The sequence below is a fragment of the Haliotis asinina genome, unplaced genomic scaffold (genome assembly GCF_037392515.1).
Source record: "Haliotis asinina isolate JCU_RB_2024 unplaced genomic scaffold, JCU_Hal_asi_v2 scaffold_20, whole genome shotgun sequence".
Lineage (NCBI taxonomy): Eukaryota > Metazoa > Mollusca > Gastropoda > Lepetellida > Haliotidae > Haliotis > Haliotis asinina.
This window is the reverse complement of record NW_027133892.1, coordinates 191,466-335,644: the sequence shown is the minus strand read 5'-3', so window position 1 is coordinate 335,644 and position 144,179 is coordinate 191,466. Positions and strand designations below refer to the sequence as shown.

The 144,179-nt window shown below is 41.7% G+C and overlaps 3 protein-coding genes across 5 annotated transcripts; 1 reads left to right on the top strand and 2 right to left on the bottom strand.

Moving 5' to 3' along the window:
• The first annotated feature begins 27,343 nt into the window (after positions 1-27,343).
• Positions 27,344-45,770, top strand: LOC137269952 (alpha-(1,3)-fucosyltransferase C-like). Of its 2 annotated transcripts, none has more exons than XM_067803789.1 (2): positions 27,344-27,433; positions 42,712-45,770. In XM_067803789.1, exon 2 carries the CDS (start codon positions 42,712-42,714, stop codon positions 43,957-43,959), a length of 1,248 nt encoding a protein of 415 aa, XP_067659890.1. In that variant the 5' UTR covers positions 27,344-27,433; the 3' UTR covers positions 43,960-45,770. The 2 variants fall into 2 exon arrangements, with proteins under 2 accessions (XP_067659890.1, XP_067659889.1); XM_067803788.1 differs by lacking the exon at positions 27,344-27,433 and adding an exon at positions 40,270-40,343.
• Positions 45,771-47,492: 1,722 nt separating this feature from the next.
• LOC137269951 (transmembrane channel-like protein 3) lies at positions 47,493-72,039 on the bottom strand. Of its 2 annotated transcripts, XM_067803786.1 has the most exons (20): positions 71,932-72,026; positions 69,667-69,804; positions 68,635-68,743; positions 67,700-67,831; positions 67,015-67,084; positions 66,730-66,793; positions 66,393-66,499; positions 65,156-65,203; positions 64,340-64,473; positions 63,397-63,544; positions 61,363-61,421; positions 60,558-60,708; positions 59,414-59,523; positions 58,722-58,824; positions 58,006-58,155; positions 55,914-56,182; positions 54,840-54,995; positions 50,763-50,841; positions 49,625-49,676; positions 47,493-48,111 (listed from the first exon to the last, which is right to left on the bottom strand). In XM_067803786.1, exons 2-20 carry the CDS (start codon positions 69,770-69,772, stop codon positions 48,044-48,046), a joined length of 2,115 nt encoding a protein of 704 aa, XP_067659887.1. In that variant the 5' UTR covers positions 69,773-69,804; positions 71,932-72,026; the 3' UTR covers positions 47,493-48,043. The 2 variants fall into 2 exon arrangements, with proteins under 2 accessions (XP_067659887.1, XP_067659888.1); XM_067803787.1 differs by lacking the exon at positions 65,156-65,203 and having other exon boundaries at positions 71,932-72,039.
• Positions 72,040-72,883: 844 nt separating this feature from the next.
• LOC137269960 (uncharacterized) lies at positions 72,884-124,529 on the bottom strand. Its single transcript, XM_067803794.1, has 30 exons — positions 124,474-124,529; positions 108,376-108,620; positions 106,733-107,011; positions 106,326-106,474; positions 105,433-105,574; positions 105,040-105,143; positions 104,158-104,361; positions 102,997-103,171; positions 100,906-101,177; positions 100,385-100,540; positions 99,785-100,010; positions 98,566-98,720; positions 89,235-89,555; positions 88,325-88,493; positions 87,493-87,695; positions 86,553-86,733; positions 86,062-86,232; positions 85,048-85,455; positions 84,388-84,687; positions 83,761-83,852; positions 82,735-82,894; positions 82,080-82,197; positions 81,500-81,704; positions 80,260-80,433; positions 78,683-78,896; positions 77,984-78,296; positions 76,602-76,710; positions 75,562-75,588; positions 75,143-75,265; positions 72,884-73,767 (listed from the first exon to the last, which is right to left on the bottom strand). The coding sequence occupies exons 1-30, from the start codon at positions 124,527-124,529 to the stop codon at positions 73,555-73,557; spliced, it is 5,664 nt and encodes a 1,887-aa protein (XP_067659895.1). The 3' UTR covers positions 72,884-73,554.
• Between the last annotated feature and the right edge of the window lie 19,650 nt (positions 124,530-144,179).

Here is a 144,179-nt window from a genome sequence, read left to right as displayed (position 1 = left end):
GAACAGCTGCATTCAGAAGAGAGAGTGTAAAACATCTTTCAGTTTCTGCACATATACACCTTAGATCTTTATCACAATTAAGCTGTTAATGACACTGACATTAAAATAAAAAGAATATATGACTAATCAAGATATTTTTCTTTGAAGTAACACTGATGTTATTTCCAATAAACAAAATAGCTGTTCAAGAAAAGACTGTTATTTGAGAGACAAATTGCAAAAGTAATTGCAGAAAAAAATATGACTCTTCCCTTTCCCATTTCAGACAACATCCTTGTGTTGTAATTATCGTTCCAAATGCAAAGAGAAACTCATATTTTTGGAAATTGTTTGTTTCTTTTGTTACTTGATGTTACTTAAAAGACATCCATACAAATGCTTGCAAATGTTTACCTTTTCTACTTGATTTTCTTGACCTTAACGCCACATGTTAATCACTCTGAACCAAAAGTTGTTAATGAGCATGATAGGGAGTTCCACTTTCACAAGATGACACATCACTGATTATTTCATACGTTTCTGGAACTGTTACAGGAAAGACATTTGTCTGGTATACAGGAGAAAAAGATTGTGTTTTACTTCAAAATTCAGCTTAAAAATCACAAATATCTGCCAGGAATGGGAAAAGGTCTATTCTTTTCAACTACTCAAGAAGCAATATTTTTTTAAATGAAATTTCGTGCACAAAAGACACCCGATGTTAGGTTTCTGCACCCGTATGCATGACAAAATGCATATCCTTTGTTACAAAAAGGAATATAATATTTGGCCATTTTCTTTGTCGTAAAAAATTCCCAAGATAGATTAGATATTGCTAAAGAAGGAGAAATCAGATTTTTAACATACTGATAAAATTTGACTGTTATATTGAAGCTCGAATCCTGAAACCAGAAAAAGCTGCATCTTTTGAGAATGTAGTTGTAGTGTTGACTAAAAAACCCTTAGCTTCATTCACTTTTCACACTTAACTGTAGATATGTAATTGAGAAGGTTATATCGTACACAGTAAACGCGAACGTGTCAAGTTACATAGAAAATGGGTGGTTCCTCATATTGTTGCAGACAACTGATCATTCGATTGTCTGGTCCACTCAAGATAATTAGAGACGGCCGTGATTTCGCTGGAATATTGACGAGTGCAGAGTTGAAAAACGTTAACCAATACAAAATCGTCATGTCCTTCCTAACACGTAACAGTATTTTTGTTTAGGAAACAGCACATAAACTTAATGAATGAACTGATTTCCATAGTCTGTCTGATATTGTTTCAAAATAGTTTACTTGTTTGTTCATTTCTCAGTCACTCCCACGGGTGCCTCATCAATTTCAGAAACACGGACTAAAAATATTTGATATTAAAGAAAAGAAAAGAAGTATGTATCCGATAGTCTGGCTGTCAGACATGTTATCACGACTTGGCAAACATTGTTGCTACTCGCTCTGATTTTCTGACAGTTGATGTCCCTGAAATCGACATGCACGTGTTTACCTGACGTCCAGCCGACTGGCAGGTGTATCTGTGGTCTATAAATAGATTTGACAGCCGGAATATATTGAAGATTCATTCCCACTGAGTATTTCGTCTTGTTTGCTTGATACAGGGCAGTGACTGGTGATCGCAAAAAATATTTTTTAATCCCTCAGACAATGTGAGAGGTTTCATGTTACAGAATAATTATAAGGGTTATTCATAACATGGATTGCAGCACAATATGAATGTTTGTTCTAAAACGGATTTGTGAGTGGCCAGCTATCACGACGCTATATTGTCAGCTGATACCTTAGTACATGTCAGTAATCTTGACAGTATCTTAGAATCAGGGAAACTTTACACCACTAGATAATGGTGTGCCTGTACCAGATTCAAACCCTATGAGCCGAGTTCCACACAGCCACCATACTGTGACTAAAATCCACTTACCACAATGGTGGCCGTTGCAAGCGATTTCTTGCCAATTTATATCTCGTATCATTAATTCTTAGCTATCATAACTTCCTATGAAAAAGTATTACAGAAATATGTGATAATCATGTTAACTGAAGACTATGGCTCTTCTAAAAGATTCCAGGTTTTGGCGTCAAAATATTGAGGCTGCATGATGTATAGATCATTGATGGTACAACTAACTACCAGTGATACAGTGAAACTGCTTAATGATGAGAACTGTACAGTGAGTTACATGGCCACTATAAAGTCCTATTTAGTGGGAAACAGTTTTGACCAACAGGACGCCTCTCCGGCATTACTTATCACCCAGTGCATCCAAGCACCAGTCAAGACACGCCGCAGTCCCCATGCCTGTCCATCTCCCGAGCCTCAAACTGACATTGTGGCCGATGGAGTAGCTTAGCGGTTAAAACGGTCGGTCGTCACGACGAGGATCCAGATTCGATTCTGGACACGAGTACAAAGTGTGAAGTCAGTTTCTGATGTCCCCCTCTTTTATCTTTTGCTGGAATATTGGTGAAAGTGCCGTAAAGCCATACTCACTCCATGTGGCAAGACCTAATGAAGGTAGACATACAAAACTGAAATAGAGTAAGGGCTAAACCCAAAGTACAGTGATAGTCACAAATGAATACCCACCATGTCAAATGATCACACATATTTTATTCACAATGAGAAAAGGATTGGGGATAAGTACTTTCCACTTAAAAAACCTCTAAAGGTATTTACAATAACATATTACATCACAAGAAATTATTAGAAACAGAGCAAGATTGAAGGATAACAGAGGGAAATGTTATAACACAAAAGGTGTATAGAGAAAAGGATACTGGAATCGTTTTGATTTGCATATGTATGGATATACAGTTTTGAATATAATTTCATTGTAATGATTTGGACGGAAGTAACCTTCAACATTGATTTGACATCACATATTATTTTCACAAGTATTTTCGAACTCGTGACTCTTTTAGTCAGAGTGTCGCTCTCTACCAATTGAGCTTCACAGGCCTTGATAAGAATAACTTCAAAATTTAGGGTGATACTTGCTAGATGGAAGTTGGTTTGCTAATGGCAATATTGGCATGATGGAGTGCTTGAAACTGACCGGAACTGAAAATGATTTATCAGTGGAGTCGGAATCGTCCGTCAATGGACGCCCAGACTGAGTATGGTTTCTCAACTTGATTTTCAACAACTCATGACGGGTACAATTTTTGTGGAGTCACTCCTGTTGAGAGGATAGGAGGGCCAGGCATCATTGTTGGGAAAGGTTTGGTAAGTGAAAATACTATGTCAGGTGGTCAAGGGTCAGTGGGTGTTCGGTGGTTTTGAGAGAGGGACTGGACACAAGATTTGTGTGATAACCAATAACCAGCCGACATTCTCCCATTAATCAAAGGGTGTATTCTCCCCGCTTCAGTGATCATTTTTATTAATGAAGGCCCTACCAAGCCCTATAACGCACATTTTTATTTGCGCCAAACGCCCAACACACGCATGATTTTGATGAGGAATTGCATATAATATACTTACATTGACGTGTGTAGAGCTTGATTCAATAACATCAGCAAACGGGCGGGTGGGGGTGTTAGCGCCCCTAACACCCCCACCACCACTGCTACAAGGTAGAATACATCTATGGTAGTCTCGAAACAAATTATATTTAAAGGCTTATGGTTTCACTGATAGTGTCATTGCGTTCACACGTCACTCGAAGACCCGGGTTAGATTCCTCAAGTGGATACAATCGTAAGGCCTGGTGTTACGCCTCGCATAACCACCTGCACGCACTCGCTATATTATGACTGAGAGTTGTGACACCACCTAAGGGTTTCAGCGCTACGGACATTTATTTGTTAAAGTTTTGGAGCTCAGGTCGCTTCGTGTCAGTGGTTCCTGAACTCACACTGTAGCACCAGTCTAATATTTGATCAGATTATTCCGAAAAGGCCTCGAATGCTTCAGAAGCTGGTAGAGTGTGTTATGTGCACTGGTTATAGTACCATGTGCTTCGATCGTATGTAACTCCTAGACGGAAAACACTTCATTACAATCTTCCCCATCATCGATATCCAAATTTACTGGGTATTTTATGTATTTATTTATTATTTTTTTATGGTCGGTTTGTTGCTCAGCAATGTATTTAGATGAAGAGTTTTTGGCTCCTGTCTCGTCAAACGTTTTGTAAATGTCAGTGTTATATGTAAGTAGCTTGTCATCATACTTAAGTTGGTGCAGAAAAAGAGAACAGACGACAATCAGGTTATCCAAATCAGTCACCCTCACGACCCTCGGTGTGGTGTGGGTCAACATGGAGGAGAGGTGTTACCTTCATGCTCTGGAAGTATTATATATATATATCCAAAACTTTAACACATGAAACTAGCTTCTCGGACAAACCAGTACAGAAAGGACACGTGTCCAGCGAACATTCCCGACGTCAGATGGTGTTCATGAATAACGATGCTATGACTCGCGCCGTTGTCAAAGCTGAAAATCTTACTAGCTTGCAGTGTTCTATATTGCCGGGATAGCCTATCCAAGAAAAGAAGTTTTCTGTGTTTGGTGGTCTGTCACAGCGACTACATTGGGCTGAAGCGTTCGTTGAACGGAAATCCTTAAAGCTATAATGCAGTCTGTTCACTTTGGGGGTTAATTTGTGGCTTGTGGAAAGCACCCGTGAATCTCATGTCACTGGGTTTATTGTTGAATATTGTGTGTATTAAACTGGTTCTAGCAGTGTAACTATGTGACTAGATTAATATCTAGTATCTAAAGAACATATTTTACATAAATATATTTTTCAGAAAAATTACTCATGAAATGTCAGGAAAAGGAGCGAAGAGACTTTTTTCATTGTGATTATCTAGACTTTCATATGTATTCTAGAATTTTATTGGACATATTTGTTTCAGGGTCAGTATGGAATGCGATACACTATTGTCACAATAATGTGATCATGCAATAAATATGTGCAAGTTTTTTGGGTTGTTGTAAGACGTAAATCGTCAATCCTTCAGTATTTTAATAGCACCAGCTATTCTGCGTGTGCAGCATAGCACCATTCCTGCCATCACAACAAGGGTGCAACAACAGTGGATGAGTTTCATTGTGAATAGAGGAGTTTGTGTTCCACAGCCATGTCAGTGTTTGTAATATTCATGTCTTACGTGAGACGAAATAAATGTATTGACTATATCTCCCTACCTCCTTTATAAGTACCTTGATACCCGTCATTGTATCCCAATTGCGTATATAGATGCTCATGCTGTTAATCACTGCATGGTCTTATTTACAGACCATAGCCATACGGTTCGAAAATCGCTAAATGCGACATTAACTAATAAACAGTGAAAAAAAGGAGATACTAAACCATAGTAATGTAATCATGTGTGTCAAATAAACATTTAATGTCTACAGTTTCTGTACGTCCCCTACAGAAATAGCGATGCATTGCTGAGAATTTTCTGTGTTGGTCAACACTCGAAAGATAAGTCTCATCAGGTCTTGGTCAGTAGGAAGATAAAAGACTATTCTTCTCTCTCCTGCGTTCACCAGATCTCACTCTTTTTCACTCATAATCCATCTTAAAGCCCATGACACCTCCCAGTTTCAACCACTTGATCTAAGCAGCCCCGGCCGCTTCTCTCACTCCCCGAACGTTTGGAAAATCTCCTCTAAAATCACCTACCATGGCTACCCCCAATGACCAACCGACTCAACTAAATAAGTTAGCTTCAGCAACAGCCGTTGGAGGCAGATGCCCCTCACAGTACCCAAAGGATCCCGAAACAAGGAAGGCAATATTCTACCCAATGGCATACCGACAACAATCTAACATCCATTACAGGCCCCACCCACTGTACCTTCTTGTACTCGAAAACCTTTACATTTCGGCTCATACTCGATATGGTAATGACAAAAACGTCAATAGCGCCATGTTCACTAAATCGGGGGAGCTTGGTTTGGTTGTCTTTAACGTCACACTCAGCAATATTCCAACTCTCTGGCGGCGGTCTGTACAAGAATAAATGGCTAAAAAAAACCCACAGAGCTTCCCCAAGTAAAACAACTTCGCCACAGTTCACAGATGCTAAACACTACAAATAACAAAGGGAAAATTCTCAAGCACTCAAAACACAACGGAAAGCAATAATAGTTATTCTAAAGCCACGTGGAACAAACTAAAGCAATAAAGTTAAAGAAATCAAATCATCTATAAGACGACCTTGCTTATGACAGATAAAAGCTCTACCCCAACTCTATGAGAACAGACGTAATCATTCTTCTAAGTTCCCTACAACATAAAATACTCGCTACATTGAAACAAGTGATCCCAACAAAGAAACACACACAAACTCGTATCATTCAGATAAAATATATGCAAAGTCATAAAAATCAACACCACCACCACTACTACTACCATTAATGATATTAATAATAAGGGCCTGGTGATGTACGCCTCTTCGTGGTGGGCCTAGATAGGGGAATTTTATTCCCTGAAGCAAACGTACATCACCCAGTAGGGCTGACCCCTAATATCAATAGTGGTCAAAACATCTCAAATCCACACTACTTGAGTGTTGACAAACAACTAGTGCCCGTCAGGAACCTTTGCAAGAGCAGAATGCTCAAGTGGCTGCAGACCCCAAACCGAGTCAACCTCTTTCCTCTTCCCGAAGGAAACTCTTCCATGAAAGAGCCCATTGGCCGCGAAATTTTGGACCCTCACTCTTCCTCTTCTTCGGTTGCAGACCTTTCCGGAAATCCTGTGACTTTTTGTTTACTTCTATTTATGAAGAAGTTTGTGATTTACCTTTAAAGAAACGGAGGCCAATTAAACAACTGAACGTGTCTTTTCCCTAAAATGAAATTGATTTACATAATGAAAATATCTCTCTAAAACTTTCTTCGGACTGTTCATTACATGAAGTAAATTGCTGTGTCTATGCTTCACACGGTTACCAAAGAAAAGTCTTGTAATACTAAGAACAATAAACCAATGAAACACCGGTTTCAAGTAAAATTAACAGAAACTAGATTCTGGTTAGAGCTGTGCCTGAAATTAAGATCATCACGGAATCCCATGTCTAAACGACAAAAGGAATTTGGAGAAAATTAAAATTACTGTGCAAGACAACAACAGAAAAGGTCCTTCGCCAAATTGTCGATTCCCTGAAGGCAAAAATAAAAGTTTTGACTGAAAGAAAGAAAAAATGGGAAAAGAGAAATACACTTATCAAACAAAATAAAATGTTTAGAAATAATGAAAAACAATTCTATAGGCAACTTAAAACAAGTAGAGTTGGTGAGCATGACAAACGGCCTCACATGTGTCCAAACACCATTACTCCATTGTTTTAATTCTCTTGTGGACACATGTCTAAACACTCAATACAAATTATTCACAGGGTGTTTGACAAACCTCGGGTCATCTTACTGCACGTCCAATGAGATAATTTACAGAGAGCAGAAGGGGGCGATGCCTGTGACTTTGACACCTGAGGTCCATCCATGGTACGACCCTGAACAGGTCCGAGGTGTCCTGGAAAACGATGCTTTCAAACTTCTCTGGAATAGGCCAATATACAGCCTGAGACGAATTCTAGCGAACAAGCCTGATCTTGTCCTTTTTTATAAAACTAATGAAATTATTTATATCATTGATTTTTCTGTCCCTTTTGACAGCAATGTGATTGGCAAGATTCAGGAAAAGCATGACAAATATGCGGACCTCGCCTTTGAAATGTCTCGCCTGTATCACAAGTACACTGTCGTCAGGCTCCCCATTGTTCTCGGTGTCCTTGGTTTGGTACCTGCTGATCTCTTGGCGCAGATCAGGAGAGTGCCCGGGTTCTCCACCAGGAGCACAGCCCTTCTGACAATTTGGGTAATGCAGAAGGCTGCAGTGTTGGGGAGCCTCCATATTCTCCGGAAAGTTCTTGGTGGGTTTCGACTAGGCAGTGTTAACTGGGAGAAGTCCCATTCGTTGTCTGGTCTGCGTGTAGAAGGGGCGAGGGCCCGAAGCTGATGCTTTACAAGCCTGACTGTGCCAGGATAACCCGAACCCTCTCTGCTGCAGTTTAATCTTAATCTGTAAAACATAATAATAAACCCACTTCATCATCACCAAAACACAAACAATATACATGCAGACCAGAGCTAGCTCACACCAAAGAAGAACCCTAGATCACGTCGCTGTCAATAGTAATACCCCCTTTATACGGCGCTCACATACAGTCGGCTCACGGCGCTGCGTACATTACTATGTGTAGGACACTATCATAGGGCACTATCTTATTTTTTTGTCTTGTTTCAGCTTTCCTGGAGGAGTTGAAACAATCATCACAAAAATATGACACCAAACGAAATACTGGTAGTGGATTACATACACCACCACTCGCCAGATTGGCCACACATCTGCACTGAAGGGCAACACATACCCGATACCAATCACTCAGTCGCCGTCACAACACACACAACAAAACCAGACGTAAAGTTCTACAGCATCGGCACGCCCCCCAACAACCTTTCTATATATACCGCAGAAAAATACGGCAATATATCTTCCTTTTTCAGTCACTTTGAAAATGGTAGAAACATCTAAACACTGCAAGTTTCTTCTCAGCGAATTACAAACCATTAATAATTACACAAACAAGCTACAACTTCTACATCGAATACCACACCCAAACAAAAAACTGCAAATGAAAATATACAAGTGAATATAATACTCTTCTCGCACTCTGGCATCACCCGGGCAACGAAGACGAAGGCCAGACAAGCTGCATGAGCTCACACATTAACTACCCACTAACAAAAAGCAAACAACAGCCTGTCATGCTCCCCAGGCGCCGTGAACATATCAAACAATCAACAAACACATCTCCTCAACACACGACAGTACCGATTGTTTGTCAGTGATGTACTGATCGTTTGTCAGTGATGTATTGACTGTGTATCAGTGATGTACTCATTGTATGTCCGTGATGTACTGACTCTGTATCAGTGGTGTACTCATTGTATGTCCGTGATGTACTGACTGTGTATCAGTGATGTACTCATTGTATGTCCGTGATGTACTGACTCTGTATCAGTGGTGTACTCATTGTATGTCCGTGATGTACTGACTGTGTATCAGTGGTGTACTCATTGTATGTCCGTGATGGTCGTTGTTGTTGAAGATATTGTAGTTGATAACTTATCTATTCAGGTGCAGAAAGAAACCTGTACAGTATCTCCTTGCACGTACACTTATGCCCGTCTCCAAGATGTCATTTTGAACAATAATATGAAAGTACTGTGGGCTACAGTTTTAACTACACCCCTCTCCCCTCACCCCAGCACCACCCCAGCCATCACTAAAACCCCTTACCCAGCCACATGTTCATTCCAGCTTCCTGGCACTGAGCGACTACTTCAGGCGATTTGGGCGGTCATTATTTTCACTCTTGAAGGTCGAAAACACTTTTTTCAGCTTAGTATCCTATGACCTCATGATCAGCTTCCTTTACATAGATAGAATAGCAAAGCCCGACTACCAAATCGTACTATAAAAACGCCCCAACTTCGTGTTTTTGAGTCTTTTGTCCAGAATCGGGCCAAGTCAACACTTACTATGTGCAGACGTGTTTTCGGGCACAGAGGCTATGACGTGAGCATAGCCAGATATGACGTCACGCCAACAAGCCGTCCAAGCTGGCTGTGGGAGGTGACGTTTCACCGTGAGACCTGCACGGCGGGATGGACGTGGTTTAGCACGTATCTGTATATGTTGATCTCCAGGCATTATGACAATGTAGTTATCATGCGTCATGGTCATGGCTCTCTGAAAAATGTTTTGTTTATATGTTTTGTCCTTTTAGAAAGCTTATATTTGTAAAACAAATTTTCATAAAATGATGTTTGAGTGGTTCAATTCTTTACAACCTCTCTGGAACCTTAGAAAAATCACATGGTTGTGTTACGTAGCGCATTTTGTTTTTAAACACTTTCTGCCATTCACTGTGTTGCTTCCAGTACGAATGCCTAGCCCTTTGCAGCAGAATTCCTCTTTTTTCCGGAAAATGTATGGGATAGCATTTAACCATCCTTGGTAATGTTTGGAATCATATATGTTTAATCTTCACCACCGTCGTTGTATGAGACACACACCATATTTCTTTCTGATTTTGTGGTTTTGGGAGGGGGTGTCAAATCGCAACAGCTGGTGATACAGTGCAATTAGGTCAAACCAAAGACGTATACTGAATATACGTCTTTGGTCAAACTTATTTTAATGTGTGGTATTTGATATGGGGAGGGGTCGGGGGTTCTGGTAGGGAGGGGTCGGGCGTTCTGGTAGGCATGGAGTCGGGTGTAGGGAGGGGTCGGGCGTTCTGGTAGGGATGGAGTCGGGCGGTGTTGTGACTGCATCTGGGGTCCATATCTCTCCCACAGAAACCAGGATTGGGATGTCTGTAACCCGGCGACAGTTGCCGTATTTATTGCCGTTCCATCACTCGGGGGCGACGTATAGAGCGCCCTGCCCAGTACATGTAGGGGAAAGTGTAACTCTGAGGTTATATTTGCCAAATCCGATTTAGAACAGGTAGCTGAAGTAAGCAGCTACACTTACACTTGTGAGTCTAAACTTTTGATGAGTAGTATATTAGCACCTCTCCATGTAGCTTGCCATCATCGGCCTGACATGGACAAACTTCAATGGACCTGTATCAGCCCTGCTCTACATCGGCCCAATGTCGGCAATCTTACAAAACGACAGGTCCCCATTGTGTAAAACGAAAGAGACTTTTCATAACAGGTGTATGGGTAACATGCATGTGTGTGCGTACACATGCCCATGCACTGGTTGTCAAAATTCACTTTCGTTTTACACAGTGGTGGCTTGTCGTTTTGTATTCCCCGTGATATCAACTTGGTATTGTTTCTTTTGCCCTTTAGTTTAGTTTCTCAGTTCTCCGTGGTGATTCCTATTTGTTATATTTGATAGCATGTACCACAATATATCAATGAATAATTCACATGTATATCAGAATGATAAAAACATGAAAAAGATAAACATCCCTTAAACATTTCATGTTTTTAAAAACGTTAAATTCACATGAATCTGTACGGTTCCAGTAACAGTTCCAGGGTAGTTGGGTTCTAAAAATGAGTAACCATCAAAGAGGCCTCTAAAAACATTTTATTCATGTGAATGTTTATGGTTCTGGAACCGTTGTGTTTTTGTCAAGATGTGGTTTTAACCTTTCAGTGAAACACTATCCATAGGGTCACCTGTGTATGGACAATAGACATTGTTACTCTCAACAAGGAAACGTAACACACAAACAAAAAACATAAGGAATCACCTACACCTAATGAATACCTTTTATTTATTTTTTTTTTTCAGAAAGCGTGTACACTTTCAGAGATTATTTGGTTTTCCCTTGATCCATTTTTTTCTGAAATAAAAAAAGATAAAGTAAGTGCATTAAGTCGAACCAGAGACACTAATCAGTTGCTGAAGTCTTGGAGCACCGATGTCTATGCAAGTGTTTGATGGACACCAGAACTGATTAGAAAACAATGGAAATAATTGGATGCCTAATTTGGTGATAGTACAAATCACGTTAGTACAAATCACGTTCAATGGCATCGACAAACTCATCACCCTCGTTGGTCAGAGGCTGAGTGCAGGGAAAGTCAATGTTGGCAATAAAAAGCCAAACTCCCATCAGCATGCCTACAGACAATGATACTTAACAGATGTACTTACGTTGACTGATTCACAGATCCGGGATTATTTTATGCTACCCTCAATATTAAAGTTTACACAATGTAATTACTGTAGTTTAGTTATATAGATCCAGGCTTTTACTGAAAATAGCGTGGGAATGTTTGACAAGCATGACCTATTTCCAAATAACAGCGAACAAATGAAATGACGATAAGTATCACTGGCGTGTGCGCTGTGCAGCGTGCGTGTGCATGCATGTACTTTCTACTGTACAGCAGATCGAAAACCGAACGAAATAACCGCCTAACTTAAACTGTGGTTATAAACATACTGCTTGTCAGTGATAGCTGAATTAACTTTTGTATAAAAAATAACATTAATATGTTGCAAACTTCCATAGGTCAGAACAACATGCAAAAGGATCTTTGTTGAAAGCCTAACAAAACCCGAATTTAAGAGATCGTGTACGGCTGCAGTTTCTCACCACTTCGCGAATTCTGAGTACACAATCGAGTGAATATCAAAACGTAAATAAACATAACAACAGTTAACTGGGTGATAATGGCTTTAAAGTTAACTGACCGAGGTTAGATAGATGATCCGGGCCCATTTGCTCTTGCACAATGACATTGTTGTGCCGTCCTGAACAAAGACCCGTGAAGGTCCCGGGGTAGCATGGGCCTTCAGTAACCTATGCTTGCCATAAACGGCGACTATGCTTGTCGTAAGAGGCGACTAACGGGATCGGGTGGTCAGGCTCGCTGACTTGGTTGACACATGTCATTGGTTCCCAATTGCGCAAATCGATGCTCATGCTGTTGATCACTGGATTGTCTGGTCCAGACTCGATTATTTACAGACCGCCGCCATATAACTGGAATATTGCTGAGTGTGGCGGAAAACTAAACTCACTTACACCTGAATAAAATTCAACTATGAGATGGCAGATGCGAAACTATGACCTGAGCATGTGACTTCATTCCGACGTCCTTTCCCGAGGTAAAATTTCAATCGTCATGAACTTTTTCGAAAACATTTGAATAGTTAATGCTTCTAAATAGTTGAGCGATACCGTCGTGACAATGTTTTGATGAAAATATATTTTAACCAGTTTGCAAAAATTAGGTTCACATCGGCCCGCTGTCGGCCCAGCGCTGTTCAGCGATGCTGGTATTAGCCGACGGTCCCGACCATCAGCCGATGTCGGAACGATGATGGCGTGCTACCTTGCTGGGTCATTAATGGAATGGTGCACATGCAGTCAAGCACACATCCTATACTCTGTGGGTGAACCCTGCTCTTCATTACAAGGTCACTCGTACAGGGCAGGGCAGGGCAGGGCAGGGCTGCAGCCAAATATGGAACAGAGCTTGTATTTTCAAAGCGTTCGTGAGGACCTCGCACTTGTCGGACCAACCAATTTCTGTTCCAACTCTCTACCACCAAAACAACAACTGTAGCATAGAAAGCAAAACGTCGAGGAAAACAAAACGTACAGTTTCATGTTATCAAACAAAACTTACCGGAATCAGATACAGTACAATTTCTAGGTCTAATGCTACACCAGCACTTACCCTGAAACAACTCACTCCAATTCTGCCTCCCATTCAAATCTCCCTTCATACCCTTTTATTTATTTATATTTATTCATTCAGTTAGTTATGTATTGGTAGTAACATAACTCTTTTAAAATTTCTGTTTGAGTTACCCGACGAATGACTGAGTGAGCGAGTTAGTGAGTGAGTGATCGTGCGAGTGAGTGAGCGTATGAGTGAATGTGCGTGCGAGTGAGTTTTGAAGTCAGTACTATCCCGCTGTGATGTGAAGTTAGATACTAGTTTTCATAGAGAGTTGAGTACGAAAGCGCTGAACTGAGAGTGAAATCTAATGCCCCAAGGCTTGACACGTTTATGTTAATCGAGCTCTCACCCCACATAAAGCACGCCACGCCACGCCACGCCACGCCACGCCACGCCACGCCACGCCATGCATACGCGTACACATACACATGGATAAATGTACAAATCAACGTTGGGAAACATCATGGATATGTTGTGCTACAATGTTGCTTTCAAAACAATCAAACGTCAGCTGACAATAACGTTGGTGGTTGAATAACTGAATATATCTGCCTGCTTTGGCGCTTTTGTAGCAAGACCAACTCTATCACCCTAAGTGGCAAAGATGACGTGACTTTACGTGATTACATTTTTTTCACTTCGTATTAGAGGTTTCATATGGTAACTCCACCATGTGAATTTCTGTTGGAGCATGAACACGCAGCTAATGTAACACTTACAGAGGCCATGACGTCATCATGGCCAGCTATGACGTCACGCGCCAGCAGAGCCAATCTTGCCGCTGTGTAAGATGAGAGAGAGAGAGAGAGAGAGAGATGTTTCTTCCGGAGACATGCAGTACCGAACAGGGGACATTGTATCTGGAAGCGGTCTTTCTTTTTTGGATGTTTGTAGTTGGGTGTCATACAACTGACATTATTTTGTCATACTGTAACCTAACGTTTCGGTATATGTCATCTATATGGAAAATGTTACAAGTTTATAGCATTCCCGAAACCATTTCATAACGTCTTTAAAATCTTTGTAACACATTTCTGAATGTATATGTTAGTCATCTATGATGAAAGAATTCTTGAAATTCACATGAAGAAAAATACAAACAATATTTACCGAATATTTCTCAAAAGAGGTCATTTCAAAACATTTCCGTTTTGTCCACATCTACCTTTTCAATACACATCTTTTTCAGGCCAAATCTTCTTTCCGCTGGTTTAAACATTTTGACATGATAGCACAGAATGAAATTCATTATCAGTATTGAAGTTACATGTATGTCACTGTGGTACTTAGGAAAGAGAAGGTTTGCAGAAATCTATTAAACTGGTAGCCATGATCACAACACGACTAAATAGGAAGTTTTCTTCTCTAAACCATTTATGTGACTGACAATACAGTTTATAATCATATTTAGGTGCAAATGACGTGGACAGGACACAGCTACACGTGTACAGAGACTCTTCCCCGTACACATTATGCATGCACACAGAGGTTATGCCCCGTACACACTACTACACGTTCGTAATCTACTGAGTGAATGAGTTGAGTTTTATGCCGCTTTTATCAATACTCAAGCAATATCACCGATGCGAGACACCAGAAAAGGGCTTCATATATTGTACCCATGGGGGAATCAAACCCGGGTTTTTGGTGTAACGAGTGAGCGCTTTAACCACTAGACTTCCCCACCGCCCCATAATCTACTGCGTCCCGTTAGTATAGCACTTGTGTACAGGCAGCGGCCCCTTTTGTTAATCTTAAAACAGATTGTATCCGGTTTATCAGTAGAACTCGCAGGTGTTGTGCATCTAACTCTGTTATGGTCTCCATCCATTGAATGAATGTGCAGCTATTCTGCTCCGATATAGACGTACAGGGTGTGCAGGTATTCTGCTCCGATATAGATGTACAGGGTGTGAAGGTATTCTGCTCCGATATGGACGTACAGGGTGTGCAGGTATTCTGCTCCGATATAGATGTACAGGGTGTGAAGGTATTCTGCACCGATATAGACGTACAGGGTGTGCAGGTATTCTGCTCCGATATAGACGTACAGGGTGTGCAGGTATTCTGCTCCGATATAGATGTACAGGGTGTGAAGGTATTCTGCTCCGATATGGACGTACAGGGTGTGCAGGTATTCTGCTCCGATATAGATGTACAGGGTGTGAAGGTATTCTGCTCCGATATAGACGTACAGGGTGTGCAGGTATTCTGCTCCGATATAGATGTACAGGGTGTGAAGGTATTCTGCTCCGATATGGACGTACAGGGTGTGCAGGTATTCTGCTCCGATATAGATGTACAGGGTGTGAAGGTATTCTGCACCGATATAGACGTACAGGGTGTGCAGGTATTCTGCTCCGATATAGATGTACAGGGTGTGAAGGTATTCTGCACCGATATAGATGTACAGGGTGTGCAGATATTCTGCTCCCATATAGTGTATAAAATGTACAAATATCCTGCAGTGATATAGGTGTACAGAATGTGCAGATGTTTTGCTGTGATATAGGTGTACAGAATGTGTTTAGATATTCTGCAGAATGTGCAGATGTTCTGCAGTGATATAGGTGTACAGAATGTGCAGATGTTTTGCTGTGAGATAGGTGTACAGAATGTGTTTAGATATTCTGCAGAATGTGCAGATGTTCTGCAGTGATATAGGTGTACAGAATGTGCAGATGTTTTGCTGTGATATAGGTGTACAGAATGTGTTTAGATATTCTGCAGAATGTGCAGATGTTCTTCAGTGATATAGGTGTACAGAATGTGTTTAGATATTCTGCAGAATGTGCAGATGTTCTTCAGTGATATAGGTGTACAGAATGTGTTTAGATATTCTGCAGAATGTGCAGATGTTCTTCAGTGATATAGGTGTACAGAATGTGCAGATGTTCTGCAGTGATATATAGAAATATAGGTTAAAATCTGGTACACCAGCGCACTGTCCAGAAAACCGTTGTGCCAGCCGACGGACCACAGAAAACGGATGTTGTGTATATTTTTATCACGATGACACAATAGCGACAATGCAGGCAGGCAGGCAGGCAGGCAGGCAGGCAGGCAGGTACGGAGGGAGGGAGGGAGAGAGGTAGGTTAGTAACATGTAGTTCGTGTGGCATAAATGATATTTATGAAGTGAGTTAGGGATGGATCATTGTCAAATTTGACAGATAGATTTGTTATCATCTCTGTTAGAACTGTTTCACTAATGACATCAGTTTCTGTAAAACTTAGTATGGTTCCACAATGCAAAATTCCCCTGGCCGCCATGTTGAAGGAGTTCTCGGCAATGTGCATATGTTCATCAACTTGTCGTTATCCAATAACTAAGCAACGGAAAATTTAATCAGAAATTATGTGATTTAAGTAAGACAACTCGTCAAAATTTCCCTGTATCTTACAAAAATTAAATGCAAGAAGATCATTTATGCTAAACTACACATGAAAAGTACATTTGCTTGCATTGATTTTGTCTGCTTTTTAGGTCCATGAAGTACTGGTGTCTCGACTTCCATAAAAACAGTAACCTGATTGACGAAGCTATCCAAATATTTTGAAACACCCCTTCCCGAAAATGAAGTGACAATTAGAGAAGTACAAGGATTGTCGCCACTGTCGGGCAAATTGCAATTTGCGACGGAAAGTCTCTAAGTTGTCCCTGTATAAATTCGAAACAACGGACAAAAAGTTGTTGTTGTGACGGAACATTTCCTCTTGATGACAGTACAGAACAGAAAACGTTGAATCTTCACGTCAGTTCTTGTACTTGAGACTCACTCCACTGTCAATACTAAATTGTAATGTTTGCCCAACGTCTCCATTTGTGCTACCTATAGAAAATGTTACTGCGTTAGAACGATTCTGTAAAACCATTTCAAATGTATATAAAAGCATAATTCTGGAACTCTACAAAATCACACGAAAACAACAAAACAACGGCACGTTTCTAAAAGTTTATGGATAAAACTTGAGGGTGGTATACAAGGCTATATTGTTATTAAATATTTGTAATAAGTGAAATAAGAGTGTGCTGCAACATAAGAGAAGACCATCGGTAAATAATAAAAATATTGTGCTACGTATCAAAATTGTCGGTGAAAACAGATTAGTGTTGATGAGTTGATTGGGCTGGGTGATGAGTTGACATGCCCTCGTGGGTGGGAGAGTTGATGAGTTGATTGGGCTGGGTGATGAGGAGTTGACATGCCCTCGTGGGTGGGAGAGTTGATGAGTTGATTGGGCTGGGTGATGAGGAGTTGACATGTCCTCGTGAGTGGGAGAGTTGATGAGTTGATTGGGCTGGGTGATGAGGAGTTGACATGTCCTCGTGGGTGGGAGAGTTGATGAGTTGATTGGGCTGGGTGATGAGGAGTTGACATGCCCTCGTGGGTGGGAGAGTTGATGAGTTGATTGGGCTGGGTGATGAGGAGTTGACATGCCCTCGTGGGTGGGAGAGCTGATGAGTTGATTGGGCTGGGTGATGAGGAGTTGACATGTCCTCGTGGGTGGGAGAGTTGATGAGTTGATTGGGCTGGGTGATGAGGAGTTGACATGCCCTCGTGGGTGGGAGAGCTGATGAGTTGATTGGGCTGGGTGATGAAGAGTTGACATGCCCTCGTGGGTGGGAGAGTTGATGAGTTGATTGGGCTGGGTGATGAGGAGTTGACATGCCCTCGTGGGTGGGAGAGTTGATGAGTTGATTGGGCTGGGTGATGAGGAGTTGACATGCCCTCGTGGGTGGGAGAGTTGATGAGTTGATTGGGCTGGGTGATGAGGAGTTGACATGCCCTCGTGGGTGGGAGAGTTGATGAGCACTTGATGACATAAGTGAGTTGATTATGCCATTATAGGTGCAAGAGAGTTGATTGAGCTCTGGTGAGTGTAAGAAGGTTGAGGTTGCTCATGAAGCTTTGCATGAGTTGATAGTACCTGGGGTCAGAGAGTTCACAGGGCCCTTATGAGTGAGAGGGATTTGAAAGTACCCATGGGTTTGGAAGGGAGTTGATGTGCCCTGGAAGGCGTGAAAGAGAAGATGGTGCTCTGTGAACTGGAGATTATGTTCCCTGAGGAAGTCAGGGAGATGATCGTGCCCTCATGAGAGAGAGTTGAAAGTTCCCTTGGAGGGAGTTGATGTGCCCTTGAGGGGAGTATATGGTGCCCTGTTTACGTGTGATTATCGATCTCTTATGAGATTGAGAGGGATTTGAAAGTACCCATGGGTTTGGAAGGGAGTTGATGTGCCCTGGAAGGCGTGAAAGAGTAGATGGTGCTCTGTGAACTGGAGATTATGTTCCCTGAGGAAGTCAGGGAGATGATAGTGCCCTCATGAGAGAGAGTTGAAAGTTCCCTTCGAGGGAGTTGATGTGCCCTTGAGGGGAGTGTATGGTGCCCTGTTTACATGTGATTATGTTCCCAAGGGAGATGATTGATCTCTTATGAGAGGGAGAGGGATTTGAAAGTACCCATGGGTTTGGGAGGGAGTTGATGTGCCCTGGAAGGCGTGAAAGAGTAGATGGTGCCCAGTGTACTTGAGATTATGTTTCCTTGAGGACGTCAGGAAGATGATAGTGCCCTTATGAGAGGGAGAGGGTTGATGTTCCCTTGGCTTTGTTAGGAAGTTGATGTGCCCTTGAATGTGTGAGGGGTTTTGACAGAGGTTTATGGTGTCTTTCAGGATGTGAGGAAATAGATGAGCCCTCACAACTTGTAGGGAGTTGTTGATATCCTGGAGAGTGAAAGGAAATCACTGATGTTTTTGTGTGTAAGGGAGGTAATTAATATTTTACCGATCCTGATGTGTCAACTTGCACAAATAGTGTTGTTGCTTCCACCATTCCCCATGGTGGAGTTTGAACTCATGATTTTTTTAATTCAAAACTCTGTCAAATATGTGTTATAATTTAAAACAGGAGCAGTGATTAACATGGTGCTGATGAGATGCAAGTCAAGAAATATATTTTCAGATTATGCATATTTTAACATGTTTGATCAAGTTAGAATCTGTCAGTACCTACAAGAACATACTGAAAAGTAATGTATCATCTGCACGTCCCAGATTAGCCCAATTTTAGAGACGTGGTCTGACAATTCACAAGTTCTGCTTGTGGTTTTGAGGTAACATCAAGTATCTTTTCACCTTCCCTTCAGGAGGCCTGCCATACAAACGGTGAGCAAATCAACAAACAGGCAAAAAGTCTGCCACTGAGAAGTACAGTGGAAACTGTCTAAACCGGCACTCACCGGGACTGAAGAAATCATCCATTTTCAAGATTAGACTCATTGTTATGAAAAACATATTGGCCAAAGCCTGTTCTTCTCTCCACACCACCATCTTTGACAATATTTATGCCGTTTCGGGTTTCTATGACTGCAACCTTTCTCAAGTGATATTTGTAGCTGAGTTTTCTTTCCCATTTCAGTTTTCAATTACATAGCATTTTTTTCGGTTTTAGAGGATATTGTTGCAGTTTGGGAAGTTTGTTTTTTCTATTTTGGAGATTTTTGTTTGGTGGTGTTTTTGAGTCCAGTTTTGATGATTTGTTCACTGTTTGTATGGTAGGTGTGTACAGGTTTTCCTCCAATGTAAAGCTAATATTCTGTGGTGTAAGTGTAACTAACTGTAACTTTGGCTCAAACCAAATCAAGTTAATCATGAAAACTGACATATATTATTTTTCAAATAATGAGGCCTGATTGTATATGATTGTTATATGTTAAGAAGGCTGCCTTTATGTAAATAAACTGTGTTGCAAGTGAGCTACAGGTGTACTGTGTTAATTACAAACGGAATCATGCATACAGCAAAGACACTGGCTGAGAGGATTCTGAGACGATTCCAGATTTTCAACTCCCTGTACTCCACCTCCTACTAGCCTACCGTATTATTCGGATACCTGTTTTGCTAATAATATATATCCACACATATATATGTTCACAAAAGAACCACGTCCCTATTGCCCTCTTGTAAAGCATTGCAAAACAAAACGATGATGTTATATGGAATGTTGACCTACACTTCCATCATATACAGAAATTGATAAACTCCAGGGCATAGAGTTGCAAAGTTAAAGGGTGCACCTACTAAGTGCATTGTCATTTAATGTTATTTAATTATATAATGGGACAACGGCCGCTTTGTTTTTTCAAATACTGTTGGCCTGTCTGCTGTCAAGTTTTCCACAGTGCTTTGGGTTCGGCTATGGACCGACAGGTTATCTACCTCAAACAACACACCATCTCTCACTTTCCCTCTCCCCCACATCGTGTAGGTGTGCCAGGACACCTGTGTCATCAGGCAAACTGTGAACTTGTTGCTAATTTATTAGCAGTTTGATGGTTTTTCATTCACAGTTTGTCCTTGTAGTGTCTATCATTGTGTATGGTGCTTCACTTTCCAGTTGTCATTCATTACTCATGTGTTGAACATGAATCAAAATTGTTTTTATGCCTTGCTGTGTGTTCAGCGCAAAGCGAGGGATATAGTAGTGTTTAGGTGATCCTTACATAATTTTCACTTTGAAGATTTCTCCATGTTAAACTGCCTGTTAAGCTTGTGAGTGAAATATCTGAAGAACAGTTCACAGTATTCTCTTCATAGACTTTCAAGATTTCCCCTGAATGATTTTTAAAAAGCATTTTCTTTATAACTATTTTAGACACTAAGACATTCATGTCAAGGTCTAGATCTGAAGTGTTGCGCTGCACTCATAACGCATGCGCAGTGAATAGGTTCGCGGAGCTTGAAACAGTATGCATGCATCTCTGAACACATTCTCAAGAACCCTGAACACTCAATTCGATGGGAGGACACTAGGATACTATCTACCAACAACAACAACTGGCGCCAAAGGAAACTGCAAGAGGCCATCGAGATCCGGAGACAGAAACCAGCCATCAACCGCGACCAAGGAGTGTACCTACCAAGTGCCTGGGACTTATTGATAAATTAATCTCATCTACCTGTGTACATTCTATCTATGTAATTCATGTATAGCCAATCTACCCGAGTACATCCTTACCTACTTGTGTTTGTACATCACCAACCCTCATGTAAACATGCTCACCCCCTATCGTGTGTTATGTACATCATCCTATCATGCGTAATGTATCACCATTGGCTTCCATCCTTATCCCCAATCATGTACATTGTCCTTACCCCGTATCTGTGGTATGTAAACATATCCAATCAACTGTAATGCATTACCATTGGCTTCCATCATTGTTATCTTAACTATCGGCTTCCTATCAGTGCTTGTTTATACTAGCTTTCGTTAACTCATTCCACTTGTTACTTTGTTATTGTTTTACCTGTACATATAAATACACCTCTGTATCCCTTTCTCAATCACCTGATGAAGGAGTAAGCATTAACTCCGAAACGTTGTGTTCTCTCATAAAGAAGTTGATATCCATAAAAATCTTCATTCTTATGTATTTTCACTTCTAAATGACATTCAAAGACCTCCCTTGGCTTGGTATTTTATCCAAACAGGTGTGTACGCTGTGATGTTGAGCACCCATCACAACTCACTTTCACTTTTTAAATTGAGTAACTAATTAAACTTGGCAACACAAATGATGAAGATGTAAGAGTTCTTACAAACATTTTTGTTACAGGTCACATGCAACCCAAAAATCAAACATAATCAAAAAACTCAGTTATCACTTGTTCGTGATATATAAAATGCTTCAGTTTGTCATCCGTGAAACGATTTTGAATTACTTTCTATTTCACGCAGACCATTTTATCTACCAGGCAATTTGGTCAAATATTTATGACACTTGTGTTCGAGATTGTAGTTCTTTGATGTTGTTGTTGTGTGTAGATGCTTATTATGTCTATTTTAATGTGACGGAGACCTGGAATGAAAACGAAAATTTCCTTTACATGGACACTGAAGTATTATCGTATCTTATTTTATCTTATCTTACCCATAAGGGGAATCGAACCAATAGGCTACTACAACACCGCCCTACAAATAATTTCAAGAAATGAGTTGTAATCATATCTTATTGGGGCAGTATTTTAGGGTATTTCATCGCTTTAGAGACGCAACACGTTTTATGTACCTCTCCATAGACCCACCTTGCCATGGTTGAGGGGCCACAGGTGTTGCAGGAGTCATAACTTGCTGTGCAGAATTGCGTTCGTCGCACATACGTTCAGTATGAATCAATTCAATAGGTCAAGAGCAGTGCTGTGTGTGTTTTCATCTGAAAACATGGAAACTCCAACGACATTGTTTCGCCTTCTGTACTGACGAATTTCATCAATTTCAATATCTTTTTTGATCAGTTTACCTTGCAGTTCAGCGATTGTTTTCGTCCTGTTTAGTTTGGGCTTGACATTCGGTTAGCCGTTTTCAATATGAGATCAAATTTTGATTGAGTTTCGAGACTATGGATTCTGTTAGGTTAGACGTTGTAGAGGCGATGAATTGTTCAATTAGGCACAGAAGACGAATCACTACTGAGATATCAGACACTGTGTACTCACATTTTCCGTGTCAATTGCCATCTTGATTCAGGGTGGTCTCGACTGAATTATAATCCGATATGTTCACTCCAAATGCACATCCATCTGATTTAATTTATTTCCAAATCACAATCACAGTGTCAAATAATGTCATATTACATATTCATTTTTCATTCCACACTCCAATAACTTTGTTAATTTTACATGTAAAGCTGATTTGTCTCACAGCTTCCGTAAGGACACCAACACATTCCGCGGACGGAATATAGAATGATTATGATGTATTATTGAAAATGTCATTGTTACCTGTGCGTATGCTCCTTTTCATTGTGACCCGTGGAGGTCCCGGGGTAGAACAGACCTTCAGCAACCCATGCTTGCCATAAAAGGTGACTGACTTGTCGTAAGAGGCGACTAACGGGGTCGGGTGGTCAGACTTGACTTGGTTGACACTTGTCATCGGTTCTCAATCGCGCAGATCGACGCCCATGTTGTTGATCGTTGGATTGTCTGGTCCAGACTCGATCATTTACAGACCGCCACCATATAGCTGGAATATTGCTGAGTGCAGCATAAAACTAAACTCACTCACTCCTTTTCATTGTCGTAATATAACGTCAAGATTATGGAATGATGCCATGATCAGTTGCTCTGCAAGAAGAAAAATGCCATTTATTTGTCCAGGGAATAGGTACAACACCTCCTCATTTGTCCATAATCAATTCGTGAACTTGTGCATGTTAAATCAGTGAATGATATTATATCTATCGTAATGTTGTTGGTCAGAATAAGTGTTTTCTTCACGTATACATGTTTGTTTTCATTTTCTTCAGTGATACATGTGCACCACCTTGTAAACTGTACATGGATATTTGATACGTCGGTAAAAATTCCTCCCGTTCCCCTATCCCAAATAATATTCATAAACTGATAGATACTAGAATTATTAGACTCATTAAAATAACAAAAAGCCCCCAAATTAAGTACAATATAGGTTTGAACCACTTAGTGTTACGTCGTTAATGTGCGGAGAAAAGAACGTGGGGGAACGGAAAGTACTTCGTAATGATTAGTTCAGCAACCGGCATTCCGGGAGGGCGTCTTCTCGTTTACCCAGCACCTATTGTTCTAGAGGCCAAATCACTGACGCGGAAAACCGCCAGACAGTAGGTGTCTCTTAAAGTTTGCTCCCCGTGAAATAAGGTCCCCCATAACCGTCGGTACATGGTCTCGGCCATAAGGTATGACAAATATAAAACAATTATCAGGTCATTCGCTTGTTCAGTGCTGTACAAGTAACATGTTTCGACAAATATGTACATGGGCAACATATTCCCTGCTACGTTCAAAATACACATATTCTCTCCGATGATACAACATGAATCAAAATGGACGTGCACGCAGATACTATATCATTACTGTCATTCAGAATTTACACGCTGTTCTCAAAGACGTCACAAAGTTATCTTTGATGCTGACCGTGGCATGTCAGGTTTTCAGGTCATAGTTCCAAGGGGCGGACGTAATTATCCTTCTCTTAGTTGTGAACCTATAGTTCTGGAAAATCAAGTACTGACCGCCCGTACCATTGGGAATGAACCTGACATTCACTTGTTGGCTAGCCATCGTGACTGACTTGATAACCAAAATAAATATCATTTTGTACTGATGATGATTTGGGGAAAGAGTGTTCACTAAATTTATTAAAAATCAGCAACAACAACATATCATTAACCGCAATTCATGAACTGTGAACACCATTCACCTGGATGAGACTAATCAGTGTCACCACCAGCACCAAATTTCATGGTGAGCACTGGAATCACTAACCCCTGTACAGTAAACCTCCTTAATTCCTTATCATAACTTTAGGGTGGTGGATAAGTGAGAATGACCCTCCGGGAGTAAACCTGTCCTCAGTATAGGTTTTAGCAATTAAGCTGGATGAGATACAATCCTACCTCCGTTATGGCCAGGGGCATCCTGCTACAGTTGGTCAGTAATGTAAACTTGTATACGTATGGTAATTACCGTATCATGTATTCAGTGTCTCATAAGCCAGTTTGTGACTTGACGAGCGGTTGTCTTGTCTAAAGTAGCGCTCAGCAACCAAGTTCGCTGAGAGATACAACCCTGCGTAAGCTCCCAGATGCACTCTCCCACAGTCAGTCAGTCAAGTTGTGTGTGACTTTTGTCCATATCGTACGTTTGTCCTTCGGGCTGATACTGACAGGCCTTTCGTGACCACTCGCCAAGTTGCCGTATCCCAAAGAGAGACCTCAGTCGGCTTGTCCCGGATTAGCACGAGATAACCATCCTACAAACTATGTCCTTTAAATCAAAGCGATTACTCGATCTGGGTGACGAGGAAGCCCTTGTTGAGCGTTCGCAACACGTTCATTAGAAAGGAGCGCACGCACAACGTGCCATGCAGCTCACCTGAATCTCATCAATATCCTCGGATACAGTATCTGTCGCTTCCATGGTAACGAAAGTGATTGAGCTGTTCACCTGTGTCACCTTGACATTACGTGGCTTATCTACCTGGGCTCTTGACTGAACATTGCCTTGACATCCGTACGAGATTATCTTGACACAGTAAGTATGCATCGTTTACGAAAAATGTGTTTCATGAATGTGAATATTGTTTAATGTAATTAAGTTGTATGATACCTGTACAAGGTGTTTGCCAGGTGGGATATCCCTGAGTCACTTCCCCATTGTCATCACGCGTGTTCAGAAAGTGTTTATTCACAACGCACTCAACGATATTCCAGTTATATGACGCCAGTTGGTAAATACTTGCATTTTGTCGAAACAGTCTATTGCCCAACATGATGAGCATTGATCTATGCAGTTGGGATACGATGACATGTGTCAGCGAGCCTGACCACACCCGATCCTGTCACTCACCTCCATGCATGGATAACTGGTGACCAGTTTTAACCCAGGTCATCACGGGTTGTCGCTGTATCGACAAACTTAGTTTACAGAGGGACAAAACAGAAAAGATATGTTTTGGGCTGATAGTATTGTTCTATTATTTCAATACTGCAAGTATTGTTCCATTTTTTTAAATACAATAATTGTTCCATTGTTTCTATGCTGCAAGTATTGTTCCATTATTTTCCGCACTGGGATTATTGTTCCATTGTTTAATAATTGAAGTATTGTTACAGTGTATCAGTACTAGCCGCGTTAGTCCAGGTTAACAATAACACTGCAAGTTAATAACCTTAGAGTCGGAAGTTTATCTTTGAAATATATCACATAGGAGCCAAAAGTCTAAACCACACATTCTTCGTAAGAATCACCGTTTCTGTGAGGTGCTGTTGCTTCCACGTGCAACCTGACGTAACCGAACCGATGCATTTGTCTGTGCCTTTCTTAATAGTCATTACATGACCCATTCAGATACACCCGATATATCATCAGCAGGTCTAACGTACACGTTTATTGATTTACCAGTACAAAGTGCACGGAGCGGCACGAAAAACGGTCATTTATTTGGTATTAGTGGAGATTTCCGTAGCCTACTCACAGTATCTGACCCACTTTGTTGTCACTTCCACCTGGCCCTTCTGTAACGTGACGCCACTAAATGAAGCAAGTTTACACACACACACACACACACACACACACACACACACACACACACACACACACACACACACACACACACACACACACACACACACACACACACACACACACACACACACACACACACACACACACACACACACACACACACACACACACACACACACACACACACACACACACACACACACACACACACACACACTTTCTTTCTCCTTAGCGGCTGTGCGGTAGCCTAGTGATTAAAGCGTTCGCTCGTCAAGCCGAAGACCCAAGTTCGAGTACAGAGTGTGAAGTCCATTTCTGGCGACCCCCGCTGTGATATTCCTGAAATATTGCTGAAAGCTGCGCCAAGCCAAACTTATCTCTGCGGGTTTTCCGGCAAATCGGCAAACCTTCCGATTTAACTGACTTACCCCGGATGTGTGTCGATTGAAGTTATTTTAAGTATGTCGATCTGGCGACAACTTTAAACCCAAAAAGAAGGAACTCTCCAATGACATCGCTGCCTCTCTTCCATAATGGCTGCATCAGTTGTTGCATTTGAATTTGCCGTATTGCGATCATCATCATCATCATCATCATCATCATCATCATCATCATCATCATCGTGCACCTCATGACTAACATCTCCATCTTCAAACAATATATACATTGTTGAAAGTGGCATAAACTCCAGTAAACGTTTAGTCTCCGACATTATAATATTTTGCAAGACGTCATATTTTTTTTGAAATGTATCCCCATTGAGAGACTGAGGATAGTGAGACTGAGGAAAATCTAGACTTGCTTCATTTCGATTTTTTGTTTTACAATGTAAGCCGGAAGAAGGACATTCTGTAGTTGAGCGACTGCATGTTAACTGCTTTGGGCGAGCGTCAACTGAGCGAGCGAGAGGTCACGTGCAACATATGTCATATTTGGGATTTCACTTTCTTAGTGAGGTCACGTGACGGAGATAGCATAACGCCATCATTCAACATAGTGAAGTTGTTATTCTGTATCCGGCTTTCGCTGTGTCGACACTGAAGTACATTTGTATCTCGGACAGTTAGGGGGCATGGTGGTCACCTGAGGTATAACATCACTCCGGAATAACTGTGAGTACTTTGCACAACCCGCGCTTGGCCTTGACAGATTAATTAATCTGGTGTGGGTGCGTGTAACCCCCTGAATATACAACTTGTTACATCATGTACTATCATTTAAGGATAGGCTAAAGGGATGTTTCTTTCCGGAGAGATTGTTTACTATGGTGGTTTTGACGGGTCATGGTGAATTGTTAACAGTGTAAACAACTGAATGGATTGACGCTTTCCGCCTCTTTTGGCACTATGTCACTATGTCACGTGGTAGGAGGCCAGAAATGGACATCACACTAAAGGTGTGCAAACAAAGAACGCTCTCCACGTATTGCGTCGGGTGACAGCGTAAACGTACCTTGACCAGTGGTCAGGAAATCTTTGTACCATTTACACCTGTCGCCTGTAATTGAAAAACACAAGATGAGACAGAAGGGTTAGAAGCCTTGGTCGTTGTTCCGTACCACGCGTGGTTAAATTGGACATAAACTGGGCTCGTTATGAATGTTTTACGGCAGACAGTGGAATTCCATTGCTTTGGTCATGGCCCGGAACCATGCCGTTTTGACAACGCTGTTTGTCATGCAAACGTTCTGAATCTCTGGGGTTGTTTTTCGAGTTAAATGCAGTTTTGGGTCTTTATTATCGAGGTATATGAGCGCTGATCTGATTTTTCGAAAGTGAGTGAACAGGCATACGGTAACAGATGTCAGGTCCTGTTTTTCATGCCGACCCAGAAACATTCTATACAGACCATGGAAATCAATAATATACACAAAGAACGTGATTAAGCACACATTTAACTTGAGCAATGGTTTCCAACACGTTCACAAATCTTGTTGTGGTATCCAGATGGAGAACCACGAGGTTTTTCTGACCCGTATGATGCTTTGACTCAAAACGACAACATGACAGGATTTTATGTTGACAGTTGTTAATTTTTTTTAAAAATCCAAACAAAATAATCACTTTCATACAAAAACATGTCTGGCCCTGGAATATTTTATGTTTTATCTGTGAATGTTAAATATGCATTATCATGTGCTTCTCTTACACGATTCAAGATCAATAGGGTTAAAATCGGGGCCCATTCAATAATGAGAATCTAAGTTCTTGTGTATATTTCTAGATTACTAAGAACACAACATCACATGTAGTAACCAGTCGGGAATATTACGCGCTATAACCAACAGGTTTTCGAACCACCTCCATTGTCAAGCTGTAGCGTTCCTAAATCGTCAGGTACACCAGCTGTGCAATCTGAATTTAGTTGTCTAGCTGATTTGCCATAATCGTGTGTCCGATGTTAGTTTGCATATCAATTGTATGCATGTCAAGTTCATTTATCATTTATACGACATCATGTTGAAGCCTGTGGTCGTTTAAAACGCCAACTGTGCAATTTAGAACTGTCATTACCACCTTCCTCGTTTGTGAGTGAGTTTAGTTTTACGCCGCACCCAGCAATATTCCAGCTGTATGGTGGCGGTCTGTATATAATCGTGTTGGACAAGCCAATCCATTGATCAACAGCATGAACACCGTTCTGCTCAATTAGGAACCGATAACATGTGTCAACCAAGACAGCAAGTTGTCCACCCGATCCCGTTAGTCGCCTCTTACGACCATCATAGTGTCAAGTGTGGGTAGCTGAAGACCTATTCTACCCCGGATCTTCACGGGTCTCCTCGTTTGTTTTGTATCAAATGACATCATTCGTTCAAAACGCGTAAGGGTGATTGGTGAACATGAACCAACATAGTTGTAGTATTTTGTTCAGTTTGTTCAAACACTTCATTCTAAGTCTAGCTGACGGTGCACATGAAATATCCCAACGGGGTCGGATATGGGATGACCTTTAAACGTTATCACGGAAAGGGCGAATATCCACGTTGCCATGACAACGTCAAAATGGCTTCCATACATTTTAGACGACGGGTGATTGAAGGTTTCGCTGGTCTCGCCGAAGACTCGGGTTCGATTCCCCACATGGGTACAACGTGTGAGTCCGTTTCTTGTGACACTCTGCCATGATATCGCTGGAACATTGCTGAAAGCGGCATAATACCAGACTCGCTCACTGTCGCGTTTACATTGGCATGAAAAGGACCGCTCTTTTGGATAACGAAATGAGGTCGCTCTAACATAAAATGATTTAATATTAAGTGATTGTTGCATGGCTGTTATTCTTGTGTCAGTGATATCAGCACGATACTACTATATCAGCCTGTGGGCCTGACCAGCTGGCGAAAAGAAAACTGTCATTTTGAAATCCGGTGTTTGCATGTATTCATTCCTTTCTAGTTTAGTAGCTTTACAATACGGCTGTTATGGATTTTCGGCCCTTGGGTTGATGCTGCTGATATGCATTTTCGGCGCTGGTGGTCAGTTTGGACATGTGCCTACAGCCAGCATGTACAACATGGTCCATATTATTGATAGGTATAAGATAAATATCCGGGTGCGTGACCCTTCCAAGAAATCCCTAACAAGGGGCGTAGCTTCTTTGCGATGTCCTTAACAAGGTGCATGGCCACTCCTGGCTGTCCTTAACAAGGTGCATGGCCACTCCTGGCTGTCCTTAACAAGGTGCATGGCCCCTCTTGGCTGTCCTTAACAAGGTGCATGGCCACTCTTGGCTGTCATTGAAAAGGTGCATGGCCACTCTTGGCTGTCATTGAAAAGGTGCATGGCCACTCTTGGCTGTCCTTAACAAGGTGCATGGCCACTCCTGGCTGTCCTTAACAAGGTGCATGGCCACTCTTGGCTGTCCTTAACAAGGTGCATGGCCACTCCTGGCTGTCCTTAACAAGGTGCATGGCCGCTCTTGGCTGTCCTTAACAAGGTGCATGGCCACTCCTGGCTGTCCTTAACAAGGTGCATGGCCGCTCTTGGCTGTCCTTAACAAGGTGCATGGCCACTCTTGGCTGTCCTTAACAAGGTGCATGGCCACTCCTGGCTGTCCTTAACAAGGTGCATGGCCACTCTTGGCTGTCCTTCACAAGGTGCATGGCCACTCTTGGCTGTCATTGAAAAGGTGCATGGCCACTCTTGGCTGTCCTTAACAAGGTGCATGGCCACTCTTGGCTGTCCTTCACAAGGTGCATGGCCACTCTTGGCTGTCATTGAAAAGGTGCATGGCCACTCTTGGCTGTCCTTAACAAGGTGCATGGCCACTCCTGGCTGTCCTTAACAAGGTGCATGGCCGCTCTTGGCTGTCCTTAACAAGGTGCATGGCCACTCCTGGCTGTCCTTAACAAGGTGCATGGCCGCTCTTGGCTGTCCTTAACAAGGTGCATGGCCACTCTTGGCTGTCCTTAACAAGGTGCATGGCCACTCCTGGCTGTCCTTAACAAGGTGCATGGCCACTCTTGGCTGTCCTTCACAAGGTGCATGGCCACTCTTGGCTGTCATTGAAAAGGTGCATGGCCACTCTTGGCTGTCCTTAACAAGGTGCATGGCCACTCTTGGCTGTCCTTCACAAGGTGCATGGCCACTCTTGGCTGTCATTGAAAAGGTGCATGGCCACTCTTGGCTGTCCTTAACAAGGTGCATGGCCACTCCTGGCTGTCCTTAACAAGGTGCATGGCCACTCCTGGCTGTCCTTAACAAGGTGCATGGCCACTCTTGGCTGTCATTGAAAAGGTGCATGGCCACTGTTGGCTGTCCTTAACAAGGTGCATGGCCACTCTTGGCTGTCCTTAACAAGGTGCATGGCCACTCTTGGCTGTCCTTAACAAGGTGCATGGCCACTCCTGGCTGTCATTGAAAAGGTGCATGGCCACTCTTGGCTGTCCTTCACAAGGTGCATGGCCACTCTTGGCTGTCCTTAACAAGGTGCAAGGCCACTCCTGGCTGTCCTTAACAAGGTGCATGGCCACTCTTGGCTGTCATTGAAAAGGTGCATGGCCGCTCTTGGCTGTCCTTAACAAGGTGCATGGCCACTCTTGGCTGTCATTGAAAAGGTGCAAGACCGCTCTTTGTTTTTCCCGAACAAGATGCGAGATCGCTCTTGGTTGTCCTTTACAAGGCGCGAAACCGCCTTTGGTTGTCCTTAACAAGGTGCAAGACCGCTCTTGGTTGCTATATAATGTGAAAAAACATTAGATGATGCTGGAAAGCAAAACTGAGTGTCAAGTCTCAGAAATTTGTTATTTTACACAGGTTTTACGCACGTTTGGTTTTCCCAAAATGTTGGTGATTCTATCATGTTTACAACTATTTCCAAACAACGGCAGAGTTATATATTATCTCTGCACTATCTATGTAATCACAGTAGTATAAAGTCCTTGTTACAGGAAAACTATATCATGTTTCTCTCGGATAGGTCTTTGTTTAGAGTCTTATGTACTTGAAGAATATCTCGTCATGATTTCAATGTTAACTTACGTAAAAACGTAAATGAACAAGTACATAAACCACTCTGTTCGCAATGTGATCTCAGTGTTATGGAGGACGAGGTCCACGTCCTGTTTAAATTGTGAAAAGTATCACGACCTGAGATTAAAATATAGAATTGCTATCAGGAGATTTCATGGAACCACACATCGAGCAAGCTCAAACGTTCAACGATCACATATGGATCTATTAGGTTATTTTCTGAGACTTTTCAACTGATCATTGTCAATATCCAGATTGGAGTGTAAGGCGTGGATTGTATTATGTGTGCCATCCTCTGTGTTAGGTAACACCAACGTGCTGATTATATATAGTTATATATTTATATTACTTTGCTCTCCGGTGATACAGACTTGGCCCTATAATGCTGTAACCCAATCATTAGACAAGACTTTACAAATTCTTCACCTCAAAACGAGAAGTGTGAGGCACAAGCTAGCTTACTTCAATGAATGCTTATCTGAAAGCCAAATTATTTGTGGCACTGAGACGCTCTTATTTAACTGTATCAGCAGCACAAATGTAACGTAGAATGGTTCCTGAACTGTATCAGCAGCACAAATGTAACGTGGAATGGTTACTGAACTGTATCAGCAGCACAAATGTAACACGGAATGGTTACTGAACTGTATCAGTAGCACAAATGTAACGTGGAATGATTCCTTAACTGTATCAGCAGCACAAATGTAACGTGGAATGGTTACTGAACTGCATCAGCAGCACAAATGTAACGTGGAATGGTTACTGAACTGTATCAGTAGCACAAATGTAACGTGGAATGGTTACGTAACTGTATCAGTAGCTCAAATGTAACGTGGAATGGTTACTGAACTGTATCAGTCGCACAAATGTAACATGGAAAGGTTACTGAACTGTATCAGCAGCACAAATGTAACATGGAAAGGTTACTGAACTGTATCAGTAGCACAAATGTAACGTGGAATGGTTACTGAACTGTATCAGCAGCACAAATGTAACACGGAATGGTTACTGAACTGTATCAGTAGCACAAATGTAACGTGGAATGATTCCTTAACTGTATCAGCAGCACAAATGTAACGTGGAATGGTTACTGAACTGTATCAGCAGCACAAATGTAACGTGGAATGGTTACTGAACTGTATCAGTAGCACAAATGTAACGTAGAATGGTTACTGAACTGCATCAGCAGCACAAATGTAACATGGAAAGGTTACTGAACTGTATCAGTAGCACAAATGTAACACGGAATGGTTACTGAACTGTATCAGTAGCACAAATGTAACGTACAATGGTTACTGAACTGTATCAGCAGCACAAATGTAACATGGAAAGGTTACTGAACTGTATCAGTAGCACAAATGTAACGTGGAATTGTTCCTGAACTGTATCAGCAGCACAAATGTAACGTGGAATGGTTACTGAACTGTATCAGTAGCACAAATGTAACGTGGAATGATTCCTTAACTGTATCAGTAGCACAAATGTAACACGGAATGGTTACTGAACTGTATCAGCAGCACAAATGTAACGTGGAATGGTTACTGAACTGTATCAGTAGCACAAATGTAACGTAGAATGGTTACTGAACTGCATCAGCAGCACAAATGTAGCATGGAAAGGTTACTGAACTGTATCAGTAGCACAAATGTAACGTGGAATGGTTACTTAACTGTATCAGTAGCACAAATGTAACGTGGAATGGTTACTGAACTGTATCAGTAGCACAAACGTAACATTGAATGATTACTGAACTGTATCAGCAGCACAAATGTAACATGGAATGGTTACTTAACTGTATCAGCAGCACAAATGTAACGTGGAATGGTTACTGAACTGTATCAGCAGCACAAATGTAACGTGGAATGGTTACTGAACTGTATCAGTAGCACAAATGTAACGTGGAATGGTTACGTAACTGTATCAGTAGCTCAAATGTAACGTGGAATGGTTACTGAACTGTATCAGTCGCACAAATGTAACATGGAAAGGTTACTGAACTGTATCAGCAGCACAAATGTAACATGGAATAGTTTTCACAAAGTTTTTACGTAAAGATAGAAATGCTTTCGGTGGAGGTGTCATGATCCATGTGAAAAATGTTTTGAGTTTTAAAGGACGCTTTGATTTGGAAAACACTATGGATAAAGCAATCTGGTGAGAAATATATTTAGGTCAGAAATCGATCATGCTTTGTGCAGCTTACAGACCCCCGGCATAAACGCGACTTTTTGGGAGCGACTAGAAGGGTCAATAGAAAATTCATTAGACCTTACATTTAAAAAATGCTTATCGGTGATCTGAATGAAGACCCCTTGTCAGGTAAAATTTCACATTTAAGAGAAATTATTAACAGAAAGGCATTTCATAATGTTAGTAAGGACCCTACACGTGTTAGTAGAATAAGCCGAACTTTATTACGTCCCGTATTAATTAGTAACGATGTTGACGTGTTTGACAGTGGCGTGATCGATTTCAGTAGTGACATAACTACATAAGTGATCACAGGAGCACATTTGTCGCCATTAACACAGCTATTTCTCTGTCTGTATGTTATAGCAGAAATGCATCGTGTAATGGCGACCATGAGTTACTGACTAAATATATAACCAATACTGGTTGGAATCATGTGATAGCAAACACTACTGGTATTGATGAGACAATATATGTATTCTATAATCACCTAGGAAGGTATATTAAGGAATGTATTCCATCTAGAAATGTAATGATTAGACCCAGTGACAAACCTTGGTACAATTCGGAAATACGACGTGAATCAAGAAAACGTTAAGTTAAGAAAAAAGGCAAAATTAACTAACAGATATGAGGATAAATTGGCATACCGTAAACAACGAAATGAAGTTCATAACATGAAGTGTTATGCAAAGGAACATTATTTTTCGTACCTTGATGAGTTTATATCTGAGATGAGCAGAGACAGAAAACCTTCATTTTGGAAAGTTCTGTGAGGGCTAATCAAAGAATCAGGATCTATCAACTCTATTCCGCCATTACGACCTAAAGTACAGGTATATACAAAACAACGTATAACAATATATATAACAATATATAACAATATTTGCTCAGCTCTAGATAGACGTGAAGACTATTGTATGGTGTTTTATGGTGTTTCTAAGGCCTTTGGCAGACTGCAAGTACGACAAATGCATAAAATCGACATTCATAGAATATTTATACAGATGTTGTTCAGGCATGGGATATATATATATATATACCATTCCGTGATCAATGATGCATAGTTTTACACAACGAGGTAGGTACGGGGTAACAGACCATATCAGCTGTTACCTGTGCAGCATGGAGGATATACTAAATCACTCTTTTTACGAAGGTTTGAGGCATGGAAACTGTAGCAGGCCAAGTTTCTAATACCCGATTCATGTTGGGAGGACATGACTATTTTGGACTTTGCCATAGTTGGGAATTCAGAATATTTAAGGGGTATGATGTATCTTTGGCGGAGGTCATCGTAAGTTGCACAAGTCAGCAGGAAGTAATATTCACTGTCGACGTATCCAGTCTTACAGACATTACTTAGTCTTTCATGCCTTGCGATATCAGAATATCTGCCAGTTTCAATGGCTAGTTTATGTGACCTGCAGCAGAACTGTGCAAGAGCAGTTCTGAATTTATTTATGGTTGTAACAGAGAGGTAAAATTCAGTTTGGGGTTTGGAAAACTGTCTTAAACAGAGAATATACTTGTAGTATTTATGGCTGTTGGCGATACTGCCGTGCCACCCTCCTTCCTGGGCGCATTTAACCTGTGGGGAAATTCAGTAATAAAGGAAGGAACAAAATCTACATGCTGTCATTCCCAAAGGTATATGTTAATGAAATTGCCGATGAACTAGATTGTGCTGCACGCTTGTGCACAGATGATACATCAATGGGATTTTCATCCATAAATCACAGGCCCAGATACACTTAATAAGAACTTACTGTGGTGCTGGGGAAATCGTAGGCTTGTGACATACAATCCCCACAAAACAGAGGCTGTACTTTTCAGTCTTAAGAATAAAAATACAATTCTACAATTCTACAATTCGAACCCGCACCCTCAGAGTCAAGCACGTAAACGCCAGCACACAAAGTCAGCCGCCTAGCCCACTCAGCCACCGCGACTTCCATATTAGGGATTTCACTAAATTACACAGGTTGGAAATATTTCATAAACATCTTGGAGTAACATTTCCTCCTGATTGTAAATGGAATACCCATATTGATGACATCGTAAGAAGAACGTCCTTGATGGTTTCAACAATGAGAAAGTTCATGTTGAACAGAGACAGCCAAGATAAGATCTGTATTGTATTCATAAGACCAAATCATGAATATGCCTGTGAATTGTGGGATGGTTGTTTGATAGATTTAACCGATAAAATTGAAAAAGTTCAGTTTGAGGCCGCCAGGATGGTTACTGGTTTACCAAAACATGCTTCCAGAGATACTGTAATTAATGAAACAGGTTAGCAGTAGTTAAAAGAGAGAAGAAGATATCTTAAACTTTATTCTGTAATATCTACAACAAAACTGCTCCATCCTACCTTTGTGATCTCATACCCCACACTGTGAATCCAGGACAAAATATAGAAACATATGTGATATTTCCCTGTCCTATTCCTGCACAAGTCTCTACACCCAATCGTTCTTCCCTTCATCTTCACAACTGTGGAATTATCTCCCCTTATATGTTAGAGAATCAGATTCCCTTAAAAGTTTGACATCGCCTGTAAGCTCGCGTAAGCCAGAAGCAACAGAATATTTCTCGTGTGGTAATAGAAAACTCAATGTAATTCATACCCAGCTAAGATATTCAAATAGTAGATTAAATGGTGATCTGTGTAGGATCGATCTCATTGAGAACACAGAATGTACTTGGAAGTTTACCTGTGAAAATTCTCATTATTTCATGGAATGTTCTTTGTATTGTAATATCAGACGGGAAATGTTTCAAAATGTTGGCAAAATTTGTAGCATTAGAGCACAAATAAACCTAGAGGTACTGGCAGTGCAGATCTTATGTACAATGACAATAAACAGATTTTTAAAGAAGTTCAAAGATATATATCAAACTCCAAACGGTTAATCAACTTTGATATGTTTATGATCTAAATAATTCGTGTATTCAACGTATTACTTTCATTTGAATGTATTATTGTATATACCTTTCTATCCCTGTACATACACTTTGCTTTTCTTTTGCATGTAAGCACTGTAAATAGGAGCGGGTGTCTCAAAGTTGGAATAGCTTGTAACCAATCCATTTTCTTGAAAAGATATGTTTAAATCAAAATTAAAATATCCCCCAGGCCTATCCAATGTTAATCACTACTCAGTGAATCTCTTGTGTAATATAGCAAATAATGTGGACAATTTACGAGCATCGTTCTTAAAACTGTGTTTCAACTGAGATGTAAATGGAAACAGACATATTGCTGTATTGTTCAGCACACGTGACATGATTCTATGACGTATTGATACAAACTGTTTTAAATCCAATTTCCAGTCTTGTCACTGTTACCGATGTTATTGCTGTTAGGACATGTTACAACCGCTCACCTGTTGTTATCTCGTGATACTGTTGCTAGGATACCTCATCACTTGTATCTTTATTAATGATATACCTGTTTCACAGTTACTACCTTGACAGCTGTCACAGTGTTATGTTTTCAGTCAACTGTACAATTAATGTCGATTTAATGAGCGTTTGGATCAGTGCACCACCAATGGTACAATTATGTATGCAGATGTGAGTGAGTGAATTATTGAGCTGCATTACACAGCGGGTGATATGTATAATATTTTTCTTGTGAGATTCGAATTAGAAAAATATTTCTTTCTCCTAGCGTAGGAAGATACAACAAAAGGAGAGAGGGAGAGAGAAAGAGAGAGAGAGAGTGTGTGTGTGTGTTGGGGGAATGGGGAAAGGGGGTTAGGATGGGGGTTAGGGAGGGGCGTTTAAAGGGTGGTGCACCGTATCCAGTGTGATTGTGGAGGTAACATTGGGGGGGGGGGGGGGAGTGGGTTATGTGGTGATAGCGTTCCTGTGAGGGTGCTCCTCGGGCTCGCTGAGTTGGTTGACACTTTCCTCCGTATCCTAATTACGTACAAGGATGCTCATGGTGTTGACCACTGGATTGTCTGGTTCAGACCAGTGTGTGCAATGCTTTAATTTGGCCGTTGTCCACCAACGTCGATAAAAACCGATATAATTAAAATAGACTACAGTAGCTATTGTGACAATTGCACACTGTTTCTACAAAATCAGTTAGCGAAACCTATGACAGCTAGGGAGAATTTGTCATTCCTATGCGCAAAGGTCTGAAATACCAGGAAATGAACCTGTATGTTATTGTAACATGATGGGTCGTACAGGAAGGATTCCAGCTGATATAAAGACGGATAATTACTGAAGGCCACAAGGGCCTGCAGATATTTGAAACTGTCGGCCCCTTACGATAACAACTGGCGCTGGGCCTCCGGGCCGGCGATTATTTCGAGCGCTGGTTCAGACTTGATTATATACCCCCAGTCCGACCCCAACAATTGTCTGCTTCACCCGTCCAGGTTTTGCTTTTGAGACGACCGCTCCTACCTCTTTCTCTCTATAGTGATAGTGAGATTATATGGTAGCTACATCCTTAATAGTTTCAAGTATGAAAGTTGTTATATTTTGCGATAGCTTTTGTCTTGCAAGAATAAGGATGTCTTAGGTGTTAATGCGTCGAACATCTTCCAAAACTCCATTATGTAACTCTAATGGTTGAAGAGCTCGATTCACCACATGGGTACAACGTGTGTGAAGCCCACTTCAGGTGTCCCCCGCCGTGGCATTGCTGGAATATTGCTACAAGCGGCGTTAAACGTAAGTCACTCACTCACTCACTCACTCACTAAAACAGCACGATTTTCCAGTCGTAAACACAAGAACCGGGCATCCAGCCACAATACCGTTACCCGAGTCACATGGCATTACGTCACACAGATAGCACTACACCTTCCCATCTAAGTGAATTCTCTGAAAAAAAGAGTCAACATTAATCACTTTAACAAAACAAACAAACAAAAACAACATAGTGTCAAATACTGTTCAGTGCTATGTGCACCTCAGGTCCCGCCCATTCTATCATTAGCCAGTTAAGGTAACAGTTAGAAAGGGTTCCCTGCTATATCACAAGTCTGTGTCCCGCTTGACCTGATCAAGTGAGTACCAATGCATTGCATGACCGTGTCACAACTGGTATGGTCTATTATTGTGAGGGGTGCACCAAAATGTCTGAACGACCGCGACAAGGTCGACGTTTGACACTTCAGTGTCGAGAAATCGTCAGCAATGTCCTAACTTTGTTTGAAAACGTAGCCACAGACCGTTTTATGTTCCAACACGAGCTTGTAGGCAACGAGAAGCAACCTCTGCTCCCCTATTTAATGCTTACTGGACATTCCGTTTGTGCCTTGTGGCCTCGCGGGTCATGCATATGTGTAGCTCAGGTCGAGCTGAACAAGCTGTATTATCACTCAATCGGTAAAATGCGTTTAACAACAATACGTAATTGTTCGAACAATGCAACTAGAACTAGTCCTGAACTGAAGCCATGGAAACACTTGTGCTTTGTTTGTAAGCTGTAACAACGACTGCCCTTTGATCCTGTCGTATCCTTCACAAATAAATCATGACCAAAAGGCGCGGATTACCGGAAGTCCTATGAATACAAGTTTCGGTGTTCCTAGTTCATCTCAGCTGTAGCCTGTTTACAACAGAACACAGATAATGCGCATCTTGTAGTCGTTGATTTTGTTAGCATCTTTCAGAGTAAGCGCAGTAGTTGGAACAGGGAAACAAATACAGGTGAAACTAGAAATGGGTTTCACACATTTTACCCATGTGTGAAAATTGAGCACGGGTCTTCGACTTTCAGTTTCATTACCCCTAGTTCTATGTGCAGAGTAAATGTGTGTTTCTAAACTAATACCTGATCCTGGGCTGTATTGAGCCGGCAGCCTGCAAACGGACAATCTGGTCACACGATTGCTCATGCACAACATGACGCAGGTACTTTCAGTCGATAATTCACTCTTACCGTCAAATTCAGGTATAGATCAATTTCGGCATTACATATGGAAGTGATTGTTGATGTCCGTATCGCACATATGTCTCGGTAGCCACGGTAGTATGGACTTACAGATGCCCATGGCACGGTGCAAACACTATTGAAAACTCTTCAGTTCTCCTTATTTACTCCGGACGAGATTTTACATATCGCACGTGCCCTGACAACGCACTACGCCACAAGCATTGATGGCCCAGATCATGTATAACATATCTTTCTCCGCCTGCTCCGAAATAAATTCCTTAGTGTTTATGTTGTTTAATCCTAGACGTTGGGGATTGCACCACAGGCACCGTGCTCTCATATTGTAAAACCTTGCTAATACGGACATTATTCATCAAGACCACGTATGTCAACAGCACTGCGATGACATGTTTGCCGAAGCTGCCTGGGTCGGTGCACGAGTGTCGGTGTCAGGTAAGGAACACCAGAGTTAAGCGTTATCACGTCACAGTCGTGGGTCCCGTGAAACTGGCGCGGTGCAACCTTTCTCGTTGGAGGAAGCGAGGTCGCGAGCGTTGGTCTTCTTAGATACGGCTTCGACATGCCGAGTGCCGTTTAGTTCAATCAAAGACCATATGTGTTGTAGGGTTAGATGACTGTGGACTATTTGCCGGGATAAGAATGGGTTTTCCACAACTGCCGGATTAGGGCGGGATGTGGTATCAAACAAGCAATACGACCTGTGAATGGAGCCATAAAACTCGTAACATTATACACACTCTTGTCGACGGCAGGGGAGTTGTCAGCAAACGGACAGGCAAGCCTGTAACCAGAGGCCGTATAATAGATGGTCTCTGCTGTAACCATGGTAACGAGCTCAGCGTAGAACTACCCACAAGAACGCCCATGTAGATTATTTTTGCGGATGCTCCTTTTGAAATGACTTATGACCACAAGATTGTTGTTTTTTGCGTTGGCGGAGCAAGTGGGGTTAAGGAGGTTCGAACTCCCTGACCCCTGACCACCGTCGCCTGTAGTAATATTCCAGCAATATCACGGCGGCGGACACGAGAAAAGCGCTTCACACGAGGGGAATCCATCCCGGGCCTTCAGCATGACGAGCCAACGCTTAACGCTGTAACCAGTAGGCTACCATATTTCTAAGAACAATTGAAATTTAATTTCGTAGATTGTTTTAGGCTGTTTGGGTTTTTTTGTTGTTTTTTTTTGTTTGTTTGTTTGGTTTGGTTGGGTTTTGTAGTTAAGGCAGCTCCTTGGTGTCCGTTAAGAAAACCCTCAGAGCTAAATATACTAAGGGGGCTGTCAGGCCTCGTTTTCGGGAATCAGGTATTGGGAGCGAACCGTGAAATAAGAAAAGAGAGAGCAGTGAGTTCCTTGGGTTTATTCAAGCAGAGACTATCTATTATATGGTCTGTGATTCAAGCAAGTGAGCCTGAGGTGGAAAAAAACAGGATATAACCCACACTACTACCCATTGTCATTATCAAGTTTCTCCGATGTTGGAGCTTTCCATCTGCGTTATCTACCCTGTGCTGACAAGGCTTACTATACGAGGTAGGTGGTAAGGAGATGATTACCTAACAGGACTTGATGTTCTTTATGGTATAGCCATGGTCAGCTCGTGACCGCTGCTAAGCCAAACATCTGTCAGAGGTTGGCAATGGCGTTTACTACTGGACAAAGAGGATGGTATGAAGGTAATCTTACTCAGCAAAAGTTGACATTTTATTAGTTGGTGGTAAACATGCACCTGCCGAGATGGAACTACTTATCTGCCCTTGACCAAGGGATGTACCTGAGAATAAAGACCGGTGCTGACACAGCTCACTAAGTTAATCTGGGATTAAGTAGTTTAAGGTTGCCGTGGACACGTTTGCTAATTAATTGCCGCTGTGCTTGGCAATTTGTCATAAACAAGATACACTACTCACATCGACTTGCACGTACTCGGACTTCCTTAGTAAAGAATAATTTGTGACAAAAATAAAAATGTAAGCAGAAATATATGTGCTGTAACGCTTTGACTAACGTTTCCATGAGGTTGTTGTATGGCCGTTGTGTTCGTCGATTGTGCCTAGATTCGGTGACATTGACTTTAAGCTCGTCTTAAAGAATGAGCTTAAAGTAAGTCATTACCATTGTTAGCTCTTCATGCCGAAGACAGGTTCGTCCACTCCCCATCCCATCCCCATTGTGTCAAGCCCCTTTCCGGCGCCAACGCTGTCGTGTTGCAGTGGTTTTGCTGGAATATTGCAAAGAGCGGCGTAAAACTAAACTCACTCACTAACCAACTCTACGGCATCAGGATGTGAAGTTGGATCCTTGTTCGTCATGTTCAGGATAAACATACTGAATATTTGGTCTTGTGAATTGAACGGAAGGTCGATGGTTCGAACCGTCTACACCCATATACCTCCTACGCAACTCTATCCATACCCTTATCCACCAGTTCAACACATACATGTACTTCTCTATTCACTAATCTTGTACGCAACACTTAACGCTATCGCAGCTCACTGGATATAGACCCATGAAGGTCCCGGTGTAGATAGACCTTCAGCAACCCATGCTTGCCATAAAAGGCGACTATGCTCGCCGTAAGAGGCGACTAACGCGATCGGGCTCGCTGACTTGGTTGACTCATGTCATCGGTTCCCAAGTCCGCAGATCCATGCTCATGTTGTTGATCACTGGATTGTCTGGTCCAGGCTCGATTATTTACAGACCGCCTCCATGTAGCTGGAATATTGCTGAGTGCGGCGTAAAACTAAACTCACTCACTGGATATAATTAAGTGAATTTCTTTGTCGCTATGTTTCAGATGGTGTGCCGAAGAAACAAGCGTCTATTGTTCTGTACATCCGCGGTCTTGTTTGTGCTTTTTATATGGAGCACGCTCACAAATGTCTTCCGAGTAAACGTCAAGCCCCCACGACGACTTGCCTCTGTTTCAAGGATGGTTTCTTCTATTTCAAGGTTCGAAAATAACAAGTCATCTCTTCTTGTATGGCCAAACGGTGAGAGCAACCACCCATATTTCCTGTCCCCGATTTTGCAGTTCCCAAATGACAATTTTCGCCAGAAGTCGCGGTATAATCTCACGGGTGTTGAAAACATTTTCACACAAAACAAGACAGAAGAGAAACTTATCATCATATACAACATGCCTTCATGGCATACGTTTGAAACAAGGTACAAGGATAGTCTGAACAACTGCCGATTGCAAAACTGTAGATTATCTGGTGACCATAAACTTCTCCCTCAAGCCGATGCAGTCGTCTTTTATGTCCTGTCGATTACTGATGATAAACCGCCACCAAAACCAGCCAATCAGATGTGGATATTTTTTGCACACGAGGCTCCATGGGACTTCAATCGATGGAATGATAGGTTTAATTGGACGATGACTTTCAGATATGACTCGGATATTGTCTGTCCGTATTTCGTGCTCCTGCCTAAACCTGCAGCGGATGTTCGAGATTTCCGGGCTATCACTGAGAGGAAAACTAAACCCGTCATGTGGTTGGTAAGTCACTGCAATGCCCGGTCGAAACGCGACGACTACGTGAAGAAACTTCAGCAGTACATCAGCGTTGATATCTATGGTGGATGTGGACCCCACAAGTGTGAAAACTCCGGACCAAACAGTTGTAATAATCTTCAACAAACGACATACAAGTTTTATCTGGCGTTTGAGAATTCACTATGTCGAGGATACCTGACGGAAAAGGTGTTTCGGAGTTACAGTTTGGATGTCATCCCCGTGGTGAGGGGTGGGGCGAGCTATGCAAACCTTCTTCCAAAGGGCACATACATCGACACAGCCGATTTTTCATCGCCAGAAAAACTTGCCGATCATTTGAAATATTTAGATTCAAATCATACGGCATATGCTGAAATACTGAGACGGAAATCACAGTATGGTATCACAGATCCGAAGTCAACCTTAGATTCATCGTTGTGTGATATTTGTGTGAAACTTCATGACTTGGAGAGATTCGGAAACACATACCATGATGTGAATAAATGGTGGAATACTGACAGCTGCTACAGTGCCACGGATTTCTGAAGTGAAGATGGACTGACCTGCTCACCATGGACGCCTTAACGTTCACCATGTATTCATTTGAGATCATTTGACAACTGAGATTTCACAGTTGAAGATTTTCCAAGACTACAAAGACTGGATCATCTGCAAACTGTGCACGTTATACTGAATCGTCTCATCATGCAACGATATGTATTGTTACGGAGACACGCTCAACTACAACGTGTGGTCAGCACGACCTGCGGATGTGTATTGTTACCAAGATTCGTTCAAATACAACATACGGACACATGTGGTCAGCTGACCATTGTAACTGATCCACTAGAAGATATAGATACGTGTGGTCAGCTAATTATGTCACTTTCACTTCAATATAGACACGTGTGGTCAGCTGACCATGTAACTGTTCCACTACACGATAGACACGTGTGGTCAGCTGACCATGTAACTGTTCCACTACAAGGTATAGACACGTGTGGTTAGCTGACCATGTAACTGTTCCACTACAAGGCATAGACACGTGTGATCAGCTGACCATGTAACTGTCCCACTACACGATAGACACGTGTGATCAGCTGACCATGTAACTGCCCCACTACAAGGTATAGACAAGTGCGGTCAGGTGACCATGTAACTGTGATGCTCTTCAAGTAACTGTAATGGAGAACATTGTTTTTACTCTCTTACAGGATTAGTTCACAGTGTGAAGTATGTGTTATGTATATTTGGCATTCTGCTCGTGTGTAGGATACCTACTGAAAGTCGGACCAGTAAGTGATTCTCATTCATCTTTCATTGAATCTCCTCTGTCACTTCGTTACGAATTTCGTTTGGTGACAGTTATAATGTACTCAGATCACGTATTTGTCAAATCGGTGCTGTTCCCAATAATCTCCGGGATTAAATAGTTTAACGGAAAGAGTGAAAACCATTGTGGGACTTAAGTAGTTTTATTTTGTACCGAGATCTCAGATTGGTGATGCGTTTGAGCCAGTCTGTCTGTCCTTTTGCCATTTTCCTTGTTGAACATGGTTCAATGTACTGAAAAGGTTTGTTGGTTCTGTGCAATGAGAGAAAAATATGTCTCCTGTGAACATGAAGCTAGACCCAGTGGTGCTGATGCACCTTTGAACACTTTAACAGTACTTCTTTATGTTAACAGTCGGCAATATTCAGGTTATATCACGACTGTTAGCAAACGAGTGGTTGATAGCATGACGAACCATCGTTTAAGCCACCATATACCATTACAACTAGTAGGGGATACTGGATTTACAAGAGAAAACTTTAACTCACTTGAAAAACCTCACTGAGAAAACACACTGCAAGACTCGATCAAGCCGACCCAGTAACTGTCAATGACATCGCTAACGAGATCGCGCACATGCTCACGGACGCTGCACGAAAAACTTTCGGACCACGAACACAAAGAGGATCCTAGAAGAAGGAACGAACATGTAAACTTCTGTCGGAGCAGAATGTTATAGAGCTCGTAAGAAATTTCATAAAACAAGACGTCGTCTACGAAAACACCACTCCATTTATAATAAACGTGTATTTAGGTGTATGAAATCTTTCATATACACGGACATATGTTACTTTTTCTCTTATAGCTTTGGCTAGTGGTATGCTCGCAAAATGGAATATCCCCTACTTTATATAATGGCATATTTTAAATGTCAGAATCGCACTGATTATAACCTTAGCACCATCGCTACCTTATCCATGTTTTTATCCGTTTCTTCAAACCAAGTCATGAGTAATACTTTCCGAAAGTGAACATATGCAAAGGTTTATTTTCTTACCTTTTAACATGGTATTAAAAAATGTTTTCCATGTTTTGCAGTTGAAGTTGTTTTTGTTGCATTCATGTAGGGCGAACCATAAACTGTATATGACAAAATATACTATACTACCCATCAAACGTTTAAGACTCACCAGTGTAAATGTACTTCAGTCAACTGCTCAAAACTAGATTTTGCGAAATGTTCCATTCTGTTTAAAGGTACTATACCAATGAACTGATATATTGTAAAAGAAATTTGTAAGGTTGAAAAGACTGTTGTCATGAGTTCAATACGTGATAAACTCTGTGAGATTTGGCTATCCTTAACAAAACTACACCAAAACCCTCTCTCACATGCATAATATTTGCAGGTTGTTTCAGCAATTTGACGCATGATCCTCGTGCAGTATATCTGCATAAGGTTCAAACAAATCAGTGGAGAAATTCATCTTCTCTCACGTGCATAATATTTCCACATTTTTTCAGCAATTTGATGCACACACACACACACACGCATAATATATAGTGAATGCTTTAGATGAGGCTAAACCTTTGACGGGTGGTATAAGATATTTTCATGCTGTAGACATCTGTATGTTTCCACAATGTAAACTGTTAGGTTCCTCGTGATTTCTTGTACATATGCTTGTTCCATTGTCTCCAGTGCGGGGAAAACCCCCGTAACACTATACAGCAGGTTGAAGACTACCTTGCTCGTTTGGATTATGCAATTATATCACCGGTTTAGAAAATGATTTTCCACAGACACATGAACTTCATTTCCGCGGGGAATGACAACTGTCCGGATATTGTGGCTGGTGACATTTTAGCTAATGCGAAATAAGAACAACTGATGTCAAAATGGTGTCTCCTATGTATTAGCAGTGCAGGTGTGTTATTTTTAGGCAGTATAGATCTGTGTTCTGTTACAAGACTGCTCTTTGTTCTGGAAACATTTGGTTCTCCTCAAACGGAAATCACGAAAATATATTGAGCTAATCCACAGCAAATTCTTTCTGTTGAGCACAGAGAGGTTCTCCTGACCAGGATGAAACAGTTGTCCATGGTTCGCATTGGGTCAACTCGAATAAATACGCCTGTCGTTTTCCGGCGTGCACGTATTTTTCACAAATCTCGTGTTTTTGATGGTATCTGACACCAGCGGTGAAAAGCTTAACACTGTCTTAAAATGATACTAGCTCTGAGGGACAAGCTTGGAGGTAAAATTGGTATTTGGTGTGCAGAAACAAATTCCCATTCGTTTTAAAATAGTAATTGTTTTAACATTTAGCTAGTGTAGGCTTGTCGTTTTAGGCCTATTTTGTGTTTATACAGCTGGTTTGAATGTCCGATATCGTAATGGTGATTTTGCATTTGTTTCATTAATGGGTAACTTAGAACTACCCCATTCCTATCACACCCGTGAAGATGAGGGCTAGACATGATCTTCCCTAACCAATGCTTGTCGTAACAGGCGACTAACGGGATCGAGTGGTCAGGCCTGCTGACCTTGCTGACATAGTCTCCCAATTGCTTAGGTCGATGCTCATGCTGTTGATCACTAGATTGTCTGGTGCAGACTCGATTATTTAAAGGCCGTCGCCATATAGCTGGAACATTGCTGATTGCGGCGTAAACCTAACCACACTCACCTCTCTATCATCGTTTGACGTCATGTGGGTAATCACCTTCCGTCACTTAGTACGCTCTGGTCATTCTGAATCACTTAGTACTCCTTGTTTGTTTCAAAATCACTTCGTAAGCCCCGTTTATTCTGAATCACATAATAAGCCCTGTTTATTCTGAACGTGAAATGTCATACATCAGCATATGTATTCATTTACTTGTGTCGTTCAGTTATCATAATTTACACCATCGCTTGACCCGTGAAGTTCCGGGTTAGAATGTAATTTCAATTCTGATCGCATTAAAGACAAACCTTGGTTTATTCTGAAGTAATCACGTGGTCACTGTCCTGGATCATATAGAAGAAATTTCACATCATTTCCATCGTGACGCCGAAGACGTTCGATTCCCACATGGGCACAATGTGTGAAGTCCGATCCTGGTGTCCCCCGCCGTGACATTGCTGGAATATTGCTGAAAGCGAAAAACTCACTCACTCACTCATCGTAGTTCACTTTGGCTTTCCTTTGTTGTCTTCTGTTTTATCATTATCACACAGACGAGTTACCTCCCTTAGTCGTGCAACAATCCTGTGACCTGATTCGCCATGATTTTCAAATACCCAACTCACTTTCCGACCAGACGATGCAGACACGTCTACTGGGCATTAATTTAAGTTCACTCACAGGTGAATTATGGGGTTGTGTCAGTAAACACGCTCGTAACGCTTGCAGCATCTGACGGTCTTGATAGGGAACGGCCTGTGAAGAAAATAGACGGTATTAAATGCAACAGCACAATGTGTATCATTAGATTAAGAGACATATATCAGGCTTAACTGTCAGTAGGTGATATGTTATATGCACTTACGTAATTATAAACATCATGCGAGGGTCGACCCAAAAGGTAGTCGGCCTCAGCCAGAAAATGATACAAATGCAGCTGTTTTTATGTTTTATTATTATGCAAATTATCTGTCAACATCAACAGGGCAGGTAGACCAGGGGGCAGCAGGGCAACTGCTTCCCTAGCATTTTCTTACAGATTACTTTTTCTGCTTCAAAGTATTGACATAACGCTCTTTTAAGGTAGGAAGTGTCCACCGCCCATCAAGAAAAATCAAACTACGACCCTGCCCAAGTAAATTGGTTTTGCTATGTTCCAGCCTCACGTAAATCGGAAGTCGGACAACTGCGGAGTTTGTGTACCCCCATGATAAGCGTAAATTGGCACGGTTCCAAAGGCAGAAAGCTATGAATGCACAATGTCTCTTAGAAAATGGTCAAATGAAACATGTTATATTTGGGAGTCATAAAATGTGTTAGATTTACTTGAAACCTTCAAAAGGTTTTTAAAGGCACCGCTTGAAGTTGTCCAGATGGATAGTTGTATGCTTGAGTGAGCGTCATGCAATACCATACATCAGTATGTACGGGTCTTGTACATTGGTTATTTATCGTATCATGTTTGTCAGAAGTGTGCGCATTTATCGTTCGTGCATCTGCAGACTGCAGTTTTATAAAAGTTGCAAGTTTTATGTGACAGGCAAGAGGTTTGATCGACATGCAAGACGTTGGTTAGTAAATAAGGAAGCATAAGACAATCCGGTGATTAACAGCATGAGCATCGATCATTGAGTTTCGATGACGTGTGTGAACAAGGTCAGCAAGTGTTCTTTGTTAGATGGACCCATGAAGATCCGGGGTAGATTACGTCCTCAGCATCCTTTTGTGTCAGTCGCCTCTCATCACAGTCGCGTTAATCGCGAAGACCAATTCTAATGAGGATCTTTACGGGTGTTTGATATGGTCTGTATTGTCACGTGCCATGGGAATGTTGTGGGGAATACTATTGCGGGTTGCGGCGTTTAGCAACATTCAGTTGATAAAAAAACTTGCAATACTGGCACATTGGTAGGGTTCCGGTCCCTGAAAAACTTGCAATACTGGCACATTGGTAGGGTTCCGGTCCCTGAAAAACTTGCAATACTGGCACATTGGTAGGGTTCCGGTCCCTGAAAAGTTGCAATACTGGCAAATTAGTAGGGTTCCGGTCCCTGAAATACTTGCAATACTGGCAAATTAGTAGGGTTCCGGTCCCTGAAAAACTTGCAATACTGAAGTAATATTAGGCCACCTGCCCCTGCGAAAACGACCGCTGTTTTTTGTTTTTTGTTTTTTTTCTTAAGTATGGAAGTACGGAAGTTACGTGGGACTACATAACCCTGCACCATTGACAGTTTACCATGATGCACAATTCTTGTTTACCATTTACCTTGAAGAGCCCTTGCTTTTAGAAAGATCCTCTTTTTCTCCACCGTTCTTTCCTGCAACCCAGATGTTTCTCATGAAACACAATGGTTTAGAGTCACACCCGACAAAGTGAGTGCGTCGACGCCATTTTCTACAACAGGACTTCATCTGAACTGAACTGTGCACATATTAATCTAGACAGTTCATTATCCGAAGGTGTCAAAATTATGTCACAAGAAATTCCATTCTTTAGGATCTAGTGTGATAATATACAAAGATGTGGTCTGCTTAAAATCTGAACGTTTCGTTACACTCCACCACTGAGTCCAACAAAACCTTACGGGAGGTCGCGTCAGGTAACCCTTGAGATTGACCTATAAGAACGCAGCTTACCAAATCGCGAAAGTGGACATTCGCACATACCTTTTGAACTTTAATCTCGAAAAGGTTCGCACCCAAACGATTCCGAATGCTAATTAGCATACGCTGGATTCCGGGTGATTTACACGGCGTACGTACAACGATGACAACGGTGAGTAAACAGTCGCTGAAAATAGTGTTTAGCTTTCGGAAATATTAGCTAATGGTAACCATGTCAACAGAAACCCCAAAGCGTATATACTGCAGGTCAAATAACGGTTATATGCAGATTTTTGTTTGTGGAGAGATCTGTGTCAGTGACCTGAATATTTTGAAAGCCCCTCCGATCCCTAAATAGTAGATGTTATCTGATTGGTTAAATCTAATTAACCGTCTCGCGTTTGATTGGACGGTCATAGGTCGCTCAAAGGTTACCTGACACGACCTTCTAGTCGGGTTTGTTGGACTCAGTGGTGGTGTGTAACGAATAAAACTAGACACAGTTTACTTAGACTGGATGTTATGATACATTTCTTTTGAATTTGAAGAGAAACATAGCTCTTTAGAAGACTCGACGAAGCATGCGGATGCTGGAACTGAATATTGTTGGGAGATTCACCCCTTAAGTCCAAGACTTATCATTCAAGAATTTCTAGTGTCACCCTACACAGATACTTTATTTGCAATTATAATTTTACTGCTATCATCACAGTCAACAATGGAAAACAATTGTGACCCAGACCTCTCGCTATAACACGAAGGGTGGATGACGACATAATCCTGAAGTGGCATGTACTTACCATAGTCAGCTGTTTCCTGAGCTGCTTGCCAACCTCTTTATAAGACGAGGACCGCGCCATGTAGTAGAAGAGAAGGAGTCTGAAGGAAAAGTGCGTGTATAAATGTCTTATATTACTGCAAACAAGAATAAGTGGGACCGGCGCAGAGAACACGTTTACGAGAAGTAGGCGGTGCACGGCAGTGAGCAAACCCATTTGGTTTGTGAACGGTAGATGAGCCCATTTCTGGTGTCCCCTGTCATGTTTTACCGGCATATTACCAAAAGCAGCGTAAAATCAAACTCTCAAATTCAATATTAAAGTCCTGAACTTTTTATGTTGAGTATACAAGCGTCAGAAGCAAGAGTCCGGGTTGACAGAATTTGGATAAACCAGGTTTCACTGGGGACAGGTGGTATTACATCATGAGTTAACAGTATTAACACTAACATGGTATACTCAGGGGGAAAAAGAGGGAGCAGGCCGAAAAATACCTACGACGCGACCTCGATGGTGATAAAAATAAAACAGGATTCATCTGACACCAGCCGGAGTGGAAAGCCCACTGGGAGATCTGGAGAATACGGCCTGTGTCCCACGAGGGGTATCGGGCCTAACTAGGTAAGTAAGTATTAGTGTCAGTAACGGCATTTGACGGATAACCTACCTCACATTAGAGAACCGATATATACTGAAGGACAAAAGAAACGTAATATTGGAGCATCAGTGGAGTATTTTATCCTATTTTTTAAATATAGACTGGAAGTCGAATTTGAGAAAGTCATGAATCGTGGTCGTATAGTCTGTTTTGCCCAGTTCAATATCACTTGAGATTGAGGTGAGAAATGTTTTTGTTAATGGAAAGGGAAGAGTTCGTACACTGAAATCGAGATGCACCTGCATCATGCATCATGCATGCATTCCGGCTTGAATGGCAATGGTTCACTTGTTTTCTGAACACAGCAACGAGAGCTAAATCAACGACAAGATATTGGACGTCTACACAGTCTCCGGCGACGTTTCTTTTCCATTTCAGTCTTACACTGATTAAGTCTGTCATCCAGGTATAAGATGTTTAGAAACGTTTAATTCAACGCAAGTCCTGATAGCATCAGGTTTTGGGAAACCAAAGATTATCTAGGCTCTATTTTATGGGGATCGGCAGAAAGGGGCGTTTTTATTTTTTGTGGTAAATATGTATTTTGAAAGATAAGTTTCAGCCTGGCATTGAGTGAGAGAAGATGGTTTTGCGCAATGAACAGTATTTCATTTGAGTCATTCAAGGCATGACGCCATTTAAGACGCAACCAGGTGCAAATTAGGTTGTTGATGAGTTCATTTCGGTGTCACTTATGAGACTGTCAGTAATTTTCTTCTGTGTTTCTCATATCCATCGCTGTCTCAATGTTCATTCCAACGGTAACAAACACAACGTTTTCTTCTCTCAGTGTGGAAATATATGCCCTGGTTTGATAAAAAAAACATATTTTGTTTTACCTTTGAACTCATGACCAGTTTGATCTTTCTTTACATGCATTTTCTTTAATTCCGAATGAAAACCATTCGATCTTCATATTTTTGAGACTCGCCAAGTGATCTTATTATTAACATTTCAGTCAGTGAATAAAATCTTTATCGCCAATTTTTCCCGCCCGCTTTCTTTCTTGGTGAAGCCGCCTCTGAGGTGTTGCGGTTCAAGTATCCGCCCTAAGTTGAAATATAGTACTTGTTGGTCCCTGTCTGGCCCTTGGTATTAATGTGTACAAGTACTGGTCGGCTCTTAGTCAGTATAAACAGTACAGACAGCCTCGGTCAAAGTAAGTTGTTGGCGCAACAGGGTCAATGTTCTCGATGCAATAAACTAGTCCAATGAACGTTGTATAACGGTATTACCGTAATGTATATGACGCTTGCATGCAATTAAAGATTTTCCGGAGGTTAATACCAGTTCATATGGACGTATATTCACCGAGGAACTACCAATGTACCACGTGAATACGCTGACCTACATACCAAGGTAGCACTATTGAAGCGCGGTAAATTCTCACTAAACCTGCTCCTTTCTGCATTTGATAGATTAGTAGAACCAATATTGATGTATGGATGTGAAATATGGGGACATGAAAGACTGACATGATAGAGTATATCGAAAATGTCTAAAATTAGCGACAGGTTTAAAGTATAACACACCTCATTTCATGATGTACAGGAAACTTGGTAGACAACCTATTGAGCTCCAAATTTCGAAACGACTAATTTCGTATTTGTGTAAATTGACATTCTCACATCTAAAAAACAAAATAGCAGCTTTTATTCTTTAATATGTTACTAAGCAAAACAAAACATCAAATATCCATGTCTCAAACATATTCTCGGTAAGTGTGGATTGCCTGATGCTTGTGACAACGTGAATCATTTCCAGTGTTGAATCAGTCTTAAAAGACAATTTTTTACAAACATGGACGAGCGATATGATTCCTCTAAAGAGGGTTCTGAAGCGCTCTCAAAATTCGAACAACATCTACTTTTCCCAGATATTAATTTAGGACATGCGAGCATAAGTTTCCCACAGGATATGGCAAAAAACCCAAAAGAAAAAAGATTTTGTAACTTATGTGATACACATTTGATTGGATATGAATTTAACTATTTATTTAAATGTAGTTATTTTGCAGACAAAAATAAATCATAGATTAAAGAACCATATTGTTCCTGGCCAAATTCGTCAAAATTCCGTCAAGTTGTTCCATGTCAAATATCTAAGCTTAAAAATGTATCGAAATTCATTAAGATTGTTTGTAAACACTTTTATTGACGTATCATTTAGTCATCTTGTACATTTTGTATGTACTTCTTTGTTATACTCATGTACCACCGACGGTGGATTATTTTTTGAAAATGAGCAATAAACGAGTGATGTTTACATTTCGAATTTTAAACGGTCGGGAACAGAGATGTCGATGTTGTCTTTGTTTATCACAAGATCTGGTTGTCCTGTAATTCATGAGCCATCCACTTGCAAGATATACGAGAGTGAACAAAAGACTACATCGGGACACCTTCCGGTGATACAAAATCGATGACGGGGTGAGACAAGGACCACGTGCTGCATGGAGGCAACCGACGTCTGTGACGTGAATCAGAGCAGACAGTCGAGAGACTGACATCATGAACATCGAAAACATGTCACTAAAGTTTTGTTTCGTTGTGTTCAATAGCTTCAACTGAGGTCACTAAAGGAATCCCTGGCGAAATTTGATCTTTTATACCAGCAACACGGTTAGCGAGCTTTCTACCATTTGATCAAATATACGACAGACTGCTTCTTTGCGCAACTTTAATGCACTATTTTGCAACACAAATGGGTGATTGTACCCATCTGGGAAATCTAACCCGTGTCTTTGGAATGACGAGCGAACGCCTTAACCCCTTGGCTACCACACGTCACCATAGACTTATAGAACCAGTTGTATACCCAAACTTCTATTGATGATAAAAACACGTCGCCATAGACTTATAGAATCAGTTGTATACCCAGACTTCTATTGATGATAAAAACAATTCTAGATGTGAAGCTACAAGCGTGTCGTTCGTTTGGTGCAGGAAGCGATAAATTTCAAATCGTACATTCGTAAAAATTTCCGTAACGTTTATTGCCTGTTTTATGGTGTTTTTTGTTGGTTAGCGACACACTCGACATTATTCCAGCATTAAGGGCGGGCTGTGAGTGAAGTCTGTGTCGGGCAATACAATGATTGACATCATCAGGATCGATCTTGCAAATGGAGTGAATTTAATTTTACGCCGACTTCAGCAAGATTTCCACAATATCCCAGCCGGGGACATCATCTATGGGCTTTACACATTTTAACCATGTGGGAATCGAACCAGGGTCTTCAGCGTGGCGAGTGAACTCTTTAACCACTAGGCTACCCCACCGTCCTCGCAAACGGAATGCAATTATTACATGGATCAACCATGTCTGTGGACCATATCACCGATCACCGCTGAAGTTAAGCATTGGTCTCTGAAGACCCGTTATAATCCGAATCTTTACGGTTGGTTGCTATCGTAACCAATATTATGAGTGTAACTCACAGCAGGAGTATTATGACGGCGATAATGACAGAGGGTGTTGCAATGTAATCCAGAGCGTCGTGCAGCCAATCAGGGAGGTTTCCCACGCGTGAGGCGATGACGTCATAAACATGTCGCTCCAGCTGAAACGGACCGCAGTCATCGGATGGCTGAAGTCTGAAAAATATGTGAGTGAGTTAGTTGGGTTTAACGCCGCTAATATTATCATGGCGTGTGTGCTTTGTGTGAGCGGAATGCCCGAAGTTTGGAAGGTCTGAGACCACTTTGAGGAAAAGAAGAGGCGTTAATTTCGGATTTCCGTGGTATCCGAATTTACGAAACATTGAGCATCGCTTTCATAAATGGATAAACTCGGATCCGAAGTTAGAACACTTTGACATCCGGATCAAGTGGGATCCGATGAATGTCGGATGCCGCACCCCTTCAGGCCTGAGGATCCGATGTGTAGGGCAGTTTTGCTGCCAATTTTGATATACATGTAAAGGTAGACGGAGAACGCAAATTGCTTTGGGGAGTTGCTTTTGTTGTTTTTTTATCGGAGTCGCTGGCATGGTTAACATATGTCATCAGTTCGAAACTGCGCAGCTCGAAGCTCATGATGTTGATCACTGGATTGTTTGGTCTAGACTTGATTATTTACAATAAAGCTGTAAAATTTATGAGTGCGGAGTAAAACTGAACTCACTCACTCATTTCAACCTAGCAGTGGTTTCAGATTTTGACGTAAATATTATGTAAGTCATGTTTGAAATTATTCAAATTATGCATAATCGTATGTATTTCAAATTAATCTGAAAAGCTGTGCTTGCATGTGTGTAATTCAACGTCCTTCAACATTATTACATGGTCCCTAAAAGTACCCAATGGCAGTATACATCTAAGGACACTCCAATCCAGAAATGGTAGGTCCACAGATGTTCTTTGGTTTGTTGTTTAAAGCTGCACTAAAGTAATGTTCAAGCTATGTGACGGCGGTTTGTAATTAATCAGCTCTGGTCCAGACAATCCAGTGACCAACAGCATGAACATCAATCTACGCAAATGTAACCATGGGTAATATTTTTCTGGACTCACTCTATGACGGCGTATCCCAGGGGAAAGAGAGCGAAGAAGAGGTTGAGAAGTAGAATGAACATGTAGAAGTTCCCGGATCTCGAGGCTCGGAACACCTTTCTTGGCGCCACGTAGCACGTGCGGGCAATGACATATTGGAAGTAAAAGAGGATGACAAGTTTGACAACGCCCGCCAGTGCCAGGAATGGACAGAAGTAGAGACCGAGCCAGACCAGTGCTTGACCATAGGTGAGATCTAACACCCCAGAAGCTACGTCCATCTCGCGATACTGTACAACACAGAGAAAACACAATTACTATTAAGTGGTTAAAGGATGTCCTCGCGCTGTGCAGGCATAGATTGAAAGGGTGTCTTCGTTCTGTGCAGATATAGATTGAAATGGTGTTATTCGTGCTCTACACACATGTGGTTGAAAGGGTGTCTGCATGGTCTGCAGACGTGTGGTTGAAAGGGTGTCTTCGTGATGTGCAGAAACGGGGTTGAAAAGGGTGTCCTCATGCGGTGCAGGCATGTGTTTTAACGGGTGTCCTTGTGTAAAGCAGACATGGGTTGAAAGGTGTCTTCGTGCTGTGTAGACATGGGGTTGAAAGGTGTCTTCGTGCTGTGTAGACATGAGGTTGAGACGATGTCCTGGCATAATACACATATGTGAGTGCGACGATGTCCTAGCACAGTACACCAATGTGGGTGAGACGATGTCCTGGCATAGTACACATATGTGGGTGAGACGATGTCCTACCACAGTGCACCAATGTGGGTGAGACGATGTCCTGGCATAGTACACATATGTGGGTGAGACGATGTCCCGGCATAGTACACATATGTGGGTGAGACGATGTCCTAGCATAGTACACATATGTGAGTGAGACGATGTCCTAGCATAGTACACATATGTGAGTGCGACGATGTCATAGCACAGTACACCAATGTGGGTGAGAGGATGTCCTGGCATAGTACACCAATGTGGGTGAGACGATGTCCTGGCATAGTACACATATGTGAGTGTGACGATGTCCTAGCATAGTACACATATGTGGGACGATGTCCTGGCATAGTACACATATGTGGGACGATGTCCTAGCATAGTACACCAATGTGGGTGAGACGATGCCCTGGCATAGTACACATATGTGGGACGATGTCCTAGCACAGTACACCAATGTGGGTGAGACGATGCCCTGGCATAGTACACATATGTGGGTGAGACGATGTCCTAGCATAGTACACATATGTGAGTGAGACGATGTCCTAGCATAGTACACATCTGTGAGTGAGACGATGTCCTGGCATAGTACACCAATGTGGGTGAGACGATGTCCTAGCATAGTACACATATGTGGGTGAGACGATGTCCTGGCATAGTACACATATGTGGGTGAGACGATGTCCTACCATAGTACACATATGTGAGTGAGACGATGTCCTAGCATAGTACACATCTGTGAGTGAGACGATGTCCTAGCACAGTACACATATGTGGGTGAGACGATGTCCTGGCATAGTACACCAATGTGGGTGAGACGATGTCCTAGCATAGTACACATATGTGGGTGAGACGATGTCCTGGCATAGTACACATATGTGGGTGAGACGATGTCCTACCATAGTACACATCTGTGAGTGAGACGATGTCCTAGCACAGTACACATTTGTGGGTGAGACGATGTCCTGGCATAGTACACCAATGTGGGTGAGACGATGTCCTACCATAGTACACATATGTGAGTGAGACGATGTCCTGGCATAGTACACATATGTGAGTGAGACGATGTCCTGGCATAGTACACCAATGTGGGTGAGACGATGTCCTACTATAGTACACATATGTGGGTGAGACGATGTCCTGGCATAGTACACATATGTGAGTGAGACGCTGTTCTGGCACAGTAGATATCTATGGGTGAGACGATGTTCTGGCACAGTAGATATCTATGGGTGAGACGATGTTCTGGCACAGTAGATATCTATGGGTGAGACGATGTTCTGGCACAGTAGATATCTATGGGTGAGACGATGTCCTGGCACGGTACACATATTTGGGTGAGACGATGTTGGTGAGATGATGCATAGTACATATGAAATTGAAAATACCTTTAAGCGGCCACAAGACTTCACAATAACAGCTCGAAGAACGTCAAATATGAGTCCCACAACGAGGACGAAGCCCAGATCGAGGATAAGCACTTTAAACACTTGCTCTCCAACCTCGTTTTCCCAGCAACAGAACTCCGAGGCGTTTCTCTTTGGAAACAAACACAGTAACACATGAAAACAGTGATCAATGTTTGCCATGAACACTTAGCCTCTAAAGTTACATTCAAATCGAAACTTTCAGGACTTCTTGTGATGTGCCACATTAACCTTCGAGATGTAAAGCTGACTAAATCTGTTTTATCGTTATTTAGGTACATGACATCCTCGATATCTCCAGGGTATGCGTTCTGATAAATATCCACTATACCCTGGATGGATCAACGGTGAGGGAGCCGCTTTCAGCAATATTCCAGCAATATCATAGTGGGTACACTAGAAATAGGCTTTGCACATTGTGGCCATGAGGGGAATCGAACGCGGGTCTTCTGCGTGACGAGCAAGCAACCACAAGCCCCTACAGCATCTTAAGGCGGCACTAGTACCTCGCTAAATTAGTCAGCGTCACCAGATGACCCGTTGGAGGAACCTGCTGGGATACCTTGAAGAGTTTCGGGAGGGCTGTCTATTTCATGCATTTAGGACTACCGGTGCCTCAGCATGACATACAGACTCTTAGCATGACATACAGACTCTTAGCATGACATACAGATTACCTGCTCTATGGTGGAGTTTGCAGTGTCGGCAATACATTCGGTTGTGACGTCATACAGTGACACGACAAAGACGATGAGGCTGGCGATGTAGAACAACGTCGTCCTGTTGACGATAAAAGATTATGAAGTGACGGAGTACGGTACGGGCATCCACAATTTTTCCTAATTCAGTCAAGTTCCCAAGTTTGGCTCCTCAGTCGCTTTGGACAATCATTGACTGTTGTTTTACGCAACACTCAGCACATGTTCCAGCTTTATGGCGGCGGTTTGTAAATAATCCAGAAAAACCAGCGGTCAAATGCATGAGCATCGATCTACGCAACTGGGATACTCTGACATGTCTGAACCAAGTCAGCGAGCCTGATAACTCGATCCCGTTAGTCACCTCTTACGACAAACATAGGTTAATGAAGATCAATTCTAACCCGGATCTTCACCGCTTTTTCACCTGTTTCAGCTTTGTCACGAAATGCCAAGAGTATGGGTCGAAAACCGACGTAATGTACACTTTGGTCAATCCCAGAGAATATCTCGCTCAACAAGCCTAAATCATCCGATCCGATCTAACTAAGATCATGGATACTGAAGACAGATTCCCAGACGGGTTTTCACAGACAACAAGCACTGGTTGCAGAAGACCCATTCTAACCATCATCAAATCATCAATCTTAATGTTGGATATGCCCTTTTACCTGCCCAGGGTCAGTTTCAACTCCGTTCTTGGGTGCCACTGTTCCAACCTGATCAACTGGCTGAACACAAGAGGAACAATCAACTTCAGACCTGCAACCACTAGGGGCAGCTGCAATACACAAGTGCAATCATAAGAAATATACTATCCGGAAAAAGAAACGCATAGACGAGACATTTGTTACGAATATGTTGTATTTTCAAACATGTATAATTCGTCCACAAATTGTCACGCAATTGTAGTACCCGGATATACCGATCTTGGGCAACTCGAGGTCTGCCACTACAGGGGCGGTCATTTGTTGGTTGCAGCGAGCTGCAAGTCATGATATCTTGCTCAGACTAACATTGAAACTCCTCGCACAGAAGATTGGTAATCTCCAGCATGCATTCTTTCAATCGCGATGTTGCGAGTCGCAGAGTCAAGGCGTGACGTATTGATTTCACCTTGAAACTCCTTCAAACCGAATGCTATTTTCTGAAAGTAATCTGGAGTTTTATTGCCAAACAGTGACTGCTCTTTGGTGCACAGTTTCAACTGGAAGGTGCCGGATTTCAGTTGCGTTGTGGCGATGCCTTTCCAGTCTTTGAAAAAAATCTCATCAAAATCAACATTTTCAGGTAACATAGATTTTTACATGTGCAATTGTGTAAAATCATGTTATCAACGCGTTTGTTACAGATTAGCACGATTGTTTCATCACAATAGGTAATTAGTAGATTTTGAAAAGTACAAATCGCCTCTGCGTTTCTTTTTTGGGGGTGGTATATTAATGCATAATATCTGAATTCAGTTTTAAGATCATCTTAATCGTTCTGTTTGTTTGTTATTCCACACCGGACTCAGGAATATCTCAGCTATATGGCGGTGGACTGTGAATACTAGAGTGTGCACTGGACTATCCGGTGATAAACATCATGATCATCGATCTACACAGTGCGGCGTTAAACAACAAACCAACGGACAAACTCTGATTACATGTTCTTGAAATATACCCCTGGCTTCGGAGGATGTAAGTCGCTGGATAACCCTTTAGGAAACAAGCATGTGGCGTACAATGTCAGCATGAGGTCCATGCTCACTCTATCAGCCTGTGGTTCCGTGACCAAGAAGTGTTCTCTTGAGTGGCCACCGATCCCACTTACCTCGTATCTATCCAGGAAATCGCTGAAGAAATCTGGTAAGGGTATCGGCGTCTCTTTGATGTTGGCCACAAGGAAGATGAGGTAGCCACTGCCTCCCAACACCGCCATCACCAACAGATTCACCACCACCCTCAGTATCACCAACATACACCTTCGCCAGCGGGGACGAAAATGTTGTACATAATGTGTTTTCATTCTCTACATTAATATTAACAAGCACTGACATGTTTCTTTTGTTAGTCGCCTTTCATCAGTTAGGGCCAAGAGGTAGCCTAGTAGGTAGAGCGGTCGTTCGTCACACTGAAGACTCGGGTTTGATTTTCCACATTGGTATAATGTGTGGAGCCCATTTCAGCTGTAAGCCACTGTGATATTGCAGAAATAATGCAAAACGCGGCGTAAAAATCAACTAACACCCAACAACCAAACCTAACTCACTCACTTGCATCAAACATGGTTTCCTCATGACCTATTCCAGCCGCTTCAAGGGGGCATTCCTCTCCACTCGCCTCTTTCCGTAACCTCCGAGAAGGACCGTCTCGCTATTCGGTTTGTCCCGGAATAACACGAGTCGGTCACGAATGTTCACGGGGGCATACCGAATGTACAGAGACTGCATTTGCAAATTCACTTAGGGTACCACAGTTGTTGACGGTATTTCAGTACAGTCTGTGGAAAATGCACAAATGCCCTACAGGACATGTGTTTATCAGCATCATCAACAGAACATCACTCATCAACGGCAGCATGACCAGCAACATCATCAACACTACCAAGCAGCATCAGATATCACAGTCATCATTACCTTGAGCACAGCCCACGCTGTTTTCTTTTGTTCTTCCCTCTGTCTTCCCGCACAAGTTCCTAAAATCAGTTGATTATGTTGATATAATACGCTTACTACGAGTGCAAGGAAATATACTTGTCACATAAAAAAACTGTGCACTGTCAAAATATTATCCCAGTTGATAAGTACGATAACAATGTCAAAGGTACATATAAACTTTAATGAAAGGATCATGAGAGCATAACAATCCGGGAGCATTTCAATTGAAAAGTCAAGCACAATGACGTCACTAGTCCACAAGCGGGGCACGGGTCAAACGATCATGTCAAAAGCTCAGTAACGGGTATGTCCACCATCGGCATTAAGAACAGCAGTGCATCGACGACGCATAGAACCTATCAAACATGTCACGACAGATCCTCTGAAGTTCTGTTGCAAGGTCAAGGACGTTATCTGGCGGATGATGAAGATCCATCTCGTCCAAAACATGTTCTATCGGGGAGAGTTCCGGTGAATTTGCAGGCCAAGGCATTAAGTCAACGTTGTGGTGTTGCAAGAGGGCGGGCACTGTCCCGTTGGAATGTTGACCCAGGGCTATGACTTTGCAGAAAAGAAATTGCCACAGGTCGACGAATCTTATCCCTGTAGCCCACACCAGTAAGGTTGCCCTGAACAATTACCAAAGGGCGTGCTGTTATCCCACCCCAGACCATCACGGAACCACATCCATTCCTCTCCAAGACACAGGCCTGTTCTCCCACGCGTTAATGGGAAATGTTATACCTGGACTCATCTGTAAAAACAACATTTCTACACCAAAACCAGGGTCTGTGGACATGATTTCAGTACCACATTCGGCGAGCTTGTCGATGCCGTTGTTGACGTAGGTCGTATGGCGGGACGTCCTGGTCTGATCCCGTGATGACGTATACGTTGTCGAACTGTGTTGGGGGTGAATTCGGCGAAGTCTGAAGCCTGTGGGGAAGGTGGGTCACCCTTATCCATCTGTCCTGTCTTGGCATCGTTGCACGTGGACGTCCAGAACGTTGCCGATGGACGACGTCTTTTGTGTTCTGGTAGCGTCTCACCAAAGCAGAAATGGTGTTCCGGTGGCAGAGGAAATGTGCAACCACTTGTCGTTGAGACATTCTCCCATGGACCATCCCAATGGCTTCTTGACGGTGTGCAGACGCTAGCCTTGGCATGCTTTGCGTTTCAGTAGCCGTTTAATATTTTGAACGATCGCAAAGGGCGGAAATTGAACATTCTAAAGTGACAGTATTATGTGGCATTCATTTGCTCTGTATCTCTTTCGTGGAATGCACGTGCAGCAACGTATTCCACCTCTCAAGGACGAAACCACTGACGTCACGGAACACGGCACGTGCATGCATGTTGCATGTTGATTACATGTCAGTAGCCTCTGAGTTTAAATCCTTATGTGTCTACACAGGTTTGATTAATTTAGATTTTCATTTTTTGTATGCACATTTACTTTATGTGCCTCGTATCAATTTCAAGCGCTTAAACCGCTATGAAGGAGTGAAGATTCTGCTATTCTTTTCTCTGACCGTCCTTTGTGTTTTCTATGCGCAAAAGCAAAAGTAAGCCTGGCGGCGAATCTACCTTTAATTATTACAAATCTATATCTTGAGTTACTCACGATGGCTGAAATGTTGACGATGTAACTTAAAATCTTAACTCACTCACTCACTGGCCGCAGTTTTAATTGGGATTTGAAGGGATCATGTGCTCTTTCTTGCATCAAGAAAATTTGCTTGGTCACCTCAATCAAAATTCAATCACACAGGAAAAACTATGCCTGTCTGACGTATTGACACATGTGACGGTTAAATGTCTAATGCTTTCTTGACTTTGTGAAGATACGAAAATATGAGGTGTGACATTTTTCAATGTCAATATGTACATAACACAAAGAAGCATACAGTTAATGATCACTCAATCCACGCAATTCATACAACATAATAGAAATAGCATTCTCCTGTGTTCAGCGAGTCCTTTTGGCACTCGTTTAGAGTTACTTCCCCTTACCAGCATTTCCGTTTTAATGGCTTCCTTCCGGTCACTGGCTCCCTGCTTCTCATACACGGCGTAGTCCCATGACGTAAAGAGACGCCAGGTGTACGTCATCTCCTCGTCAGAGCTGCTGTGTTTGGTTCTCCGGAACCGAAACAGCATGCTGGAGATGGAACCTTGTCTTACCATAAAATAACTCAATACAACAGCATCAGGAAGTCAGAACTATGCGTTCAGACTATCTAAAGCATGAGTGAGGTGTGTCAACATTTGTTTGCCTGTTGCTTCACTCCGCACTCAGCAGTTTTCGAATTATATGGCGGCGGCCAATACTTAATCGAGTCTGGACCAGACAATCCAGTGATCAAGAGCAGGACCTACACAATAGGATTACGATGATGGGTCAACCACGGCAGCGAGCCTAAACACCCGATCCCGGTAGACCAGTTCTAACCGAGTAACCGAACCTACACCGCTTCGGCACATGTCCGCTGTCAACTGGATGGCCCATAGAGATGCACACCGCAAACGTTTAACACTTTGGCAAAACATAATATGTAGAGCCCAGAGAAGATCTCGATTTATGGAAACAGATTTTGTTGGGGTAAAAGACAAGGTACACAAAGATGTACTTTTCCTGGCATTGGTGTTGCGCTATTCAAACAGAGAATGGCTAGGTTCTGCTTGGTCCTTCAATGGCTGTCTACTGGATATGCACTTTTTTAACAGCTGGTTTCGTAACCAAATCCCCCAAACTCTTTCCAGAACCACAATCCAGTAAGACAATATTCCTGTGGTGTAAAAGTGCTCTTAAAATGTTTTAAGTTAAACCATGGGCTGACAGGAATTATAGGTTAAAATTTGTACGACTCAACCAAAACCTGTTTCATTTTAAACAAACACGCAATTTAACAACCGCATTTCTATCACCTTGACAACATGAACAAAGTAGTTTTACCTGAGAATTATGACAATAAAAGACAGCAGGTTGACCGAACCCCAGGTGAGGAAGTACGCCATTGGTCGTTCATAGTACCCCCATGTTGTGTTGCTGTACGCCCCGTAGAACATCACGCTTGTGGAAAGTTCACCCTGTCAAAACACGCGACATTCAAAACGTCATACAGTTGTTTTCTCACGACACACAGTCTCTATCCTACGTGAATACATAGCCTCCGAGCCTTAAACATTATCGGCATTCTAGACGATGGTTTGCCGGCAATGAAGTACTATTTACTCGTCATTGCTTTTAGCTTCATCGTAGTGTAAGAACATACACCGAAACGTTTCTCTATGCAACAAAACAAAAGTTGCAACTGTGTTGTTTAAAAGGTGAGCGCGCACTGTGCCACAACAAATTACTATGTTATTGTCAGTGGTATCTGAACAATACCAGGGCTCTGTTCCGCTATGCCACCTTGACGCATAGCTGATCACACATCCAAAGATTTAACATAGGCTTAAGATAGGTTTGTGCAACCGGCCCTGATCATCCGGCGATCTGGCACACAGGAATGATTTGTTTTGCTTGTTGTTTGTTGCACTCAGTAATATCTCAACGATATTCAAATATTATGTAAATAACTGAGCCTGGGTGAGCAATCGAGTGACCAACATCATGCGCAATTATGTCACGATGACGTATCGACGAAGTCAGCGAGCCTGATCACCTGATCCCGCCTTTTACGACAAGTATGGGTTGCTAAAGACCAATTCTACCCAGGATCTTCACGCAATAAACTATGCATTTATCAACTATGTATGATATACGTACAAAATATCCCACCACGTCGCCTGGGATAGTTGCATCCCCTGACAGAATCTGAAACAGACGTGGATGGTAGAAATCTAAAATACGGACGGCATCGCTACCTGGGAAATATTCCAGAATAATGGTGATCTATATTGCACAGATCTGAGGTAACTTGTAAAGATTGAATTGTATATTCTGTGATTTTTATACTGACCTTTCTATGTTCGTTCAGAAGACTTGCGAAAACGTAATCTACCTGTGGCATACTCATTACCTACCTCTGGTACACTGGTGATTAGTGATAGTGTTTACCTAACAGGTATCTAGAAGGGGTGACTATTGAGGGGATAACAGCTATGGCGATAATCTATTACAGCATGCTACTGCGATAGTGGTAGTTTTTACTCCTTGAATTGTCTCACTTGAAGTCTTTCCAAATGAAAGTACAGTTTATTTGAAATAAAAACTAGTTGAAGTAGTTTCAGTCTCTTTTAATACCTGACAGAAACGTCACCTAAGCAGATAAAACGTAAACTCAATGAAGCTTCAAGTCTGCACCTGCACTCAAACAAACGACCTTCCGTGTTATACCATATTTATTAAACGAGTGAATGATTTGGTATCAAACGAGCGAAAGCGAGGATGGTATTTCGCAGAAGCGAGGTTACTATTGTGTTTATTACATCCAACACAAACTGACAGAAACTGAGGCTACAGTGTGAAGACTCCCTCTTTTCCTCGAGTCAAACAAGGCCCAGTACTACTGCGATAGCGACATTAGCATTGTGACGTCATAACTCTGAACCCTTATGACGTCATACATCTAGTGTAATATTGCCGTAAAAATATTACACTAAACTAATATTGCCGTAAAAATATTACACTGCAGTATCTTCCAGGGGTGAGCAATAAGAAAGTAAAAGTACAACACAAATATTTGTCAACGGAAGTCAGTTACTAAACTATCGATAGTCACACATACTATCAGTGCATCCATGGTTTTTCATTTCTAGCATCAATTAATTGCTATCGGAGACTCAACACTAACAATCCATCATTACAGTCCTAGTGTCTGGTTTGGTATATTAATGAAGGCATGGACCTTACAGCTGTAGACTGACGAAAATGTGTTTCTACCTGAATACTGACGTGCAAGCCTACATATGGCATACTGAGGTAGGGTCTGCCTGTTTGTACCTGTGGTACCATGATGACAGCATTTGCCTAACCCGTTGAAACTGAAAGAGAATTTTCCTACCTGTGGCATACTGATGAAAGCGAGAAGAAGCAGGGCAATGATTATGTTGAGGTAGGTGAGGAACCTCAGGAAGAGAAAGTAGGAGGCGACGTTGCTGCCGTGGTAGGCTGCGAGGGGAGCAAACATTTCATGAATTAGTTTTGGAAACAGATATCATAACATAAAAGCGAATATAACTGAAATATTGCCGAGTGCGGCGTAAAACTACATTTACTGTATGACTCTTACGACAATTAGTTGGAGATCAGAATCTTCGCCAGTCCCTGGTACATGCGCATAAAACACATGCTTTATCTTTTGAATGTATGTCATGTATGTCAGGATCTGTTCTACCTACCAGAAATTTTAGTTATGTTCTTTCTCCAAAATCCGATTCCAAAGTCCCCGTAGATCCTTGCAACCTAAAACACATGAATGAAGATACATTTCAATGTCGCAACATCTACAGGACCGAATTATCTCGTGGTTTCCACAAACAGGTGCGTCATAAAACATCATATAAGTTGCAGATAATGCCGGTGGAAGGGGGCATGTTTGTCCTTACAGAGAACAGTGACGTCATCACTGATTATCAATCACTTTATGTCTCTAAAACTTGTTATTAAGTTATTTGTATTCTTACCCGTGATTTCTTTGATCGGCTTTTAAAGCTTGTGTACATGGAATCTGCATCAAGATTGTCTCTGAGATATCTGTAGTTGGGGACAGAAAAAATGTTATCATTTTTTTTTTCACTGTCAGGGTTTAATTGTATATTCTTGTTGAAATCTCTGCATGGTGGTTCTGTGGCGGAAAGTACTTGACTATGTTTGGTTTCCAACAGAACTTAAGACAACTGCCTGTATGTGGTACACTGAAAAAAGTTCCTCTTTGAAAAGCATTTTAGAAGTTGTATAGGTGAAGGAAAACCAAGGTCTATGGGTAGTCAACTTCTTTTTTGCAATGGGTGCAACGTTTTGATATAGGTACTAACACCGTTATCAAGCAAGTGATGAAGTGACGTCACTGCAATAAAGAAGTTGACTATACACAGAACTTGGTTCACTGAAGAAGGGTACTTGCCTGTCTGTGGTTTTCCAGCTGAGTGAGTGTGGACTTTCGCCCTTTTGAGCAATATTCCAGCAATATCACGACGGGGGACACCAGAAATAGACTTCATACATTGTATTCATTTGGGGATTCAAACCCGGCTCTTGCCGTGACAAGCCAACGATTTAACCACCAGGCTACCAGACCGCCCAAGATTACCATTTGAAGGCTTTTCCCAACAAGTAGAAAGCATCTGTTGTGGAGACGTGTGTTAATACCTGGATAGCCTTAGTTTCTGCTGAATATGGAGGGGCTGTTCTCGCAGCTTGTTGAGGAAGTCCTGATGTACCGATCCCCTTGCATCCATCTCCCCTGAATTCACCGCCTCGATGTCGTTCGACCAGTCGAAGCTGCCATCAGTGAGTGAGTGAGTGAGTGAGTGAGTGAGTGAGTGAGTGAGTTTATGTTGCTTTATGCAGTAGGTTATCTCATCTGGTGATGCGGGAGAAAAGCCCATGCACGACCATGGACATATTGCTACAATTCAAGGATCATGAATGGGACGAATTGTTGATTTGAAACGACTGTCAGAGGATCCTGGCACAAGTAAGAGACGTAACCTTCACCTCTGATTGACAGCTAGGTCTTTACATTGTGAAGAATGTCACTGGATTGTCCCGTAAGTGTTTATCGACCATTTTCACTGGTTTACAGAAATAGGCTGGAACTGTTTTTGTTTATTACCAGATGCACTCAAAATACATCAGCTGTACAGCTAGGAACTTCTGTCTCCCACGTCGTCCTCAAGTACACAGCCGTGAAGGTCCGGGGTAGAATAGACCTTCAGCAACCCATGCTTGACATAAAAGGCGACCATGCTTGTCGTAAGAGGCAACTAACGGATGGTCAGGCTCGCTGACTTGGTTGACACATGTCATCGGTTCCCAAATGCACTTGAGATATGAAGACATGTGTTAACCAAGTCAGCGCGTCTGACCACCCGATCCCGTTATTCGCACTTTCAGACAAGCATGGGTTGCTGAGGACCAGTTGTAATCCAGATTTTTGTGTTTCACACAAAGGTGGCTCTTGTCGGCTCATTCGCTCGAGGTTTTAGCTGGATTTAGTTTCAGCGAAGAACTCGAAAAAGTTTAAGGAAGCTCAGAAGGTATAAAGTTACTTAACATTCAGGCAGCTGAGAGAAAAGATCTACCTTTGTTTTTCGTGGGAATAGCGAATGCGGTAAATGACCTCATCCAAGGTCTTGCGTTCCTGTCGGTGTCGGGGCTCAGGGGAGGGTTGGTAGCTGACCTGGGGGTCATCTGGAACTCAAAGTGAATGAGTGAGTATGGTTTTGCGCCGCTTTTAGCAATATTCCCGCAACATTAAGTCGCGAGGCAACATAAATGGGCTTCACACATTGTGTACGTGTGGGGAATCGAACCCGGGTCTTCGGCAAGACGAACGAACGCTTTAACCAGTGGACTACCCCTCGTCCCGGTGGGCACAGAAAGTCCATCTCATTTCAGTGAGATGAAAGAGCACTCCAAGGGGCACATGATGTCTCGCTAGACCCTTATTCTTTGTTTCCTGTAGGATTTAGAGCTTTCAATATGGGGGCGTAGTTTAGTGATATTACGAGATACTGTATTTGCAGGGCGAAGGTGTTTGAATGGCGCCTGGTGTTTGAGGGTCACATCATATATCCCCAATGTGTGACTGGTGCCTAATGTATTGGAGATGTTTGAGGGTAACACGACATCTCCCCAGTGTTTGAGTGTTGCCTGGTGTATTAGAGATGTTTGAGGGTCAAATCATATATCCCCAATGTTTGACTGGTGCCTAATGTATTGGAGATGTTTGAGGGTAACACGACATCTCCCCAGTGTTTGAGTGTTGCCTGGTGTATTAGAGATGTTTGAGGGTTACACTATATCTCAAAAAACAGTCTCTGTACCATTCAGTCATATATAAAAAATGTGCCGTTCATCTTTGATGAACTATCGATCAAAATGAGGTCATTTAGTCATATAAAAAAAAGAGTTCCGTTCATCATATAGTGTATGATTTGTCAAACAGAGTGTTCATTTGTCATTTATCAAAAGGTGTTCCGGCAACAAGATTATGTATCATTTATCAAAAAGAGTGTCATTCAGTTATTTATCAGAAAGAGGTGTCCCTCGGTAGATAGAGTATAATTCATCAAAACAGTGAGTCCAACAGCAAAGAACGGGTGTTGGGATACCTTCCCGGGTGATGTTGTCGCTGAAGGCGGTGTTGCTGACACTGTTGTAGACACTGACGCTGGTTGGGGAGCGAGTCAGAGGCTGCGTCTCTACTCTCATCTCCATTGTGGTTGCCTGCTTCAGCTGATTGGTGCCGACTACAAATAAAACATATATTACTGTGCATAACCCAGGCGCCGAAACCAAGTTTTAAGCTCGAGATATGTTATTTTCCGGCTGCAGGTACTTGTTTAACTACGACACTGAAAGCCCGGCTGCAAAGCACAAGCAGTTACTATGCAATCTGATGTACACTGCGTAAACACGTATAAACACTGTACGGGTGTAGGCGTACATAATACCAACTCTGTGACGTTTTTGCAGAATATCTTTCCTTAAAATGAAGCAGTTGTTTAACAAACTATCATTAAAATATTGACACAGTTCACTATTGGTTACGAGGGAGGAGTGCAGAGAAAGTGACAGCCAGGTGTGCGAGAAAGCGTGGGGACAGCACAGCAGAGGTTAATGAATAACTTTCTCGGCACTTGTGCCCGTGCTTCTCGAACACCTGACTGTGCCTTTCTCTGCACTCCTCCCTCGTAATAAACAGTGAACTGTGCAAATATTCTAATGATAGTTTGTTCAACAACTTTTTTATCATTAGGACAAAACATGGCAAAAACCTCACCGAGTTGGTATGATGTTTTGATTATGATTTGCGTTCCACTGAATCTATATGTTATGCGTAATCCTTTGCGAGTTACATTGGATTTAATCGGTACGTTTTTGAACACGTCAGAGAGGATTGGTCTCGCCATCTAAAGCATCCTCGTTACCTGTAGGCAGGTGCACCTTATCACTAGTCCAGGATATCCTCATTTCCCCTGTTATTGTGTAAGGGTTGGGTTAAACATAGCTTTAATGTCATCCCCATCAAGAGGAATCAACTCCAACAGACTCGACTTACTTCATTATGGGTGTGATGAAAGCAAACAAAAGGGTGACACACTGAACAATGTTTACTCAACGGTGTGTTTGCAAACTGCGATGCGTCTATTCAAGAGCTTGTGCTCCTGGTTTTGGGTGAAGACTTCTTTCGGCCTGTTAGCGAAATAAGTGTGACTGTCTTACTATGAGTAAACAAGAGTAAATCAGGGCATGTGAGTGAGTTAGGTTTAACGCGGTTTTGAGCAGTGTTTCTGTTGTGTCAGTGCGTATAAGCTTAATTTGTGAGTAAGTGGTTGGTGGAGTGAGTATGGTTTTAAGCCGCTTTCAGCAACATTCCAGCAATATCACAACCGGAGACGCCAGAAATGGGCTTCACACATTGTGCCCTCAAAGGGAATCGAACGTGTCCTCAGTTTGATGAGCAAACACTTTAACCATTGTGCTACCCCTCTGCCACCCTTGTGGACGGAAAGCCAGAGAGCATGCAGGTCTATGACGTGGATTCGGGGATTCAAACCCAGGATCACTTGTTTCTGTGGTGCCAAAGGGGCACAACCCTGCAGGTGCCCCTACTGCATGTCCATGCTTAGTGTGGTGCTGGATAAACATCCACAGCTCCCTCATCAACGTTGTTTCACGTCACCTCATTTGACGGTGATGGCCAAAATCTTCATAACATAGTCAGTTTGGAACCATGCTCACCGAATCCTGACGAAAGCAAGGGACGCAGCAACTCGACACGGTGACAAGATTAAATCAATTACTCTAACTAATTAGATTAATGTTGAAATAAATTCACACGATTCCTTTTGGCGATTTAATAATATACGATTTATAATAAATCAAATCAATGTGTTGGACGTATACAGGCCTCGTATTGGCCAAGTAGCCCTAAAGTTATAAAATCAGCCTTCCAAGAATAAATTTGCATTTCAACCATACGATCATCGTATCGTGACAAAAGCAAGGGACGCAACTCGGTCGTCAGTGCATGGACTCGCGTGACTAGGATGATAGTCGATTTGTCATCTGTCAAGTGACAGTACTGTTTGTAAAGGACATTACACTAGAAATCCACACAGCCAAGTCTCAGTGTGTCAGTTTCATCATAACATAAAATGACAATGTTTTTATCAACACAATCGGATTACTTGTTTCGAAAAAAAAAGAACAAATCGATGTTAGCTTAGACAACATAATGGACAGTCCTTAAACGGGACCAGTATCACCGTCTTGGTGCTTATCACAAACGTACAGTAATCGCGACTACTCAAAGACAATGGGCAAGAACACCCGCCTGATAACTCCAGTCAAACAATCAAAATAGTACTTACCTATATTTCAGTCAGAACAACACAGGATCACCTTTAGATTTCCATTTTGTGTTGTCATTTCACCTCGGGAGTAAACGCCATCAGCGTCATGTGATACAGCTTGTTATCAGATAGATACTGATATGACATTGTGCTGACAGTATCACTTCAACATTACATCAACTCTCTTTATACCGCTCGGGCACATAAAACATTTATTCGGACAAACATGGCTTGGGGATCGTCTTTCAATGATATGTGATTTACGAAACCAATCAGCTTGGAGCGCTCGAAATAATTTACGAACATATAAATACAAAATGTCGACAATTTTTTTGGCCGACGGTTTTAGACTGTTCTGTCTGCTGTGAAGTTTTGGATAAGAATCATGCAACTGACGGCGAGAGATCCAAATACACGCACACGCGTATGTTGAGCCCTTAAACCCCGACAGGTCTTAAGTGCACATACATCATAAATATGCATGAGTGGTCGGAGCTTATGTGACCAGGTCGTCTTTCTTACGCACAGCTTCTCAGAGAACACAGAGAACATTTACTTCTGCTCAGTCGTGCAAGGTTCAAAAGCGTGCAATGAGAGTGTATTTCACTCTAACTACCATTTCAATACTACGGAAAATAAAGACATGTCCCAATGTTTGTTAAAAAATTGATCGTGATTATGTAAGGTACCATTGATAATTTACCGTTTGGGCGGGGTGATGATGTTTTTTTGACACCAAAGTAAGTCTACCAAGTGACCCCTAGGGTTGGCAGAATGACTCACCAGTTAGATCTACCTACATATTGGAGGGATGCACAATTCTCTGACTGGTTTGCCTTTTTCCAACATGTTTGGAATTTATTATCAACATCAGGAAATGTTGGAATTTGTATAACAAGAAACAAATAATGCAGCTCTACAAAGAGAACTACCGTGGTCAAGCAACCCAACAAAACAACAGACAACATTATCTCTCAAGATGACTTTATTCATATTTCTTGTATCAAACGTAAAACTGAGCAAAGATGCAATTCATGAGGTCCTCCAGTGAAGTAAATCATTCAATTTCATTGTGTTTTTTTTTCATCAGAACACAAAAGAGACAGCATCAATGCTATCAATAATGTACACGTCCAGGAGGTCCACAAGAAACAGCAAGTAGATATTTTCATGCTTACGTATTCACAAAGCCCATCTTTAAAAAAGTGCAGTTAAAAAGTATAGGAACAATGGAGGAGTGTTTGATAATATTTTTATAATATTCCTAAAACTTGTTAAGACATATCACCAAATCTTGGATTTCAATGAAGGACCAGAGTTTAAAGTAATATAAGAGACAGTACAAAAATACAAATTTCACTTTTACAAAAATATAATAAAAAATACACTGCTAGCATTACTACAGTACCACAAGAAGTTCATGTACTTCGTAACTGATGTACACAGGAACGCCAGAACCAAGGAATGTCTCACTGTACACAATGTGTTAATGTTATTTTTTAGTAAATTAACAATTTTGATCCCAAACTGAAAAGGCAGTGGTGTCGAGTGAATTTAATATTGCTATAAACACTACTGTCACCTCATACTAGCCTTGTTTGAAATTTTGAAAACGACTGAAATAAAACAGCATGAATATCTCTACATATTTCCAGACTGTGTGAAATAATCTGGCTCAGGCTCAAACACAGGACTGATGATGCTTTTTGGCGCCAAAGGTGTTCTTGGAGTGGGACTCTGAACTTCTGTTACCTGAGGGATCCCTTCATCCAGAGTGATCTCCCCTGACAGTGGCCGGTTCCAAGAATCCTCATATGGATTCTGGGTCTTCTGCTCTTCTGTACGTTTCATCACCTGAAAAATGAATGCCAAATTGTTGCAATAATCACACCAATTTTACACAAGGTAGAAATGGATGAAATAATGTCACATCGAGGCAAAAACTTGACATACATAGAGCACGATTCTCAGATGACCAATGCAAATGTGTGATATAACTATTGACCTTCATTAACACATGCTTAAATACTGTAAAAATCATCATCAATGATGGCACCAATATTTAACAAATAAGTGTGGATTTCTGGGATTTGCCTGAAAATATTAATACCTAGCAGATTGTTGCCATTGGAACATATCCATCAGTTTATTGTCATCTAGCCGAGATATGGAATTTAATTCACTGACAGCTCTGAATCATGACTTATTACCAATAATTGTTGTTTTTTTGTGACTATTACTGCCACACAACGAAAGACACTGGAAAAGTAATTAAACAATAAAAGTGGTTGAAATATTACAGTGCACTTAGCTTTACAATTTTGAGCAAAATATTTATTCCTGTATGTTTCGTCAAATTTAACAGTTCATTTTCTTCAATCAAGAGTATTAAACTAAAACAACAAAATTCTGACTAATTGAAAATATGTTTTTTACAATCATTTTTAATCCTTCTTTTGACTGATTTTTGATCATCGGAACACCACTAACATAAGGCTCTGTCAAACCTACAAATAACAGATTGCTTTACAAATACACTAAGCCAGTAAATAAATATGTTCAGCAATGTTTATAGGTTTGTGTCTGTGTTCTATATATATGAAAAAACGCTGAATAATATTTTCGCAACAAACTGAAATCATCTAACCTCAAAACTATATATGATGTGGTTCAGGGACTGTGAGACAGGCTACACTGCAGGGAGGGTTAGACTGTAGGGGAAATGATGTGGTTCAGGGACTGTGAGACAGGCTACACTGCAGGGAGGGCTAGACTGTAGGTTAAATGATGTGGTTCAGGGACTGTGAGACAGGCTACACTGCAGGGAGGGCTAGACTGTAGGGGAAATGATGTGGTTCAGGGACTGTGAGACAGGCTACACTGCAGGGAGGGCTAGACTGTAGGGGAAATGATGTGGTTCAGGGACTGTGAGACAGGCTAGCTAATTGCCATTTCCTTCCCCTTAGACTACAAGTTAAGCATTGCTGTGTGGAAATAAATATATAGATGTCCTGATCCACAAATTCTGACTTGGTGGTCTTAATTTTATACTTTATCATCGTATTGCCAATGGAGTAGTGCTTCAAATTCTTTGTTCATAGGGTTTCTTAGCTGTTGAGTTGGAAATAAGGACTCTGCAAGATTCATCAGATATTTGATCTGATTCAACAAAAAAAAAAACAAACAAAAAAACAGGTCAAGTTTATATGATTCATTACTAATCACTGACCGATGGAACAAAACGAATTCTTCTCTGGTCATGTGGCGGGGTGCCACATGTTGGGTCGGGGCGGCCGCCAAAGATTACCCATGATGCACCTGAATCCTGGGAATGCCGCCGGAATGGTTCATCCTGTGTAATAAAACAAGTCTTCTTAAATAACAATTTTGTGAAATATTTTCAAAATAAAGAGACGTACAGAAGAAACAGTCATATCACTCCTTTAATTTTTTTTTAGTTTCATGAAACAAAATTTATATATCTTAAAATTAGTTTACACAACATGAAATAAACAAATATGGCCTGAGAATACTTGTTTGTCATCAAGCCTATTAGATGAAAAGAAACCAGACACACCATTTTCTGCAAAACTTGCAAGATAAAGTAAAGCCAGAATTCCACTAAATTAAATGCATGTTAAAACTCACCAAGGAAAGCTGATCTCCATCATAATCCTGCAACCAACAGGGTGTACATGTATATTATTAATCTCCTCCTTAGTGTCCTGTCAATCTTTAGTACTGAATGGCAGTTAATGCCATCCACTCTCATTATTAACAGCTAGATTATGCAGGTGTATTGCTGGTCTACTATGATTTGAGATAATAACTAAGACGCATCACACCATGCTAGTGGCTAAAGATTAGTTTATAATAAGTCATACTGAGATTATCAATGTCAGAAACTTGCTCTGTCAGTAAATGTTCATACAATGCAGATGTGAGTCACCCTTCCCCTGGAGGTGATCCTCAAAATTGTAACAGATTTTCTGATAATAAAAACATTGCATTTTGAGATTAAAAGAAAAAAAAAATCGTGACCAGCCTTCAGCTTATTATGTATCAAGTTCTCACAATAGCAACAACCACGAAAACGGCCACGATGCCAAAGCTGTGAAAATGTGCGAATGAAGTAAACAGAAAATAGAATGGAATCAGAAAATTGCTGATGACATCACTGTTCAAAGACTGTGACTCTCTCATGGAAAGTAATAAATTACAGGTGAAAATTGGACATGTAGGCGTGCCATAGGATTTTTGAGTCCAATGTTGGGATTCAAACCACAGACTTTCTGATCCAAAGCTGGCTGCCTTGTCCAAATGACCAAATGTTAACACAGTCAGTAAAAGAAAGTCATTAATGGGATGACCCCATGCCATGCTACACAATACTGTTGTGGGTATATATTTTAATAAATTACCGAACGACCAGTTCCCTTGTCCCATAAACATCTTTACTGCATTAGCTGGTGAGTGAGTGAGTGAGTGAGTGAGTGAGTGAGTGAGTGAGTGAGTGAGTGAGTGTGGTTGTAGGTTTTTAGGTTCTCAGGTTTTATGCTTTTAGCAATTTTCCTGCAACATCATGGTGACGGACACCAGAAATGGGCTTAACGCCTTGTACTCACAGGGGGAATCAACCCCCTGTGCAAACACCTTAACCACTAGACTACCCCACTGTCCCACATTACCTGATATGCTTGGTTGACAAAAGCAGTGGTAGTGTCCTTTCCTTCACTGCTGGAATGGCTACCAGCCCTGCACCTCAATTTCATGAAAAGTGTGGACCACTTCAGACGGCTGAAATGTGAGACAGTGAGTTTATTTTTACAGTGCTTTCTGCAACATTCCTGCAACATCCCTGTGGTGAGCACCAGCAATGGGCTGCACACATTGTACCAATGTGGGAAGCGAACCTGGACCTTTGGTCTGAGGAGCACTTTCACCACTAGGGTGCTAGGTTTGCAAAAGAGATTTGAAACATCATATGTTCATGGATGTTACTGCACCCCAACCTTGCTACACCTGATAAATACAGGTTGCACCTCTTGCTAAATATGGAAAGTGCTGTAAATCATTACATTTGCTACATCTTGCTACACCTGACTAGATAATTTCCACTGATGGTTTCAAACTGAAAATAAACTTGGATTTAATTTCATATCTGCTCATAATGTAGCTATTACATTTCGCAATAATAATAATTTAGAGCTGTCGTTCTCTGAAATTGATCACTATTCGATAAATAGTCCAGTAAACATTAACGTCAAACAATGTGTCATAGAATCAGGGCCAGTGGAAAAATAGCCAGGACAAGTTAACTTTATTGTAGTCACTTGCCCTGTGGCAAGTGCCTCTTAAAAAACATTTTGAACCACTGCACTGTGTTGCTGATCCAACCCAGAGGCCCATTTCACAAAGTGATCGTAGCGCTATGACTGTCATATGTCTGTTAAAGTATGGGAATTACGATTTTCCTCATCATTCTGTTTTCCATCCAAGAACTGTGTTCTTGGAACAGGAATATTACTAACTTTCACTGGTGCAAGTTGGTACAAAAATGAGGTTGTATTTCTCAGTTTAAGGTTGCATCAGAGCAAGTTGTAAATGTCTAAATCAAGCCCTGTCAAAATATGGATCAGGTGGTCAGACTAAGCTCAATGCAAGTTATACACCAATATAAGTGTAGAATTTTGCTTCTAACATTGACCACTGGATTGCCAGGGCTATACATGATTTTTATACCCGTGAAGGTCCCTGAGTAGAATAGATCTTCAGCAACCCATGTTTGCCATAAAAGGTGACTATGCTTGTCGTAAGAAGCGACTAATGGGTAGTCAGGCTTGCTGACTTGGTTGACACGTCATCGGTTCCAAATTCCGCAGATTGATGCTCATGCTGTTGATCACTGGATTGTCTGGTCCAGACTCGATTATCTACATGCTGCCACCATATTGCTGGAATATTGCTGAGTGCAGCATAAAACTAAACTCACTCACTCGTGATTGTTATAGGTGTCATAAAGCAGCAATATTAAGAAAAATATTCTGCAGGATTGCCAAACTCAACTTACCCTCGTTTGACCAGACAAATGTACCATGCCAAGACTGATATAATGACAACCAGGATGACTGCCAGAACAATCAGTCCGATCATCCACGACTCAAAGCCGTCACAGTTTGGCTTGTTTTCTGGACATGCACAGTAGTATCTGTTGACATCGTTGTAACAGGTATACGGCCAACTGCAAGGGCTGCTGAGGCACTCGTCCACATCCTGTTCGCACCTATTCCCTGTCCAGCCTGGTACACAGGCACATGTGTAGTACAGGTCAAAACTTTCAGCCCTTCGCTGGTCGTTGCATGTGTACTCACTCTCGTTTCTGCCTGCAATCATGAATCACAGCAAATGGTATCACATTTTAGTAGACTTGCGAAGATCAGGGTATAAGATCTTGTCATTCTGAACTTACATAAACATGTTAGTCACTCTGAATTAACATGAAACCCATAAAGATTCACGTTCGATGTTAGAGGTGATTAACGGAATGGGGTGGTCAAGCTCACTGACATGGTGGACACATCATTATATTCTAGTTGCACAGACAGATGATCAACTCATGAGTTGATCACTGTTTAGTCTGTTCCAAACTTGATTATTTACAAATAGCCACCATACAACTGGAATACTGCTGAGTGCGGCGTAAAACTAAACTCACTCGCTCACTCACTCACTGAATAAACAGGAACATGTTCCGTCATTCTGAACTTACTTGAACACATTCCATCGTTCTGGCAGGGCCTGGCCATCACTGCAAATCTGACTGTGATGACATCGGAGTAGACCCCTGCCTTGTCCTGCATGTACATCCGGACCTCGTCATACCCGGTGTAATCAGTGTCAGGGATGTACTGGAATGATCTGTATATCCAACTGACTGCAGCGGGGGAGTGAGGCAAAGACAAGTTGGAGCACAGGATGCCAGTCTGGAAGAAAGTTGTGGCATGGAACATAGGTGGGAAAACAGGAATATGTCATTTTCTGAATAAGATATTTATTTTCATTTTATACAGATGCTTAGCTCCTCCTTCTTTGCAAAGAAGGACACTTGAAATCCCTTGAAGTTCCTTCTTGAAGGTGATGTACAATCACACTCACCGAGTAGCCTCCCTTTGTCTTTCCTCCCCGGTCACATGACTTGCCATACTTGTCACTCTCTCTGACTTTAATTCGGCTACTCATGGACTAACGTGATTTCTCTTTGCTATTACATTACTATATAACAATTACGATTATGCTCAGTCCTATAATTACATCTGATGCTTGATGGTCATTTAGAAGTTAGAATGTAACATAACATAGTATGGAATGGATTTACAACTTATTTATTATTTACAACAATGCAAAAAGATTTTTAAAAAAAATAATAAAGAAGTTGTTACTATAACATCATATTGTACATCATGTCCCAGTTAAGTAGATAAATGCTCATGCAGTTGATCACTAATTTTCAAAGAGGGAAGCTTAATATAATAAACTCAGGTTATCATGTGTTTGACTTAAAAAGCAATGATCCAAGCTGCATGTGGATGATGCACACCAGTAGCCAAGTAGCTGTAGATGCACACCAGTAGCCAAGTAGCTGTAGATGCATACCTGTAGCCAAGTAGCTGTAGATGTACACCTGTAGCCAAGTAGCTGTAGATGTACACCAGTAGCCAAGTAGCTGTAGATGTACACCTGTAGCCAAGTAGCTGTAGATGTACACCAGTAGCCAAGTAGCTGTAGCTGTACACAATTAGCCAAGTAGCTGTAGATGCACACCAGTGGCCAAGTAGCTGTAGATGTACACCAGTGGCCAAGTAGCTGTAGATGCACACCTGTAGCCAAGTAGCTGTAGATGTACACAAGTAGCTGTAGATGCACACCAGTAGCCAAGTAGCTGTAGATGCACACCAGTAGCCAAGTAGCTGTAGATGTACACCAGTGGCCAAGTAGCTGTAGATGCACACCAGTAGCCAAGTAACCCATGGCTATCATTTGTGTTATCCCCCTGCAGTACCCAAAGTCCTACAAGAGGCAGGTCAGCACCTTTACTGACCCGTGAAATGCCAGGTTAGAATTGGCCTTAAGCAACCTAAGCTCGTCGTAAAAGGTGAGAAATGGGATCAGGTGGTCAGGCTCGCCGACTTGTTTTACACATGTCATCGTATTCCAATTGAGTAGATCAATGCTCATGCTGTTGACCACTGGATTGTCAGGTCCAGGCTCAATTATTTACAGTGCACCACAATATAGCAGGAATATTGCAGAGTGCAGCGTAAAACTAAACTCACTCAATATCCTTACCGTTTCTGCTGAGCAGTTTGGCACCTGTGCCGACACGTCATCATAAGTGAGCGTCCCATTGCTTGGCTGTGTGAAGTACATCGTCAAATTCTCAGCGGGGTCTACATCATAAGCTCCAAACATCCACTTGTAGGTGACGGAGCTGTCGTTGACAAGATTCTGTTCAATCAGCGTCTGCAAGTACAAGGACATACATACAGAGACATAATTCACATAAACCTCGAGGAATGTATATCTTGTGGATGATATCAAGAATCCCGGGAATATTATTTTTAGCAATAATACATTGGTTTTACAATGTGAAAAGCATATTTTTCTGCTTTGCATCGCTTGTTCAGATATGATATTATTGTGATTCAAATTATGTGCATATATGACTTGTTTCTTGTGCAGAATCGCAAGCCCAACACTGAGAAGCATGAACATAGGTTTGAAGCTTACTACAATGGGGCTTGATGCGCTACATCCCGGTATCGTAGTGATTAGTTTTTCATTACAAAGTGTTTTTTTAGTTTTAGAGGATATTGTAGCAGTTTTTGAAGTTTATTTTCCTATGTTGGTGATTTTTGTTCTGTTTTGAGATACATGAGGTCTGTTTTGATGATTCGTTCACTGGTGAAGGGACAGACAGCCAAATAAAACAATTCAGTTAACTTGGTCCCTTTGTCTGCTTTCTTTGCTGGTCTCACATTACAGGGATACGACAGAAAAATGAAAGCTGATAGTCACCTTCACTAGCACTTCAACCAAAACATGTCACTTAATCTATCATTACTGAATGGTAACTGACTTTACAGGTTACTTCAAATTATTTACGCATTCCAATCCATGAAACATATACTGAGGGAAAATAATACGGTATGACATGAAAGTACAAGTGTTCCCTTTTCAGTTTCCTTCACAAGCTATGTCATACTAGTCTTGTGAAGAAACACACACAGCCTTTAGGAGAAGCAAAGTTTTGAGGGAAGAAGTCACCTTGTCTACAGTCTGAAATGAGTGAGTGAGTGAGTGAATGAATATGTTTTTTTCCATTTGTAGCAATGCTCATGCAATATAACAGGGGACACCAGAAATGAGGTTCACACATTGTATCTAGGTGGGGAATTGAACCCAGGTCTTCATCATAAGCGAACACTTTAACATCTTGGCCCCTCATTCTGCAATGAAGATCCAAAAATTGGTTGGTACAATTTCTGGTATTTTGTACTTACCCATGACCTGATCAAAATTCACTCACCATAATAGGCGCAGTTGGGTCAGGCAGAATGAGGCTAACTCCGTCACTGAAGGCGAACACGCTGGGAGCATCGTTGTCTGCTGTGACCTCTATGGTGATGGCGACTAGGGTGGAGGCAGCCGTGATGTCCACAACATTCACCTCGTAAATCACAACCGGAACAGTGAAGGTTCCGTAGTAGTTCAAGGCCGGTGTGAAGGTCAAGCTGGAAGGAGCATGAAGCTGCATCAGACATGGCATCAGTGAGTGAGCGAGCGTTTGAACGAATGTCGAATTCATCAGTTACTTTGAAAATATTTTCAGGATACAATTTAGATACCGGGGCAATTTTTATTCACATCACACCATCACCAGCCCCTACGCACACCATCACCTGTGTCTACTCACATCATCACCAGCCCCTACTCACACTATCACCAGCCCTACTCACACCCACACCAGCCCTTCTCACACCATCACCAGCCCCTACTTACACTATCACCAGCCCTACTCACACCCACACCAGCCCTTCTCACACCATCACCAGCTCCTACTCACACCATCACCAGCCCTACTCACACCCACACCAGCCATTACTCACAGTCCACTTGGAGTCAGTGTCAGGTCCCTGGTACTTGCTACATCAGATGATGGGTTGATTTTAAACTTGACCGTGTCCCCATCAGGATCAACACCTGACAGCTGGTAGATCAGGGTGCCTTGAAAAGAAGGCACAGCTCGTCAATGTGATCAAATCATATTTAATTAACATTTACAACCTAAGCTGCCTTTGGAGGAGCAAGAACATCAACAGTCACATCACCACATCCTACTGGGTACCCCTTCATTGCAAGGTGAACATAAATATACATGTTTGCCCTGTATTTACATCAGCGCAGATGATCACTTATATTTGAACAAGATCTCGGTTAAGCATGTGCAGGTTATATATACTTTTTATACATATAAAATCTTTTAACTGCTTTGTAAAATTGATCAAGTTGGGTTGAAATCGACCTCTTTTTAAATTTCTATTTTAGAAATTTTACCTAGTTGTTTTGATCTTCTGACAATACATATGTTTTTTCATATGCTCATTTTCATTTAGTCAGTGACATCAACAGATGGTGGATTTTTGTCTCAGTATTGATTCAATAACTGACAGGTTTACATTTACATTGTGGCAGTAAAGAACTTCATAAATGGTGTAAATTTAACTTCCTGATTGAGATGTGCATAAGGAAATAAAAACCTACCAGAATCTTCTTCCATTGTGACGGAGGTTGTGGAGGTCAACTGTGGTGGGTCGTTAGGTATGGATGCACGGACATTGGTCACAACAAACAGTGTTTCATGCCTGAAGAAAGTGTTACTTGAAGAACTGCTGGTTGATTCAGCTGCCCTGGTATCGCAAACCTGAAAAAGTATACAAATAGTGAAATCAGAACTGAAATTCACCTGGAAGTGAGGCAGTGAGATAGCCTAGCGGTTAAAGCCTTCAGTGGTCCTGCTAAAGACCCAGGTTCAACTCCCCACATGGTAACAACGTGTGAAGCCTATATCTGGTGCCTCTTGTTATGTTATTGCTGGAATATTGATAAAAGCATGTTAAACAAACCTCACTAACTCACTCACTCTCCTTGGTGTGCAGCCAACAATAAAAATATTAGACAGTAACATAAAAATGTTATTCAAAAACCTCTGCAACAAATGACACGTGTCAACTAAGGTAATGAATATGTCCACTGATCCTGTAAGTCACCTCTTATGACAAACATGAGATGCTGAAGACAAATTCAAAAACTGACAACTGCAGTTACTGTTCTACACATATTGTATGAGCCTGAGCAGTAAACCTGTTAGTGACAAGTAGGTGGGGCAGGGAATGTAGACGAATACACTTGGTTGCTAGAGGTACATGAGTTAGATCAGGGATTATGCACGTGCAATACACGCAGACCGTGTCGTGAACTCAATGCTGCTTCTGCTTAACGTGTGCCCAGTGGTATGATATAACAATCAAAACACGATTCGCACGAGGAAATTGAACTTTTCAATATTAGACAATAACCTGTTTCCCTCTTGTTTCAAATGGAATGTTCTGGAGGGCCTTCCCACATATGCAAATTGGGGTCACTTGTCAGGTTGTGGCACATCTAATACTTGTCAAGCTGTAATTGTACAGTGCTGGGTAAAAGGTGCTTGGAGCCTGGGCAGCAGATATGGACTCATCCTAGCCCCAGAACACAACAAGCAATCACATTCACCAAGTCATGATTTACCTTGACTGTTATCTGGGAGGTAGCTGAACTGCGGACTTCAGTGTTTGACTCAAATCTGCATGTGGCATTGCTTTGAAACCATTTCTGCTTGGCTAAAATGAAGACATTTAATGTTACATTCACTGTCTATTGCAGAGCACTGATTTGAGAACAATGGAAAACAAGCGCCTTCGACCACACAGACTTGATAATGATGTGAATAGGTGGGTTTTTCCAAAAATATCATTGCATTTTAATAGCAATCTAGGGGACACTACCATTTAGAAACATTGTCATAGCATGTATCCCAAAGTCTAGTGTTTAAAGTATTTGCTTGTCACACTGACAGCCTGTGTTGAATTCTCCACATCGTTAAAATCTGTGAAGCCCATATCAGGTGTATATAGCTGAAGTATTGCTAAAAGCGGGGTAAAACCACACATTCACTAAGTCACAAAAGCAATCCTTGATATCTAATAAATATCTAAAACATTTTTACGGCAATTTGTTCAAGCAATGTCAACCTTTCTCAGAATAAAAATGTAACTAAATTTTAACAGGGATGGTGGGGTATAGTTCCAGCCTTGATAGACTCATGCGGCTTTTATTAATATGTACAATTTTTTAAAAAGAAAACAAACAACCGACCTGGATCCCAGTGCAACAACATGGCGACATCATCCTGGTTATTTGGGCTGAAGGGGAAGGTGACAGACAGTGGACCCGGCATCTCAAGACCACCAACGCTGGTGACAGAGAAGGAGATGTCGGTGTCACTGTAGTTAACTCGATGTCTGAGAATCCTATCCAGGAAGGCTGGATCAGGCATAGATGTGGCAGGGTTGGTGATATATGGAACAAACACTGTCGATGCGTCAGATTTGTATTCCTTTTCTAGATCCTGCTTTGTCAACTGGATTAAAACAATACTCTGTCCAGGCATCAACCCTGAAAACAAGCAAATGACATTTACTCACAGATAGTCAGTGCTTAGGACAAATTGGTTCACCTGACTTGTCTGATCATTTTAGCATATAAGCCAAACAGTTAATGTTATTGTACTTCTAGAAATCATGAAAAAAAGAGACTTGTGTTTATAGTTTTTGCTTGTCAAGTTGTAGTCTTGGGTTCAATTCCCAATGTACAATATTTGAAGGCCATTTCTGGTGTCCCTGGTGCTTAGTCATGATATTGCTAGAATCCATGTATTGCTAATGAGATTAGAACACCTAAAACTGGACTCATGAACTTGATCTTAATGCGGTCTCAGACCTTTAAACAAAGGCTTCTCTCATAAACTCTACTCACCATCTGGCGTCTGCACAGTGATATCCCCAGTTGCCCTCTTCTTCCGTGTGCTTCCAGATCCTCCAATAGAAGCGGTGACCGATGACCCATTTGTAGATGTCACCAGCGTTGACTTGTCCGTCTCGACGATCGAGGAACCAAGGAGCTTCGTTGTGCACAACTCTGCCTCGTTACAAAGCTTCATGAAAATAAACATCTCTGTACCTGGTGGCATTGTGAAGGCGCTGGGATCTGTGTAGTTCATAGTATCATTATAGTCGGGTCTGTATTCACTCAACTTTCTAACATTGATGTCATCTATCTTCAAGAAACCATCCTTGATGGTGACTGTTCCAGACATGTTGTAGCCAACCCATGTGCAGGGGAAGATATCACTAATGGAGGTCTCAGAACTACCCACGCAGAAATCTGTTCACAAAACATTACAGTAAGACATAAAGATTAATGAAAACAATGTATTTTCTTGATACTTGAGTGAATGACGAGTTCTTTTCTTTGTTGTTTGAGTAACACTCGACATTATTCAGGTTTTGGTGATAATCAAGCATGGACCAGATAATCCAATGATTGGCATTAAGAGTCACAAGGGCACACTTAGATGCTATGAACCAAGTCGCCAGACCTGATCCATTTCATGTCCTCTTCTGACTCACAAACATATGAATATCTGGGTTAAAGCTCATCTTCAATAACCCATGTTTGTCGTAAGTGGTGACTAAAGAGATCGGCTGGTCAGGCTTGATGATTTGGTTGACACATGTCATAGTATCCCAATTGTGTAGATCGACGCTCATGCTGTTGATCACTGGATTCTTTGGTCCAGATTTAAGTACTAACCAACTCCCACCATATTGCTGGAATATTGTTGAGTTAAGTACACTCATTATATATACGTATCTAAGATTGTGGACTTTCTGTGTCAGCAGCTCTAACTACAGTAGTAATCTGATAGTGTGGAATCATACGACAGAAAAACAACATTAAAAACAAGACTGGACACAGTGTCCCACTCACCATATCGCCTTACTGATTCATCCGGACTGACAGTCCATGACGCACTGACAGAGTTCTGGTCCTGGGTCTTCATAGAGTTGGGTGGCACGACTGAGTCACCCAGGGAGTCAGCTCCCTCTATTGTTGTGTTGACATCTTCAGCAGGTGGAGGCTCAAGGAGGACTGTCACACCTTCAGAGGAAATGCCATGATCACTGACACACGTTCTTGTGACATTTAATTTTGTGTGTTAGATAGACTTGAACTGGATTAAGCATATATCACTATTTGTCAGTGTGATCTGGGACAAAACCAGTGATGAAGTTCATACATTTGCTGCTTTACCCATGGTGCTATCAAGCCGAGAACATGGTTACAATTATGTGATTACAATTATCTGACTGTCATTAGATGGCTCTCATAGTAAAACTGGGTCTTATTCTGTCCCCTAGCTCCTGCAATAACCTATGTCTATACGCACCTACTAAACTAAACAAGGAAAATATCAATACCCCTTGTGTCTATGTAATTTGTCTTCAGTCCACCCCCGTTAGTACAGTTGACAGAGATGTAGTACGTTGTGTTATGTTCCAGGGTGAGACCACTCTTGATAGCACCAGGATTTTGTCCACTAGAAGTCGCTTCCATGATGTCACTTCCCCCTGGTGTGGTTCCAATAGACCATTGGTAATCCTAGAAAAATACAGCCGAGGAAAGTTTAATGAAATATCCGCTCACAAACATTAAAGACCATAATCTTTGGTTTCAGGTGGTCTGATGTTGTTCAATGTTCAATCCTTGAGAGACTCTTTTCAAAGCTGATGCATTTTCTGACGACTGGTTATTGCATGTACATTTCTTGATGCTCTACGTCAGCGGGAGAGAATGTGTTAATCTAAACATAAGAAGTATAATGCCAAACAATTGTAAATGTTGGTCACAACAAATCAATGTGTGATATTATGAACAGGTTCCCATCCAAACAGGAATGATTAAATGCACTTGACCAGCCCTACGACCCTGTCAGACTATCTACCTTGTGTGACCAGAAATGCGTTCATGGCAGTTTAACATGTCTTGACCTTATGAGCCAGTTATGACATGTCTTTGAAAGAATGGTGAAGTTTTATTATTAGTATGTGTCACCAAAGGGACACAACTCTGTACAGGGAATTGTAGTGCTTCAGGCCATCACGATCACTGAGAAACAAATGTTTTTGACAAAGCTCATAACTGGGTTTTTTGTGCATTAAACTACAGCATTCTTGAGAGAAAAAAGTTTAGTTTAATAAAGTTTTCTTCAGTTGGTGAGTCTATGCTCAAACTACAGTGCCAAGTACAATACCAAGGACATTCCCAGGTGTAGATTTTTTTTATGTCCTGATCTTAACCGCATTACAATTATTTGGGTAAAATATAACAGAATGTGAGGATCAGATTAGAAAAGCTTACCACAACTTCACTTGTGTTGTCACTACACTTCCAAACTGCCTTGATTGTATCATTTGACCCCTGGTACTTGACAGGGGTGAACTCGCCTTGAGACACGTCAAAGTACAAGAGGACGTCCTCCTCAAAGACTGGCGGCGTTGTGTCAACGTAGAAGCCATCAGATGAGGAAATGGCAGATGCCCCAGAACCTAATACTGCCTTCACTGCAACAACAGGAGGTCAGCCTTTCATTAAAAGGGTATTTTGAAATATGGACAGTAACATAACTGTAACATAAGTATCCAAAGCAAGACAAGCCACAATTAATATTCTTTTTAAAAAAAACCTTGCATTATGCAAAACTCCTGGCAAGCATAAGTTGAGCATATACCTGACAACTGACCTTCATTAGCATGTAGGAGTGCTGCCCACTGGTGCATGCCATTGTGGGCAAGGGGGTCCCAAGTTGTCCGCAACCAAGTGTAGTGTGTTACTGGCTTGCTACCCTGACCATGTGAGAGTCTTATGAGCAAGGCGGGAGCATCTACATGCAGCATCAACTTCAGGAACTGCACATATACTTTCTACATCTGTTCTCCATTTCATGGACGAAATGGGTTTGTTCATTGCCGTGCACCCACTGCCAACTTCTCGTAACAGATATCCCTGCCCTGACTCAACTTATCCTTGTTTGCCAATATTCATTCATACTTGACGGAATGTGTTGATGGGTAGTGGTAGCAAGACTGGGGCGTGTTGGGGCCAGAGGACAGCATTATATTTTGTTGACATTATTTCAAAACTAGGTAAAACGGACAACTCGTTGAAAACTGAAGTACAAAACACCTCTTACCTGTCAGGTAGTAAATGACTGGTTTGAATTCATTATCAACAAGGGACGTTTCTGTGAGAGTGAGGTTGGTAAGGGAGATGATCACTTGGCTGGTGGTGGAGTGGTCACAGACGCTGTCACAGGTGTACACATCGCATGGCTTCAGGCATGGGATGCAGGGAGTATGTACCTAAATTAAGAAATCCTCTAGTTTTAGGTGAAATAACCACAGTTTGCTACACCTAATCCCTTTTAAACACACTACAAGAATTTGAGGATTATAATCAACAATATACATTATTACACAGGACAAAGGGAATGTGACTGAAAAGGGCACCAAACCACAAAGGGAGGCTACTTGTGGGTAAGCAAGACTGTACGTTGTCTTCAAAGAAGAACTTCAGGGGATTTCAAGTGTGCCAGTATCAGTCACAGAGAGGGAGTAGATAAACATATAAGCATGAGTCATTGTGAGGTGTAGATTTTTGTTTGTTTGTTTATTAACGCTCCACTCTAATATTCCAGCTATGAAGATAGTACTAGTCTGTGAATAATTTTGACCAGACAATCCAGTGCTAAACAGAATGAACACTGATCTGTGGCAAGTGGTTGTGACATCATTAAGAATGCAGATCTCATTCTACCAAATTCTACTAATACTCCAGATAATTCCCAGATATTGTTTATTTATAATAATCAGGGGGCGGTAGGGTAGCCTTGTAGTTAAAGTATTTGGCTGCCATGCCAAATATCTGGGCTGAAACTGTCCACATGGGTATATTGTGTGAAGCCCATTTCTGGTGTTGCCTGTGCTGATATTGCTGCAATATTGCTAACACTGGCATGAAAACAAATCTCTCTCAAACACTAACTCAGAATAATCAACATTCCAGGTTTAAATGTTTGCATTACTGCGTATTTCAGATCTTACCGGCTGAAAGTCCACCACATCTGATAAACCAGTGGCAGATCCTATAGCAGCCTCATACTGAATGATGGCATTATTGCCTCCTTTGAAAGGGTCACCATAGCGACACAGCTTGTCTTTCTCCGGCGGCATGACGAGATCTCGGAAAGATGCCTCTGTGCTCCACACCTGAATCTTTCCCTCCGCATCTCTGCCAGTTTCAGGAATATAGTTCTTGTCGTTCCAAACGCCCATGTAGAGTTTAGTTTGGGGGGAAAGATGGGGAATACCACATTGTTCCGATATTAAATCCCCATCCATGTAGATTGCCATGCACCATGTAAGCTGTTGAAGACAGATACAGCAGTCAGTCAGATTTTAAGCAAATACTCCCTGTGGCTGTTACAGCCAGGGTGCCGTTGTACCAAACAGTCTTTGCACAGACATTGGAATGTCAAATGTCATGCCATGTTCAATGAACAGTGCCACCTAAACCCTATACACAACTTTACCTTGAGATAACAACTAACATTGCTCACCTCTGACAAACCAAACAATCGCAACCCAAGTAAATTCAGCATCTGAACCAGCTGATCCATGAATACAAGGAATCAAACGCCATGCTCAATGAACAGTGTCATCTGAACCCTATAAACAAGTTTACTTGGAGATAACAACTGACATTGCTCACGTCTGACAAACAAAACAATCGCAACCCCAGTAAATTCAGCATCTGAACCAGCTGATCCATGAATACAAGGAATCAAACGCCATGCTCAATGAACAGTGCCACCTAAACCCTATACACAACTTTACCTTGAGATAAAAACTGACATTGCTCACGTCTGACAAACCAAACAATCGCAACCCAAGTAAATTCAGCATCTGAACCAGCTGATCCATGAATACAAGGAATCAAACGCCATGCTCAATGAACAGTGTCATCTGAACCCTATAAACAAGTTTACTTGGAGATAACAACTGACATTGCTCACGTCTGACAAACAAAACAATCGCAACCCCAGTAAATTCAGCATCTGAACCAGCTGATCCATGAATACAAGGAATCAAACGCCATGCTCAATGAACAGTGTCATCTGAACCCTATAAACAAGTTTACTTGGAGATAACAACTGACATTGCTCACCTCTGACAAACAAAACAATCGCAACCCCAGTAAATTCAGCATCTGAACCAGCTGATCCATGAATACAAGGAACCAAACGCCATGCTCAATGAACAGTGTCATCTGAACCCTATAAACAAGTTTACTTGGAGATAACAACTGACATTGCTCACCTCTGACAAACAAAACAATCGCAACCCCAGTAAATTCAGCATCTGAACCAGCTGATCCATGAATACAAGGAACCAAACGCCATGCTCAATGAACAGTGTCATCTGAACCCTATAAACAAGTTTACTTGGAGATAACAACTGACATTGCTCACCTCTGACAAACAAAACAATCGCAACCCCAGTAAATTCAGCATCTGAACCAGCTGATCCATGAATACAAGGAATCAAACGCCATGCTCAATGAACAGTGCCACCTAAACCCTATACACAACTTTACCTTGAGATAAAAACTGACATTGCTCACGTCTGACAAACCAAACAATCGCAACCCAAGTAAATTCAGCATCTGAACCAGCTGATCCATGAATACAAGGAATCAAACGCCATGCTCAATGAACAGTGTCATCTGAACCCTATAAACAAGTTTACTTGGAGATAACAACTGACATTGCTCACGTCTGACAAACAAAACAATCGCAACCCCAGTAAATTCAGCATCTGAACCAGCTGATCCATGAATACAAGGAATCAAACGCCATGCTCAATGAACAGTGTCATCTGAACCCTATAAACAAGTTTACTTGGAGATAACAACTGACATTGCTCACCTCTGACAAACAAAACAATCGCAACCCCAGTAAATTCAGCATCTGAACCAGCTGATCCATGAATACAAGGAACCAAACGCCATGCTCAATGAACAGTGTCATCTGAACCCTATAAACAAGTTTACTTGGAGATAACAACTGACATTGCTCACGTCTGACAAACAAAACAATCGCAACCCCAGTAAATTCAGCATCTGAACCAGCTGATCCATGAATACAAGGAATCAAACGCCATGCTCAATGAACAGTGCCACCTAAACCCTATACACAACTTTACCTTGAGATAAAAACTGACATTGCTCACGTCTGACAAACCAAACAATCGCAACCCAAGTAAATTCAGCATCTGAACCAGCTGATCCATGAATACAAGGAATCAAACGCCATGCTCAATGAACAGTGTCATCTGAACCCTATAAACAAGTTTACTTGGAGATAACAACTGACATTGCTCACCTCTGACAAACAAAACAATCGCAACCCCAGTAAATTCAGCATCTGAACCAGCTGATCCATGAATACAAGGAATCAAACGCCATGCTCAATGAACAGTGTCATCTGAACCCTATAAACAAGTTTACTTGGAGATAACAACTGACATTGCTCACCTCTGACAAACAAAACAATCGCAACCCCAGTAAATTCAGCATCTGAACCAGCTGATCCATGAATACAAGGAACCAAACGCCATGCTCAATGAACAGTGTCATCTGAACCCTATAAACAAGTTTACTTGGAGATAACAACTGACATTGCTCACCTCTGACAAACAAAACAATCGCAACCCCAGTAAATTCAGCATCTGAACCAGCTGATCCATGAATACAAGGAACCAAACGCCATGCTCAATGAACAGTGTCATCTGAACCCTATAAACAAGTTTACTTGGAGATAACAACTGACATTGCTCACCTCTGACAAACAAAACAATCGCAACCCCAGTAAATTCAGCATCTGAACCAGCTGATCCATGAATACAAGGAATCAAACGCCATGCTCAATGAACAGTGTCATCTGAACCCTATAAACAAGTTTACTTGGAGATAACAACTGACATTGCTCACCTCTGACAAACAAAACAATCGCAACCCCAGTAAATTCAGCATCTGAACCAGCTGATCCATGAATACAAGGAACCAAACGCCATGCTCAATGAACAGTGTCATCTGAACCCTATAAACAAGTTTACTTGGAGATAACAACTGACATTGCTCACCTCTGACAAACAAAACAATCGCAACCCCAGTAAATTCAGCATCTGAACCAGCTGATCCATGAATACAAGGAATCAAACACCATGCTCAATGAACAGTGTCATCTGAACCCTATAAACAAGTTTACTTGGAGATAACAACTGACATTGCTCACCTCTGACAAACAAAACAATCGCAACCCCAGTAAATTCAGTATCTGAACCAGCTGATCCATGAATACAAGGAATCAAACGCCATGCTCAATGAACAGTGTCATCTGAACCCTATAAACAAGTTTACTTGGAGATAACAACTGACATTGCTCACCTCTGACAAACAAAACAATAGCAACCCCAGTAAATTCAACATCTGAACCAGCTGATCCATGAATACAAGGAATCAAACGCCATGCTCAATGAACAGTGCCACCTAAACCCTATACACAACTTTACCTTGAGATAAAAACTGACATTGCTCACCTCTGACAAACAAAACAATAGCAACCCCAGTAAATTCAGCATCTGAACCAGCTGATCCATGAATACAAGGAATCAAACGCCATGCTCAATGAACAGTGCCACCTAAACCCTATACACAACTTTACCTTGAGATAACAACTGACATTGCTCACCTCTGACAAACAAAACAATCGCAACCCCAGTAAATTCAGCATCTGAACCAGCTGATCCATGAATACAAGGAACCAAACGCCATGCTCAATGAACAGTGTCATCTGAACTCTATAAACAAGTTTACTTGGAGATAACAACTGACATTGCTCACCTCTGACAAACAAAACAATCGCAACCCAAGTAAATTCAGCATCTGAACCAGCTGATCCATGAATACAAGGAATCAAACGCCATGCTCAATGAACAGTGTCATCTGAACCCTATAAACAAGTTTACTTGGAGATAACAACTGACATTGCTCACCTCTGACAAACAAAACAATCGCAACCCCAGTAAATTCAGTATCTGAACCAGCTGATCCATGAATACAAGGAACCAAACGCCATGCTCAATGAACAGTGTCATCTGAACTCTATAAACAAGTTTACTTGGAGATAACAACTGACATTGCTCACCTCTGACAAACAAAACAATTGCAACCCCAGTAAATTCAGCATCTGAACCAGCTGATCCATGAATACAAGGAATCAAACGCCATGCTCAATGAACAGTGTCATCTGAACCCTATAAACAAGTTTACTTGGAGATAACAACTGACATTGCTCACCTCTGACAAACAAAACAATCGCAACCCCAGTAAATTCAGCATCTGAACCAGCTGATCCATGAATACAAGGAATCAAACGCCATGCTCAATGAACAGTGCCACCGAAACCCTATACACAACTTTACCTTGAGATAAAAACTGACATTGCTCACGTCTGACAAACAAAACAATCGCAACCCCAGTAAATTCAGCATCTGAACCAGCTGATCCATGAATACAAGGAATCAAACGCCATGCTCAATGAACAGTGTCATCTGAACCCTATAAACAAGTTTACTTGGAGATAACAACTGACATTGCTCACGTCTGACAAACAAAACAATCGCAACCCCAGTAAATTCAGCATCTGAACCAGCTGATCCATGAATACAAGGAATCAAACGCCATGCTCAATGAACAGTGTCATCTGAACCCTATAAACAAGTTTACTTGGAGATAACAACTGACATTGTTCACCTCTGACAAACAAAACAATCGCAACCCCAGTAAATTCAGCATCTGAACCAGCTGATCCATGAATACAAGGAACCAAACGCCATGCTCAATGAACAGTGTCATCTGAACCCTATAAACAAGTTTACTTGGAGATAACAACTGACATTGCTCACCTCTGACAAACAAAACAATCGCAACCCCAGTAAATTCAGCATCTGAACCAGCTGATCCATGAATACAAGGAACCAAACGCCATGCTCAATGAACAGTGTCATCTGAACCCTATAAACAAGTTTACTTGGAGATAACAACTGACATTGCTCACCTCTGACAAACAAAACAATCGCAACCCCAGTAAATTCAGCATCTGAACCAGCTGATCCATGAATACAAGGAATCAAACGCCATGCTCAATGAACAGTGCCACCTAAACCCTATAAACAAGTTTACTTGGAGATAACAACTGACATTGCTCACCTCTGACAAACAAAACAATTGCAACCCAAGTAAATTCAGTATCTGAACCAGCTGATCCATGAATACAAGGAATCAAACGCCATGCTCAATGAACAGTGTCATCTGAACCCTATAAACAAGTTTACTTGGAGATAACAACTGACATTGCTCACCTCTGACAAACAAAACAATCGCAACCCCAGTAAATTCAGTATCTGAACCAGCTGATCCATGAATACAAGGAATCAAACGCCATGCTCAATGAACAGTGCCACCTAAACCCTATACACAACTTTACCTTGAGATAACAACTGACATTGCTCACCTCTGACAAACAAAACAATCGCAACCCCAGTAAATTCAGCATCTGAACCAGCTGATCCATGAATACAAGGAATCAAACGCCATGCTCAATGAACAGTGTCATCTGAACCCTATAAACAAGTTTACTTGGAGATAACAACTGACATTGCTCACCTCTGACAAACAAAACAATCGCAACCCCAGTAAATTCAGCATCTGAACCAGCTGATCCATGAATACAAGGAACCAAACGCCATGCTCAATGAACAGTGTCATCTGAACCCTATAAACAAGTTTACTTGGAGATAACAACTGACATTGCTCACCTCTGACAAACAAAACAATCGCAACCCCAGTAAATTCAGCATCTGAACCAGCTGATCCATGAATACAAGGAATCAAACACCATGCTCAATGAACAGTGTCATCTGAACCCTATAAACAAGTTTACTTGGAGATAACAACTGACATTGCTCACCTCTGACAAACAAAACAATCGCAACCCCAGTAAATTCAGTATCTGAACCAGCTGATCCATGAATACAAGGAATCAAACGCCATGCTCAATGAACAGTGTCATCTGAACCCTATAAACAAGTTTACTTGGAGATAACAACTGACATTGCTCACCTCTGACAAACAAAACAATAGCAACCCCAGTAAATTCAACATCTGAACCAGCTGATCCATGAATACAAGGAATCAAACGCCATGCTCAATGAACAGTGCCACCTAAACCCTATACACAACTTTACCTTGAGATAAAAACTGACATTGCTCACCTCTGACAAACAAAACAATAGCAACCCCAGTAAATTCAGCATCTGAACCAGCTGATCCATGAATACAAGGAATCAAACGCCATGCTCAATGAACAGTGCCACCTAAACCCTATACACAACTTTACCTTGAGATAACAACTGACATTGCTCACCTCTGACAAACAAAACAATCGCAACCCCAGTAAATTCAGCATCTGAACCAGCTGATCCATGAATACAAGGAACCAAACGCCATGCTCAATGAACAGTGTCATCTGAACTCTATAAACAAGTTTACTTGGAGATAACAACTGACATTGCTCACCTCTGACAAACAAAACAATCGCAACCCCAGTAAATTCAGCATCTGAACCAGCTGATCCATGAATACAAGGAATCAAACGCCATGCTCAATGAACAGTGTCATCTGAACCCTATAAACAAGTTTACTTGGAGATAACAACTGACATTGCTCACCTCTGACAAACAAAACAATCGCAACCCCAGTAAATTCAGCATCTGAACCAGCTGATCCATGAATACAAGGAATCAAACGCCATGCTCAATGAACAGTGTCATCTGAACCCTATAAACAAGTTTACTTGGAGATAACAACTGACATTGCTCACCTCTGACAAACAAAACAATCGCAACCCCAGTAAATTCAGCATTTGAACCAACTGATCCATGAATACAAGGAATCAAACGCCATGCTCAATGAACAGTGCCACCGAAACCCTATACACAACTTTACCTTGAGATAAAAACTGACATTGCTCACGTCTGACAAACAAAACAATCGCAACCCAAGTAAATTCAGCATCTGAACCAGCTGATCCATGAATACAAGGAACCAAACGCCATGCTCAATGAACAGTGTCATCTGAACCCTATAAACAAGTTTACTTGGAGATAACAACTGACATTGCTCACCTCTGACAAACAAAACAATCGCAACCCCAGTAAATTCAGCATCTGAACCAGCTGATCCATGAATACAAGGAACCAAACGCCATGCTCAATGAACAGTGTCATCTGAACCCTATAAACAAGTTTACTTGGAGATAACAACTGACATTGCTCACCTCTGACAAACAAAACAATCGCAACCCCAGTAAATTCAGCATCTAAACCAGCTGATCCATGAATACAAGGAATCAAACGCCATGCTCAATGAACAGTGTCATCTGAACCCTATAAACAAGTTTACTTGGAGATAACAACTGACATTGCTCACCTCTGACAAACAAAACAATCGCAACCCAAGTAAATTCAGCATCTGAACCAGCTGATCCATGAATACAAGGAATCAAACGCCATGCTCAATGAACAGTGTCATCTGAACCCTATAAACAAGTTTACTTGGAGATAACAACTGACATTGCTCACCTCTGACAAACAAAACAATCGCAACCCCAGTAAATTCAGCATTTGAACCAACTGATCCATGAATACAAGGAATCAAACGCCATGCTCAATGAACAGTGCCACCGAAACCCTATACACAACTTTACCTTGAGATAAAAACTGACATTGCTCACGTCTGACAAACAAAACAATCGCAACCCAAGTAAATTCAGCATCTGAACCAGCTGATCCATGAATACAAGGAATCAAACGCCATGCTCAATGAACAGTGTCATCTGAACCCTATAAACAAGTTTACTTGGAGATAACAACTGACATTGCTCACCTCTGACAAACAAAACAATCGCAACCCCAGTAAATTCAGTATCTGAACCAGCTGATCCATGAATACAAGGAACCAAACGCCATGCTCAATGAACAGTGTCATCTGAACTCTATAAACAAGTTTACTTGGAGATAACAACTGACATTGCTCACCTCTGACAAACAAAACAATCGCAACCCCAGTAAATTCAGCATCTGAACCAGCTGATCCATGAATACAAGGAATCAAACGCCATGCTCAATGAACAGTGTCATCTGAACCCTATAAACAAGTTTACTTGGAGATAACAACTGACATTGCTCACCTCTGACAAACAAAACAATCGCAACCCCAGTAAATTCAGCATCTGAACCAGCTGATCCATGAATACAAGGAATCAAACGCCATGCTCAATGAACAGTGCCACCTAAACCCTATACACAACTTTACCTTGAGATAAAAACTGACATTGCTCACGTCTGACAAACAAAACAATCGCAACCCCAGTAAATTCAGCATCTGAACCAGCTGATTCATGAATACAAGGAATCAAACGCCATGCTCAATGAACAGTGTCATCTGAACCCTATAAACAAGTTTACTTGGAGATAACAACTGACATTGCTCACCTCTGACAAACAAAACAATCGCAACCCCAGTAAATTCAGCATCTGAACCAGCTGATCCATGAATACAAGGAACCAAACGCCATGCTCAATGAACAGTGTCATCTGAACCCTATAAACAAGTTTACTTGGAGATAACAACTGACATTGCTCACCTCTGACAAACAAAACAATCGCAACCCCAGTAAATTCAGCATCTAAACCAGCTGATCCATGAATACAAGGAATCAAACGCCATGCTCAATGAACAGTGTCATCTGAACCCTATAAACAAGTTTACTTGGAGATAACAACTGACATTGCTCACCTCTGACAAACAAAACAATCGCAACCCAAGTAAATTCAGCATCTGAACCAGCTGATCCATGAATACAAGGAATCAAACGCCATGCTCAATGAACAGTGTCATCTGAACCCTATAAACAAGTTTACTTGGAGATAACAACTGACATTGCTCACCTCTGACAAACAAAACAATAGCAACCCCAGTAAATTCAGCATCTGAACCAGCTGATCCATGAATACAAGGAATCTAACGCCATGCTCAATGAACAGTGTCACCTGAACCCTATAAACAAGTTTACTTGGAGATAACAACTGACATTGCTCACCTCTGACAAACAAAACAATAGCAACCCAAGTAAATTCAGCATCTGAACCAGCTGATCCATGAATACAAGGAACCAAACGCCATGCTCAATGAACAGTGCCATCTGACTAATATAGTCAACTTCATTGTGAGTGAAAAATTGACAAAGCTTACCTCGGTGTTCCGAGCTTCTGGTCTCTGAATGAAGAAGCTGATGCTGTAGTGATGGTACGAGGCCGATGGGTCTATATTGAGATCTCGCACATCCACCATTGGTATATTCAACAGATCAGCATAACTGCACCAAGCTACCAATCTTCCTGGTTTATCTCCACCTTTGGGAAGAACAGAGAATGAAACATTGAAGTCAAATCACAAGTCAATCACATTCATATCAATGACACATTCACCGAAAAGGAAACTTTTGTTTTTTATTTTTGTTTGATGTAGTTTGGCACTTGGTCTTATTCACATACATGTAACCTTAACACTCTTAAATACTATTCTTATATTATGGTATCACATTCAGTTCAGTTTGGTGGAAGCAGGTGTGTCTTTTGTGTCAGATAACATGTCTGACACATCGACTGAAAAATGGGAACATCATGTCCTCATCATCTGTGAAATCAATTGGTTGTATTGTTCACACCACACTCAGCACTATTCCACTTGCTTGTAAAGTCTAAACCAATCAAATCAATGATTTTATGAGTAAATCCTCAAGCTGTTTGGGAAATGATGACATGTTGAGTCTGGAAGGGACAATCCCATTACCAACAACAATTGGGATACAATGACCTGTGTCACCCAAGTCAGCAGGTAGGAGCAACTGATCCCAATGTATTTACAATAATCAGTTGCTTGATTGGTATGCACAAGTCGGAATCCGAGAATGTCAGACTAATGAGAGTAATTATCACCATTTCAAAAGGTTCGTTAAATATTCGCCAGAAGACCAGTTCTAGTTCACTGATATTGTGACTGAATGTGGCATTAAACTACATCCACTATGGAATAAATGAGCGATTACTGTTTTATGTCACAATCAGCAATATTCCAGTTATATCACAGAAAACAGATATCAGGTAAGGCACCTGACTCCCTGCTGAAGAAATGGAAGGACAAAGTATTGATGGGGTGGTAAATTGTAAGATTACACTCAATGACTTATTTGCTGACATGGAACATTCTATTTCTAAATCAACAGCTAATTTTGGTATTATCAGGATTGAAGTGTTATTTTTCCACTGTTACTGACTAAATCTGTGTGTGTCAGTTTTAAAGTCAACATTCCTGTCTGACACGGACACAAGAAGTTGTATCTAACAGTTGCATTTCACGAAAAAAGAGAACTTGTTTTTAATAAAGTCTGTCAATTTTGTCAAAGATTCACCTGCAAATATCTGCAGTCCACAAGAACTTCTTGGCTCCCTCATTATTTGAGCTACTTCAACACCATCTGTGATGGAGTCCGTCTTCTTTAAGGATTCCTTTTCCTCCTTCGTCAACTTGACTACTTCATACTCTACAGCAGGATCATCACCAACAACAGACCGCTTCGACAGGCTCCTGTTGATTTCTTTCACTTTTTTGTACACTGTACAATTGCATTTGCAACTCTGGTTGAGAAAACAGACATATCATGATCAATTAATATTCCTTGAGGTACATTATAAGATAAGAGTGAGAAGCAAAAGAACTTGACACCTCTCAAAGTTTAGACTGATAAACAACATGCAACAAGTCGACAATGTTGACGGAATATCTTGACCTGATAATGGCCAGTGATGAATGTGAGGTAACCATTCACAAATGATCAAGTGTAGATACTGACCAAATTTCTAACCGGATCTTTAAAGGTGGGGTGTGTTGGCAACGACACACAGATATTCTCCTGCTCTGTGATTTCATATATTTGACCACCCTTCACTTCAGTCTTACAACTTATCTGAATGATTCCATTACTGTCTTTGTAATCACAAAGTTGACTTACAGTTGGAACTGGGTCGACAAAGCAGCAGGCGCAGTTGCTGTCCTCCCATGGAGGCACAGGGGTGTAGTCGTAGTCAATGATGTAGTCCTCAGGGCCGTCCCAGAACAGAACACTGGTCACAACCTTGCCATCACCTTTCGCAGACTTGATAGAAAACTGCAAGAAATGTTACATTCTTTATTATCACTTCCCTCACAGGTGTCAACTCATCATGGGCAGGTGCAAGTTGCGTAGGAAGCTCTCGGAGCAAAGGCATTTGATTCAAGTGTATTTTTATCCAGCATATTAAAATCTTAAAATATCCCACCTTTGCTATCATTTAACATGGAAAGCACTGGTGTAGCAGAATTAAAGGCAGCACTTAATTGTGAGCAGAGATGTTTTGAAGAACACTATGACCTACGACCTGAATCGCCATGCATTTTCCTTTCATGTTTGCTTCAACATTTTAACATATCTAAAACAAAGGCTGAACAACTGTTGCATCAAGTGAATATCAGAAAGTGAAATCAGTTGTGCACCTCATACTCTCCTCCATTGACGAGATCAGCGTCTCTGTAGTAGCTTCCAGATATCATGGCACTCTTCTTGGTGTCTCTGGTCAGTTTAATGTCCATGGTGTCGCCACTGGTAGTCCGTTTGACATAGGCAGCTTTGTAGGTCAAGCTCAAACTGGTGTTTCGGCTGTCGAAGTTGCGGTTTGACTCAAAAAAGTTCCATCCTGCATCACTGAACCTGATTGGTCGGACTGGACAGGCAGACGTGTCAGGCACTGGATGGTGAAGGAACGTTCCTGCCAACACAGTTAATGTAGGTTCAAATGCTGCTCATTTGTTTCAATGACGTATTAACACTGTCTGCATGAGTCTAGATGGTGCCAGTGTGATCAGATCTGGTTTTACAGCAATAGTAAATAATTTTGTGTTTTCCACTTTTCCTTTCCATAAGTAGTGAACTGAATCAGTTTTCAGCAGAACAGCAATGGCTGCATATTTCGTGAATGACTGGCATTAGTCCAGCCCAAATGTAATATTGAAGCATTGATAGTGATGACTTCGGTGATAGTCTATGTGTTATTTAATGCTGCAGTACATAACTATTCCAGCTATGAGAGAGGCCTGTCAAGACATAGAGTCTGCTCCAGACATTGTGGACAAAGATCCATACCATCACAGAGATGCAAAGTATCACTGTACAACAGTAACTAAATATGACCACCTGATTTCAACATGGAATCACCATGTTCGGGCTGACCATTATTACCTCCAAGCCACGACTGAGTTTAGTTTAAGTCCACTTTTAGCAATATTCCAGCAATATGGGGACACCAGGAATGGGCTTCACATATTGTACCCGTGTGGGGAATCAAACCCAGGACTTCAGCATGATGAGCAAGCACCATTACCACTAGGTTACCACACCGATCCTTACAACCTAACTGAGACGGTGCAGATCACGGTTTGCAATACTTTAATTTGCCAGCTGGCCATCAGGGCCAGCTGCCACCAGCAGGCTGTAAAATCTACAGGCCCTGATTGAAATCTGCTTGCCCATTTTGTTAAATTCAAATGAATAAAAACTAAAACGGACTACACTCTACACAGTCTAGCAATGATTCCATAAACTCAGCTAGACAATCCTATGGTGCAGAGAGATGTTTTCATTTGTTAACAACTAGTATTGATATTCCAATGTGCAAATCGCTGAAATAACAGGAAGTAAAAGCTGTAAGATATCGTAAGAAGAGGAAACAATGACAAATGGCACTGGGCTGGCAATTATTTCAAACACTAGTGCTGATACGTCTCACGGTTTCAGCAAGGAAGTATTTTAGGCCTGTCGCTCTAATAGTTCAAAAATGATTTCAGCATACTTTCTTAAAGAAGAACAACACTTCAATGTTGAAAGCATCCTGCTGTATCTTGTGTATGGCACAATACAAATTCTTTTACCTGATGTTGTTACGAGTGTGTATTTTTGTGTATTTTGTTATTAATGAAGTAATAATTATTATTGGGTCACAACGTTTAGTGTTTTGAATAATAACTACGATGGGTCACATATCGTATACTAGATGGTCAGCATTTCTCCGATTTTGGTAGCAGGCTGTCCGGAAATTATCTGCCCTTGGTTTCCCATTTGCTACTTCTGGGAGACTGCTAGAGATTTCTACAGTGTTGGCGATGGTCGTACGTGCACGAACTTTCGGGAAATGACTGAGTATATATATCAAGGCTAGCTGCCATGTTGGAGGAGGACACACATTCACATTCACTGGAGGATCATCATCAATCGCTGCCGACGCTTCATCTTCATAGCCACCGTCAGGTCTGTGTTACATCTGCCTAACATTCTCTCTCACACTAAGACTTTGGTGAGTTTGCTACATTATATTTTGTGACCCATGGCCTTGTATTTGGTCTCATTTGTATTGTATTTGAAATCGGTATTGTGAGATTGACCTTGTATAACTTGCTCTCTTATTTAGACCTAATAATACAGTATATGAATGTTTTAGACTTGTCTTTATTCTGTTTTGCTGGTTCACAGGGGATTTCTTACATCGTTTGTCACGGCAAATTCTCAACTGTACAAATGTGTATGTCACTGACCTTTAACCTCACTAGTAGTTCCGATCCAGCTTATATCCTTTGTAAAGTCCACCCCATCCACCATTCTCCCTGGGGTAGGGACGGAGCTGTCGTACAAAGCTGGAGGGGAGTCAGTTACACTCCTCAGTCCTGCATTGTTCTCAGTCGTAAGTCGGACTATGTATGGCGTGTTGCTCTGTTCAACAAACAAGGCAGGTTACAGGATAGGAAAAAATACATAATGAGTTCTGTTACATGCTTGTAAATAAAAATTGTAACAAGCATTTTGAGACATATTTTGAGACATATTTTGAGACATAAGACTCTTGGCTAATTCCCCACAATGACTGGGATGCCATTTTAAGTGGGTTTCACCATCAAAACCACACTGGTACATACACGAGTAACCAAAGCAGTACACTGTCCTTAATTCTCTAGCTTAAGAATTTACTTCTTAATAAATTCATTAATTTAAAACAGACCTTGTTCTTACTTTTGACCTTAGTCTTTGATCTTTGATCCTAGTTTTAGTCCCGGTAAAGGTACATCTACCAGTAATCATTTGTTTAAAAAAAATGTTCAAATTTGTCATGAAAGAATTTTAGATAAGTTTTAGACTTTTAGAATTTAAGACTGGTTATTTCATAACTCATCTCCCCTAGTAAGTCTTTACTAGGGAACAACACAGACTGCTTGATTGGGCTTGTTAGGGAGGTACTGAATGTCAAAATTTTGACGTCATTAAGCTGCTAACGGTCAGATTTAGATTTTACTTTTTTAGATCACTTTTTAAAAATATTTCTGCAATATGTTCAGGACACCAGAACTGGGCTTCACAAATTGTACCTGTGAAAGGAATATAACCCAAGTCTTCACTGTGATGAGTCAGCACTTTAACCTCTTGGATACATATCACCCTTGCGCTGCATAAATGTCATGGCCATTTTCATACAAGTGAGTGAGTGAGTGAGTGAGTGAGTGAGTGAGTGAGTGAGTGAGTGAGTGAGTGATGATGTGTTCTGCTGTTAGCAATATTCCAGCAATATCATGGCAGGTGATACCACAAATGGGTTTCAGATAATGTACCCAATGAAGGGAATGCAGCCTGTGTCTTAATCGTGATATATGAACCCATTAATCTCTTGGCTACCATGTGTGAATTATGTATGAATCACCACTGACCTCCATGTTGATATCTATGAATTTGTATGAGTTGTACTCTGCTTCTATCTCAATGCTTGGTACCACCACCTCCTCCACTGCGCCATCTTGACAGGTCGCATGCTTTACCAAGGACACATGGTAGCATCGCAGCCCAGACTCCTCATCGCTGTAATCCTTCCAGTAGGCATGGAGACTTCGGCTGCTGGCGGCGTAACTGGCCACCTAAGATACAAATGAGTGAGTTTGCCGCTTTTATCAAAATGTATGCAAAATCAAGTTGAAGAATCAAAAATAACCATTTTGATGGAGGTCATAAGTCATAAATCTAAGATGATGTAAATACAGGAAGTCACGGTGGCTGAGTGGGTTAGATGGCTGGCTGTATACAGTACTGGTAATTAGGTGCCGGACTCTAATGGCGTGGGTTTGAATCCTAGATCGGGCTCAGCCCCAAAAAGTACTAGAATTTGTAGTTTACTAAGAAAGTGTAACCTTAAATGTAATGTTCTGAGTAAAGAGGATATTGTATAATTATCTCATGATATTTACATCTTTCTTTCTAAAATGGTATTATGAAATCATAATCACTCCTAGTTTTAGCATTTTCCAACTACACTGATTCTGCCATTCTTACATTTTTCTGTCAAAACCCATGAAATAACAACTCTGTACAGTGTCAATTCCAAGTAAGACTGTCTTATATAACATACATTGGTTAAAATAATCAGTCCTGGGCCCCGCTCCTGAAAGCGGTCATAGCACTAGGACAGAAACAAGTCTAGGTTAAAGTATTGGAGTTGCAACTATCGTAGAGCTATAACTGCTCTCAGGAACAGAGTCCTGGAGAATAATTTCTGGATGTTTACAAATGACATAACTTTACTGAGCAGTATAGCTTACCAGATCGTAGTAGGGCCCTGTTCTGATCTTGCCTTGTGTTGGTGGGGTGATGTCCACCCTGAATTTGTGGTAAGTCATGTTGCACTCACCGGCCTTGTCAGCACCTAGAGTGAGAAATACAGTTCAGTTAAACCAAACAAGGAAGGCCACAAATATGTCAATTAATCAAATAAGTAATAAAACAAAAATCTGGAGCAAGTTTGATGTGGCATATGTGTTTAAATGGTCAGACATTAAAAAACATTATTCATTACACAATCTTTCATTAAAACATCAATACAACTGTCATATGACATTTTCAGGTGCAGAAAGTACTTACATGTACCCCTGGAAGATCTCTTTAAAGAAGAATATAAAAAATCTGGAACAATATTTCGTAAAAGTGAGACTTACCAATGACCCATGCATAATATTCGCCATTCTGTGCCAGAGTCAAATTGTTGAATTTCTTGTAGGTATCCGTGCCGACATTCTGGATGTCGATAACATTAAACAAAGATAACCTTGTTTCATCAGTCATTGATCCGCGCTCCGTCTGCAACATCACATGAGTTGGTTTAACAAATTGTCCCATTTGAAAATGAAGTTTTAAAATACTGAATTGATTTTGTTGCTGACGTTTGAGAAGCGAGTGAGTGAGTTGTGTTTAATGTTGCTGTGATCATTACTCCAGTTATGTTACAAGTCAGCCTGATGTGTTACGAAGACCAAAGTGATCTGTTAAGCATTGCCCTCATCAAGACCATAATTTTGGAGCCAACAAGACTGAACTCATGGTGAATCCAACCCGATTTGTTATTACTTCTATTCACTGGAACACCACTGTTGAAAGCAACCAAAAGATGAGCAAGCCAGTAACTGCCATGGTGATTTTACGTTGCTAATGGTGATTTGAAATTATTATCATTTTTATAGGATACAGATGTTCAGTTATTACAACTGTTAATATCTCATGTTAAGGCCAATAAATTTTTTCGAATAGCGTGATGTATACCGGTATGTGATAATGAATATGAAAACAGAAATTATTGGATATTCCTAATTCTGACAACACTGCATACAGGTATTTATTGAATGGCAATTTTTTACACCATTGTTTAACTAAATATAAGTGCCAGAGTCACTATCAGATATATTTACTGCAACTGACTGGCAATTTCTCACACAACTGTTGTATGTAAGTGCCTGCCAGTGTCACTATCAGATACATTTATTGTGATCGAATGGCGATTTCTCACACGATTGTTACATTAAATATAAGTGCCACAGTCACAATCACCACTCACAAATTGTCCACATTTGTATTCCATGGCGTTGGTATTGTTTGACAAAGCCACATAATACATCATCATCCCGATCTTGGATTCGAACCCATCCCATGGTACCTCCAACATCGTGTTCATATTAACAAAGTTCTTCATTTCTATAGTCCCAGCTGAAGAAGAAACAAGAAAACAGTTGTCAGTCAAGGCAGCTATTTCACACCTGGATGGGCTAGTAAGTGAGTTTTCTTTGCTGTTAAACTCCACATTCAGCGATATCCCAGCCATACGGCAAAAGTCTCTAAATAAACCAGGTTTTCCTATTTTATCTAACTTTGAACATATCATGCCATATAGCTGGAATATTGCTGAACATGGCCTAGAAGTAAACTCACTCACTGTTATTTCTTATCAAAGATCCAAGAACTTACCTATAACTCCCCCATCAAAACCAACAGAGAAACCATTAGAAGTGACCTCTGCCTTAGATCCAGAACTACTGTGTGCTCGGACAGTGAAGTAATAGATGGTAGTCACTGGAGTTAGGTCAAGGTCAAAGAAGGTCACGGTCTTGTTCAGGCCCACGTTTGTAAAGGGCACGATGTTGTCACGTGTTTGGGGGAAGCGCCGGTCGGTTCCTACTGCAACCTCATAGTAAATCACATCCTGGCTTGATGACTTTCCTGCACGGCCCTGAGGAACTACATTCTCTGAAACACAGCACAACATGATTGTGCAAAGGGTATTGTTAGGGGTAGTTTTGCACATCAACACTGTACATATCCCATGCTCAAATTTACGTATTGATACTCCATTTTACCACAGACTTACACATGAATCCTACTTAACAGTTAACCATGAGTAACATTCCATATTGCAAGAGATATCACTATTTCCCAATTGCATAGGTACATGTTCATCAGTGGATTGTCTGGTCCAGACTCGATTATTTACAGGTTGCCACCATATAGATGGAATATTGCTGACTGTGGTGGTGAAAAACAAACAGAACATTATTTGGGACCAACAACATAGTCAGACAGAATTATTGATCTGATACTCTTTTAATCAGATGTCACAACATTTACTAGACCTGGATATATTCAGTCCCTTAGAGATGAGTTAATAAGATTTGATTTAAGTTACGCTAAGAGCAACCCTCATATGAACCAAAAAGTTGATTGGACAGTTGGTTGGTTGTTTAACATCGTACTCAACAATATTACAGCAACATGACAGTGGTCTGTAAATAATCTGTATCTGACCAGACAATGATCAACAACATGACAGTGGTCTGTAAATAATCTGTATCTGACCAGACAATGATCAACAACATGACAGTGGTCTGTAAATAATCTGTATCTGACCAGACAATGATCAACAACATGACAGTGGTCTGTAAGTAATTTGAGTCTGACCAGACAATGATCAACAACATGACAGTGGTCTGTAAATAATCTGTATCTGACCAGACAATGATCAACAACATGACAGTGGTCTGTAAGTAATTTGAGTCTGACCAGACAATGATCAACAACATGACAGTGGTCTGTAAATAATCTGTATCTGACCAGACAATGATCAACAACATGACAGTGGTCTGTAAATAATCTGTATCTGACCAGACAATGATCAACAACATGACAGTGGTCTGTAAGTAATTTGAGTCTGACCAGACAATGATCAACAACATGACAGTGGTCTGTAAATATTTTGAGTCTGACCAGACAATGATCAACAACATGACAGTGGTCTGTAAATAATCTGTATCTGACCAGACAATGATCAACAACATGACAGTGGTCTGTAAATAATCTGTATCTGACCAGACAATGATCAACAACATGACAGTGGTCTGCGCAATTGGAATATGATGACATGTGTCAACCAAGTCATTGAGCAGGACGACTCCTTCCCGATAGTTGCGTCATACTGTACGTGAAGAGAAAGAGGGACATTCACATTCTGTTCCCACAAGCCATTACTATAAAATGAAGCTGCTGGCTTGTTGTGACAAATGGTGTTTATCCATGTATTAATGGTCAAGGTTACAGTTAATTAACTGGCTTCATACCTGCAATTACGGAACCAACAGAGGTGTCACTGCCAAAGTTATCCCAGTTAGCACTGATCTTTGTCTTGGTTCTGAAGAACTCGAGGTCAAAGCCAACCACATCGCCATCATTGACCTGACCTGGGAGGAGGGGGTCTTCCTCAATAGTGATACCGTTTGACCTGATTGTGTAGGTGAAGTTCAGGGCGTTGGTCACTCTCAGCAGCTGGTAGTATCTGGTTGCGAAGAAGTTGAAGAAGATGGTCCTGGCGCAAGGTACGGGGTTTGTTGAAGGTGCAGACGAAGGCGATTGGTGGATTGTCGGTGTTTACAGTGTTATTAATAGCGTAGGCGGTGTCCGAAAGTGCCTTCAAGAAACCCTCAAAGGGTACGGATTGCAATGTCTTCCGGCATCGATGTCGATGGTTCCAGTCGGGGATGCCGATTTGGCGCGCTGGGCAAGAATTCCGACCACGACTTCGGACTGTGGAATTTTCGGACCCTAAGATGATTCAGGAAAGCGCAGTCACACGATGGAATTGGTGGTAAACACGACAGCTTCCGGGTCAGAGTTCTTTAAATATGCATCCGATCCCAAAATTAATGAAAATATTTTTTCGTTCTTGTTGTGATTGCGACAATAACATTCACGATGACGTAATCCGTATTTTTCATCAACCACAATCAAGGAACATTCATGAGAGTAAATGGAACTTTAAACACACGCGGGTCATTAAGTCAGCGTAATTAAGAAATGCCAGTGTATACTTTAATAAAATTAGACAAACTACTGTAATATGAGTGGTGTTTTTGATAAAATGTGAATGTGACCGTGTGTAAGTAGTCGAACAGACCTGCTTGGCTGCTCAACCTGACGGTAAATGTTCGACCCCTGATTGGCAGAACGCGAAAGCATCTCAAACCTTCGTTAAGCTGGAAGGACCTGAAAAACATACATGGCGTCTTTTGCTTTGCATGTTGGGGCAGGTGTTAGTTTGAGGACGAAGTATGCCTGCAAACTGTCGCTGAGTCCAAGAATATACGACCCATGTGCATATATTGTATATTTACGTCAGACATGGCCAGTTCTTGTTCCTATTATTTAATTATGTCCTCTTGCATAGATCCATGTTCAACCTATGGTCTCATGGCGCACATTCTTGGCTCTAATGGCGCACATTCTTGGCTCTAATGGTGGACATTCTTGGCTCTAATGGTGCACATTCTTGGCTCTAATGGCGCACATTCTTGGCTCTAATGGCGTACATTCTTGGCTCTAATGGTGCACATTCTTGGCTCTAATGGTGCACATTCTTGGCTCTAATGGTGTACATTGTTGGACATGCTACACACAGTGTCACAGGCATTGATACTTCACCTGTTATGTTTTATTTCTTTAGTTGTATTTCATGGAGTCGGAAAAGTTAACTTTTTTAACTAATTCCAGCGCTTGAGTGTCAGCATTAACTGTATGCGATAAACAAGATGTTTCTTTTCTCGTTTTTTTTCGTAAGCTGAAATAACATTTTCTTTCCATCTGCCCTTTCAGATGCTTAGTGAAGTTAAAACATTGTTGCTGGCCTTCCTACACTGTATTAATGGAGGGGCGGAATAAACACTCATATATCATGACGGGAAAGGCAGTGCGGCTGTTTGACCACAGTAATGTTACATAATGTTGTACAATGTGCGATAAGTTGGGATATGTTATACATGATATTATAGCCATTTGAGCTTCATTAATGAACTGAAATTGTCTTCATATTTTACGTGAGCTCGCACTATCTTTCCTGATAAAGGTCTAATAAAGAAGGTGTGAAAACAACATTGAAGAAAACAATGTTGAAGGCAGAATAGACTCAGGAACTTTGGAACTTTCTGGTACCAGGAAATAATACACTGACTCCAGTCCCACCCACCCACCCACCTACCCCGGCGTGGCGTGGCGTGGCGTGGCGTGGCGTGGCGTGGCGTGGCGTGGCGTGGCGTAAATACATAACACTTATTCAGGCACACAGATTTATCAACGCAAGCCACATTATTGGACTGTTAAAACGTAGCATTTACACACTGCCGTTATAGCCATACATACAATATATCGAAATAGTAATGTTGGGTGGTGATGGCGAGATAGACATTGACAAGTTAAAAGTTGTTTCTTACACGGACTGCTACATACACATATCTACCAAGAGACCGTTGAGTATTTATATTTTCTGATGAAAATAACGTGTTTGTTCGGCAGGTTCGAACCTGGTTGATTGTATCTTGCATTACATTGCCTCCTCGAGGTTAACAGAGGCAGTGCTAACTAACTGAAGCGGCCTACAAATATCTAAAAACCAGCCGTTAACGGAAACTCACGCCGACGACGCGCCTTCAAGTCTGATATAAGTAAGTGATAATTTCCACGAGTGTACTTTTGCGTAAACTATACTCACCACCGTGTTTATATCAAGGTATAGCAGTATTTTCTCTGTGGTTTAATATGTCTGTAAAGTAATGGTTTCGAACCCAGGACGTTCAGGATGGGGCGCATGCAAGTCAGTCAACTTCACAAAGAGTGCACAGTATTCATAGTCTTATTTCTCTGCCCCCGGGGATCTCTGATCGCCTGATATCGCCCAACCCTCACAAACTAGCTGTATTCTGACATGGGCAATGCAACATGATGTCCTATGCTGCATAAATGTTATACATGTAGTACATATATATTGATTATTAGGTTTGTTTAATTCAAGCTTTCGGGAATCATTCAATCATTGAGTGATTTCATATGAACTTATATGTATCTATATCTACCCCAATTCCAATAAAGAAATTAACTGATCATAGAACTTGGTTTTTTTTCACATAAAATGAAAAATAGGACACTGTAGTGCTCTAAATGCATTAGTGTCTCTCCTTTTTTCTCCCGCTCCCATCACCAATTCAATCCTATCCTATCCTATCCTATCCTACCCTATCCTCCTATCCTCCCCATAAATTGATTGAATGCATACGACAGTGAGAAATGCAAAAAGATTCCAAACATGTTTGTTATGTTGCAACACAGGATCTAACCTGTATTTATTCAGGATCTATTTCAAAATACATTTGCGTGCATAGCACCAGTACAGGTCATAAATTGTTTTCCAGAGTATATCCCGTTATAACATGTAGACCGGTGTGGGGCATTACCGCACTGCTACACCATAAAACATTATCCCGTCTAATTCCTGTTTTGTTTCACAGATGAAGCTGTAATAGCAGCAAACAACCAGTCATGGAGAATCATATTCACGCACAGAGGCTAGTGCACACTCAACCGGATGCTGAAAGACCAGTCACAGTCAAAATTCGGTTAAATGATGAATCTTACGGATAAGCATGTTCAACGTAGTCGTCAGTACTTAATACTTGACACATTACATAACAGACATGTGGGCATTTTGGGAGGGCGAGGGAATTTATCATGGCATTACTCATTTGAACATGGTGGTGATAAGAACGGAATTGTTGTAGTTTAAACATAGCCTATTCACTGTCCGTCAGGACGATGCAAACACCATTACAAACTAACGAACATTTGGCAGGGCACTTTGAGTATGGACTAACATGGATTTGTAAAGTCGTAATTTGAGTAAATAAATAACATTGTCGCCTCTAACACATGCCTGCGAGGTAGGACGGCCATCAGTGCACATAGGAAGGACAACGCCCTCATCATAATCGTTCAATTACTTGATTTGGCATGTGGATGAGGTCACGGTGGGACGATTCCAGCATTAATCGGCATTTCTTGATGGAAAACGAGGCACTCTTACTTTTTGGAGTGATTGTATCTCTTTTTACAAATGATTAGTTGTGGAGCATGGACAATGTAACGCATTCCTTGATAAAATTGTGATTGGGTTCTTATTGGGGAACGCTCTAACACTACCTGGAATGGCTCAGTTCAATGTTATACACATGCACGAAAGTTAACCTCCACCCACTATTTTTGTGATCTGCTCCTTTGGATACTAAATGGTAACTATTACAACGAGATATCTATGACTGTCATTGACATCATTGGTTTTATTATGTTTGGCAACTAAACGGGTGATGACGCTGTGATAACGACCCATTTGCTTTGCAATGCCCCTGCATTTTTTTATGTCTATCATCTGTCACCTCTCAGCGGAAGCTAACTTTCTCCTCACCATGACTGATTTCCTAAGTCTAAAGTGATAGGAAAATCTCACAACAGACCGGTGAAACCGAGTGTGTGAAACTTGATTTTCAAGACTGATTTTCAAGATTCAGCAGAACGTTTTCCTCGTTATATCTTGACAATGTTAGGTTCCAGAATGGCTAATTCAGTCATAAACATTTACAGTTTATATTTGGGATCTTCTTCCGTGGTAAAATGAATACACTATAAAAACGTGGCGCTTTACGTTTTTGCATGTGTATAAATTTACTGTTGCTGAGAAAAAAAACCACTTCAGACATTCTCTAGCAGCAAAAAATGAAACGATGACGAAAACGATACATGTTTCTGTGACATCACTGCTGCTTAACGGCGCTTCTGTATGGAGTATATTGTGGTGCTGCTCTGGGTACACAGTATGAAGTATGTCTACACTTACATACAAGTCCTTACATTTCATTAGCTTGGTTTACTGTTCCGGGAACGACATATGGGGGAAAATCGGAATGACAACATTTTTCAAACCAGCAACGGTAAAGGATGTTTTAGCAATAACAGTAATCAGATGTTTTCTGAATGGATAAAACGGTCACAACGTATTTCGCTCTGGCCTAAAAACTGACTACACGATTCATTATATAAAAATAACCCCTGTATACCGTAAGAATTACATTATATCAAAACATTGACAGCAGAAAGATTCATATCTATATATACAAAAACGGCACAAGGTGCGTGAAGATGCCCCGCCCGCCGCGCCGTACAGGACTCAAAGGATAAACGTCTTTCTTTCTTTTCTGCAGCTGACACGCTGCGAGGTTGGTCGCCGGGTTTGACGTCATAGCTGGCGTCGTGACGTCATATAGCTGGCGGTGCTGACGACATAGCCTCTGTACTCTAAACCCACCACTGTACATACTTGTACCCAGTTGTTATGACAAGGTACTGACGTGCCACTGAAGGTCTGCAAGGACTGAAAACGGCAATGTGGGCGAGATAACAATAATTTCAGACACTTACTGCATTCGACACTACCAATTCAGTTGTGTTCACAAACCCACTGAAATACTACTGAATGATTGTTTGTTTGAGCAGCACAGGCATCGTTGTATGCACAAGTGCCACTGACACATACGCTAGATATTATCCAAGCCGGAACAGTACCGGTACGGTAATGGAGTCAAGTGTTTAATCCCTGTAGTTCCGATTCCCCTGATTACGAGTGAATTTGAATATTACACTTTGTAGGTGTTTGCATAGCGTCAGTGTGGTACAACGGTTCGATTTGGAAACTGAATATAACATTCTATGTTCAGAAAAGGGTCGCCTCTAGGATCACCCAGATAGCAGGGCTGATCGTCCATGGCCCACAGGAAAGCAACTGCACCCAAGCGGATAGAATTTGTAATCATCGTGTTATTGCTGGTAACACAGTACTCCCGAAAGAACAAAAGCTTGTACAGAATTAAAAATCTATTTTATTCTTTTCATCTTTATTTACACACATGGATGCGACTGTTCAAGTCACGTAAAGATATGCAGAATCGACAAGCATTATCTGAGCTGAGTCAGTATTTTCTCCTTCGTCAGCATCTCTCTCTGAAATCAAACAAAATAAAAATTAGAAATTATACAGTTTTTTTAATCTGCCTGTTACAGACTGTTAAAACTGTAGGTTACAACAAACCAGTATTTCATTCTGAACATCTGAATTGTTTAGTTATTTCTTGTAAAGATATGCGTTATGTTTGCTAAATAAATGTTGCCACGCTCCAGAACTGGATTTCACCGGCAGTAACGCTTCTTGTTTGCGAAAATAACTATGTAACAATGTTGCGTTACTTCATGGAACACTGTTAAAACAAACAAGTTGGTGCTAGACGTACTGTGCACTGTTGACTTGCCGAGTAGTGTGTATCGTCACCGACAGACGGATGACGTCGTGTGATCTGGGCATATTTGAGATGATGAGACAGACAATTAATACAATTATCCTAAGACAGTAAATCTTGCAGTTGGGGGTGAAATGGGGTGGCTCTCCTGTATTTCAAGACAATAAATAGAAATTACCCGTTTTGGGAGAAAATTAAATACAGCTGAACCATAAGACTGACTAGTTGCATTCAAACTTGGTCCTTGAGGTTAAGAAAATCCCCTAGGATAACATGGTCTTAAATATCTTCTGACAAATTAATTTCTGATGATGTTCCAGTTACTAGAATATTCAAAAATACTCTGGGGGTTTCTCCTTATGTTCGTTCAGTCTCTGACCGCTCTCAGCGAAGGGAGATGTGTCTCCCTCCTTTTAGAGGTAGAAGTTGGTCGACTTTCCCGTCGCAAAACTGCATTAAAGCAACGTATATCTAAACACTGCAATTACTCTGAAGTTGAAGATGACACATTTTCTAACCTCATGTCCATTTTATTTACACATCCGATCTAGGTTGTGGCTGAAAGCCAATGCTATTTACTCACAATTCTTTATTCTGCCCTCCACAGATGAAGCAATGTCTTAGGAAGTATCCTCAACTCTCCACACCACTTGTCGCTACAGTGAGCGCTATGTTTAGGCGCAGAAAAAAACCTTATAATGTAATACTTTAAAGAGAGATTCGTGAGAATTAATACTTATACCTTTCTTGTGTGATAAAACTTAAATTATATTTTAGCGCTTGAGCGCTCTCAAATAGATTTTATTGTAACTAAGTGTCTGGTAGGCCATTTCTGGCTGGACAACGAATTATGAATATGTGCAATTTTTCTTCTTCTTGAAAACGTGTATTGTGCCATGCGTATGCTTCTGTGTTATGCATTACTACCCGCTAAACAAACTTTAAACACATATATAATGGTAACTGCCATCGCATACAGCAGGTCGCATGGATTGTCGGGTCTGGCACTGAATACCAACCATAATTTACACTCACTCACTCACTCATTTCACCGGGGCTACCGTCGTTGAATCCGACACAACAAATGCACAAACAAACCATCACCGTGAAACATTGATAAATTCATTTGTTGTTGACAGAATGTAACTATAAATTCTGAAACGTCAACCAATTTCCCTTCGACTCATAAACGGTCACGTGACTTGGTCAATAATATTTTATGTGTGCCTGAATGAATCAAGTATGTGTTGTCGATGTATTCAGGGTATTTCTGTGGAAATATGGACACTTAAACATAATATACTATAATAATGATAACATAGAGGATTAATGTGGGTATGGAAAAGAACCACACAACTGTTTCAGACCAAAGCCATTCGCAGCAATTATTTGTAAACAAGTCAGTCGGTCTCCGGAAGTCAACAATAACTGGGGGCAAGTACACAGCCCAGTGTCAGGGCACAGCCGTGACGTCAGTGTAGCCAGTTATGACTTTTCTTGTGTAAACAGCAACTGGGTGCCGAGACGGGGACAGAGTCATGACGTCATCATTGACAGATATGACGTCACGCCTCGAACACAACAGTTCTGGCGGCAGACTGGTCAGCTGAGAGACTGTTGTCACCTCCGAGAGAGATAACAGTGGGCTTAGTGTGTCATGTCTGGGAACTCTTTGTCTCTGTATATTACTGTGCCAAGATGAACACCATGCAACATACAATGAGAGTGACACAAAAGCAAATAACAATTGAAGAATGAAGGTGCAACAATTGAGAATTTCTAAAAATACAACCAACCACTGTTACCCTTAAAAAGAACTCGTCCATTGGCAATTTCATAATTATATGGTGCAGTTTATTTTACAATCTAATCAATCAAAGGGAACACAGGTACGCATCCACACACGCCACGTGATCAAAGAAGGTACAGCTTTTCCGGAGATCTTTCATTGGCTGAACATTATTTACAATTTGCCAATTTAAGTCTATTGATGTAACTTGATGTGTGAAATGAAAGGCTTAGCATGAAATCTGTCTTAAATTTCAGAGTAGCCATGTAACCATAAAAATCTCACGAAGAAATTCCAAGCCTTATTTGACAATTAAGGAACCTAGTATTTTGTGGAAACGTCTTTGCTTGCATTGCACATATACTATTACTTGCAAAGCTGACAGTATGTCTACATACTCGGATATTCCCAAGCAGCTTGTTTTACGGTTGTACCAGTTACTGTAGTGATCTGAACAACTTCGGACAGAGTCAAAAAGGAACATTCGTGACACTGCATGTTTACATTTTGCCACAATCTATTCTATCGTTGTTTGGACATACACATATGATACGACATGTTGGAAATATCGGCGCTGTTACTACTGAACGTACAGGCTGTCGGTACTGGATGTACTGTCTGTACAGTCTGTTTATACTTGGTGTCAGTAGTGGGTGTACAGTGTACAGTCTGTTAGAACTGGATGTACAGTCTTAGTACTTAGTGTAGGGGATGTAGACTTTGCGAGTACCGGAAGTAGAATTTTCTCGGGACCGGAAGTAGAATGTCAGCACCGGAAGTAGAATGACGGCACCGGAGGTAGAATTTTCTCAGAAACGGAAGTAGAATGTCAGCACCGGAAGTGGAAGTTTCTCATGACCGGAAGTAGAATGTCAGCGCTGGAAGTAGAATTTTCTCAGGACCGGAAGTAGAATGACGGCACCGGAGGTAGAATTTTCTCAGAAACGGAAGTAGAATGTCAGCACCGGAAGTAGAACTTTCTCAGGACCGGAAGTAGAATGACAGCACCGGAAGTAGAATTTTCTCAGGACCGGAAGTAGAATGTCAGCACCGGAAGTACAATTTTGTCGGCACCGGAAGTAGAATGTCAGAACCGGAAGTAGAATTTTCTCAGGACCGGAAGTAGAATGTCAGCACCGGAAGTAGAATGACGGCACCGGAGGTAGAATTTTCTCAGAAACGGAAGTAGAATGTCAGCACCGGAAGTAGAAGTTTCTCATGACCGGAAGTAGAATGTCAGCGCCGGAAGTACAATTTTGTCGGCACCGGAAGTAGAATGTCAGGACCGGAAGTAGAACTTTCTCAGGACCGGAAGTAGAATGACAGCACCGGAAGTAGAATTTTCTCAGGAACGGAAGTAGAATGACAGCACCGGAAGTAGAAGTTTCTCATGACCGGAAGTAGAATGTCAGCGCCGGAGGAAGAATTTGTCATAGACTGGATGTAGAATTTTGTCATGACCGAAAGTACAATTTTCTCAGAACCGGAAGTTGAATTTTATGTCGACTGGAAGTATATTTTGAGAGGACCGGAAGTAGAAATTGTCAGTACTAAAAGTAGAATTTTTGAGCACTGGAAGTACCGTTTGTCCTCACCACCAGTTTATCCCTATTAAACTTCCACCCTGCACTGCACGCCAGGGGTGGCTGGTGTCCAACACTGACCTGTGTCCCTACCTCCCTTTAAGACTGACAGCGTACAGTACATGGGTGCTTGGTGTACAAAACTGACCAGTCTACCCTACCTCCCTTTAAGACTGACAGTGTACAGTAGAGCAGTGGCTGGTGTTCAACACTGACCAGTCTACTCTACCTTCTTCTAAGACTGACAGCGTACAGTACCTGGGTGGTGGGTGTACAAAACTGACCAATCTACTCTACCTCCCTTTAAGACTGACAGTGTACAGTACAGAGGTGGCTGGTGTCCAACACTGACCAGTGCATCTACCTCCGTTTAATTAAGACTGACAGTGTACAGTACAGGGGTGGCAGGTGTACAACACTGACCAGTGTACTCCACATCCCATCCCACTCACTTTCTTCAGTATTTTATTCAACAATTATAATCAAAATAGTATGTGAGTGGGTGAGTGAGTTTTCTGGTCATATTGGCAGTATTTCCACTATGTAGTGATTAAAACAAGCTATATATTCATGACACTTAAAACAAGAATATTTAGACCAAGTGACAAACTACATTAAAAACAAGGAAATTATAAAATATGGACAATACAAGATATAAAACAAGCAACAGGTTATCAACAACTGAAGGTACATCACCAATACATTTCACTAATTTTGCACTAAAACTTATCCCTTGTGATGGAAAAATCAGTAGTCAAGCAGGACAGGCTTGACTGTGATTCTTTCATCACAAGGGATACAGAATGGAGGCACCTCAACTTTCAACAGGAACCATGAGTATATCTGACATGAGAAAAACAGCTGTTGCATAATGACTTCTTCAAAGCTGGACTGAAAACCAAAGTTGATATATTCAGAAGCTGGTTTAATTTCAATTGATGGACCACTTCATCTGCATCAATGGTAAGGTCTGATGATTGGTTTGTTGTGAGTGTAGGGAAGTAGAAGTGGTGTCACAGATCTATTGGGTGCTGCTTTAGCTCCAGCATCAACCCGCGTTACCAGAAATTCTAACATGGCAGGGAAATAGACCAAAAAAAATGTTGTTTTAGCTAGTAGCAACAACATTAAATAACTCAATAATTTCATATAAAAGTAGATGTTAAGAAGATATATTTTTAATAGCCACAAAGACATGAGAGAGAATCCGAAAATATGACTAACTGAGTATATTTATGCGGTTACTTATGTTTCAGAGCTGTTAATGTGACACTTATCTCTGCTGCTGCTGAAAACCACTGGGACCAAATGTTTTTTGTTTTCTGCCTGTCCTCATGGCTGACAGTTCTTTCAATGCCAGTAAGTAAATGTATTTTTCTTTCAGAAAATATCATTCAGAAGTTCTACTTTTCATCTCGATCAGCAGCAACTTGTTAGTTGTCCCATTTTTTGTTTAATGGAAATTAGCCAAGATGTAGGGCCAACACACTCTTTCTATTTTTATCAAATTTCCACCCTTAACATAGTACCATAAACCTAACATTCTGAATGAGGTATCCCAAACGCACCATAGGACTATAACATTAAGACTCTGAAAGGGGTGTCCCACCCATACCATGGCACCCTAACCCTAAGACTCTGAAAGGGGTGTACCACCCATACCATGGCACCCTAACCCTAAGACTTTGAAAGGGATGTTCCACCCTTAACATAACACCCTAAACCTAAGACTCTGAAAGGGGTGTCCCACCCATACCAGGGCACCCTAACCCTAAGACTCTGAAAGGGGTGTCCCACCCATACCATGGCACCCTAAACCTAAGACTCTGAAAGGGGTGTCCTACCCACAACATATCACCCTAAACCTAAGACTCTGAAAGGGGTGTTCCACCCATAACATAGCACCCTAACCCTAAGACTCTGAAAGGGGTGTCCCACCCATACCATGGCACCCTAAACCTAAGACTCTGAAAGGGGTGTCCTACCCATAACATAGCACCCTAAACCTAAGACTCTGAAAGGGGTGTCCCACCCATACCATGGCACCCTAATCCTAAGACTCTGAAAGGGGTGTCCCACCCATACCATGGCACCCTAACCCTAAGACTCCCAAAGGGGTGTCCCACCCATACCATGGCACCCTAACCCAAAGACTCTGAAAGGGGTGTTCCACCCATAACATATCACCCTAAACCTAAGATTCTGAAAGGGGTGTCCCACCCATACCATGGCACCCTAACCCTAAGACTCTGAAAGGGGTGTTCCACCCATACCAGGGCACCCTAATCCTAAGACTCTGAAAGGGGTGTTCCACCCATAACATAGCACCCTAACCCTAAGATTCTGAAAGGGGTGTTCCACCCATACCATGGCACCCTAACCCTAAGACTCTGAAAGGGGTGTTCCACCCATAACATATCACCCTAAACCTAAGATTCTGAAAGGGGTGTCCCACCCATACCATGGCACCCTAACCCTAAGACTCTGAAAGGGGTGTCCCACCCATACCATGGCACCCTAAACCTAAGATTCTGAAAGGGGTGTTCCACCCATAGCATGGCACCCTAACCCTAAGACTCTGAAAGGGGTGTTCCACCCATAACATATCACCCTAAACCTAAGATTCTGAAAGGGGTGTCCCACCCATAGCATGGCACCCTAACCCTAAGACTCTGAAAGGGGTGTTCCACCCATACCAGGGCACCCTAATCCTAAGACTCTGAAAGGGGTGTTCCACCCATAACATAGCACCCTAACCCTAAGATTCTGAAAGGGGTGTTCCACCCATACCATGGCACCCTAACCCTAAGACTCTGAAAGGGGTGTTCCACCCATAACATATCACCCTAAACCTAAGATTCTGAAAGGGGTGTTCCACCCATAACATGGCACCCTAACCCTAAGACTCCCAAAGGGGTGTTCCACCCATAACATATCACCCTAACCCTAAGACTCTGAAAGGGGTGTCCCACCCATAGCATAGCACCCTAACCCTAAGACTCTGAAAGGGGTGTCCCACCGACACCATGGCACCCTAACCCTAAGACTCTGAAAGGGGTGTTCCACCCATAACATAGCACCCTAACCCTAAGACTCTGAAAGGGGTGTCCCACCCATAGCATGGCACCCTAACCCTAAGACTCTGAAAGGGGTGTTCCACCCATAACATATCACCCTAAACCTAAGACTCTGAAAGGGGTGTCCCACCCATAGCATGGCACCCTAACCCTAAGACTCTGAAAGGGGTGTCCTACCCATACCATGGCAACCTAAACCTAAGACTCTGAAAGGGGTGTTCCACCCATAACATATCACCCTAAACCTAAGACTCTGAAAGGGGTGTCCCACCCATAGCATGGCACCCTAACCCTAAGACTCTGAAAGGGGTGTTCCACCCATAACATGGCACCCTAACCCTAAGACTCTGAAAGGGGTGTCCCACCCATAACATATCACCCTAAACCTAAGATTCTGAAAGGGGTGTCCCACCCATACCATGGCACCCTAACCCTAAGACTCTGAAAGGGGTGTCCCACCCATACCATGGCACCCTAAACCTAAGACTCTGAAAGGGGTGTTCCACCCATAACATATCACCCTAAACCTAAGATTCTGAAAGGGGTGTCCCACCCATACAAGGGCACCCTAACCCTAAGATTCTGAAAGGGGTGTCCCACCCATACCATGGCACCCTAAACCTAAGATTCTGAAAGGGGTGTTCCACCCATACCATGGCACCCTAACCCTAAGATTCTGAAAGGGGTGTTCCACCCATAACATATCACCCTAAACCTAAGACTCTGAAAGGGGTGTTCCACCCATACCATGGCACCCTAACCCTAAGACTCTGAAAGGGGTGTCCCACCCATACCATGGCACCCTAACCCTAAGACTCTGAAAGGGGTGTTCCACCCATAACATGGCACCCTAAACCTAAGATTCTGAAAGGGGTGTTCCACCCATAACATATCACCCTAAACCTAAGACTCTGAAAGGGGTGTCCCACCCATACCATGGCACCCTAACCCTAAGACTCTGAAAGGGGTGTTCCACCCATACCATGGCACCCTAACCCTAAGACTCCCAAAGGGGTGTCCCACCCATAACATAGCACCCTAACCCTAAGACTCTGAAAGGGGTGTCCCACCCATACCAGGGCACCCTAATCCTAAGACTCCCAAAGGGGTGTTCCACCCATAACATAACACCCTAAACCTAAGACTCTGAAAGGGGTGTCCCACCCATACCATGGCACCCTAACCCTAAGACTCTGAAAGGGGTGTTCCACCCATAACATAACACCCTAAACCTAAGACTCTGAAAGGGGTGTCCCACCCATACCATGGCACCCTAACCCTAAGACTCCCAAAGGGGTGTCCCACCCATACCATGGCACCCTAACCCTAAGACTCTGAAAGGGGTGTTCCACCCATAACATATCACCCTAAACCTAAGACTCTGAAAGGGGTGTCCCACCCATACCATGGCACCCTAACCCTAAGACTCTGAAAGGGGTGTTCCACCCATAACATATCACCCTAAACCTAAGACTCTGAAAGGGGTGTTCCACCCAAAACACAACACCCTAAACCTAAGACTCTGAAAGGGGTGTCCCACCCATACCATGGCACCCTAACCCTAAGACTCCCAAAGGGGTGTCCCACCCATACCAGGGCACCCTAACCCTAAGACTCCCAAAGGGGTGTCCTACCCATACCATTGCAACCTAACCCTAAGACTCTGAAAGGGGTATTCCACCCATAACATGTCACCCTAAACCTAAGACTCTGAAAGGGGTGTTCCACCCTTAACATAACACCCTAACCCTAAGACTCTGAAAGGGGTGTTCCACCCATACCATGGCACCCTAACCCTAAGACTCCCAAAGGGGTGTCCCACCCATAACATAGCACCCTAACCCTAAGACTCTGAAAGGGGTGTCCCACCCATACCAGGGCACCCTAATCCTAAGACTCCCAAAGGGGTGTTCCACCCATAACATAACACCCTAAACCTAAGACTCTGAAAGGGGTGTCCCACCCATACCATGGCACCCTAACCCTAAGACTCTGAAAGGGGTGTTCCACCCATAACATAACACCCTAAACCTAAGACTCTGAAAGGGGTGTCCCACCCATACCATGGCACCCTAACCCTAAGACTCCCAAAGGGGTGTCCCACCCATACCAGGGCACCCTAACCCTAAGACTCTGAAAGGGGTGTCCCACCCATACCATGGCACCCTAACCCTAAGACTCCCAAAGGGGTGTCCCACCCATACCAGGGCACCCTAACCCTAAGACTCTGAAAGGGGTGTCCCACCCATACCATGGCACCCTAACCCTAAGACTCCCAAAGGGGTGTCCCACCCATACCAGGGCACCCTAACCCTAAGACTCCCAAAGGGGTGTCCTACCCATACCATTGCAACCTAACCCTAAGACTCTGAAAGGGGTGTTCCACCCATAACATATCACCCTAAACCTAAGACTCTGAAAGGGGTGTTCCACCCTTAACATAACACCCTAAACCTAAGACTCTGAAAGGGGTGTCCAACCCATACCATGGCACCTTAACCCTTAGATTCTGAAAGGGGTGTCCCACCCATAGCATGGCAACCTAAACCTAAGACTCTGAAAGGGGTGTCCTACCCATAACATCGCACCCTAACCCTTGGATCTGAAAGGGGTGTCCCACCCATACCATGGCACCTTAACCCTAAGATTCTGAGTCTCACCCATACCATGCTACCGTAATCATAGGATTCTGAAAGGGGTGTTCCACCCTTAACATAACACCCTAAACCTAAGACTCTGAAAGGGGTGTCCAACCCATACCATGGCACCTTAACCCTAAGATTCTGAAAGGGGTGTCCCACCCATAGCATGGCAACCTAAGCCTAAGACTCTGAAAAGAGTGTCTTACCCATACCATGGCAACCTAACCCTAAGACTCTGAAAGGGGTGTCCTACCCATAACATCGCACCCTAACCCTTGGATCTGAAAGGGGTGTCCCACCCATACCATGGCAACCTAACCCTAAGACTCTGAAAGGGGTGTCCTACCCATACCATGGCAACCTAACCCTAAGACTCTGAAAGGGGTGTCCTACCCATAACATCGCACCCTAACCCTTGGATCTGAAAGGGGTGTCCCACCCATAGCATGGCACCTTAACCCTAAGATTCTGAGTCTCACCCATACCATGCTACCGTAATCATAGGATTCTGAAAGGGGTGTTCCACCCCTAGCATGGCAACCTAACCCTAAGACTCTGAAAGGGGTGTCCCACCCATAGCATGGCACCTTAACCCTAAGATTCTGAAAGGGGTGTCCCACCCATACCATGGCAACCTAACCCTAAGACTCTGAAAGGGGTGTCCCACCCATAGCATGGCAACCTAAGCCTAAGACTCTGAAAGGGGTGTCCCACCCAGAGCTGGGTGTCGTAAATCTCTTACCTTTAAAAGACTGCCAACTCACAGCATCCTTACCCTCAGGTACACCCTTACTCTCGGACCTTAGAGGGGTGCACCACCCACAGAATGGCCCCATAACCCTCCGACCTATAAAGGGGTGCCCCACTAAGAGCAGGGCACCCTAACTGTAAGACCTTAAAGGGGTGCACCACCCTTAGCACGGCAATCTAACTATCCAACCTTTAAAGGACTGCCAACCCACAGCATGGCATCCTTACCCTCAGACAGACCTTTAAAGGGGTGCCCCGCCTGCACCATGGCGCCCTAACTGTAGGACCTAAAAGGGGTGCTCCCCCAGAACATGGCACACTAACTCTCAGACCTTTAAAGGGGTAACCCAACCATAGCCTAGAACCCTAACGTGTTCCAGCCTGAGGAAGATAAACAATATTGATGATATGACTGAACCGTATGCAGATGACAAAGCTCCAACCTTGTATTGAGAAACACAGGAGAGAATGCAAGGAGTAGCCGACTGCCATGTAACGTCATGTTACGTTACGTCATGTCATGTCATGTCATGTCATGTAACGTCATGTCATGTCATGTCATGCCAACCAGTTTCAATTCAATTTCAAACCAATACTGACCTAGAAGCAATGCTTGGAATGGAGGAAGTCACTGCACGCCATCAGATTAGTTACCCATAGTATTTGAGAGTACTTCAGCCAAAATATTTAACCCATAATATTCAGGCTATGACAAAGACCCTGACTTAAACCTCCACCTGGACTGATGTAAAATAATTCCAAGACGGTTCTCCTTGGTCAGACAATGTTTGAGCAACAAGAACTCAGATGTCAGTGAACTCCATCTCATTCCTGCGATATGAGTTCAATACTCCCTACAGCTCAAGCAAGAGTCATGTTAACTCCATACTTCCCCATTCCCTACAGCTCAAGCAAGAGTCATGTTATCTCCATATTTCCCCCTTTCACCTGTCCCTTTCATCGCCACCAAATTGATGCAGGAACTGGATTATCTCCCTTCCAGTCAGAGAAAGCTTGACAGAGGTGTTTATTTAACCCAATAATACAGTCTTAGCTTGGAGACATAAATAATATGTAAGCTATAACAAAGAACCCTGACTTATAAACTAAATCTAAATGTTGCAAATGAATACAAGGCAATTTTGCTTGGTCAGTTTGTGGTTGAGCAACACTGACAGACCTGCTGAATTAATATTAATGTTCAGAGAGTCCACGAAAGACTTTCTTAGCTCAGTGACTAAATTTGGTTTTTTGACATCCCTCATCTTAAACAGCATCTGTATCTGACTGGCGTTTGGTACAATTACTACTCAAGGATCACACTTCTCATCTGAGGCACACTCAGAACACAGGTGGACAACCACTGGAAACACTCCACTTGTTGCAGGGTTATTATCCTCACGACATGCCGACATACAGATACAGAAAATTCCTGAGTAAAGGACCAACTTTAATGTACTTACATAGGTATTAAATATCTTGACTGAACTGAGTGACACTGTAGTGCTACCTCATCTACCAAAGGTAGCTCTCTCTACACCATATGACATCTTGTAATATTTTCTTCAACAAACATATTAACAATCAGGAACAATTTAAATATTTCACAAAAATATTTGGCGTCCTTTTCATAAAATGGCTTCCATATTGTGATCAAGTATGCTGTCCCTCAATTTCTGTCATTGCAGGCCACTGGGCATTGAAGTTTCACTATATTGAACCTGACAAAAAGCACACCAAGGGAGCTTACTCTTTCACCAAATGTTCTAAATTATCTCCCCCTTGTCTACTGATCACATACAACCCCTTTGCATAATGCACCACAATAAAGAAAACTGATCAACGACATTTGGCAGCTAAACGGTATGTCTATGGTGTGTTAATGAAACAATATCATGTCAAATTGGGAAAATCCTAAATAAAAAGGTGACCTCAAGATACAACATGGTCACTTCAAGGAAATATGTCATTTTGGGGTAAGGGAGTATCTGCAATCTCCGGGGAGGATATGTCACCTGGATTGACTCCCTGGATGCTGAGGTTTTTTCAGGCGCACACTTTCATTAGATTTGAAAAGTGACTGTTGTGCGAGAATTGGTCCTGGATCTGCATACAACTATGAAATTACACAGAAATGTAGAATATTAAATTTCCTGCCTGTTGATACAAAAATAACTGTAACTACCCCGGTAGTTTGAGATGCAGACAAAATTTTGTTATGTGACTAAAAACAGTCAATTTCTCGGTTTTTCATCGTGCACCAATAAATGCACTTAGCCTTAGCAATGAAAATACAGCCTGCCATCTGAACGACATAAGCATACATGAAATGGGTTTGTGCGCTCAAGATTAAAAATGACTCACAGTAATTGTCAAGTTCTTCTGTGATGTCAAATAACAACAGACAAGTTATACATGTATAAAGATAAGGGGCATAATTCTGCTGTTTAACATTAAGTCAACTTAACTCAGATCACATAGAGACACTCTTGCCATGCCTATTCTAAAAGGTACTGACTCGTTACAAGGAATGAATACACAGCTGGATGTTGGAAATTTTCAGAAATGCTATATAGTGTAATAACAGAAGTTTTCTTTGGTTACATATCAAATGAGCGCAATTTCTCAAGCACAACGTTTATCTTTACATACAGAATCGTTAGTTTCATTGTATTTACACGGTTGGTATTGGTGACAGAGACCATTTATAATTTGATTCTAAAATGTATGGGGAATTCTGGGATGCATTTGTCGCATCTAAATTTGACACGCTTATGGTTATCTTCTTGTTCTCACAACACTACAAACCATGCAGGTACTCAATTTCAATTTGTCCTACACACCCCAGCCCTACCAACAGCACCCACAACACTAACAACAACCCAGATTAATACAAACTGAAAATGTGGCCATGTCATTTTATTCAAAGAAGATATAGATATAATATCCTTGTATGTATTCCTGCTTATGAATTGATTTTATTTAATGCATCAATTTCAATTTTGTACAAAAGTACCAAAATAAAGAGAGTTAAACCATGCAACACCCCTTGCATCTTTTTTTTTTGGTATTATCGACATGTATACCTGGGGCTTATCTGTCAGCTGGGAGGGAGGTAGGGGGAGAAGGGGGAGAGGGAGAAGACACACTTAATACCTGGGTTAATCTACATGTATACCTGGGGCAGATGACACCTGAAGGAATGTGCACTGCCACTGGAATGGGGAGGAGTATCTCCCATCTTGGGGGTACATGTATCACCTGAATGAATGTGCACTGTCTCTGGAATGGGGAGGGGTATCTCCCATCTTGGGGGTACATGTATCACCTGAATGTATGCACTACCACTGGAATGGGGAGGGGTATCTCCCATCTTAGGGGTACATGTATCACCTGAATGTATGCACTGCCACTGGAATGTGGAGGAGTATCTCCCATCTTGGGGGTACATGTATCACCTGAATGAATGAATGTGCACTGTCACTGGAATGGGGAGGGGTATCTCCCATCTTGGGGGTACATGTATCACCTGAATGAATGAATGTGCACTGTCACTGGAATGGGGAGGGGTATCTCCCATCTTGGGGGAACATGTATCACCTGAACGTATGCACTGTCTCTGGAATGTGGAGGGGTATCTCCCATCTTGGGGGTAGATGTATCACCTGAACGTATGCACTGCCACTTGAATGGGGATGAGGGTCCGTCATCTTGTGGGGTAGATGTATCACCTGAAAAATGTGCAGTGTCACTGGAAGGGGGATGAGGATACGTCATCTTCAAGGTAGATTTATCACCTGAAGGAAGAAGCAATGCCACTGGAAGGGGTATGAGGGTCTGTCATCTTCAGGGTAAATGTATCACCTGAATGAATGTGCACTGTCACTGGGGATGAGGGTGTGTCATCTTGGGGGTAGATGTATCACTTGAAGATGATCTCTCACCTTCAAGGCAGATTAATCACCCAAGTGAATCCGTACAGTCACCTGAAGGGGGATCTTGCACCTTGAAGGTAGGTATATCACCCGAGTGAATCTGTACTGTTACTGGAAGGGGGATCTCGCACCTTGAAGGTAGGTATATCACCCGAGTGAATCTGTACTGTTACTGGAAGGGGGATCTCGCACCTTGAAGGTAGGTATATCACCTGAGTGAATCTGTACAGTCAACCGAAGGGGGATCTCTCACCTTGAAGGTAGGTATATCACCTGAGTGAATCTGTACAGTCACCTGAAGGGGGATCTCGCACCTTGAAGGTAGGTTTATCACCTGAGTGAATCTGTACTGTTACTGGAAGGGGGATCTCTCACCTTGAAGGTAGGTATATCACCTGAGTGAATCTGTACAGTCACCCACAGGGGGATCTCTCACCTTGAAGGTAGGTTTATCACCAGAGTGAATCTGTACAGTCACCTGAAGGGGGATCTCTCACCTTGAGGGCTGATATATCACCTGAGTGAATATGTACTGTTACTGGAAGGGGGATCTCTCACCTTGAGGGTAGGTATATCACCTGAGTGAATCTGTATTGTTACTGGAAGGGGGAGGGGATCTGTCATCCTGTGGGGAGGGGATCTGTCATCCTGGAAGTAGAGTTGTCACCTGAGTGAATCTCAGTCTGGATATCTGTTCTTGTGTACTGGACCATTTGACGAGCATCACCTAAACCTGAAGCTATACAAACCACCCCGAAGACATCCTATTGACACCCAGCAGTACACACCTCTATCTTTGACATATCTGCTCTGTGGTACTGGACCCTTTCAAGAGCAACACCTAAACCTGAAGCTATACAAACCCCCCTGAAGACACCCTGTACACACCCAGCAATACACACCTCTGTGACATACCTGTTCTTGTGTACTGGATCATTTCAGGAGCAACACCTAAACCTGAAGCTATACAAACCATAACCACAAAATACTACATCTCACCTATACCAGAGTGACACAACACCCTTAATACACCCTTAGAACCACATGCTCTGAGGATCCAATCCAAACTCTTTTGTTTGAACACTTGGACATTTTGTTACCAATCTTATCAATCATTGTGAACTTATGCTTACAACAAGGCACTTTTCCTGATATCTTGGAGAAGGCAGTCATCCGACCACTCCTGAAGAAACCTACCCTAGATTCAGATAATCAGAAAAATTATCGGCCAGTTTCAAACCTTTCCTTCTTTTCCAAAATTATTGAAAAAGCTGCCAACATAAGACTAAAATCACATCTATCTGACAACAGTCTACTACATGACTTTCAGTCGGCCTACCGCGCACGTCATAGCACAGAGACAGCTCCGCTGCGAGTCGAGAATGAGTTTCGGTCTCAAGTAGACAGAGGATACATGTCAACTTTGATTCTTCTTGACCTGTCCCTGGTTTTCGATACTGTTAATCATAGGCAACTAATGAACACCACGGTTGATATGAAGATAGAGGGGACTGCTCTTTGGATATAAAGGCTTGGATGACCAGCAGGAAACTCAAACTTAACGACGACAAGACCGAGGCTATACTGATTGGGTCTAAGTGTCAACTTCAATCAGTGGATGAGGCTTATGCTATCATTGGACAAGCTGAAATCCATTTCTCGGACAAAGTTAAGAGTTTCGGTGTCTATCTAGACTCACAGCTTACCATGGAGAAGCAGGTAGACAGTCTCTGCAGGTCATGCTACTTTCACTTAATATGCACTGGCCAGATTCGGAATCTTCTCACCACTGAAGTCACAAAAACATTATTCCAATCCCTTGCTCTTTCACGACTAGACTATGCCAATAGCCTTCTCTTTGGAATTAATAAATCATTATTACAAAGGCTCCAGAAAGTACAGAACACTGCAGCACAGATGGTGTCAAGAGTGTCCTAATTTTTACCAATTACTCCAGGTCTTCAATCACTACACTGGCTTCCTATAGAAGCCAGACCGAAATTCAAAGTCTTGTGCCTGACCTACAAGTGCTACCATAGACTGGCTCCATCATACCTATCCTGTCTACTCAGTCACCACCAGTCCCAACGTTCGCTACGTTCAGATAACCTCCACCTTCTGTCCATTCCTCAGTACAACTTCACAAGCTCTGGTGATACGTCATTGTGTGTTCATGCCCCAACACTCTGCATTAACAGTGTAGCCAACACTCTGCATTAACAGTGTAGTTGTCCACGTGTCCATTTCCAACAAGTACCTTTGATCTGAAGCTATGCACAACCCCTTCAGAGACCATGTTAACTGACTATACACATGCCAGTGTGTATCCAGCCTCTAAACTGATCTATCTGACCATGTTTTCCCAAGCATACCTTAAATCTGAACATACACAACCCTCTTTGACCGTTAAATCTCTCCCTGACATGACACAGACCACTACACCAAAGGTGATTTGACAAAATGTCCTATTTTCTGACTATGAAGTGCTGTTTGTCTCTGTATCCAAATCTGGAGATCTATGTTCATAACATCAATCACTGCATCATCTAATACTCATTCCTGTAGTCACACATTGCTGTCATACAGCTTGAATATTGTTAAATCCAAACTGGGAGTCTATGTTCATTACAGCAATCACTGGATTATCTAGTGCAAATACCAGTAAACATATATTGCTGTCATACAGCTTGAATACTGTTAAATGTATGCCTCTATAACCAAACCTGGAGATCTACGTTCATGCCATCAATCACTGGATTACCTAGTGCACATTCCCATAAACATACATTGGTGTCATACAGCTTGAATATTGCTGAATGGAGCCCAAATGTCATCTAGTACACAGCACAGGCCTGGATTGAGTTACATCTAGCCAAGGCCTGCATACAAAATACAGTTTACAATCTTAGCCACTTCCAGAGAATACCTACAAATCGGAAGCTCCAAGAACCAACCCCAAGATTCCTTAAATCTAACCTTCACTACATAGAACCATTACACAATGCACAGCCACACCACCATACAGAACAAAACTTTTAACATGAACCTGTGACCAAACCAAATAACAACCTGGAGACAAGGTTAATGAATGAATATATAACGAGCATCTACACAGCTCATCAACAGAAGGACCAAACAAGTAGACAAAGCCAGATCCATTAAGACATCAATGACAATACTCAATACTGATAGTAAACTACATGAAAACCATGTTTTGTTTCCTTAATTGGAACTGGATGCAAAAAAAATATCTTATACAAACCTCAACTTGTAACCTTGAACATCTTGATCCTGTACTCAGAATGAATCTCCATTAGCAGCTGGAACCGGGCTCGAAAAAATTTAAAATCTGCACTTGCCCTACTAGTACATATTGTCTACTCATCATTCTAAAACTGTACTTGCCCTACAGATTATGTATCATTATGAATGTAAGTTTACATTACTTTATTTGAAAATGTCTGCTTGGAATAAAATACAACAAACATTACTTACTTTGTCTTCTACACAGACACAAACTTAGACTTTGACAAAATTGAATTCGCTCACTATTTAAGATCACTAAACTTCAAAGAACAAGAGTCATCAGAAGATGACATATCCCTCCGGCCCCCACATATTTGAAAGGACAAATCATCCAACAGTTACTTCTTGTGTTTTTAGACCAAGTCTGAATTGTTTCCATGGAATTCATGAAAAATATAAATGCCATATATCTGTAATCAGAGAAAGTCACCATTTCAAGATCTGTCTTGTATATCTGCCAAGATCTTGAAATATGATCTTGAGATATGAAATGGTTTTCGAGCTGTGCTCTGGAAACGAAGTCAGCAACATGTTCATGGAACCAAGAAAATAATCCATCAAGAAAAAAGGAAATAGCAAAAGGCAGCACTTTGGGGTCTGCCACACATATCTACCAAGTTTAACTGACAGATATTAAGAAGGTTTTGAGTTCTGCTCCGGAAACGAAACACACCTCTCACTTTTGAGAGTAAGTCAAAAACGTTTCCATGGAGACCAAGAAAACAACAAATCACAAAAAACTGTTAGTAGCAAAAGGCACCACTTTGGGGTCTGCCACACATATCTACCATGTAACACTGACAGATATTAAGAAGTTTTTGAGTGCTGCTCCGGAAAAGAAATACACCTCTCAATGACTGAATCATTTCCATGGAAACCGAGACACTAAGAAATAAAAAAACAACTGTAACTAGCAAAAGGTACCATTGCAGCTTCTGATTGGTATATCTACCAAGTTTTGCAGCAAAATATTGAACAGATTTGGAGTTCTGCTCTGGAAACGAAGCACATCCCTTCATTTTGAGACTAAGTCCAAAACATTTCCAAGGAAACCAAAAAAATAATAGATCACAAAAACCTGTAAACAGCAAAAGGCAGCACTTTGGGGTCTGCCACATATTATCTGCCAAGTTTTGCAGAAAAATATTGAACGGTTTTTGAGTTATGCTCCAAAAAAGAAGCCTGCCCCACCACTAGACTAACACCAAAATGTTCCATGGAAAAACAAAAAAATATAAATGCCAAAACTCTGTAAGTAGCGAAAGGCACAACTACAGGTTAAGATCATTATATCTATCAAGTTTGGTCTAAAAATATTGAACAGTTTCTGAGTTATGCTCCGGAAACAAAAAGATTACCGACGGACGGACGGACAGACAGACACGGTGTCGACTATATCCCTCTGGCATGTAATAATTTGGAAGTAAATATCCACAAATTCAAGACTGACAACAATGGAAAGTATACTCCTAACAAAAAGTTAAGCAACAATTATTATTGAGTATGTAATACTCCATATTCACGCCATGGCCATGTTGGCAACGAAAGCCAGGCTCAGAACGCAAGCCTTTCGACAGCAACAGGGCCAACAAGCATGGCCTTGTCAAAGAGTTTTCATGGTGTCCCATCTTTAACTCAACAATATGTTGACAAATGGGCAGAGACAGACAGCAGCATACCCAAACGAAAGCGACGGAAGGGTTATTCTTTGTGTCTTGAGGGGTACATTCACGATGTTGAAGGTTAGTTTGTGAAAATATCCTATGCTTCTGTCTCAGCGCACCGGGCAACTGATTAATGATTAATACTTAAATGCCTATAGCAGCTATGATGAATATAGAAACGAAGGTAAAGAACCGTTAATAATTTATGGATAGATGTTAGAGAGGGGGTGGTGGTGATTATTTTCTTGGAGAAGCGTGTACAATGTAAATGACCCCGCCCCAACCCACGTACGTACATTTGTAAAACATTGATCATCCCACCCCACCCCCCAGGCATAAATTATGAACGGTCCCTAGTATTAGTGACCCCGAAATAACAGCAAAATCCTAAGTAATCAAATATCATTAAGCATATCAACAAACAACATCTTTCCTTTCTTTATTTCTAGTCTTTCCCTCAGCTTTTGCACACTACATGTCAAAATTATTATTTTGTATTTGCAGTAAAAATAGAAGGCAATGATTGTCGCATAAAGGCAAAGCGTTTTCCAGCATTATGGAAGAATGACAGTCCCTATAGATTGATGGTTTGTATACTACATATCTGTGTTGCTTTATATATGTTTCTTAATATATTTGAAGTTTCTTACCGGTCTTATTGACATTGAAAATTATTAAAAATTGAAATGTTTCATTTTATGTTGGTTATGTCACAATGCATGCCAATTGCTTGTTGATTCAAATGTAAGTATGTTGAAATGTTAGCATGTTGTCATATTTGTGGACTTTACTTAGAGTAATATTATTTTTTTTCCAAAAGCACTTCAATACTGCATGTTTATCTCGACAAATGTGATACACACTAAATGGCAGTACATCATGACTATCTCAACAAGACATGTTCAGACAAGAACCGCTGGAGTGAGGTTTAAATGTTGGCTATTCATCAGTATGAAGCAAAATTTCTAAGCATAACTTGTAGATGTTTGTACATGCCTGTATGTAGAACGATTGTACTTGCTTCAGTAAATACTGCTACTTTCAACTGAGGGGGGGGGGACTACTTATCAACATTACTATGGAAAGCATCAGATACCAGTATATATTTACAGAATAAAGTTGTAATGTTTAGGTCACATTTTGAGCTGAGCCAGGGCTATTTATTCAAACACTTTCTAATTTTAGGTAACCCTGTCATCCGAAGATTCAACTCGAAATAAGGAACTGCTCTTGTGAATGCAAAGCTGGAAAATGGCACTGCTCTCACTGCCTAGCCGTCCGGTATTTGATTTGCCAATTTCAAAAGCAAGAGTTGTCCTGCATCCCTCCTGTTCAGAGTAGAACCTCTCGCCCACAGGTGTGGAACAAACCACAAAACATATCCCCCAGGACCCACATATTTGAAAGGATAAATAATCCGACAGTTACTTATTGTGTTTTTAGACCAAGTCTGAATTGTTTCCATGGAATACATGAAAATTTCAATGCCATACATCTGTAATCAGAAAAAGTCATTTCAAGATCTGTCTCGTATATCTGCCAAGATATGAAATGGTTTTCGAGCTGTGCTCCGGAAATGAAGTCAGCAACATGTTCATGGAAACCAAGTAAATAACACATCACAAACACCTTTAAAACCAAAAGGCACCACTCTGGGGTCTGCCACACATATCTAGAAAGTTTTACTAACATATATTAAGAAGTTTTTGACTTCTGCTCTGGAAATGAAACACAACTCTCACTTTTCAGACTTGGTCCAAAACGTTTCCATTGAAACCGAGAAAATAATACATCACAAGATCCTGTACATAGCAAAAAGCACCACTATAGGTTCTGACTGATATATCTACAAAGTGTTTGCAGAAAAACATTGAATGGTTTTTGACTTCTACTCCGGAAACAAGGCCCACCCCACCATAAGACTAACACCAAAATGTTCCATGGAAAAACAGAAAAAATAAAAATGCCAAAAACCTGTAGAGAGCAAAAGGCACAACCATAGGCTGAGATTACTATATCTAACAAGTTTGGTCTAAAAATATTGAACGGTTTCTGAGTTATGCTCCGGAAACAAAATGATTACGGACGGACAAAGCGTTGACTATATCTCCCCCGCATTGCATGCCGGGGGTATAAACACCTGGGAACTAAAAGTAAACCTGTCCCTCCAAAACAAAAACCTCAAACGCGGTTGTTCTAGGAAAACAAGAAATGACCTAATATATAGTAAGAAGCACACTTTAAGTATATATGGTGGAAGTAATAATTAATACATTTAACCTGAAATCTGCAAGATGGACGGATTGGAAGATGGTTAAAGTGTTACTGTGTTTCTGAAAAACTTGCATTGTGTCAAGTGTATGGTGTTTGTGTTATGCATTACTACCTGCAAATACACATATAATTTATGTTGACTTCTTTTGTTAAAACAAACACACAAATAAGCAATCACTTTGAAACACTGATACAACCAATCCATTTATTGGTTGTTGACATATTGTAATTACTAAAATTTAAACGCCAATCAATTTACCTTGGAGGCAGCCAGGGAGCTACACGGCGACGGTCACTTGGCCCAGCAATGAACTAGATGTGTATGTATGGACATTTGAATGTAATAATTACAGTAATACTTCGAGGATTAATTTGGGTATGGAAAAGGGCCACTGATTAAATCAAAATCCGTTCACACCTATCACTTTAACAAGTCAACAACTTGTTGGACAGTCGAATCTAAGAACACAGACATGACGTCAGTATCACCAGATAAGACATCACGCCGCCAAGGTAACAGGTCTGACAGGCGCCCTGCTGTTCCCAGCCGATGTTTGTAAACAAGACACTTTTCTTGTGTGAGCAGCAGAGAGAGACCAGGACACAGTGATGACGTCATCATCGCAAGATCTGACGTCATGTCACGAACACAACAGGTCTGCGGCAAACCTTAAGCTGAGAGATTGTTTTCACTTCTGAGAGAGAGATAACAGTGGGCGTACGTGGCATGTCTTACTTCTTTGTCTCGATATGATTGTTAATGAGTGAGTGAGTGAGTATGCTTTTTTCGACTTTTAGCAAAATTACAGCAATATGACAACGGAGAACCAGAAATGGGCTTTGCACATTGCACCCATGTGGGGGAAAGAACTTGGGTCTTCAGCATAGGCACCTACCCTACTGGATACCCTACCCTACCCTACCCTACCGCACATGTTTCTAGATGAACATATAAACAAACAGTTTACCTTTAAAATAAACTCTTGTCTGTTCACAATTCCGATTGTGGTGGTGTTCATTTTACCATCTATTTAATAAAATGAAATACAGAATACGCACAAGTACGCATGCACACACACCCTGTGATCACAGAAGGCACATATATTTTTTTACCTTATAATTTCCACATGGTAAAAAATTAGTTACTATTTGACAATATATAAGCTGTGTATTCATATCACTTGATGTGTTCAATGATAGGCTTATCAAGAAATCGGTCTTAAATTCCATTTAAAATGGAATTATAGCGAAAAAACTTCAAAGCCATGTTTGACCTTTATAGAACCTATAGAACCTAGTGTTGCCTGGAGATGTCTTTGCTTGGACAGCTGACTGTGTGACTGACCTACATACTCTGGTGCACACAAGCAGCTTGTTTTAAGGTGCTCCTGTAACAGCTAATGTGGTGATACCACCAACTTCCTAACTGCGTCAGACTGGCAAATTCTTGACATCAAACTAGTCATTATCTTCATGGCACATTTCATTGTTGTTTGGAGTCTAAACATCCACAGCATACATAAAGCAGTTCAGGACGTACAGGCTTAAAGTACAATATGTAAACAATGTCAAAACCATATGTACAGGATGTCTTTAGAAGATGTACAGGCCTGTGCTACTGAATTTGTCAGAACTGGAAGTAAAATTCGTCAACACCAGAAGTAAAATTCGTCAGAACCGGAAGTTGAATTTTTAAATACCGGAAGTAGAATTTGTCACAAACGGAAGTAGAATTCATCGAAACCGCAAGTAGAATTCAGCATAACCGGAAGTTGAAGTTTTAAATACTGGAAGTAGAACTTGTCAAAAAAGGGAAGTAGAATTCGCCAGAATCGGAAGGAGAACGTCTGTACTGAGAGTAGAATTCGTCAAAACTGGAAGTAGAATTTGTCAGAAATGACAGTAGAATTTGACAGCACAGGAAGTAGAATTCGTCAGCACCGGAAATAGCAATTGTTAGGACTGGAAGTAGAACTTCTCAGTGCCAGAAGTAGACTTTGCCAAGTACAGGCTGTACAGACTGATACTGCCAGATGTACAGGCTGTCAGTACCAGATATACTGCAGGCTGTCTGAGTACTGGATATACAGCAGGCTGTCAGTACCAAATATACTGGTTGTCAGTACAGGATATACTGCAGGCTGTCAGTACTGGATATACTGCAGGCTGTCAGTACTGGATATACTGCAGGCTGTCATTGCTGGATATACTGGCTGTCAGTACTGGATAAACTGGCTGTTAGTAATGGATATACTGCAGGCTGTCAGTACCAGATATACTGCAAGTTGTCAGTACAGGATATACTGCAGGCTCTCAGTACTGAATATACTGCAGCTGTCAGTACTGGACATACTAGCTGTTAGTACAGGATATACTGCAGGCTGTCAGTACAGCATATACTGCAGGCTGTCAGTACTGGATATATTGCAGGCTGTTAGTACTGGATATACTGCAGGCACTCAGTACTGGATATACTGCAGGCTGTCAGTATTGGATATACTGACTGTCAGTACTGGATATACTGGCTGTTAGTACAAGACATAAAGGCTTTCAGGGCCGGATACACAGTCTGTCAGTATGGGATGAACAGACCGTAAGTACCGGATGGACATGCTGTCATACCGGATGCACAGAATATAAGTAGTGGAAGTACACCTAGGCTCTCAGTAGCAGATGTACAGGCCGTCAGTACTGGATGTACAGGCTGTCAGTATGGGATGTGCAGGATTTCAGTACTGGATGTACAGGCTGTCAGTATGGGATGTGCAGGATTTCAGTAAAGGATGTTCAAGCTTTAAGTACTGGATGTACAGGCCGTCAGTACTGGATGTACAGGCTGTCAGTATGGGATGTGCAGGATTTCAGTAAAGGATGTTCAAGCTTTAAGTACTGGATGTACAGGCCGTCAGTACTGGATGTACAGGCTGTCAGTATGGGATGTGCAGGATTTCAGTAAAGGATGTTCAAGCTTTAAGTACTGGATGTACAGGCCGTCAGTACTGGATGTACAGGCTGTCAGTATGGGATGTGCAGGATTTCAGTAAAGGATGTTCAAGCTTTAAGTACTGGATGTACAGGCCGTCAGTACTGGATGTACAGGCTGTCAGTATGGGATGTGCAGGATTTCAGTAAAGGATGTTCAAGCTTTAAGTACTGGATGTACAGGCCGTCAGTACTGGATGTACAGGCTGTCAGTATGGGATGTGCAGGATTTCAGTAAAGGATGTTCAAGCTTTAAGTACAGGATGTACAGACTGTCAGTACAGAATGTACAGGCTGTCACTGCTGGATGTACAGGATTTCAGTACTGGATGTTCAAGCTTTAAGTACAGGATGTACAGACAGTCACTTACGGTTCTACAGAAACTAAGTGCCAGATTTGCAAGCTGAAAGTAACAGATGTACAAACTCCAAGTACCTGATATACAGTCTGTAAAGAACCTTAAGTACTGAAGTACCAGGTGTACAAGCTGTAAGTAAAGGATGTACAGACAGTCACTTTCAGTTCTACAGAAACTAAGTGCCAGATTTGCAAGCTGTAAATACTGGATTTACAAGCTTTAAGTACCAGGTGTACAAGCTGTAAGTAAAGGATGTACAGACTGTAAGCGCTAGAGGTACAGAAGGTACAGTACCGGATTTACAAGCTCTAAGTACTAGGTGTACAAGCTGTAAGTAAAGGATGTACAGGCTGTAAGTACTAGAGGTACAGAAGGTACAGTACCGGATTTACAAGCTCTAAGTACTAGGTGTACAAGCTGTAAGTAAAGGATGTACAGACTGTAAGCACTAGAGGTACAGAAGGTACAGTACCGGATTTACAAGCTCTAAGTACCAGGTGTACAAGCTGTAAGTAAAGGATGTACAGACTGTAAGAACAAGATTTAAATTCTGTACAGACTGCAAGTACCTGATGATGTACAGGCTGCCAGTACTAGATGTACATGTTTTAGTATAGGATGTCCAGGCTGTCAGTACTGGATGTACAGGCTGTCAGTGCCGGATGTAGAGGCTGTCAGAACTGGATGTCCAGGACGTCAGTACTGGATGTGTACACAGGCTATAAGCACTAGGTGTGAAGGCTTTCAACACAGCATGTACAGGCTGTCAGTACTAGAAGTACCGACTGTCAGTACCAAAAGTACCAAATCTAGGAACCAGATGTACAGCTTTTCAGGACCAGCTGTAAATGCTATTATCTAATCAGAACTCAAAATTGGTTGATTATTTTCAAAAGATTTGTTTAATGAAAGTCACCAAGAAACAAAACAGAAGAACCTCATTAATTCAAATGATGACCAGATTCAGGAAATTATCAAAGTTACTCATCTCATTCACACATGACAGGACACATCTCAAACAGTCTCAATGTAAACAAAGAACTCAAGATTAAAATCATGTTGTGACAGTAATCATTTCCTTTAAATAGAATACTCCAAGACTGTTTCAAGGGCCTCAGTTTAACACTGTTTATCACTCAGCTGGTGATAACCCTGAGTGAGTGAGTGAGAGAGCGAGCGAGCGAGTTTTTTCCATTTTATGCTGTGACAATTTCAGTCTTGCTGTCATTTCAGACTGAGAAGCATCTTAGTTGCACTTGGATTTTGTAATGGAAGCTTGCACTCAAATAATACCTTCTGGCCAAGATGGGGTTTGTACAGAAAATGGCTTCCTCTTTCCACTTCTACATTTTCTGAATCAGCTGGATCAAACTGAGCGAGTTCTAGGCCCTCACAACTAACAACCTAACAAGGCTTGGATCAGATAACTTGTCCACAGTCAAACTGCTGTGAACATCAAACTTTATTACTTTCTGTTCAGAAAAAGACCATTCACATTCTGTTGAACAAATAGGCAACACAAGCATGATTTTCACAAGGTGTAAGATGTTCCTAAAGTCGGTTTTGCAAGGATCCTTGGTGAGGAGGATATGGTATAAGTGAGAATGTGACATAAGAAGATTTTGAAATCTTGACTTTAGTTCCTGCACACAAATATCCACTGCGTGATCAATGTATCTGCCAAGTTCAGCCTTGCTTTTGGCTGGATCACCAGTAATTGCAATTCCGTCCGAGTTTGGTTCTCTGTCCTCGGTCTTCTGTTCATCAATAAACAACTGTTTTTTCATGTTATCATATTGTTGCAATGTACTCAATGAGACTGCTGTAGGCAGTAGAGATCATACTTGTGCAACTCCAAACTCGGAAGGGCAATCTCTCTGAATATGTCTGCCATAAAAGAGAAGAAGGCACTAAACTTCTGAGAGTGCATCTGCTTGAGGACTCTTTTTTACCTCATCTCTTAATATCCACAATCTTACATGTTCCAACAAGTTAATCCATATGTGTAGACACAGCTCCAAGTGTCCGAAATCAGTCACCAAACTTCCATCCCTTCTAGCGTGTAGGAAAAGTCTCAAGGACTCGTCAATGTGTGGGACACGCCATTGTGCCTATGACAGGTGTGGGGGAGTAAAGCCTGGCTGCCAACTCATCTCCAATATGTTTCAGCTTGCTTTTACTTTTGGGACATAAATGATATGATTTCCTAATCAAATGTCAGCAGTCTGTTACATCAATCACCATTTGGCATTTCTTTTATAATTTCAAAAGAGAAAGTTCAAGTGTGCCATACAAAACAAAACAATGAAAGTTAATCATATGTGGTATAATTTGACTCAGCTGTGAAGCTACAATATTTCCACAACCAAGGTAAACTGAGGCACCATCTGCACAGAAACCTATAAATTTCTCCTGGAAGTTATCTTGACCGCCATTTGAAAGTGCACCTTTAAGAGCATGTAAAACCCATCAGCATAAGACTGTTCTTTCGGTTAAAAAAGTCAGTTTTTCGGCTCACCATTTTCAACAACTGTAGCATAAATCTCTTAAGTACAAGAGACTATCAGAAGCAGAATATGCCAAAAATGGCAGTACAACCTCTTCGCGCCAAAGTACAATCTGTCAGCTTTGTCAGCACCAGAAGTAAAATTTTGCCCACATCAGAAGTAGAATTTGCAAGGAGTGAGTGAGTGAGTGAGTGAGTGAGTGAGTGAGTGAGTTTAGTTTTTCGAGGCAATCAGCAATATTCCAGCTATATTTCGGCAGTCTGTACATAATCGAGTTTGGTCCAGACAATCCAGTGATCAACAACATGAGCATCGATCTGCACAATCGATCTGGGGTGGTTGCTGTCCAACAGTGACTGGTGTGCCCTACCTACCTTTAAGACTGACAGTGTACAGTAGAGCAGTGGCTGTAGTCCAACATTGACCAGTGTAAATAATCGAGTCTGGACCAGATAATCCAGTGATCAACAACATGAGCATCGATCTGCACAATTGGGAACCTATGACATGAGTCAACCAAGTCAGAGAGCCTGACCACCCAATCCCGTTAGTCACCTCTTACGACAAGCATAGTTGCAAGCATGGGTTGTTGAAGGCCTATTCTAACCCAGGACCTTCACGGGTCAAATTGCTCGGACCAGAAGTAGAATTTGTCAGTACTGGAAGTATTATTTTGGCAGCACCAGAAGACAAATATTGTCACCACCACAAGTACAATTTGTCAGTACTGAAAGTATTATTTTGGCAGCACCAGAAGTCAAATATTGTCACCACCACAGGTACAATTTGTCAGTACTGGAAGTATTATTTTGGCAGCACCAGAAGTCAAATATTGTCACCACCACAAGTACAATTTGTCAGTACCGGAAGTATTATTTTGGCAGCACCAGAAGACAAATATCGTACAATCTTGTCAGCAACATAAATACAACTTGTCAGCAACAGAAATACAACTTGCCAGCACTGGAAGTACAGGTGGTACGTACCGGAAGTACAGGTTGTACGTACCAGAGGTACAGGTGGTACGTACCGGAAGTACAGGTGGTGTGTTTCTTTTCATAGAGGAAAAGCTGAAAGTGATGTAAATGTTGGAGTGAGTGAGTGAGTGAGTGAGTGAGTGAGTGAGTGAGTGAGTGAGTGAGTGAGTTAGTTTAAGCTGCATCAGCATATTGCGGTTATTAGTGGGATACAAGCTTGGTTGTTAGTGTAATACTTGTTTGTTACCCTCGCTTCAGGTGGCTGAAATGAAGCGAGTGAACCACAGTGAAAATAGAATGTAACTTAGCTATCAGCTGCAATTTGAAATCTGTGAATTGTACAAACTGACATATGTGTTTTATTGTAAGCGACACTGATACAGAGCAACTTCTGAGGGTTTTTTTTATCCCTTGAGTACCTGGATGATATCTAAGAATTCTATCCTGGGTTTCGATTACTGCAGCGTAGGAAAGATGCAGAAAATAGGACTGGCAGGTCAAATTTTTTACCAGTCATGCAAAATTCACCTGTCTCGGATGGTGGGACTGTTCTGCAGCGCCTCCTCTTTCTAACGCATTAACATCTTCATCATTCATATCATGATAAACACATCTGCCAGTGGTAAATAATTATAGAATTGCAAAAAACTGCAGTCAATGTATGTCTGTAAATGTTTGTTTCCGAATCCTAGCATAATTCATTTTCTAATATATTTTATGTGCTTTGGAACCTCTTAAGTTCAAAAGAATTATGATTAATTTTAAAACAACTATAATTTCTACAGGGGTGGCTGGTATCCAAAACGGGCCACTGTACTCTACCTCCCTTTAAGACTTCCCAGTACAGTCACATGTACTGTACACTGTCAGTCGTAATGGCAGGTAGAGCTAAGTTGTCAGTGATCGACACCAGCCTCCCCAGTTCTGTGCCTTGTCAGTGCTTAAGGGGAGTAGAGTACAATGGTCAGTGTTGGACACCAGCCTCCAGCCTCCCCAGGTCTGTACCTTGTCAGTGCTGAAGGGAGGTAGAGTACAATGGTCAGTGATGAACACCAGCCTCCCCAGTTCTGTACCTTGTCAGTACCAAAGGGAGGTAGAGTACAGTGGTCAGTGATGAACACCAGCCTCCCCAGTTCTGTACCTTGTCAGTGCTAAAGGGACGTAGAGTACAATGGTCAGTGATGGACACCAGCCTCCCTAGTTCTTTATCTTGTCAGTGCTAAAGGGAGGTAGAGTACAGTGGTCAGTGATGGACACCAGCCACATCTATACTGTACACTGTCACTCTTAAAGGGAGGTAGGGGACACTGGTCAGTGTTGGACACCAGCCATATCTATACTGTACACTGTCAGGTGGTGGATGGTGTCCAACACTGACCAGTGTAGCCTACCTCCCTTTAAGACTGACAGTGTACAGTAGAGCAGTGACTGGTGTTCAACACTGACCAGTGTACCCTACCTCCCTCTTAAAGACTGACAGTGTTCAGTACAGGGGTGGTTGGTGTACAACACCGACCACTGTACTCTACCTCCCTTCAAGACGGACAGTGTACAGTATATTGGTGGTGTACCAAACTGACCACTGTACTCTACCTTCTCCTAAGACTGACAGTGTACAGTACAGGGACTGACAGTGTTCAGTACAGGGGTGGTTGGTGTACAACACCGACCACTGTACTCTACCTCCCTTCAAGACGGACAGTGTACAGTATATTGGTGGTGTACCAAACTGACCACTGTACTCTACCTTCTCCTAAGACTGACAGTGTACAGTACAGGGGTGGTTGGTGTACAAAACTGGCCACTGTATTCGACCTCCCTGTAAGACTGACAGTGTACAATCCAGGGGTGACCTGTGTCCCATTTTCACTAGTGTACCCCAAATCCCTTTAAGACAGGCAGTGTACAGTACAG

Excerpts from the sequence above, each read along its gene's own strand:
- LOC137269960 (XM_067803794.1), bottom strand. The coding sequence starts at position 124,529 with ATGGTGCAGGCGGGGCACCCCTTTAAAGGTCTGTCTGAGGGTAAGGAT. Across the intron at positions 106,475-106,732 it reads TTTTGATGGGGGAGTTATAG|CTGGGACTATAGAAATGAAG; the intron begins GTAAGTTCTTGG and ends TTTCTTCTTCAG. Across the intron at positions 73,768-75,142 it reads GAATTCGTTTTGTTCCATCG|GTGATGAAACGTACAGAAGA; the intron begins GTCAGTGATTAG and ends TTCATTTTTCAG.
- LOC137269952 (XM_067803788.1), top strand. The coding sequence starts at position 40,293 with ATGACATGTTTGCCGAAGCTGCCTGGGTCGGTGCACGAGTGTCGGTGT. Across the intron at positions 40,344-42,711 it reads TGCACGAGTGTCGGTGTCAG|ATGGTGTGCCGAAGAAACAA; the intron begins GTAAGGAACACC and ends GCTATGTTTCAG.
- LOC137269951 (XM_067803786.1), bottom strand. The coding sequence starts at position 69,772 with ATGGAGATGAGAGTAGAGACGCAGCCTCTGACTCGCTCCCCAACCAGC. Across the intron at positions 66,794-67,014 it reads GCCGATCAAAGAAATCACGG|GTTGCAAGGATCTACGGGGA; the intron begins GTAAGAATACAA and ends CATGTGTTTTAG. Across the intron at positions 50,842-54,839 it reads GCCGTCATAATACTCCTGCT|ACTCCTTCTCTTCTACTACA; the intron begins GTGAGTTACACT and ends CTTTTCCTTCAG.